General features: G+C 40.5%; 6 protein-coding genes across 9 annotated transcripts; 2 read left to right on the forward strand and 4 right to left on the reverse strand.

Moving 5' to 3' along the window:
- Window positions 1-6,218: 6,218 nt before the first annotated feature.
- mapk6 (mitogen-activated protein kinase 6) lies at window positions 6,219-20,938 on the reverse strand. 3 transcript variants are annotated; one of them, XM_058088601.2, is made up of 8 exons: window positions 20,747-20,938; window positions 16,402-17,218; window positions 16,003-16,320; window positions 10,525-10,669; window positions 10,266-10,430; window positions 9,202-9,397; window positions 8,698-8,818; window positions 6,219-8,546 (listed from the first exon to the last, which is right to left on the reverse strand). In XM_058088601.2, exons 2-8 carry the CDS (start codon window positions 16,636-16,638, stop codon window positions 7,458-7,460), a joined length of 2,271 nt encoding a protein of 756 aa, XP_057944584.2. In that variant the 5' UTR covers window positions 16,639-17,218; window positions 20,747-20,938; the 3' UTR covers window positions 6,219-7,457. The 3 variants fall into 3 exon arrangements, with proteins under 3 accessions (XP_057944584.2, XP_057944585.2, XP_057944583.2); XM_058088602.2 differs by lacking the exon at window positions 20,747-20,938 and adding an exon at window positions 19,156-19,593; XM_058088600.2 differs by lacking the exon at window positions 20,747-20,938 and adding an exon at window positions 17,901-18,067.
- A 17,745-nt stretch (window positions 20,939-38,683) lies between these two features.
- leo1 (LEO1 homolog, Paf1/RNA polymerase II complex component) lies at window positions 38,684-46,360 on the reverse strand. The gene is made up of 14 exons (XM_058088850.2): window positions 46,199-46,360; window positions 44,740-44,882; window positions 44,355-44,647; window positions 43,559-43,779; window positions 42,944-43,048; window positions 42,768-42,862; window positions 42,549-42,697; window positions 42,362-42,446; window positions 41,624-41,718; window positions 41,396-41,530; window positions 40,327-40,462; window positions 39,466-39,661; window positions 39,280-39,377; window positions 38,684-39,016 (listed from the first exon to the last, which is right to left on the reverse strand). Exons 1-14 carry the CDS (start codon window positions 46,254-46,256, stop codon window positions 38,861-38,863), a joined length of 1,965 nt encoding a protein of 654 aa, XP_057944833.2. The 5' UTR covers window positions 46,257-46,360; the 3' UTR covers window positions 38,684-38,860.
- Window positions 46,361-47,122: 762 nt separating this feature from the next.
- Window positions 47,123-60,009, forward strand: tmod2 (tropomodulin 2). Its single transcript, XM_058088851.2, has 10 exons — window positions 47,123-47,262; window positions 52,650-52,872; window positions 53,006-53,162; window positions 55,605-55,727; window positions 55,939-56,013; window positions 56,095-56,225; window positions 56,308-56,415; window positions 56,501-56,644; window positions 56,903-57,047; window positions 58,399-60,009. The coding sequence occupies exons 2-10, from the start codon at window positions 52,747-52,749 to the stop codon at window positions 58,428-58,430; spliced, it is 1,041 nt and encodes a 346-aa protein (XP_057944834.2). The 5' UTR covers window positions 47,123-47,262; window positions 52,650-52,746; the 3' UTR covers window positions 58,431-60,009.
- Window positions 60,010-64,774: 4,765 nt separating this feature from the next.
- On the forward strand, window positions 64,775-70,174 carry lysmd2 (LysM, putative peptidoglycan-binding, domain containing 2). Its single transcript, XM_058089334.2, has 3 exons — window positions 64,775-65,260; window positions 66,571-66,920; window positions 69,716-70,174. Exons 1-3 carry the CDS (start codon window positions 65,009-65,011, stop codon window positions 69,765-69,767), a joined length of 654 nt encoding a protein of 217 aa, XP_057945317.2. The 5' UTR covers window positions 64,775-65,008; the 3' UTR covers window positions 69,768-70,174.
- Window positions 70,175-70,231: 57 nt separating this feature from the next.
- scg3 (secretogranin III) lies at window positions 70,232-86,124 on the reverse strand. The gene is made up of 12 exons (XM_058089333.2): window positions 85,749-86,124; window positions 85,100-85,152; window positions 84,951-84,993; window positions 84,574-84,786; window positions 81,232-81,374; window positions 80,816-80,962; window positions 80,518-80,749; window positions 80,121-80,237; window positions 77,910-77,984; window positions 76,753-76,860; window positions 75,668-75,757; window positions 70,232-70,908 (listed from the first exon to the last, which is right to left on the reverse strand). The coding sequence occupies exons 1-12, from the start codon at window positions 85,849-85,851 to the stop codon at window positions 70,790-70,792; spliced, it is 1,443 nt and encodes a 480-aa protein (XP_057945316.2). The 5' UTR covers window positions 85,852-86,124; the 3' UTR covers window positions 70,232-70,789.
- Window positions 86,125-87,523: 1,399 nt separating this feature from the next.
- Window positions 87,524-108,445, reverse strand: tnfaip8l3 (tumor necrosis factor, alpha-induced protein 8-like 3). 2 transcript variants are annotated; one of them, XM_058089445.2, is made up of 3 exons: window positions 108,322-108,445; window positions 108,065-108,207; window positions 87,524-90,211 (listed from the first exon to the last, which is right to left on the reverse strand). In XM_058089445.2, the coding sequence occupies exons 2-3, from the start codon at window positions 108,108-108,110 to the stop codon at window positions 89,649-89,651; spliced, it is 609 nt and encodes a 202-aa protein (XP_057945428.2). In that variant the 5' UTR covers window positions 108,111-108,207; window positions 108,322-108,445; the 3' UTR covers window positions 87,524-89,648. The 2 variants fall into 2 exon arrangements, with proteins under 2 accessions (XP_057945428.2, XP_078651626.1); XM_078795500.1 differs by having other exon boundaries at window positions 108,065-108,442.
- Window positions 108,446-112,198: the final 3,753 nt, after the last annotated feature.

Raw genomic sequence — 112,198 nt, forward strand, 5'->3', positions numbered from 1 at the left:
CCTTTTATTTGTTTCCACATGATTCATCTGGTACTTGTCCCCCAGATAAATTCAATATTTACAGTACACATTTAAAGTACCAACATTACTTATAATGACAACATTTATGAGATTTAATACAAGAGCTGTACTGCACAGTTTATGAGTTTCATTCTTAGACTGTGATGCATGTTGAGTTTTGGCGCACATCGGATCTTATACCCAATTTCTGACAGTGCAAGCGCTTTTTGCTCCATGACTTACACAAAATACAGGACCCTGATAAATTGTTACTTACTGCATGCTCATTCCACACAACCAAGTAACTTTGGAAAGGCGTCAGACAAGTTTGTCCGCTAGTCCAGCTAGCCATACTTTCACACAACAGACACAGTGTGAAATGTCGTTTACAGATTAAAATGTATTTCTTTTGCTGGTAGGGAATCAGGAACTTCAGCTACTTGAAGGTGCCTGATGGTGGCATCTTTAGGACTTGTAAGCAAATGTGGCTTTGCTAGCAAGTAAACAGAGGAACAGAGGTTGGGGAAGAGCGGAAGAGGCAGAGTCTGTCTGGTTTACAGACACGTCCATATAAGGAACTCCGCCCCTCAGTGACATCATAATGGGGCAGTTTTACAACGCCTTTTGAAGCTGAATTCACAGAGAAGTTTGAAACTATGGGATTTATACACATTTTCATATGTGCACTTTTGACAAAGGCAGAATTTGTGATGAAAAAAACAAAAACTTAAATATATTCCATTGCGGGCTGCATGGAGGAGTGGTTCGCATACAGGCCACACAGCTAGGAGACCCGAGTTCAATTCCTCCCTCTGCCATCTCTGTGTGTAATTTGCATGTTCTCCCCGTGCATGCGTGGGTTTCCTCCCACATTCCAAAAACATGCTAGGTTAATTGGCGACTCCAAATTGTCCATAGGTATGAATGTGAGTGTGAATGGTTGTTTGTCTATATGTGCCCTGTGATTGGCTGGCGACCAGTACCGGGTGTTCCCCGCCTCTTGCCCAAAGACAGCTGGGATAGGCTTCAGCACCCCCGCGACCCTCATGAGGAAGCAGTAGAAAATGAATAAATGAATGAATGTTACATCTGAGTTTAACAATTTCAACAAATCTTACATTTTTGTACAGTATTTATGACATATAAGTCTGGCCACATTTTAGTATCATCAAAAAATATATTTTTCCTGGCATCATATATCATTAAATCCTCCACAATATAATAGAACTGTCGCTTGCAAACAAAGTAGTTTTATCGTCACAAATGATTGAAACACTGAGTAGCAGCATGGATCAGCTGTTTAAACAGACTCTATATTTTCAAACTACATTTAAGGCTGTGGGGCTCTTCTCCAAGACTTCTCCATCTGGTGGCACAGGTTGGACTAGTTCCAGGGTTGCACACCTGAAACCAGGCGGCGACGCTTGGCTGTTTTGTCAGTTTCAGGTGAATTAGCATACTGTAACAGTTGATGGGCGGTCTTTGTCAAAAAACTGCGTGTTACCTGTTCACATTTAATACAGCATCCATCATGTGTGATGATAGAGTGAAAAAAATGATTATTCAAAAGACAATGCAACCGAAGTCAAAGCCACATATGAAAAAGGTTTCAGCAACGGCTACAATTTCACAATTGGAAAATGTAAATTGTAAGCAAACATACATTTCTATAGTGGTGTTCATAATGCAAAGCACAGCCATGAAATAGTTGACTTTTTTGTTCTACATCAGTAGCCGTTATTACAGACCGGATAACTTTTATTATAGATATAGGCATGTTACCGCTGAGTGAGTTTATCCATAATCGTAATAATAAAGATGAAAGTTGCATTATCCGTGTGTGGCTGTGCCTCTGCCTGCTGAGGTGCAAGAGCGAATGACAGATGTCACCCAACATCTATAAAGTGACGTTTATGACGTGGGTGACATTGTATGAAAACTAGCATCGTTTCCATAATTTTCAAGATGTGGCGGCTTTTGTTTTGTTGTGGCGGTCCAACCACGATCCATTACATGTAGCGGAAACCCAGACATCTTTGAATTTCCTTGCTTGGCTAATATACCAGCTTTGCCCCCTTTTGAAAAGAGCTTCTATGATGTGCACTGGCAGCCGTTTGGCTGGTAGTTCAAAGGTGTAGAATCTTTGTTGGAATCCCCTGGGATTATTAGCCAGTTGGTATGAGGGCCAGTTTTTATTAACTCATTTCATACGGCTGCTATGGATAATGTGAATGGATTAATGTATTTTCTCATAATAAACCAGTTAGTCTGTCCCAAAATTCACATGGTAGACTCCCTTGTTACGTGATTTTTTTTTCTTGCAAGCTTCTTTTTAGTTAATTTTCACTTTTTGGCTTTTTGGAAAAATAATTAACCTTGCTCAGTAAGTGAAAATGATCTTACATTCTAACATGCTACACAAATTGACTAAAAATACCACACTTGTTTTAGTAATAGTTTCAGTTTTTGCACAAATGAATTGTCAAGAATAGCATGTTCCAATTTGTCTTACATCGAACCTCCGTGAGGACATAGTACACAAACAATCTCAACAATTTCCCAACGCCCACACAAGTTTTTTTACAAGCTCAACTTTGGCTGTGTGATTCCTTTCTTTATTTACCATCAAGATTTCCATCAGTTCCACCAGTGAGCATTTTGTATTGTGTCATGTTCTTGGGTATCATGATGTCATCTTTGGACAGTTTTGTCTTCATGTTCTTCTTTCTTCCATGGCAGGCAGGAGTACACCCTGCATGGATAACTTTACAGTCATCACTTATTATTAGCTTATTTACGTTCGTCATTTATACTAGTCATTTTCCATCTATACCAGTACATAAAAATGAGAGCCAACTCTAATTCATATTCAACAGGAGTATTTTTGAAGTACAAAGTTGAGTGGAAATATTCTGATAAAGGTCAACTTTGTTATGGAAAACAGGAGGGGTGATTATTGTTGTGTTGGAACGTATGCAGGCAGTCTCAGCATGTTAGGAAAACTGGTCACACTGCTAGAAAATGAGAACAACTGATAAGTGCCTCTCTGTCTTTCACTTTCAAGTTGACTGCATAACCACAGAAATGATGTTTATAACATCAGCATGATAATGGAAGCCTTGAAGCAACGATTATGGCTTCTGATCAAACCAGTACTGAAGTAAATAACAAATGTACTAATTCAATTTGTCAGTATTTTACCTAATGTAAAACTTTTTGAGATGATTTACGACTGAATGCTATTATCTACATATTCTTCCCACTGCTTGTCAATGAGCACTTAGCTAGAACTAGCCACTACTTCATTTATTAGCGGTCATTTATCTAGCCAAGGTCAATTTATTTTAAACCCTCTGACTGTGGATCGTCTGTCATCCATGTCATGATGATCCAAGAGATTATCTAGGGATTGAACACATATTGGAAGTTTTATAAATCTAAAAAGGGCTTCTGTTCGTCCGTGCATAAGATAATACCATGGTCATTTACTTTGTCATGGTTCAACTTTCAATGGTGGCTATCATTCTATTAAGACTATATAGCTAATTGTATGTTTTTACCATTAGCCCACAGGTGAATATTAAAGGAGACCGAAAGAGGTTTGTGCATTTGAAAGTGAGCCCTGAAAGAAGTTTGGGATGGCTCAAAACGCTGTGTTTCAAAAGGTGTGGTAAAACTGCCCCTTTGTGATGTCACAGAGGGGTGGACTTCCTTATATGGTTCATAGTTAGGAAGCACTTTGGGCGTGTGACTAATCGCAGCAAAGTTTTGGTTTTGGTAGGAAACACAAATCAAAGGAAATACAGCTGGAATCAGTGCAGATTCTGCAAAAAAGTTTTCTGTGCGGGTTATTGTGTGTAGCTTCTCTATAGGACACCACAACTACATACAAAGGGTCGAAAAATGAGCATAATATAACCCCTTTAATAATCCAATTTTATTGCATTATTCCATTTTAAAAGTATCTGTAGTTATACTTGTGGACCTCATTTAGCCACAGTGGTCACTTCAAATAGATGTTTGTTAAATGAGTGAATTTGTTGTCCTGCATGCTGCCCATAGGCCATGTAAAATGATGCAGCCATCAAGACAACTCTCTGACCTCAACAGTAGTTAAAGTGTTCAACTGTGAGAACCGATGTCTATTTTTAAAAGCACTTTGTGTTCTAACTTTAGCATTCACGGCCACACAGCTCAGAATATGGACACACAGTCTGACACACAGTAAACTGCGGCCAGTAGCTTTAGCACTGGTCATATTTTCAATTGCCAATCTTGGCATTGCTTGTCGACGTATCCGAAGTTACTTCAGGAGCTTCCTGCTTCTGTCCATGCTTGGCACATTCTTCCACCACCATTCATGACCTTGGATGAATAGTATACGTATGAAGCAGTTGTCAGCTGATGGCTGCAGAGGTGACCTGCTTATCCGGGTCTTCTTAGATTTCATTTCAAACGTGATGAGGCCGTGCCACCGAACAGGCTGAGAGGGATTAGAAGGTGCCAGCAGCCACTCGGCCAGCCCAAGTGGGAGAACATATCATCTGTGTAGGTGTTAGATCTTAAGCATTTCACATGAGTTTTACCTCCAACGAGGTACAGTACATCTCACAAGAGAAGTAGTCCAGTTAGAGTTGAGTAGAAATAAAAAAATACATTCCGAATTTCCATGTCATTCCAGACTGCACGGAGGTAGCATGGAGACAAATGTGAATTTTGGTGCAAAATTAATTGGAAACTTGGAAACAAATTAATTGTTTTACAGTGGCACCTGTTGTGACGCTGGGATGTCACTCACAACGCTTATGGCGAGGCGTTGTGTTACTCCTCCAGAAATATAGCAGTTTCATTCATTATCAAATACTATACCAACAAAATTAGAAGGTGGGGTTTGGCAGTACTCCGTAGTGCTTGGGAGTGTGACCAATCACAGCACCCACCAGAGTGGGTGTGCCCAGAGGATTATGTGCCCAATTATTGAAATCCAAGGAAATAATGCTGGAATAGGTGGCACATTCTGGAAGATCTAGAAAGAATTCTGTAGTTTGTGTGTAGCTGCTCTATAGGAGTCCACATCTCGATACAAAGGGCAGAAAATGAGCATTGCAGTGGACCTGTTTTTTTCCATGAGACCACAAAAACAACACATAGCTGCCCTCATTTCTCCTGACAGGAAGTAACAGCAGTGGGAAAACACCCAGCACAGTTGTACAGTAGCTGATAACACATGACCCAAAATTCTTCAACCTTTAGACTATGGCGTTTCCTATCTGAGGTCACGGATTTGAAGACTACAACATCCCATAAATATGTACTGTAGTTTCCAACTTCGAATACATACTGTATTAGGAGACACTTTAAAGCAACCTGGGCCACTTTTTGGTATTGACACCAAAAAATAAACATTTTATTTTATGTAGGGATGTCTGGACGGATTCAGGATCAAGATCAGCGGCCAATCCAGTGTATTTTGAAGATCAGATATCGGCCTCCACCAGAACGGTCCAATCCGGTTACCGTATCACAGCCATAGCTGAGGGCCACACATCAACACGGTAGGTGCAGTAATGCGCTTCATCACTGGTTGCCACTCGACCCCTATCTCCTGCAAAAAGAACATGGAACTCCACCATGCAGACACATCCACGGTGATGAAGTTAGTTTCACATTGGATATTTGACTCCGTAGGTACAGCGGTAGTTTCCCCTTACTGTGTGCAGACTGCAGTGGAAGTGCTGCTCTAACCGCTGATTGTTTATAGTAAGAATCATCAAATTACTATTGCGTTAAGGAGAGTTTGCCATTAACTCCCACATACTTGCTGTTTTTCTGTTTTGGAACTTGTAGAAAAGAGAAAGACATGGTAATGTTTCACATAAGGATGAATCTTAGTGAATCAATTTTTGGAGATGGAGAATGCAACACTTGCCCTTTGTTGACGGAATTAAGCATCTGTAGCCTATTCACTTTCAAATGTCATCTCACCAAACACATCCCCGGCAACTTGGCTTTTATCAGTGTTTGAAAATGTACAGTGTGTGTGTGTATGTGTCCATGCCCAGTGAAAAGGGTGTCATATGCATCTACACCTGCTAGAGTTACATGGCAATGAATGACTGTTGCAGACCTTGGTGAAAAGTACACATTGGTTACGTAAGGCAGGGGGAAAAGTCTGCCCCCCACCTCCACTGAACAGAACCAATGAAGAGGCATCTAGATTCTTCGCCAGTAATTTTATTTTTACATTTTGTAGAACAGGGGAACCAATGATTACAAAAAAGTCCATGTGTCCTACATGCTACACCTTAACCTAAATTATCATGCTTGCTTGGAAAAAATATAGAAATTTAACCAAAACAAACAGAAAGACAATTAAAAACAGACGCACGTTATACTCACCATTAACTTTACTTTGAATGTACCTTTCTCTTGCCTCCATGCACGCAATGTTTTATACATTACATTTAGTTAAAAAAAAAATTAAGACTTTTAGGCGCCGCTATAAACTATAATTGTTTTTCCACTAGCAATAGAATGCACCTATAAATAAAAAAAAATCCATTATGACAACATTGATGGAAAATAGAAAGCCTCAACTTGGTTTCCAACAGAACAGATGAATGTGCTTCCTACCGTTAAACAAGAAAGGAACACTTGGACACCCAAATAGTGCTGAAATGAAAATGGTCAGCCTAACTCCTCACTCTTCAATAATCACATTGAAATAACACAAATTTTGATAAAATAAATATCGCACATCTGCTAGAAATAAATAATGATTACTGAAAACACCTCACTATGTTAAATGCTGAAGTGAGAGATTTCATCTATGCGACCACTTCATTTCATGGTACGAGGATGGTCATGTGTGTAAAGCACTAGTGCGGCTTAGAGTGTCTCTCGCGGCTGTTACCTTGAGGTAGATAACACATTACATTAACGCCTACGGTAATGGTTGCTGCTGGCATCATGTGTCACATTTACAGTATGAAAGGGCTGTAAAAGGAAGCTTTCGTTTACGTCATATCAAAATTAAACCAAAAAAAAATCCATCCTTATTCCTACATCTCTGAAATGGCCTCAACAAAGCACAAAGCAGACAGCAATGCTATCGTTAGCCATTCCTTCTTTGTCACACCTTAACAGCCAAATCATACATCTCCTAAAGCCATCTTTCACCCCGCCTAGTTTCTGTTTGTCTACAGTACTTAAGTGTGCGAGTGACAGGCCAGTTTAGCAATGAGGGCGTAGACATGAACCCATGAAGGCCTGGGCATCAAGGCTCAGAGTGACCAAAAACTCCTTAAGAAGAAGAAAATCACCCATCTCAACTCATAAAATTTACTTTTAAAATAATATTTAAAAAATGTATGAAATGATTTCAAGTAGAATATATCATATCATATAACAAAAAAAGGACAAACAAAACAAGATCTTGCACTGTGAAGGAGTTGTTTCTAGTTAAGATGCTTGAAGATGCTGCTGTAGGTTTTGTGGGCGATCTGAGGAGAACATTTGACAGCACAGGGGGTGAGGGACGCCTGGATGGATTTTAGAGGCAGCTCGTCGGCGCTGTCAAAGCCAGGCAGGGCCAGAGAGTCCAGCTGCATATTCAGCACGATCTCTGTGCTCCTGCTAAGGAAACTCTCACCCAGCTCGCTTTCCCTGGCCTCCAAGGACACCGTCTCCAGGGTGGCCACAGATGCACCAACTCCCTCCTCCTTGCGGCTGAACAGGCGGTCCAGGTAGCTGGTGTAAGTGCTCTCCTTCTGGAAGTGGTTCTCTTTGTGACTGTCCCAGCATGCTTCATCTATTAAACAGCCGTTCTCTGCGACTCGTTCACCGGAGCCGAAGCTCTCCCATGTGTGCGCAGGCCAGGGACCATCACCGCTGACAACTGCAAAGCCTCCACTGCCTAACTGGGCCAGGTTCACCAGGCACTTCTCCTCTTTCTCCTGACTTATGGACTTGGACATGGAGCCTGTCCTAGGGGCCTCCAGCTGAGAGACTGAAGAGTTGAGCTCGTTGAGAAGACCCACATCATTGAGTGCCATCTCTTGACAAGGCTCAGGCTGCAGGCTCAACTTGATGGTACTGGCGATGAAGGAGTCAAAGTCAAAGCCTTGTTGACTTTGCGGCTGTGTCTGATGTTTCTCTTGCTCGCTGTCCTTTTCCGTTGGACACTGGGTCTTTTCTGCCTCCTGCATCGCAATCTGGGCCTTCACCAGCCCATTCTTCTCACACTTGGTCTTGGCCTTGCGGTCTGCCTTGTCCTTACTCTGCTGCTCCTTCCAGTTGGAGAGGTCAATGATGAGCTTGGGCTCATAGTAGTGGTTGACTTCACTGTCCCTCCAGATCAGGTTGTCCAGGTAGGAAGGGGACACTGCCTTGTAGTTACATGTGTGGCTACACTGAAGGTCGCAGTATTTATTTTCATGATGATCATCCTGCCACGACCGCTCTGATGGGAAAAGAGTGGAGTAGTCAAAGGATGGCTCATCCAGGAGCTTTTCCCGATCTCCGTCGGCATATTTCCGAGGGTCCACCTGCAACACACCACAGGCACATGTCAGCAGAGCAAGTACTTTACCGCCATCATGTCTTGCTAAAATTTCACAATTATAAAGTTACTTTCCTACCATGACATCACCTAGAAAGAGAATGTTTTATAGTAATAGTAAGTATTTGATCACGCACCTGAACCACCTCCTCATCCGTTACATCAGAGAGGGCTCTTGGGTCCACTTGGACTTCATCTGGGTCATGGATGCTGTGCAAGTGCCAGTCAGCCTCTGACAACTGGCTCTCATGATACCGGCTTTAAAAAAAACAAGCAGTGGCTCATAAGAGAGGCACATGAACCAATACAGGTATATTAACTTTTTGGCTGTCTGACCTACACGTCTTTTGTAAACCTTTTTGGCTGTCTGACCTACACGTCTTTTGTAAAGTGTGGACAAACAAATGAAAGTAAGCAGCGGAATTTTGAAAATGTTGAATGGTGTAGCTACAGGGGCCCAGTTTGAGGACAAATGGACTAAAATGGACAAAATTTACATCCAATCGGCGACAAAACAACAATAAACACAGGAACTGAACAACAGAAATGAAATAATGTTTTTGGATTTTTTTTAAAGATCAATATAAAAATTTTGGTGACCAAAAAAAAAAGAGCAGGGCAGAGGAGAAATAGTAACATACCTGTCCCAAGTGTGGCTGTGGCTGTGGTCCATGAGCAGGATATCATCAACTTCATCTTCAATGTGAAAAGGATGGAGAGAGATAGGCTCATCCAAGGGGAAGGAGTAGTCAGCCATATAAGGGTGGGCAAGAGCCTCTTCCGCAGTTAAACGATCCATGGGGTTAAAGGTCAGGATCTTCTCTAAGAAATCCAGGGCTGTGCATGGACAGAAGGAGGGGGAAGGCAAGGGAAGAAACAAGGTTTTATATTTAAAAAGATGAAGCCTTGATGCCAGTTTTATTCCATTGAGGGTTGGGCGGTATGGACCTTAGCATATATCAAGATTTTTGGGAAGCATCACAATGTGACGATATAAAATTTAAATTTGTATTTAAAAAAACAAAACTCTACACCTTAAGCCATACAATGCAATACACTTGCCTCAAATAGTAAATCACATTTAATAATTGGTAACAAACTGGCTAACTTATCTAATGGGATGTCAGCCTCTGTACACATTGCTATTAAATCTTCAACAAACTGTAATGCCTGTGTTTGTCATTGAGGAAGATGTCACCCATGCAGTTCCAACTGCACATGGAAGATATTTTTACTATTTTGACACTCTTGTTTTGTTTCCGCAGACATGGGGCAAACAGTCCTCTTAATTTGAAGGACGGTCACAGTAGTGTGTGGAGAATTTGCATCTAAGACGAGTTGCGTTCAAAATAAACGTGATTCTCTTGTTTTTTTCCCCCCACTCAGAATCTACACATCACAGGATGTTGTAAAATGTTCCTTACATTAAAGAATTAAAACAATGTGGTGAAAATGTACTCATCAAGCCCGGGTTGCGCATGCACATAACTACTTGCTGTCCTAAATTAAGGAAATCCCTACTAGCTTGTATTCACACTTTTGTTGCCGTTTATCGCCATTTCAACATGTTAACGTCGGAAGGTCCGCCGAGTAAATACTTCCCCCACACTCACATTCCTTCTCACGATGGCAGCATTTGCCCAACCCTAATTCCACTACTGTAGCATCTACCTAGCATAACCTTGAGTGAATAGAAAAAAATTACCTTGAGGACTGACATCAGGCAACAACTTGACCAGTGGTGTCTGAGGTTTTGACATGTCGTTACGGATGAAGACAGGTATCACGCTGTGGAGCTCTTGTCGGTCTTCCTCTCGCAGTACAGGGATGGATTCCAGTATAAGCTGCATCTGCTCCAGTTCGTGAGCCCCTAACCAGGAACACAGTACCATGTCAAGACGCTTAAAAGCAAAATTCTTTAAAGTTTATTAGCAAATATGGTAGGACAAACAGTCAACATTTACCTGCAAAGAGTGTTTTCCCAGTAAGCATCTCAGCAAAGATGCAACCAGCAGCCCACATGTCAATGGCTTTAGTGTAGTTATTTGGAGAGAGCAGCAGGCGGGGCGACCTGTACCACTTGGTGACCAGACCTTCAGACAGGTGACCCTGCAGCAGAGTGAGACACACAAAATTAGTACAAAGGTGGTGGGAGAGAGTGTGTGTGTGTCTATGTTCGGGGTGGGAAGTTTGGGAAAATAGGTATGGACCGGTTACCGGTTTCAAAGTATATACCACAGTGCGAAAAAGTCCCAGTTTCAAAACCTCTAAAATACTGTACTACTTTAGTCCATCATACCATCCTATGTTATGAGAGAAAGTGGCAACTACGTGGAAATTGTCCTGTGTTATTCATCTCAGTTGGAACTGGCCTTCAATGTGCTGAAACCACAGGCACAAGCTGTATTCTCAAAGTTGGGCAACTTTAAACATCATGGCACAGCTGGCACTAATGATAGCTGCCATTAGCATCAATTGGCGCCGGTGTGATAAGACGTGTCCTTGTAGTTTTCATGTTTAGTAAAACACTATTAGCAAGTGAAAATTTGTTCTTACGTAAAATATTTCTTCAAAAGGCATGCACATTTAGAAGATTGACTCCATTAACAATTGTTTTCCTTGTTATACACATGTGCAGTAGCGCTAAGTGGCAGAACTCTTGTCATTGTTGTTGGGTGACATTCATGCTGAGGGTCACCAAATGCAGAGATGTGATTCACAACAAAACAGAAGCTAATAAGTGGTAGAAACTGAAGAACAAGCATCAACAGTAGCAGTTGCTAACAATCAAATTAAAAAAAGTTTTCAAAAATAATATTTGAGAATGTATAACTCCTATATAGAGGGAACGTGATAAAGTTCAATGCTTTGATATTTATATACTGGTTGAAAATAGCCCTGTGGGAAATCCATAGTAAAATAATTCATAAAAAGTTTATATCGTTTTAAAAAAATCATAAGAGAAATTATTACCCTCATTTAAACCATGAAAACTTTCATGACCCTACCTCTGATGAGAATCAGAAATGAGAAACGTGAGAAACCAGAATCGCTCAAATTGAAACGATGCCCAACCCGTGATATGTCCCTTCACTATGAGGTTCGTGAGGACAACATGCCAATTGGACAAAGAGTGCAAAGAGGAGAGTCACTGAAAGGAGGGAGGTCACACACGTGCTGGCCCTGTCAGCACTCCGAGAGCTGCATAATCCCTGTCACACACACCAATCTGCACAAGAACAGTGAACACAAAAGTTGACCTGCGTGTGTGCATGTCTGTGTATACACACACACAGTAAAAAAAAAAAAGGGGGGGGGGGGTAGAGTGGAGGTAAAACTACACCCTCACTGGCCTCTCCTCCTCACCTCATGCTCTGGTAGTTTGTGGTGGGGCCAAAATGGTCAGTTCACCACTGAACAAGGCTCCTGTTTCTACCCTAAATTAGCTGCAAATACTTCAATGTCACGCTATCCTCAAGCCAACCCCCTGCTCAACACGCCCCTCTCTTTTTTTTTTAGGACAAAACTACTCAAAAGTGGTTTGGGTTGTTTGGCACTATCACCGCAACACTTTTATAGAAAGGACTTTCTTCAGGTCTTGAGTGGCTAAATGCCTTTGCAATCATAGGCCCACCTGTTCCTTTGGCATACATCTTGAGTGTGAAGTCATTGCTTAAGGGGAACTCTATGCACAGTGGACTCTGGACTAAGGAACCAATTGCACTTGCTGAAAGCAGTACATTAGAGGATAATTCAAAATCCACTCTTTAAAATTTCAATGGAACATTTTCACCACAAAGACAGATATAGAAAGGTTGTAGGTGTGGCCAGATGAGTCAGTCAGACTTCAAGGAAGCTTGCATACTAAAAGTTACCAGTTTACCAGTTAGTGGTTCAAAAACTTTATATTTCTCACATTAATAAATTGAGCATCAGTCTAGTCTTACAGTGGCCATGTGAGAATAATTATGAGATGAATAATTTTAAACTGGTCTCAATGTATGAACTGCTTATCACCAACCCCGAATAGCCTTTGAAGCACCAGGAAAGTCATAAAAAAAAAAAAATCGCCAACATAATTTTTGTGGATCATATGAGGGATCTGGTTTCAGGCAAGCTGCTTGCTGGCTGAATAAATGGGTCAAGTGTGTGTGAGGTTTTGGGTTGTACATTAAGCCGGATTCTTGGAGCAAGAACTCATGTGAACCCTCGAATCTCAAACCTTGGTTGCTTACCGAGTGTGAGTGGAAGCTAGCAAGTGTTAGCTTGTGTGGTTGTGTTGACTTATATATTTTCACCATTTGCATTTTACGCTTTACTGTGAGGAACGTTTTGAAATGCCCGGGATGACGTGGAAGTTCTGAGTGAAAAAAATACCAGAAGCACGTTTATTTTTGAACATAGATCATCTTCGCCGTAAATACACATTCTCCACACACGAAAAACACTTATGTGCTTCAAAGTAAAAGCGGCATTAACCCCATGTCTGCGTAAACAAAACAATAGTGTCATAAAAATATCTTCCATCTGCAATTGGAATTGCATGGGTGACTATATCTTCCTCAATCACAAGCACAGGCATTACAGTTTGTTGAAGATTTAGTAGCAATGTATGCAGAGGCTGACATCCCATTAGATAAGTTAGCTAGTTTGTTACCACTAATACTGTGCTTTACAATTTGAGACAAGTGTATTTCGCTATTTGGCTTAAGGTTTGCTGCTTCTTTTACAAGACTCGGCTGAATTTACATTTTATATATCGTCATACTGTGATTCATCCTAAAATTATTGTGATACAAGCATTTATATCACCCAACTCTACTATATACTCTTGCTGCTGTGCAATGCAAATTTCCCCACTGAGGGATGAATAAAAGGCATATCTTATCTTATCTGCATCACAACATCCTTTTATATAGGCACATGTGAAATGATCAACTTTTGGTTCAGTTTCAGGCAACACTAAAGACGTCAACAACTCTCACTCTGCAACAGGACAAGCACACACTGAGTGTGCGTCAGAGGACTGCACGTGAATTCTTGTCATTCATGATGCCAAGCCGCAAGGGACAACTGGAAGGTTCACACACAGCTTACCTTCTCAGAGCAGGGGGGAAATCAAACACTGACAGCAAACCCAAGCATGATTAATTCAAGTCTCAAGAGTCAGGTACTTATTTTATTAAATCTTACTGCTAGATTTTTGGGGCATTTTTGCTGAACTTTCAAGACCCACAGAATATTGACTACAGAGACATTGAAACTTTATACTATTTCTTTCATCAGAAAAAAAATTGCTAGCCTTTGTTGTTGTTTTTTTTATAAATCGGCAATAGAACATAACAATAATCATCTATTGAACTATTTGCGGATGTGTAATCTATAACGTCACCCCTCGCCGTTGCAATCGCAAAAGAGCCACAGCCAGACAAGCTCTGTGCTAGTCTAAGCTGCCTTTACTGGATTTGTCACCACTTCCCTCTGTTGATTCGCATTTCTGCAATTCCTGTCTTCATCATATCCAGGCTGTTGCTGCAGATGTGAGGAAAATAGACCTGTTGCCCCATGCTGGGATAGAAATAAATTGCCCATGTCTCTGAAATTCACACACAAGATGCATAAGACTTTTATTAGTAGCTCTCATGAAAAACGCAAAACACATCCATAGGTATTTACAGATGTACGAAAAAAGTTCTTGTCAACCGAAAAAAGATTTCTAAAAATGTGCAGTGGCTCATGTCAATGTCCAACCACTCCTGGCTTCCGACACCTCAACCACATGCTCCCCTACAAACTGCCATAGCCAACACAAAATAATTTGGTTTAGAAAATGTTGACTCTGGTTACAAAATCCTTAAAATTACCACTAATGTGCCAGGACCGAGACCAAAAAGCAGGGCCATGTTTAAACATACCGTGATACTTTTTGCTCGCTACATGCGCGCCATTTCCAAGACACGGTGCGTTTACACGACATGCAAATACAAGTTGCTTTTTTTGTTGGTAAAGTGAAACAGGAGTTTCAAAGAGCATACATTCTATTGTAGGATCCACCAGAGAGAGAAGGTATAAAGTAGTTGCAAAAGCAAACTTGCCAACAGTGAATCGGCTGAACTGCCCAACACACCCTGTGCCTGCGGGAGAGCTTAGTATGATTCCGGGGGTGATGGGTTAATTTTAAAACAAGCCTCGTTAGGCCTGAAACACAAGATGTGCTATCAAATGACTTGTGCCATGAAAAACTGGGTAGTGGAGATATCAGCATTCTCCCTCCCCCACCAGCACACTGCTATTGTTATAACAGAGGCAGACAAAACATAACAGCTCTCATTTGAACAAGAGAGCAAGCAGTTAAAAATCCACCTGCATATATGACCATTTCTAATAGCATACATGTAAAACTGCACACATGAAGGGGGGCAATACCAGCGTGTCAATACAAAAGTTCTGTTCTTGCCAGCCAATGCGAGCAATTGCCTTCCTCTTACTACAGTGGAAAGACGTGTATGGTCCCTCCCCACAGTATGACTCATGAGTGAACACACAAGTCAAGTGAAAATGTGACTCTCATAGCAGCAGCAGTTAGCTGTCTGAAATGAGCAGTTCCGACCAACATGTTTTGTGTGAGTCAGCACGGTGAAAAGCGGCAGGATTCTTTCTCGCTGTGCAATGAATGAAGCAGGGCCAACCACACGGGTCCAGTCACATGGGCCGACTTCAGACAGACCAATGACTAATCTGTGACACGTGAGAGTGACTGTCTCACAGCTCTGAGGGAGACAGCAAGGGGCTCCCCAACCTACATTTCAACATCACACCACCATAACAGAAATAGAATTGATCCATCCCTTTATAAGGGTAACAACACACAGAAGGCCAATAAAAGAGCCTCCACCTGGCTACAATTACATAGGGCAATATATCCACCTTCTCATACTTAAGATAAACAACCTACAACAGTGCTTCAGACAAGAAAAAACAAGCTCATAGGCAGGTTTTATTTACCGACATCTGGTTTGGAACACAGCATTTTTGCTTAACCAGCATCTTAAGAAAAAGCACCGTACACATTAGCCTGAGATGTGTTTCATTTTATAGCTCCTGTATATTTAGTTGCATAACTCAGACCACAATTAACAATGTAAAATGAATACCTCAGAGTAAATGTGTACTCCTCTGAGCAGTGTACTGTTGTAGAAGGAAAATATAATATTGCCACTGTTTTTCACAGGTTCACTTCTCCTGAGAAGGGAAGCAGAGGCATTACCTCATGGAACCACATCCCGTCTTGTTTACTTCCTGCTATGAAACTGCGTCACCCTTGGGAACGCCACATTACTGGGTGATAAACACCACATGGTAATTTGAAGCTTTTAGACTTTTAGCCGAGACAGGCTTGCTTGTTACCAACTGATGACAGTTCTTCCTTGCCAGACTCGTACCTTGTGGGAGTAGTGGGGGTCCATGATGCGGGCCAGACCAAAGTCCCCAATCTTCAGCACCAGGTCCTCTGTGTTGACAAACAGGTTGGCGGGCTTGAGGTCACGGTGGAGCACATTGGCAGAGTGGATGTACTTGAGTCCCCGGAGAAGTTGGTACATGAAGAGCCTGGCGTGGCCCTCGGACAGAAGACCTCGCTCCAGCACCTGACACAAGTCAGTCTCCATGTACTCCTGCACTATGTAGACAGAGTTTACCTCCGTCAGGGATACCACATCCTCAGTTAGCCTGCGACCGCTGGGGCCTAAAGTTTCAAAAACCTAGATAAGGACAAAGAAACGTGGGTCAACAAAGATGTCATCTTTGTTAAAAAGTATATCCAAGTATAGTGAGACCATTACCTTTACTATGTTGTCATGGTCCAGGCGTCTTATAATCTTAATTTCTCGCAAGGCGTGTTTGACACTCTGGGGATCAGTCAAGATAATCTTCTTCACAGCCACTCGCTTGTCACAGTCTGTGTCAACTGCTGAAAATACCAGGCCATTTCCTCCATATCCGAGGGGCTTCAAGTCCATGTATCGAGAGCCCAGGTCAAAGCCATGGATGTTCATTAGAGACTCAAACTTCTCTGCCATGATAACGATTAGGGCTCCTACACCAAACTCCACTTGGTCTTCTCAAATTTGTTAATACTAGTAGAAGAGCCTCAGAGCCTGCGGTAACCCTCCTCTACCACTGTACTCTACCTCTTCCCCTGTGTAGTCGTCACTGTCAGATGCAGGACACAATAGCGTAGTTAAACTTTTTCATCTTGAATGAGGACCAATTTAAAATTCCAAATCCACTCTTGGGGATGGATATTAACAGAGCGGCTTGTGGGAATGAGTGGAATGTCAGATGAAGCCAATTCAAAATGCACTGACAAATGTTAGGCTCTAAAAGCTTGTAGTTGCATCCTCACAGTGCGCATACGTTCAGTGTATAACTGGTCCTGAGCAGCTTCATGAGCAATGTGCCGATTTGCACATTTTTTTCTTAACTTCTGTATTTATTACACTTGACATATAATTTTCCTATGGCGTATCCGGATACTGAAAACTAACTGGTTAAGAGCCTGGCCTTTAGAATGGAGTTATTTCTCAGCCTCAGTGATCAGGTGGCTCAAGCTCGCCACAGTCGCAATCAAAACCGTCCTCCATTTTATTAGACTGTAACCTGAAAGACAGTGGAAAAAGAACGCGATAAGTGCCAAACGTTGATAGCACTCCTTAGAAGTACATTTCAAAACACACACATGGGGTTCACAAGAGCATAGATGAAAGAATTTAAGTAATTCACCGGCGTCTTCCTTGTGCTGTTAATAGCAGCTAACCCCCATCCCCCCAGCTTGGCGCTTGCTAGTCGCCTCTGGGGTATGGATCAAACTGTCTTCATAACCACTCAAAGGTGAAATAATCGCTCTGAACACAGAATTTAATAAGTTAATATTTAATGGTTTTACACCGTAATACAGCCCACACCAAACATTCATGGTGTGTATGAGACAGACAGGCGGAAATGCACCAAGAATGTGAATGCTAGCTAGGCGGATAGCAGCTAAGTATGAAGTATACCTCGAATTGGGGGTATATAAAAAACACACAGACCCAAAACACAACACGACATGAAATAAAAATTAATAGATGTTAAAAAATAACAAACGAGAAACATTTAAAGATAAGCAGTCTGTACCACAGACAAAGGGGCCGTTGTTGGCGAGGCGACTGACTACGTGGAACAAGCTCTCTGAAGGAGCACAAAGCCATCGGCGGTTACAACGTTAAAGACGACCGTCAATGTACTTGACATGAATCTATCGGAAGCGAGATGATAAACGTGATCAGCGAGAAGTACTCACAGTTCGTATTCGTCGCATTGGACCGAAATTGAATCAATCAAACCCCGCGTAGGCTTGAGGACGCTCCGCTCCCGGAGCCTAGCAGACCGAATGCAATCGCCATTTAGGTTGGGAAGCGCTACTAAAGGCGCAGTGACGTCAGGAAGATGCCTTCAGGGACTGTAGAACATTTCACAATTACTAAGTTTTCTCCTTTTTTTTTATGTTTGGCTTTTCCCAGACAAACGTTGCACAGCGAATCAAACACTGTCACAGTTACATTGTTTTGGACGTTAGCAGTAATAACAGCAATCTTATTTTCTAAAAGAATAACATTTTTTCTGCACATGGGTGTTGGTATTCAGGTTTTAGTCAATTACAGCTTTATCCCTTCGTTAAGCTTTAACACCGACCGAAAAATACTTATTACTTCTCAATGTTTCTTAATTTTTTACAACACAAATTTCTTTTTATCTAACAATTGGACCATGATTAACACTGTCTCTGTCAATTATTGGTTCTGTATAGCTAACCAAAGAACCATATTATTTAGTTGATGCAGCGATTATTCTTAAAATTAGGATTTCTGAGTGCCTATGGGCACAACACAAAAAATGTATCAAACAAGGGTTTTGAGCTCACTTGGCAGTGTTAGATTCAAAACTGAGTGACTGAATGTTGTTTCAACAATTAAGCATAACAGTGAAGGGAACAAATAGTGCTGGAGCCTATCCAAGGTGTCCTCGGGCGAGAGGCAGGGTACACTCTGGACTGGTTGCCAGCCAATCACAGGGCACATATAGACAGACAAAACTATTCACAGCATGCTCACATTCATACCTATGGACAATTTGGAGTCGCCAATTAACCTAGCATGTTTTTGGAATGTGGGAGGAAACCGGAGTACCCGGAGAAAACCCACACATGCACAGGGAGAACATGCAAACTCCACACAGAGATGGCCGAGGGTGGTGGAATCGAATTTGGGTCTCCTTACTGTGTGGCCTGCGCGCAAACCACTTGTCTGCCATGCAGCCCATTAATTATAACAGTCTCACAATTTTTGTCAACGAAAATAGAGTGTTATTTCCCTCTCTTCTAGGAGTTGCTCTGCTATTACTACTGCTGCTTACATATGTAAACAAATGTGTTTGTTTTGCTTATATTGTTGTCAGATTACAGCAAGTAGTATTACATTAGTGACGTGAAAGAGTTATACTGTACATAGAGACACACATACACCCCTCCCTCCACACACACACATAAACACACTCACATTGGTTTGCAGCTTTGCAAAGTCCATCTGGCAGCAATGTGCACAATGCACAGGTTGATTCTCTTTCAGCGGCCAACACTCACTTCACAATCCAATCCAAAGATTAGGTCCACCGTGACAAAATGTTTTTTAAAAGAAGGCAGCCTTGCATTTTCATTCCCCTCATTCACATTGCAGCTCTACTGCACCTGCATGGTCCTCTGCTAGATGTGAATGGAAGGACGTGTACAGGTGGAATGGGAGCAGCATTACAGCCGCAGCATCACATCAGCATCCGCAGGCACACCATGTGAGCGAGCATGTGGTCCACAATGCAGATGCCTCACACAGGCGGGGATGGGCTTCGGCATGCCCACTGAATGCTGCATGCCTCTGGGGGTGGGGGCGGGGGCTACGGCAGACTCTATTGGTCCGTTTTAGATAATTGTTAAATAAGATTGACGGTATCAGCGGCAATTCTTTTTGTCTAGACATGTCGAGTCAATGTTGACATTTTAGTTTAAGCGGGCATTTTGCCTCATTGTTCATGTTCACATGGGTATATGGTTATGTAATAGTCGCATACAAGCTTGCATGTTACATTACAAGAGGGTAAAATATATAGTCTAGTATACACTGAGCCACAACAATAGGTGTACCTACACACCCTAATGAGAAAAAGTTAAGCATTACACCATTAAAATATATGACTATATGTACTGTTTGCAGTGTAAACTTACCATCATTCCATCCCTTGTAAAATGGAATAGATTTAATACTTTTTACGATATACAGTTCAACTGAAAATTATTTAACCCTCATTGCAAATTCTGAGTATTTGCCAAATTTATAAAGTCACTGTAATTTGCAATAAGCCAACAAAATAAAGCAATATAAATATCTTGTTATTAGAAGTTAGCTACTGTTTTGCTGTCATTCATGAGAGTTTGTAAATTTGGAAAATATTAGAACATTTGATTGTGCAGTCCAATGTTGTTGTTTGTCTTAAAGTCAATATAACCTGTGTTTTAGTGTCCGTTCCCCACATACAGGAAATTGGCGAACACACTAAAGAGACTGATTCCTCTTCCTTAGTTTGAGCTCAATCAAAATGCTTCAGGATCTCCCTCTTGCGGACAGACTCCAAAGCTTCATACACTAACACCTCTCCAATTTTTGCCATCAATAACACAAATATCTTTTACAGCCAATACTTTGTATATTTTAAAATTACGCTCTTAATGTAAACTCTTAAAAGTTTTGGAAAAATATTATTTAATTTATGAGTGTGCCAATCACCTTTCCCTTGCCTTGAATTTCAATCTGGCAGGTGTTTTAGTACACCTGATTTACTGAATGAGGAATAACATATAGTGGCCTGTGCAATGCTGTGACGCCAATGGTTGGGAATACTGTTGCAATCAAAAGGTCTTGTACGTGACCTTTGTGGGACGCTGTTTAGTTACTCATCTTATCTATTGATAGTGGCATGACTCTTTCTCACCCACATTGTATACTTAAAGACTGTCCGATTATGTATCAGCCCTCCTCCTGCCATTAATAATAAATAGAAATATCCACATGGATGTTACATCACATTCTTGCCACTTACAAGGGTCGGATCTCTCCCGCAGCAACATGGTCTTCCAGTTAGCATTCCACTGAGAAGAAGATATCCAACACTGCTTTCAGGCAGGTAGACAGGTACACAGCGTTCAAGTAGAGTCCAGTAAAAGTATCACGGTTGTTGCTAGAGTTTTTGGCGATGTGTTATCCTATTCCATGTGCTTGTGCTTGTGAGGTGGAGCTCAATGGAGACTTAATATAGGCCAGGCCGGAGAGGGGAGGAGACTACTCTGTGTATGGTCTGCATGGCTTGTCAGTGTGAAAGACCTTCCACTGTCGTAACACATTTTACACACATTTTTTTTTCTTAAAATATCTCTCAAATTTTCAATGCAGCAGGCTTTTAAAAGTGATAGTAGGTACAGTATATAGTCTGTCAGGTTATACCCTAATGATAGATAATACATAATTGCCATTTCACTCAATATCATATACAAAGAAATGTTGTGTGTGTGTACAAACTAATCGTTATTATTGTATTACATTATGGGTTAATAATCCTGTGTATTATTTATTTACTGGGTTTTGATTGACCCCTTCAGAGAGGTATTCAGAGATAACATTTTGGTCACTTTATATAGCTACATGAGTTACATAACTGTCAAAGCAGATATTTTGATAGAGCGCTTTATGTTCTTTTTTGGCTCTCTTGTATTGAAATAATATGGTGAATTGGCTGATTAGAATTATTCCATGTTTCCTGTAAGTACTACAAACAGCTTGACTGTCAGTTTTGGTGTGGTATTACTCACGTTTCTGTCATGCAAATGCCACAGAGCATCAGAGCACATTCAAGTAAAGAACAATGGTTTTGGTTTCCCCCCCACCTCTTACCAGACAAAGTTGCCCATGTGTAGAAACCTCTTCCTCTCACATCATCATGTTGTCTCTGCCAGCAACACTCTATGTCTTCAACGGCTTAGCTTGTTATTGAAGTGTGCGTGCAGCATTTGTTATATTTTCCAACCAGACGGCTGCAGGCTCCGTGACAGGTGGTTGTTATCAAAATATCTCAATGGGCATACACAAGTTTTGCCTTTATTTCACATTTGTTTCATTAGAAAATATAATTATGATGGGCATTGAGTGTAGTTTATGTGGTTTATATGGTTTATGGTGACCATGCATATTTCGTTTACCCACACTCGGCCCAGCAATGAGATACTCTAAAATAATACTTCACGTTTACTCAAAGATGCCTTATCATTTAAAGTAATTTAAACTATGCGTACTTTGTGTGGATAGAAGATTGTTACATTACAAAATACTATGTACACCATATAACCAAGACAAAAATTCAGCGAGGCTTCTTTGAGGTTACTCAATATCAGGAATGTGCAGAGATAGACCCCAGTGAAGAAGCATCAGAGCCTGAAAACAATTGTCAAATGACCCGAGAGCAAAGATTGTTCAACATCATGGTTTAGGAGCAGGATACAAAAGCTAGGTCAGAGATTTCAGCTGTCAGGTTCCCCTCTGAGGAACATAGTGAGGAAATGGAAGACCACAGGCACAGTTCTAATTAAGGCCCGCAGTGGTAGGCCAAGAAAAATCTCAGACAAGCAGAGGCGAACGATGGTGAGAACTGTCAAACTCAACCCACAGACCAGCTACAAAGACCTAAAACATGATCTTGCTGCCGATGGAGTCACACTGCATCGTTCAACTATTCAGCTATTCTGGGAGAGTCATGCGGAAGAAGCCTTTTCTGCACACATGCCACAAACGGAATAGCTTTAGGTATGCTAAAGCACATTTGGACAAGCCAGCTTCATTTTGGAATAATGTGCTGTGGACTAAACTAAAATGGAGTTATATACTTGTTAGTGTAAAGAGAGCTGCTCACACGGCAGCCTTTCAGGGATTATGTCACATACAGCAGAGTGCCATAATGCTGGCCATTGATATTGACTGATTGATTTGATCACTGGTTACCCCAATTGTGAGCAATGAGGGGAAGATTATGTAACAAACATTATCACAGTCAGTCAAAATGACGCACACTAATCTGTGATGGTGTGTTACCATACAGTCTCTGCTCTTATATAACATCTCATCTCAGTTGATGAGGAACAAAGGTGCAGAATTGAACAAGAGGACAGGGCAGGACTTCCTTCATTTACACGCATATTATCTTTGCACACACACTTTGTGCATCTCATAGTATACAATAACACAACTAAGGTATTTCATAGGGCCAACTCATAGAACAGAGGTCAAACATTTGTATTGTGTTTTCTTACAGGTTTGATCTTAGCATTACCTTGATCCCCAGATCACGCCTTCTTTCTCTAAGTATTACCTGTCTTAATTTCTAAGTCTATGTGAGCTTTGACACAGATTTGGGAGATTCTTCTACTGTGGTAGCCATTAGCTCACTGGCAGTTTCATCTCACTGCTCTGCTCTTCCAGGATGTTTCTCTCACTCTGCGTCAGCACCCTGCTGCTCAAAGGTGAGACAAGCACTTTCGTTTAAGGAAAACACACACAGAAATGCACACACACAGTTTGTAAGTTTACAGGAGAATGTGCAAAACTGGGGCCTCTTTTCTTTGTGTTTTGGAAAGGTGTAAAACAATTTCTGTTCAGATGGAATTGCAAAAACACATTACAATAGTATTACAGTACCTACCATGTCAGTAGTTGGTGGTAACTTTTGCAAAAAACACCCCAAAAACTGCATTACACAAGTATGAATTCTAAATAGCGTTTTTATTCATGTGAGCATAAAAGTCTGCGGGTCGTTGCAGTCACTGCGGTTGCTGAAGAAGATAACAAACGTACATTTTGATGAGCACACAAATGTGTGTACAGCAATGTCCTTTGTTTTCACAGACAATGTTGTTTTTAACAACTTTTACATTTAGTCATGTTTTTCAATGTTTTCAGGCTCCAAAATTCCATTGTCCAATTGACAGCAGTTTGTCAGTTTGTAAATGTCAAAAAGAGTACGAAGATGCAAAATTGAACAATAATCCAGTAATTTAATTTGGCTGATCATAATGATACAATTCAAACTGTGTGTGTAATTTATAAAGTTTGTGTTTGTTGATCTTGATTGATTGATTTTGAGGGTTTTAATGGTGTCCAATTTAGAAAACTGAATGACTCATGGGGCTCTATTTTCGTAAACCAGGCGCAAGCGCGGCACACATACCCTGAGCCGCACCAACAGCCGGCAGTCTGGCACTGCACACCACATCCACGCCTCCATCCCTCTCACTGGCGCAAGTGGCAAAGAGGGAGAAAGTTACATTAAACACAGCAGCAGGCTAATCCAAGCATCTTGCTTGTGATCCACCTGCATTCATGCTGTTTCATCGCCAAATACTAGGACCTTTGATGGTATATCCTTGGTAGCTCCTTCTCATCCTCCTTGAGAAAAATGAACAGTAAAAAATATTTATCCTACAACCAGATTTTGACATTATATGACCAACATTATATTGGCTCAAACAACATGTTGGCTCATTTGCCTACTAAAAGTGATTGGACGATCGGGATTGGATGAGAGGAGGGAGGGGCACACAGTCACAGAGATGCGCGATGAGTGTTTTTTCTGCCCCCCCCCACCCCAGTGTAGAGCCGGCCACGGTTGGAATCATCAATCACTTTCAGCTGCCGTCAGGTTCAGTTGCCATTATGCGTGATGTCTTTGATCAGATGTGATAGGCCAATTAATTGAAAAATGTATTAGTAGCCCAGTTTACCAAATTGGCTGTGCACAGTGGTCCGCTGGCCCAATTACTACTGCGTGGTGTGCACGACACTCTGCCAACCTGCGCCACCTTGCGCTGCGCCACGAAATTAGAGCCCACGATGTCATGACCTGCCAATTTCTGGTACCTTTCTTGACCAAATATACATGGAGCCTATAAAAACACTATTACCCACTTGCACTAAAATTGTCGGCATGCTGTTCAGTAAGAAATAGTAACCGTCATACGTATACACCATGTCAACTGTCACTGGGATGTAGGGTGCCAAGAAATAATCAACAGCTTCTATGTTTTCAAGCAGGGAATTTGACTTCTTGGAAAGACTGAAATAAATACTCTTCAAGATCTCCAACCTAAATTATAACGGTTGATTGCAAGAAAACACTTTATTAAAAATGGAAAGTTACTTCCAAATATTCTTACGACATTTCTCAATGAAAACATTTTCCCTTAGAGAGGGTGGTACAGTCATAAAGATAAGAGAACAAGGTCAAAGTTGCCAGTGATCCAAACCATACAGCCATTTTTTTTCAACATCAGACAAAGATCATAAAACTCTGATAACTATAACAAGAACATATTGTCTCCATTATTAAAACTGTGCATAATAAATGTCAATAATGATAATATAAAAACAATTCATTTGTCCTACCACTCTTTTACTACCCACAATTCCATAGTACTCATAATATTTGGTATTAAAATAAGATCAAGCACATATTGTGCCATCATTATCTGCATTCTGCTGTCTGAGCATATTTCATATGTCACTTGTATGTTGTTGGTCCTGGATAAGATGATGTTGACACACTGGTTCTGTGTTTTTTTTTAAGTAATACTGTAGTTTTATAATTCAAGGTCATACTGTACTACTGTTACCGTCAAGTGGTCATACACTATACCTGAACCAGTTAATGAAACAATAAAAGTAATACTAGTATAATCATTTTTCTACTACAGTATTTTGATCATCTAATGCGGGAAAGACTACTTTAAGAAGAGAAAAATAAGAGCATTTATAATGATACACTTTAATATCTGTGAAATAAACATGTCTATTTATTCTGTAAGTACAGTATGGTGCACAAATACTATATAAACACACCTTGGCATGTTGAGATAGTGATAACAAATGGTAAATCATGGAGTTTGGGGGTTGTGTGGGCAGCCATCTGCAATTAATGTTTCACTCTTTGAGTCACGGCACATTGTCTTTGTAAATGCAGAACATTTGACAGCTGTTGTATTGAATTGGATGTACTCAATCAAGTGTTTGTTGAGTGTATGAACTCAACTTAAACCAACAATAATAATCACATCATCTGTCTTTCTCTACATTTACATTTACCAATTTAAACACACCAACTTTCAGCTGCTCTCTGCACTTCCGGATCTCTTACCCTCGCATCGAACCACACCGTATGTAGGATTGATCAGCCTCTTCTCTCATAGTGCGTCACAGGCATTGAACAGCAGCGTTTTCCGTTGCTCACGCGTGACTTCCTGCTGAACCTGAAAACTCACAAAGCCTGACTGACCTCCCTCTTCAGGCTGATGTCACCAAAGAGAGGATGCTGTAGTGATGTGTAGGAGCACAGGCAGACAACATAGAATTGGATCCTGTATTTGGCATATGTGACAGAAGGCGGTTAATGGCACTAAGTAAGCATGCTCACTGCACCACTTTGACTTTTTCAATACATCACTATGGGTCGATGCAAAGCACATTTTTCAGCCCCATTCCCAGTGTGGCAGCTTTAATGGGGTCCCTGTCTGGCCAGTGTGGGGCTGACCCAGCCAAGCTGTCACCGTGTGCTGCCAGCTAGTGCATACTAATGATTGGATTCAATGGTTTCATAAGCGTCTCCTTGGGTAGCTTATCTCGTCTGTGGGCTGACATCACTGGCAGTCTGCTGCTAAATACTGAGGGTATAGATATGCCAAGGTTTGTAAGGCAATAAAGATGTTGCTGTAGCTTTCTGGTTAAGACCGATAGACTGACTAGATTAAATTAGAAGCAATAGGGTGCCCTTGAGCAAGGCATAAAATTTTCTATGTGCTGGAAAGCTGCCTACTGGTCCAGTCACTGGAAGTGCCATCTCCACCTTTATGAGAGTATGCAGAAATATAATAATATAATAATACATTTTATTTGTTTCAAAATACTCAAAGACACTTTACAGAATAATGGAGTTGAATAAAAGCAAGTAAACAGAGTAAAAGGTACATTAAAATACAACATTCATTCGTTAATACACAGTTAAAACATGAGAAAAAGCGGGATGGGGCACAGCAGTCAGATATAAAAAGTTAGACATTAAAAACAGATTTAAAGAGGTGGGTTTTTAGTTGTTTTTTAAAACTGGGAAGGTCAGGGCAAGCATGGTTCATTTTAACATGTATTCTTATTTTATTTATTATCAGTTTATTATCAGCTTTATGTGGAAAAAGTATATACGTACAGTATGTGCACATATTTTAATTGGGCAACCTTTGTTAATATAGATACGTTTCTACATTGGTCTGGCTTCCTGTCCAATGACACTAAAACAAAGCCTTAGCAATGGCATTTTCCAGCCACATCAGAAGTTGGTCAGTAGCAGACTATTGATCGCACTGTGTAAAGCATAAATCATTAACCTGTGCAATATAGCATGGTGCAACAGGAAAGGAAGTGGAAAAACACCTTGTTGGTGTGAGCTGCACCACATCCCGTTACTATCAAGGGACACCGAAACTAGGTTTGAAATGCAACAACATGTAATTCTCTACCTCGGAATGTTACGTCCCTTGGACTGACAGAGGTGTGTGTTCATTGCGTAGTCTGGAGACTTGTGTGTATGCCTTGTTCCCGGCGGCAGTCCGTGTGTGTTTTCCCAGCTGTACTTCAAGCTCCATAGTACACCCTAATGTGGGATGACCGCTGTTTATTGACACTGGGTCATTGCAGTTCACCTATATCATCGTCATCCTCTGAGAAAGACATGCATAACTAGAAGACCTCCGCCAAGCACCGTAGTTCCCACACATTGTGATTTACATTGTAAATATTACATTTATTTCATCTACATATTTAGATTAAATAAGACAAATTGCTAAAGTTAGCATTATTAGGCCTACCTTTATTTTACTAACATACTTAGATTGCTAATGTTAGCATGTTAGCTTTGCTAGCATACTAACATTAACATAGCATAGTAGTGCCAAGTTTTTATATATGCGTCTAGTTATTATGAAATTGCTAATATTAGCAAGCAAGCAATGCTAACAACAAGCATGATAGTGCTAAGTCTTTATATATAAGTGTCTACCTATGAAAATGGCTAAAAATGCTAGTATGCCAATGTTAACACGGTAGCAATGCTAACATGCTAATTAGAATGATAGCGCTTACATAGTGTTTATATAGGTCTACCCATGAAAGCCAAAATGGCTAAAGCACGGATCTAATGCAATAGGATGAAACAATTTAATGTAATGATGAGATGGATCAATATACACAGAGTATGATCTTTATATGTTTGTGGACATGAATATTTGTATTTTCTTCTATTTACTGTATATCTTTTAATGAACGACAAGCCTGATTGTCTCAGCTCAGTTAACTTACCTCATCATAAAACCTTCTCCAGCAGTCTGCAGACGTCTGCACACTTCCATTTCTACAATCACATCTCTCCAAGTGATTTATTTGCTGGAGCCCTACTTAATTGATTCCATTATTAAAAAACAGCTCCTGGCAAACACTGTCATATGACAGAAAATAAATGACCTTGTTAGATAATCACAACCAGAACATTAATTAGTGTGTATCAGGACAGATTAAATCAATCAATGATTTGTTTTTTCATCTAATTGCATAACAGGTCTTAGTCATGCATGAGCAACCAAACCTTGTAGGTTGTAACAGCAGAGGAGAGTTTCATGCAGAGACAGCTGAGTTTGCTTTCCTCAGTACAAATAATAGCATGATGTCTATGTGGGACGATCACTTACACAACCTTGTGTGCAAACTACACAAAATAATACTTTAGTTCCTACCTAGTCTCTGACAGCTCTAATAGTACTATGTTGTTTTAAAGGTTATTTGTCATAATAATAATAATAATAATAATAATAATACATTTTATTTATCTAAAAACTCAAAGGCACTTTACAATGAAGCAAGCAATGCAATCATCCATCCATCCATCCATTTTCTGTACCGCTTATACTCACAAGTGTCGCAGGGGTGCTCGAGCCTATCCCAGTGTACACCTTGGACAAGCCAATCACAGGGCACATATAGACAAACAACCATTCACACTCACATTCATACCTATGGGCAATTTGGAGTCCCCAGTTAATCTAGCATGTTTTTGGAATGTGGGAGGAAACTAGAGTCCCTGGAGAAAACCCATGCATTGACATAAATTTAGTATCATTACTTCCAAGCTGTCAGACAGGTTGGCGCTAAAGACATCCAGACAGTTTGTCAGCAGTGAAATGGTACAGAGAGGATGGTTAATGAGAGGTTCTCATGTAGATAGAGCAGCCGTAGTCAAGATGATCATCTTGGTCAACAACAATGTTCGATGATCTGATTCATATGAGGCAAGAATAGAAGAAAAGATTTTGGAATAAAAAAATACTACAGCACTGATTGGAGTTTAGCGAGGGCAGGGAGGTCACTTCAGTTTCAGTTCACTTCAGTTCAGTTTTCACTTTTTTTGAATGTGTTACCATGGTAACTCATGGTCTAGGCCTAATTGGCCGATGGGTATTTGACCTAACACTGCAAATAGCCACAAAACCATATGATTTAATTGATAAATATAAAAGATGCATGTTGTCCCCATGGTTAATATATGGATATACAGTAAATCATCTCTCATAGGACAATAAATCACATGTAAATGTGAAATAACTACTGTTTTCCTCACGAATTACAGCGATTTATAATGAAGACAGTCTAATATTTTTCTGTTAAAGATTCCATCCATCCATTTTCTATATCGCTTATCCTCATTGTGGGTGGGGTACACCCTGGACCCTGGACTGATCGCCAGCCAATCACAGGGCACATATAGACAAACAACCATTCACACTCACATTCATACCTATGGACAATTTGGAGTCACCAATTAACCTAGCATGCGTGCGGCCTCTGTTACTTTTTAAAATTCATTCATTCATTTTCTACCGCTTTTTCCTCACGAGGGTCGCGGGGGTGCTGGAGCCTATCCCAGCTGTCTTGGAGCGAGAGGCGGGGTACACCCTGGACTGGTTGCCAGCCAATCACAGGGTACATATAGACAAACAACCATTCACACTCACATTCATACCTATGGACAATTTGGAGTCACCAATTAACCTAGCATGTTTTTGGAATGTGGGAGGAAACCCACGCATGCACGTGGAGAACATGCAAACTCCACACAGAGATGGCCGAGGGTGGAATTGAACCCTGGTCTCCTAGCTGTGAGGTCTGCGTGCTAACCACTCAACCACCGTGCTGCCGTTTTTTAAATTATTGTTAGATTATTTAAAGTTACATTATTCTTGTTTGCCAATGAGTGCTCTTTAAAGGGTTCATTTACTTAATATGTGCTCACGAGGAAAATACAAGACTATATATAGAGGAATATGGTGTTTATGTTTTTAATTAACTTTGATTTCTTGGTTTTGCCTCAACTTATCCTTCTTATCCTCTTCTTTATGCACAACATGTGTGTTTCTCAGAGGAAAGTGTTCACCACACCATAATTTACTGCATGCGGTGCAGATTATTCATGAGATGTTGCAAGCGAAAATCCCAGCAGTAAGGTATGTAACCTCACATATCAATCCTCTTAAACTGATTAAAGCTTTACCAGCTAGGGGTTGTACTCTATCACACAGGTCAGCTGCTCGCTGTTATGCAACAAATTGGGTCCAGTGTATTTTGAAAAGTCTCGCAGTTGTATTAATGATTTTACTATCACTCACTGAACACGAGGGACTTATTTCAGTTGAATGTGCAAATATGCTGAATGTTAAATAATTTGTTAAAAGGTTTAAATTGATGACTTAGTTTTTCAGATTGCTTTACTATTTGGTCCATATTTGCAGCCATCCATCTTCTGTTCTTTCGCCAAGTCAAAGTTAAGTTACGTGGAAGTGGGTCAGACAGAGCCCCACAGCATTGTTCCCTCACACCAGGCATGACATTTATGTGTGTGTGTGTCTGTGTGCTTTTCCCCTAATGCGCTATCATGTAATGTACTATTTGTGGACGTATCCATGGTGATAATGATGTGCAGTCATGGAAAAGAGGTGGACAAACAAGTGGATGCCTCGGTTTGGCACACATGGGTGTGATCTGCTTCCCCTGCCAGTCTATTTGTCCACTGCAACAGGACTAAAGGAGTAGTGGTATATATGAGCACAAGAGAACCAGAATGGACAGACCGGTGCCAAGGCAGAACAGTATACAGCCAGTGCTTATTTATTTTGTTTATGTATTTCATTGATTCATTCATTTTCTACCGCTTATCCTCCCGAGGGTCACGGGGGTGCTGGAGCCTATCCCAGCTGTCTTCGGGCGAGAGGCGGGGTACACCTTGGACTGGTCGCCAGCCAATCACAGGGCACATATAGACAAACAACCATTCACACTCACATTCATACCTATGGACAATTTGGAGTCGCCAATTAACCTAGCATGTTTTTGGAATGTGGGAAGAAACCGGAGCCCCCGGAAAAAACCCACGCATGCCCAGGGAGAACATGCAAAATCTACACAGAGATGGCCGATGGTGGAATTGAACTCGGGTCTCCTAGCTGTGAGGCCTGAGCACTAACAACTCGGGCGCCGTGCAGCCTTCTTTATGTATTTATTTATGTTAATTGTTTCCGCAAAGTAGGATTCAGTATTAATAAATGTAATATTTTTGTAGGTATGGCATAAAAAACTGTTTGCGGTGACTTAAATAAATGTTGTAACACAAATACCAATACACAAAATTCACGGTTCGATTTGATTCCATACGTCTGTGTTACAGTTCAATATTATTAATAAAAAATCGTATTAGACACTCATGTGGCTAACACAAGTCTCTTAACTGTTACAGGCTGATGCTCCACCAGTGCCTTTCACACAGGGATGACACCTATGGGCGTAAGTGGGTCATGAGCTGGGGACCACAAGTCATCAACGTTTAGAGGAGGCATAAATGTTGCCATGTTCTTTCCAGGGGTGGCCTTTCTAGGGTAGTTTCTCTGCAGCCACCTTGAGCTTCGACGGTTAGCCGGTTAGCCGGTTAGCTGGTTAGCCGGTTAGCCGGTTAGCTTGCCTTGCTAATGACTGGTGGTGCTTATAATTTGTTTGTTTCAGCGATGTTCATGTCAGCACACTATTCTGATTTTTTTTTGTTCTGCAGTTCAGTCAGGTGTACCAAAAGTTGTTGTTTTTTAATCAGAAAAAATATTATATTTTATTCTATTCTTCTCATATATCAAGCAACATGACACAGTCAAGCAGTGAAGCAACAAAGTCAGTGAAATACAGATTTGAGTCACTGCCAAAGCAATGGACAACAATGGATTTGTTGTCTCCACCAAGGCACCTAGAGTCATAATGCTGGCTTTCTGATTTGAAAAACTTGGCGACTCCAAATTGTCCATAGGTATTAATGTGAGTGTGAATGGTTGTTTGTCTATATGTGCCCTGTGATTGGCTGGCGACCAGTCCAGGGTGTACGTATTACGCCATGTTCTCTGATTGGTTTATTGTTGCCAGCGTATGTGCTGTTTCTATTACATCATGTTCTCTGATTGGTTTATCACTGCCAGCGTCTGCAGTTTAGTTAGTATAATGTGTGTAGATGCAACCACAGCTCATTAGGGTCAGGGTAAGCTGGAACCTATCCCAGCTGACTTTAGAGCGATAGGTCGGGTACACCCTGTCACTGGGCACATATAGACAAAACACCACACACAGTGACATTCACATATATGGACAACATAACAGGCACATTTTTGGAATATGGGATGGATGCGGGGGACACGAGGAGAACATATCATATCAAATATCCCAGTTTCCGACCAACCTGCTGACCAGTTTATAATGTACAGCCAGGCTGGTGAAACATGGCTGACATAAACATGAAAGAGAGAATACTGTATGTGTTTGGCTCTGACGTGACAAGGTCGTTAAATAACAGACTAATGGGGTCAAGAGTGCTCTGTACTGTCTCAGTAGGCTCTGAAATACCACAGGTTGGGGAGAGTGGGCAAGCTCTCAACTCCACCTAACCTCAGTACCTTCTCCCTCTGGATCTCAACACTTGACCGCATTGTAACACCATGATCTCATTTAACCTTCTTAATGCTTAACTTCATGTTAAACTTAATATTTGCTTGTATTCTACTGTGAGATATTAGATGACAGCGAAGTGGTACAAATATGGATCCCACAAGATACACACAAAGATGGACACATGCCAACAACATCACATCCTATGAGCCTATGGAGCCTATTCATTTTTTACCGCTTTTTCCTCATGAGGGTCGCGGGGGTGCTGGAGCCTATCCCAGCTGTCTTCAGGCGATAGGCGGGGTACACCCTGGACTGGTTGCCAGCCAATCACAGGGCACATATAGACAAACAACCATTCACACTCACATTCATACCTATGGACAATTTGGAGTCGCCAATTAACCTAGCATGTTTTTGGAATGTGGGAGGAAACCGGAGTACCCGGAGAAAACCCACGCATGCACAGGGAGAACATGCAAACTCCACACAGAATTGGCCAGGGGTGGGATTGAACTCGGGTCTCCTAGCTAACCACTCGACCGCCGTGCTGCCCTATGGACACATTCATTCATTCATTCATTTTCTACGGCTTTTCCTCATGAGGGTCGCGGGGGTGCTGGAGCCTATCCCAGCTGTCTTTGGGCGAGAAGCGGGGTACACCCTGGACTGGTCGCCAGCCAATCACAGGGCACATATGGACACAGTATTCTTTAATTACTACCAGCCCCTACAGAGGGGCCCTCTGCTTGTTTTGGTCTGTTTTATGAAAAACAAAGGTGTAATCTGCTCACAGCAGCTCTCTACTTCTAAGCAACTGTTTAGAGATTAAGGTGTGCAGAACAGGCTGACCCAATTCGCTAAGGGTCGGAAGCCAAGGAAACAGATGAGACTCAATTGTTACAAACATGTGTGTTTATAATGTGCACCTGCTTATGCACAAGACAAAATGTTTTGCAATGCGCCACGCTGCAGTCTGTGGATCAGTATCATGTGTTAGTGTTTGAAGGTCCTGTGGCGAGAATAGAGTATTTTGTTTCTCTTTATTTATTAGCCTCTTATGTAAGCATCAGCAGGGAGAAGGGACGTGCTGAGGCAACGGAACAAAGGCCACCAAGCTGTAGTCAGAGAGCACAGGACAATTGTATTAGTGGAGAAATTACAATTAGGTTTCCTCACCATATTAGAACATTAAGTCTATAAGTAATCTCCAATGATATATTTGATAAAGCTTGTAGAACAAATCTTTTAGATAATGGATAAGTTGTGGTTTTAACAGTTGAATTGGTTACAGTATATCTGTGACGTTTATTGTTACGCCAGTCCAAAAGTTCAACAGAGGGTAAAGAATATGTTATACAGTATCCAGTTTCATTTTGCAACACTTCTGCAGGGGGGCTTGAAAACTCCAGCTGAATGTATTTGACCAAGCGTACTCAGAGAGTAAGGACGCCCACCAAGGAGTTTGCATGTTCTCCCCATGCATGCTTTTTCTCCGGGTACTGGCGACTCCAAATTAGGTATGAATGTGAGTGCGAATGAACAACACAACTGAACATAAAATGTAGTTTTTAACTGAAAGTCTGTGTTATTAAGAGGGGGAAAAATGTGTAAAAAATGTGAAAAATTGATTGCCTTCCATTAAAACATAACATTTGAGATGTTAACATCAATTGAGATCCATCAGTCTGGAAAAGGTTATAAAGCCATTACTAAAGCTTTGGGACACCAGCAAACAACAGTGAGAACCATTGTCCACAACTGGCGAAAATGTGGAAGTGGTGAATCTGAAACCGGGTACTCCAGTTTCCTCCCACATTCCAAAAACATGCTAGGTTAATTGGTGACTCCAAATTGTCCATAGGTATGAATGTGAGTGTGAATGGTTGTTTGTCTATATGTGCCCTGTGATTGGCTAGCTACCAGTACAGGGCGGACCCCACCTCTCACCCCAAGACAGTTGGGATAGGCTCCAGCCCGTGACCCTTGTGAGGATAAGTGTGTTGGATGGACATTTTTGGGGGGTTTCTATCTTCACCAAAATAATAGAAATAGACTTCCTTTTGTATTTTAAAGGGAAAAAACCTCTGGAGAATACATGTCTGTGATACATGCTTGTTATTGGACATCAACATTCATTCATTCATTTTTTACCACTTATCCTCACAAGGTTCGTGAGCGTGCTGGAGCCTATCTTTGAGGCGGGGTACACCCTGTACTGGTCGCCAGCCAATCACAGGGCACATATAGACAAACAGACCTGTACACATTGATCTGACTCAGCATGCAATATGACTCTGGAATATGCCTGTATGCTTCACAACTCTCAATTTATTTGCATTTCATTGGTTTCACTTTCGATTTCAGTCTGTACCAATAAATAAATAGTACTATAGTAAATACGGTACTCAATAGTATTTCGAATTGTGGGGGCAAGACAGAAAATAACGGCGAACCACTGGATTAGAATAACAAAAATAAACTGTTTACACTACACTTTGTGTAGTGGAATGGTCAATGCTTTGGTACATTAACATACATAAATCATAAACTATAATGTGTGGCATCACAGACACACTGAGGTCCAGCAGTGCACAAGGGCAGCAGAACATGAAGAAGAAAAGGGTGGAGTAACATCTCTATTTACTCAAAGGATAACCCGGTTTTACGATTAACCTGGCTTCTAGCCCAAACCGGCTGTTTACCTGCAAGGCTTTTCATATAGAACCCATTCTGCTCTGTCTTCCTTTGCAGGGAGGATGATGTAACATGGTGCATCTAGCTAGCTTGAGACTGGCCCGTGGGAAGATGGAGGTAGTGATGTGGAGAGAATGATGCGGCCTAGGAGGTAATTCAAGGAAAGAAAAAGAAAAATGAGGATAAAATGCTGCAGCCCTCCCCTCTGCCTCACCTTCTGTGCTGATGTCGGAGCAGTAACTCCCACCGCCACCCTCGCCATCACTGTGTGGAATGGGGTTTACATAACCCACTGCAGTCTGAGGTAGTGCAGCACATCAACACTGACAATACCTTCCATTTGCAAGACAAAAGCATGCAACATTTACATTAAGCAGAAATAATAAAGACATACAGTAGTACTGACGGGGTTGCATAAGCAAAAATGAGGACTCATGTTCATAGATACACACAAGCTTAAAGTGCACGCTCGGTAAACGCTCCTTTCATGACTCAGCCTAGGAGCTTTATTTCAAATGAACACCATAAAGCCTGTGAACAGTACTCAGTAGGTCTCTTATACACAACAATGTAGTGTTCGTGTGTGTGTTTAGACTTGTGGTCAGGAGAAAGAATGCAGTGAGTTTATGTAACTCGTACTCCATCACATAGTGTTTTACTGTGTTTGTTATCTACATCCACCCAGTCAAATCAGTTTACAGCGACATATACAGTATACTGTGAATGCAAAACATATAGGTGTATGTGTGTGAGAGAGAGACACTGTGCGCATAGCAGCAGATGAACTTGCATCAGTAACCACTATTGTTGTTCTGTACATACCTGGCACACACTGAGTTGTGACTCAAAGGGAGGATCAGGACACAACCTCGAGTTACCTCTCTCGGGTTCCGGCATCAGGTGCACTGACACTGGCGTGATCAAAATACTTTACCAACTACTTCATCTCTATTTATGGGCATTACATAATCACCACGACGTTATTAACATGTTATCACTAACTAAATGCCTGTTTATTTGATGCCAAACCCACAAATGTACGGATGCACTTTTTATGAGGGATTGAGCAAGTGTGATCGACTGACAGTAGTAGTAAGTCATCAAAAAAGTACTAGTACTAGCACTTGTCACTAACTTTGTTGTGTTAATAATAATAATATTTTTTTTCATCAGTGGAAATATCCACTGCCTAAAATCATAACGGCATAGCATTGTATTTAGTCATTAGGGCCCTCCACATCGTGGTACTGCACTGACAAAAGTTTTATTGTCACCTCAATACAAGGTCTTCAATGTCGGCAGCAGCTAGTTACATAACCATGTTTACTGTATATACACTCACAGAAACTATTTTAAATATTCATGTTTATCATTGGACCGCACGGTGCACGAGTGGTTAGCATGTTGATCACTCTGTGTGGAGGTTATGTTCTCCACTCTGCGTGGGTTTTCTCCGGTTTCCACCCACATTCCAAAAACATGCATGTTAGGTCCATCAGTGACTCTAAATTGTCCATAGGTATGAATGTGAGTGTTTGTCACACTTCAATTTTTCAGCTCATCAAGCATTTAAATATTAGTCACAGACAACACAACTGAACATAAAATGTAGTTTTTAAATTAAAGTTTGTGTTATTAAGAGGGGAAAAAACAAATGAAAAAGTGATTGCCCCCCATTAAAACATAACTATTGAGATGTTAACATTAATTGAGATCCTTCAGTCTGGAAAAGGTAATAAAGCCATTACTAAAGCTTTGGGACACCAGCAAACCACAGTGAGAGCCATTGTCCACAACTGGCAAAAAAGTGGTGAATATGCCCAGGAGTGGTCCGCCAGCCAAATTTACCCCAAGAGCACAGTGATGACTTCCATGATAAAAACCACTGCTGAACAAAAAGAACATTAGAAAATACTCTATAGACTGACTTAAACAAAAGTTGAATTTTTGAAAGATGTGTGCTTGGCGTAAAAGTAACACAACATTTGAAAAGAAAAATAACATACCAACAGTAAAATATGGTGGTGGTAGTGTAATGGTCTGGAGCTTTTTTTGCTGTTTCGGGTCCTGAAAGTTGCGGTGATAAATGCAACCATGAACTCTGTCTACCAAAAAATCTTTTGCACAAGGCCATGTAGGTTTGGATTTACTTTTCTCCCTTAAGAAAAAGTTTTATTCATAAACTGCATTTTGTATTCAGTTGTGTTATCATTGACATCTTTAAGTCAACCTTTGAGTATCTTATTGCCATTCCAACGTTCTGGTTTTATGCATGATGTAATTAATGTAACATTACAAACCTAATACTGAATGAAAGTACAATAGTGCAACTGCAAATATAACAACATAACGACATAACGACATAACATTGCTTATACTGTGAGGTTTAACCGACTTGTGGTGAGATGTTTTCTACTGTCATTGTACTAAAAATGTACAAACCGTAGTGTAGTGAAATTGTAGTGTTTACTGTTTATGTCCCATTTAAATGATGCTCCATCCATAAGGAACATGCTTAAAACCCAAGCTACCCGTCACCTCAGCTTGACTGGAGTGTAACGGTGTGGAACAGCATCTCCATCACTGGAAAAATGAGGCTTGTCATCATTGACAGCAATCCCAGCACTGAGAGTGAGATGACATTCTGCAGTGGCAATCTCACATCTCTTTAGTCCGGGAATAGTCTCCAAGATGGGTACGCTTGCCTGTTTTTGTCAGAATAGAGTGACCTACTAAAGGTCCTGATCTCAACAACACTGGTAGGATTTGCTTAGGCAAGTTGTTCATGCTGGAGTGATATAGCATAACCATGTTGGCCGACAAAAGATGTTATGAAAACCCTCTCGCCATACTCGCTTATGAAGTATTATCATCATCCATACACATTCACCAGTAACAAATTAATCAATTTAACCATGGAATTTGTTCAGTATGTGCTGCTTCCCATTGTACGACCCATTGTACTGTTATAACCATTCGGCCATATACCTCGTCCTTGATTGAATGGTTTATCAAATTTCACAACATTTTTTACCAGCAAAAAAATAATAATAATCCGCTTCAGTTAGCCGCAAAACGAATTTAGCATCACTGAGAGAACTCTGGCAAAGCTTTGAACCATTTATTCCGTCATCAACATAACCCCCTAGCCAATTAACGCATTTTGTGTTGTCTGTTTCATAACCTTGGCCCCTGTGACAGTCATACATTTGATTAATGTTGTTAAAAATGATTGTTGGGCGACATAAGACAAGTGTTTCTTTATTTTGTCACTTCAGCTGTACATGACAAAAAACTAACAATCGCACCATTGTACACAACCACACAGAGCGCTTAAAAAAATATACAAACCAAGATATGACTATTTATAAGTCATGTGGGATGGTCATTGATGTTCAGTGAAAGTAATTTATCCCTCATCTTCCTCCTCATCCTCCTCTTCCTCCTCCTCTTCTTCTTCTTCTTCGTCGTCGTCTTCTTCATCACTGATGACATATTTCTTGGCCTTCTTAGTGGCCATTTCTTCATCATCCTCTGCCTTTCGCTTGCCTGACCCCTCACCCTCCTGTACAAGACACAAAGGCAGCAGAATGAAAAAAAACAGCTGTGCTGACAGCAGCAAACCTTTTGTACAGACATAGAGCACGATTAGACATTGTATAATCGTTGCAAATTCTCCCAGGTGTTATATATGTATGTTAGTCCGCACTTTTCATTGCCTTGTTTTAGTCTCATGCAGGTTTAGACTGAAAAAAAATGGATTTACAGCCCTGACAGTCTTCTGCACATCACTGCCCCCTGTCTGTACAGCGAGCATACGGCACCCACCTCATCACTGTCGAGCTTTTTAGCCTTCATCAGTCTCTGGGCCTTGTCATCATCGGAGCCTTCATCACTGTCTGATGAGTAGATCCTCGCTCGCTCCTCTGGATGAGGTGAGGTTGAGCAGAAAAGTGACTTAATATTTTTGAGGCAGGGATACAGATTATTACCATGCTGTCAATGAGTGCTCACCTCTCAAGCCTCCGCCTCCTCCTTTGTATTTGCTCTTGATGGCTGCCAAGCTGATGGCCTCCTCACCCTCCTCTTCATCGTCGTAGCGGTCCGGCTCCAGGTAGCTGCTGCTCAGGCCTCTTTGGTGCTGCTTCTCCCTCATCCTCCTCTGTTGGGACTCTCTGCGGATAGATGCCCGCAGACGCTCCTCTTCTTTCTGGTGAGGGTCACCAGTTGGAAACACATGAACAACACGGAACAAAATCTGTTCAACAATAGGTGAAATTTCCAAATTGTTTTTGTCTGCAGTAAGATTCAAACCTTTAAAACTACAGACCCAAAGCCACGATTATGTGGTTGGTGTACATAGAAGAGTGGTGCGCTGTAGAAAAAAACATATCTTAGCCACGCTGGCTGCAGTCATCAATTACATTGATGATGCGTTGCAGCTTGTCTCTCTGAATCTTGTTGTACATGCTAGGTTGGGTCATTAACAAGCATTATCACGAAAAGGGCGACAGGGTGAACATTTCTATCGTATTAGGACAAACTTTATCTTTCCTATTGTATGTCGTTTGTATTGTGTAACTCTAAAAAGGTGGTGAAATAATCATGCTTAGCTTTGTTTAGTAACCATGCCAGGTGGAGGCTACTTGGGCTTGGTTTTGTTTCTGATGGATGTTATCAGCAGCTATTGTTTGGGTTGGCAGCACAGACGTAACCAACCTCACAGTCTTGGTGACACAGACTGTGGTCCAACTACGTGATGTAAGCGCGTCAGGATGTAATCGTTATATAACCAGCTGTGATGTGATGTCAACAACCGACCATGGTGTCAGATAATCACAAAACAAAAGTAAACAGAGCAGAACAATGACTTACCTTAATCATCTCATTACGCTGTGACTCGGGATCTCGTCCGGCCATTGGCAGGATTCTGATCTTCTGAGTCTTTGAACAACGGTCCGCCAGAGACAAGGTCATCTTTCTGTGTGTGGCACTGTCAGTGGAGTGGGGCCTGGCGAGAACAAAGGTCAAATGAGGTCAGAATACATTAACGTTTGCTCATTTCTATGGCCCATTTATGAATTGGTGGAAAGCAGTACAGTGCCATCTTAAGGGGGTCAAATGCAACACTTAATAGTGTTGTGGCACTTCAGGCCACATGCTAGTTGACACTGAATCTACAGTGCCTCTGCTGGTTGCAGCCAAGTAGTGCACTATATTTTGCTCCGGTTGCTGCTTAGTACTGTATGAAAGTATAAATTGTGTGTCCAGGTTAATGATAGTGCAGGTTTATCCATCTTCCAGTACTATTAAAACTACAAAAATAAAGTAGAGGTGAGCTATTGGTGTTGTATGTGACATTTCAATTTTACTTTCTCTCTACTCAAAACAGTGTGCTAATTGTCTTTATGCTATTTTGTGGTCATTTGTCACTAGATACGAGCATCATGTTTGAATTGAACAGTACTAAGAGTTGAAGCAAATGTTCTTTGGTGAGCTTCTCAAATGATCAGACGGCGAGCTACTGGTAGTTTATGAACTACTACCTGTTAAAGATTCTGTGATAGCGTCACTATCTTAAAGTTGGACACGGTACAGTAACAAAAGAGCAAGGTTCTTTAGTGGCACTTTAAAAAATTGAGTCAGCATGTACTCTGTGAACATGATAGCCATCGTAGTTTCCCTGTGGAACAAAAACAAGCCCAGAACGAATGTTTGTTCTGAACACAAAATGTCACAATGGTATAAAAAACAACCCCAAAAAGGGTCGCATTGGGAGTCAGTGGACCAGAGACGGACAACTATAGATAGATAGCTGCCGCCAAAAAGAAAGTGAAGCTAGGCACGAAAAAATTTCTGTCCCCTAGTGGGGGCATGACAGAAAATAATTGAGAACCACTTCCCTAACTGTACCCTAACCTTATAGGGCATGTAAGTGCATTACCTGAACGTGAGCTTGGTTTTGAATACAGCTTGTCCTTGAAGCCCAGTACCCTGGCGGATGAACAGGTGATTGTGGTCTCCCTGAAGAGGAGCTTTGTAAACATCAAACACTTCATTCCCCAGATGAAGGGACATGCTGCATAAAAAAAATGAGCACAGAGCGTTAAGAGGGGACGCTGCCAATCAGATAGCAACTAAACCAAGAACAAGGCTGACAGTCAAGCCGCACCTTCCATCGGACCATTTGACGATGCGGGCGTTGCTCTCACGTGCTTCGTTTCCCTCCTCGTCTCGCTTGACTCTCCACCTAATGGTGTTCTCCACCTGGGAAAAGCCAAGACTGACTCAGTCACTTACAGCAAATAAACTTTCTACAATGTAAAATTACAACAAATGTCATATTAAGGAACTATTTATATAAAACAGGCGAGAATAAGGTGTCTCCCTTTAATATTTTAATAATATTAAATTAGTACATTTAAATTTCACAGATTGTATTGTATGTGGTATAAACAAAGCTAAGAATTTTCAACATCATGGTTATGATAGGTGATTTTTTCTTAATGCCATGCAATCAACCCACATTATGTTTGACATACAACAAGGGACTAAGTGAGTTATTATGTGTCATTATTGCTTATCATGTTGACTATAGAAAAATAACTATAGGGGTGTTATTTAATATGTACGGGCTCTAATAATGTTGAAAAACATTTAAAAATGTCACAAACATTTTCTATGCTGTAACTACGAAATTATTAAATTTACGAATATTGAATTCTACTTCATGGAAATTCACTTATAGATAAGAAATGACTGTAAAGCCACTATCATGCATCTTGCAATAGGAAAAATGTTTGAATAGAACCAAGTGTGGGGTGACCATCTGCCTCAACACCTTTCCAACGGACCTTTAGTCCACATACAAACATAGATATACAGTACATAGAATGTGAACTACACAAACCTTCAGTTTGAGCCTGGTGCGCCCTTCTTCATCCAACATTTCCTCATCCTCAAATTCATCCTCATAGTACTGAGGGTCAAAAGGTCTAAAAAGGAGAATACAATTACATTCGAATTAGATATTCATATATTAACTCGTACAAAGTGAGTTCATATAGTTTAATTGGCAGGGTCAACTGAGCTCTGACCTGGGCTCCACAGAGAGGAAGTTGGGCAGCTTAACAAAGTAAAGATCAGATCCAAGGTCAGTGCTGACTTTGGGGATCTCCACCTCGATACGAGTTTCAGGCACAGGCTCCTCCTCTGCCTGCTCCCCCTCCATGCCATCCTCTGTATCCTACACACGCAGATTAGAGAACATCACATCAAAAGGAAGGGAACAGTCATGTATGAGTGTAGGGGGATACCATGGGCTGTCCTGGGGTCGGAGGCTTCTCCGCATCACTGTCAGAAGAGATATCATCCGCCTCCCCAAACAGGTCATCTGCCACTGATTTCTTATCTGTGTGACACCAAAGAAAATACCAATCTAAACTCCATCGGGAAAATGTTAACTGTAGACGGTCATCAAATGATCTCTTACTGTTAGCTGTGCCGCCGTCGCTGTCAGAATCTGAGTCAGAAGCAGCTTTTGGTTTGCTTCTCTTTTGAATGAAATCATCTTCACTATCACTTCCTTTTGCAGATTCTGAAAAAAAATATTTAAAAATGGCATTATTGAACACAAGTTAAGGCGATGTTTGGGATATATTCACCATTTGTAATATATATTGTATGTACATTATAGGGATACTCCCATCAGGTTTTATGCTGCCAATTTCGATCATCCATGAGTGACGGATTGGTGGAACTCTAGCAGGACTTCAAATAGCACATAGGGGGGTTCCAAGCGAAAAAGCAGCCGGCGGACCCGATGTCTTCCGCCGCTAACAAAGGATGGTCATCTTATCCGATTATTTGGATTATTTTTTGGGCTATTTGCTTTAGACTTCTGTCACAAACATATGTGTTTTGGCTACATTAGCTTTTGTGATCAGTGTTGAAATGCATTTATCCCATATGCCACTCACATGCTTTTTCACTGAAATGGGCCAATTGGCTGCTTTGATCAGAGCATCCCTGTTACATTATATTGCATATTTTAGCTGCTTCCATAAAAAAATCGATATACAGTATTTGCTAAGAGCCCATCACTGACCATTAGGAGTAGCAGACTTTCTGTTCCTGGGTCCCTCATCGTCGGAGTTCTCTCTTTCTTCTTCAGAGTATTGTTGCTTCTCTAGTTCGTCTTCTGATTGGTCGCTCTTAGCACCGCCTTCCCACTTCTCATCATCAGAATGATTCTCCCTCCCTGACCCGTCTCCATCGGAGTGCGGCGTGGCGGCACCTGACCGCGGGGTTCCAAGGTCACTGTGAACACTTCACGCAAACAAACAAGGTAAAACATCTACAATATTAGGTACTCTAATAGAATGAAAAGAATGTTCATATAGCATGGTTGGTTGTCTTTTAATACTAATAATCAACTTTATGTGAATGTTAGGCGTGCAATGATACACAAATTGATGGTTCGGTGCGATGCGTTTGTGTTACGGTTTGATACTTTTCAATGCAAAAAAGAAATTGCCTTGCCTTTTTAATTTGAAGTTTATTGAAATTTTCCCCCTCATTTTTCAACATTTTGAGCATAGCATTACTGTTGGCGGTGGAGCTCAGTTGCTCCGTGCTTGACAGTACAACCTAAGCCCAAGTAGTCGATCGCAGACACACTGAGCTTTACCTTCAGAAGTTGATCAAATAAATATAAAACTGCGTATTGTTCGATACAGAGATCACAGTCCAATACGTATGTGTGATACACATACATATTATTAAACCCCTAGTGAATATTGTCTAATTTGTAGAAGTGTAGAACTACTTCAGCGCAATAAAAAAAAAATCTTAGAAATGTTAAACAATACCTATTAGTACTGACAACTAATAGTAATACTGACCTTCGATCTGAGCGGACACTGCCCCTCTCAGAGCGAGGAGTTCCTCCTCCAGACATTCCACTGCCTGCTGGGCTTCCACCATCTGACCGTTGCACTCTGTCATCCTCGTCTTCCTCATCATCATCTGGATGGCCGTGCTCTGAGCCGCTGTGGTGTTCTGCATCAGAGTGTTCGTTCTCAGCCTGGTCAGAGTGCATGCTGGCATCTGACTGATTGCCAGACCGCTCCGACCGGTTGTCGCTGCCGCTGTGTTGACTGTGCTCCTCATCCTCACTGTCATCTCCAAAAAGTTCCTGAGAATAAAAGTAAGTAAGAGCACGCCTTGACAATTCTAGATAGTATTTGGCGGGTTGTTCTCTCTTAGTAATCAAGCACTGTCCCAAACCTTATTCATACTGGGTTTCCCATCCTCATGGCCTTCATCGTCATCATCTTGTTCTCGCTCACTGTCACTACCGCTGCCAGAGGCATTGCTGACAGACCTCGCTCTCTCTTGCTCGGAATCTGAACCCGAGCCGGAGCCAGACTCTGAGAAGCATCAGTCACATTATTAGGTACAGGTGGTGAGACTCACTCAAGAACTAATTACTACATTACTACTACAAGCTAAATATTGACCACACTTGTCTCAATTACTTGACTCTTGCTATGAGCTGTCTGATAGCAATGTCTATGACAGGAAAACAATGGTATTTAAAGGGTGACACTTCCATGTTGTCACAGCCCGGATAATTACAAGTACGTACCATTTTTTAAAACCACTATAGCTCTTGCGTTGCAGTGATCGCGATCCGTGAATCTAAACACTGTGAAACACAACAATGGACAGGCACGACGACACAGAAAATAACGCAAAGCAATTTGTGGTAGGTCTGATTTTTTTCTACTAGCCATTTTTGTGATGCAAATGTGTTTTTTTAACACATTATTTTTGAGAGGCCAAACTCTCTACTTAACTGCCCCCAGCAACTAGCTGAAACTACTTTCCACGGCACCAAAATCCGACCAGAACTCGGCTCAGGACAGAGAATAAATTGCTCTTGTTGGATTTCACTGCTTATGGGGGTGTCATACAATTTAATGTCAAAAACATCCAAACTATCCCTTTAAACAAAACCAGCAAACTCAACTGTTCTATCTGCACATAGCCACACAAAGTCAAGACACATGACATTCACAAAGGGTTAGAAATCACTAAACTCTTTAACACAGCTGCTAACTACCAGGTCGTTGATACTCTGAAAGAGTCAGTAATAACAAATCGGTGTAGTGGTCTTTTTGAGATGGAAAGGTCGCTAGAGCTTGTTTCATATATGTTTTATATTTAGTGTTTTATTTCTGTATTTTATGTCCTTCGACATATTTTGTGTACGCTGTGAGTGATTGAGGAGATAACGTGGTTATTAACGAGAATGAGGTTCACAACAGTTTAATGAGAATAAATGACAGGACCTTGTTTCAATTATTTGGGTGTTACTAACTAAATTTGGAATTCATATGAATAAAAAAAAACTAATAGTAGAAATGCATATCTTGAATAAATGTTTGAGAAGAAGATACACTTAAGTTAAGTTCGGTATGGTTACGTTGCAACCTTCAGCCAAGCTCTTGGAATTTGATGAGTTTTGATCAGGCTATGAGACTAATACTTAATGTATAAGACCAACTAATAGGACGAGATTAATTTCATTTATTTGAATGTCATTATTCTAACGTCTTCAAATAGCTGCTACATCGCCATGTGTTCCTTGAACCAGTCTGCTAGAGCTAACGGATTGCTTGAATGGACACTTCGACCTTGCTTAACGTCAGAAACAAAGTAGATTAAAGGCTCAAAATATTACCTCGTTGGTCATTGTCGCTGTCTCCATCACTACCGAACAATTCGTCCATGTCCGCCATGTCTTTTTTCCTGTTAAAATGACCTAGCGGAAGTAATCAATGCAAGTTGAAGAGATATTTAACTTCCGGGGTCAAGTGGAAGACGATACACTGCTGTTTAGAGATTACAATAACACTAGGTGGCGGTAGAGATCACCGTACAATATTGATAAGTAAGCAAAATAAAGTAGTCTAGTCGATATTCAACTGACCCGCTGATATTTCTCGACCAAGCAATATGTTCTGTGTTTGTCTTATAATACACGTTTAAAACACAAAAACGAAGTATGTAAAAAATATGCAAAAAACAATGTCTGAATGTCTGTGTCCCTAGAGATTTGTGTTCCATGGAAAGCATCATGTTGCTATGCACACAATAGGGACAAAGTAGTACATGAAATTCTATCTTCACGTTGTGTAACACAATGTGCTGTGGAGAGGACGTACAATGTACTGCTGAGTGTTCTATGTGGTTTGTGAAAGGACCAACACAACGGATGGGATTTAATTATATTAGTCATGGGGAAACTGGTACTAGTACGATATCGATAAATTGTGCATGAATCGCCTGAGACAGGTCAACAAGCCAGATTAAACCGAAAACACATACAGTGTTTTAATTTTTTTGCGGTTTCCTCCTTTATTGGTTTAAATAAAATAAATCGAATATTGATTTAATGTTAATTCATTTAAAGTCAAAATTGTGTCGTTGTGGGTTGGCTTTTAAATGATAAAACTATTGCTACAATTAGTTGGAATTTGCCAGTGTGTTGTGCATGATATTTCAGTTAACTTCCGCCCTACTTGCAGAATGTCTGTTTTTAACTACATGGGCGGTCTCTCCTCAACTATTGGTTAAGAATCGTTTAAGCTCAATGTTTATTGGTTGCAATTGCACGTCCGTCAGTCGGTATGCGGCACTCGCTTTCCGTGTTACCGCCCTTGGGCTGAGTTAGAAATCAAACGCTGAAGACTCCGTTCTCTCAAGGAAGTCCGGTTACCATTGACTGAGTTTCATCATCCTCAGGTAAGTTGCCAAAGCGATGTGCCTTGATATAAAAAATATACAGTTAAGGTTGAATACGCTGCCACATCGTTGTACCCACTGCCACCTGTATGTGTGCCCTCGAGCTGGAAACGCTAGCTTCAACCATTAGCACTGTTGAGTCAACTGTAAATGTTAGCCTGCTAGCTATCTGGCTGTTTCTAATGGCGTTCTGCATTAAATGTTCATTCCAAGCACTAAATGGGCATGCCCCGCGATGTTACGTAAACTGTGAATCCCATATATAATACAGTAATCTCTACTGACAATGTTTACTGTCGGTGGGATCATTATAAACATCGTGGCGAGGAGATGGATGAAAGTATTTCAGTCACAGCATGTACGTTAACTTGCATCTAGAATACAATTTGGCATTATGACAATCACAGCAGCTCATATTGCACCTAGCTATTCTGGTATTTGCCTGTATTTAGTTTTATTTGAGCAAATCACTCTTTACCATGTATCTGATTTAATTTCGGTTGTAAACAACGTTTTGTTTTGTAAACACAGTTTTCGTTTGTAACAATGGTTTCGGTATTTTAGACGCACCCGGGCTCCTCCCGTCAACTAGAAGGGCAGCAAATGGCTTTGTGTTCAATAGGTAATCTGGTCTGAGTAGTGAAGGTGGGGTGTGGCCCTTGTATTTCGGTGGGTGGTTGTTGGGGAAAGTGAGCTTTCAGCTGATAGTCTTGGAAGCTGTGAGATGGCTTTTGTACCTGCAAGACAGGAATGTGCATGTTGACATCACAATTGCAGTGTTAGTGGCCGCCACACCTGCAGTGTTGTATTGCAGATAAACCGGCTCTACAGATTGTATGGCCTGCATGCATCTGAAAAATAAACCTGCTCACTGTAGTAGTCTCATATCCAACAACACTGATAAAAATCCATAGACAGACTTAAGTATATGGCAAGTAACATTTTAACATTCCCAAATTGTAACAAGGAAGTTAACTTCTGTGTAATAAGACAGTGGCATATTGCTTAAGGAAGTGCAAAGGAAGACCTTTTCAAGGTGGTTCTATTTATGCATTGTTTTTAATATTCATAAATATCATGCAACAGTAAAAAGATGTTCATCACTGTGCAGTACTACAACAAATGATGTACTCAACGTCAACTGTGGTGAATTGTGTAAAGAGAGGATGTGTGTGACTGGAATGTAAACATTAAAACACACTTAATAGTTAATCCTTTAGACCAGGGGTGGGCAAATATTTTGGCTCGTGGTCTGCATTGAGTTAACAAAATTGTCTAGGGAGCAGAACATGTATTTAAAACACACACACACACAATTTTATGCTTATTATTTGTCAAATTTTATCTGTGATAGTGTTATACTATCAGCTGTATCAGGAGCACTTTAAACATCAGACCACATCAAACTATGTAATTTAATTTAGCAGTTTTGTTGTTTGTTTTTTTTGTACTAAATAAGACATCCGACTTGCAAGTCATGTTGCCAGTTTGTATGTTAAAAGTTGAAATATTTAGAAAGCAACTCTTGGTCCAGATTCAAACGCCTGGTGGGCTACACGTGGCCCCCGGGCCGTAGTTTGCCCACCCCTGCTTTAGACACTTACTCAACTGAATGAAGTTAGATTTGCTGAAGTGTCGTGCAATATGCTGATGCCTCCTGATTTGTTTTGTAGCCATATTTTTGCCAACAATTGTGGTCAGTTCAACTTCTGCCTGTAAGGGTGTTCCAATTTGTAGTTTCCACTGTAATAGCTAGTATAGTTATTTTAAGCGGTGTCTTTACTTAAATTATTTTTAAACTTGCCATTTTGAGTGTAGGCCAAGCTCCTAAAAGCATGTCTTATTATATAATAATGTGGTGTGTGTGTCTCCAGTGTGCAGCTTGAACAGGGGAGTATACCAATCATGCATGCTTTTTTGAGAAACATCCCACTTCCTGCCTTGTCATTGCAAGGACATGTTTGCAGGTATATATTTTTTCAAATAAATGTTTATTACTTTTTATTACTTTTGTAAAAATATTGAATGTGACTTATTCTTCAGCATCTTCCAAAAAGAAAAATTCCCTTTCAGCCATTTTGATCAGACCTTCTCTTACAATCTGCCTTTATTGTTCCATGTTGCTTGAAGCCAGCGGCAGTGCAGGATAGACATGGGAAATAAAATAGAGCAGAGTGGTTGGAATGATGAATAGCATATTACTGTGCCAGATGGATGGAATAAGCTGTCAGTACTTCCTGTTCATCGGATGGATTTTGTTCTTTATTTAGGCTCTTTCCACATTTAAAGTAGCGCATGCCATCCCTGTACTGATGAAAGAACTGTCTGGTGGTTTCACTCATAACATGTTGCTCTGCGATCCTGTCCTAGTAATATACAGTACACGCAGTGTACATACAATTAAATTAATACAATTAAAAAAAAAAACACGTGTCCTGAGCTCTAAAGACAATGTACGCATCAATGTATATCTAATATCAAAGTCAGCAATGTATCATGCATGCAATAAAGGCCACACTTTTGATTTAAAATATTCTGGTGCATCTTTAATGCCGGAGTCCGCCATTGGGCAGCATTTAAAAAAAAAAAAAAGTTATTCTATGACTTCTGCCCAATGTACTACTGGATGGCATCCAAAATTGGGACTCATTGAGGTGAAAATTTGGAAGAGGTTTATAGCGCCTGTATTTTAAAACCGACACATTTATTGAAAATCCATCGTTGTACTAAGTTTTAACCGCATGCCACTCAGACAGCCCTACTGTATCGTATTTGTCAGCGAGGGTGAGCAGATGGCACCAAATCTTTCTATGGTGGTCCAAATAATCAAAAAATAAATGTAAATGTATACATGTCAGTCAGTAACAATTAGGTTGGTGTCACAGACGACAAAATAACAAGGTGAGTTGCTAGCGCAGTTACAGTAGGTTTGCAGTCTTATTGGCTTGGATTCGCCGAGATGAGAAGTGGAATGGAATCAATCAGACTGGATTAATGGAGCCTCTTGCCCTAGTGTCTTCACCCCTTCGCCCATCACAACATTATCTCTTGTTTAAAACGTCTTGACTTATTTCTGTAGGAAGTAGGAAGTAGAAAGTGTTTTTGAGAAAAGAGGATAATAAGTCTTATTTTGGGCTCATCTTGTCATAAGAGCATTATATGCGAGTGCACACGTGTGTGTGACTTATTTCTGTCCCAACCGAGCTACTGCACTTTCTCTAAATCCTGGCCAGAAACAACATCACACTTTTACTCTATACTCCTTGCAGTGGTTATATAATAATAATAATAATGTATGACTACACTAGTATTAATATACCTGATGACACCCATTCTTTTATGTCTTTATTTTTTATGGCATGTGTATTAGTGTTTTAGTTGGTCTTGCAGATTTGTATAAATAAGGATCATTCAAACATACCCAACATTTGGGACTTTTGTGATATTATATTAAAATTAAGGTCTTAGTCACACTGATTGTTATTTCCATGTACCAAGACATCTCAGTTGACCTCCAAACAACCGGCTTGTTTCCTTAGCAGAGATATGTTTTAATTGTGGAAATGTATTAAAGGTACCAACATAATTGAAATGGACTGTGCACTTTCCAAGAAGAAAGAAGGTGAAATAGCCCGCTGGTGTGTGTTTATTTATTTTTGAGGTTACACGCTGTAACACTGCTACAATAGCCAATTTTTTGCTTGCCATTACAACTGTGCAGTTTGTGATGGAAACCAGATGTTCCAGATCCAGATTTGTTACCTTTTCCAAAACACATAGCAAATCATTTGGTTGCTTCAGATTAGACCTCAAGATTTTATATTAATACTGTATCATCTGAGCGATATGATTGCTGTTGAATGCTTTGATTAAAGTCATCAGCGTTGATATTTGACTTGAAAGTTTTATCTGCTGGCACTGCTGGCATTTAAATGCCCCTGATGGGACAATCCAACCATTTCAGCTATAATGTGTTTGCTGTGGTGGTTTAATGGAGCAGGCGAGGGGAAGAGTTAGACCGGGACAGAGGCTGAATTGTGGAGGGGAGGAGCTATACACTGTTCAGGAAACCCTATACAAGTGGGGAAATAATTCAGGCAGCACCGAGGAAACTGCCAGAAATGTTTAAAGAATTTTACTAAACCTCACAGTTGAGGATTTTCCCTGCTGTCACAGTGTTTACAGTGGTTTTGCCTGACCACCATTAGAATGAATTATTTAGGTTGAGGATGGTGTTTTACGCAACGGCCAGATAGAAAGTCTTGCTTTAGTGCAGTGAAATACTTCTGTTTATTATGTGAAAAAAACCATTTAAGACAGTTAAGGGTTAAATGTCTATATAATGAGTGTCGGTGAGGGAATAGCACTAACTACATCTGTGGACTGCTGCAGGGGAATCTGGAAATTATGAGGTCATGTTGTGTTCCAACTGTGGCGTGGGAGAGTGAACTGAAAACTTAGGTCTCACCACCATGTTTCATATATTGTAGTATACATTTGCTCCTCTCTAAACTTAATTCATCATTTTACACACCTTTTTATAATGCTGATGCTACACTTAAAATTAGTCCTGTGATGTCACATGTATAGTACAAGATTCAGTGCATCCGATGAAATAAGACTTGAATTGATTTGCCTTTCAAGTGAATAACAATAAGGCCAAATTGGTCTTAGCAGTCTCCACAGCAGCAGTTAGTTGATTTGTCTGAGAAAGTTGTTCCTTTGTTCCAGTTGTGTGTTGCGTCACTGCACAGCGCATTTACATGCAGCGCAGCTGTGGTCAAGTATTGTTTCCCAAGAGTGAGCACTTTTTTCTGCTGGTATTTTCATATGGATAAAACTTGAGGCACAGTCTACTTGGGCAAAGCGCTTTGGGTATCCTGAAATCCTGTGCATTCCTATGGGGTAAATGTACATGTTCAATGCATTAAGACTTCTCTTCATATGGCAATGTCCTAAAAATTAATGATTCACAAAACCCCAGAACAGGGTAAGCAGTAGAAATGCTATGGCTGGATTGATGGATTCACAAAACCCTCACAACTAAAATACTATTGTAACCATCTAAATAGAAATGTTCATTTTTCTTTTCTGGTTAAGTCACATGTTGCCCAGGCATTGTTACTAGGATTCATAGAATCATAAAACTCGGTATTAATTGCCCTCTAGGCTAATGACATTTCTTTTTGCATAAACCAGTCATGCACACTGGGCAGTTTGAATGGCAAACTAGTGGCTGGAATCAAAGGAATGAAAATGAATAGATTTGCAATTGAATGACGTCTCTGTATTGAATAAATTAAAAAAAAAAACAGTCACTAAAGAGATTAATGACGACAATTGTGTGTCTTTTTATGACATCATGAATCTTTGATGTTTGTTTTCAGGTAGCCTTTCCTCTGGTCTGGAGAAACGAGGCCAAGACGTTGAAAGTGTGGTTGCAGTCTCCTGTTCATTGTGGTCTGGCAAGCAACAGCGAGCATCATGACGTTGTCTTTCAAAAAGGACCTTGACAAATACAAGGATCTGGATGAAGATGAGATTCTTAACAATCTGTCGGCGGATGAGCTCAAACAGCTGGAGTCAGCCCTGGAGGAGATGGACCCAGAGGTCAGTGCTCAGTGGTGATTGGAGGTTAAGCTTGTGAGAAGAGGGGAACTTGAAGTACTTAAATCTCCCCCCAGCACCTCAACTGTATCTGTAATAAAACATATATGTATGGTGTGTCTTTTGTCCCTCTCAGAATGCTCTGCTTCCTGCGGGTTTGCGTCAGAAGGACCAGACAACAAAAAAAGCCACAGGAACATTTGACAGAGAAGGTCTCCTCAAATATCTGGAGAAGGAGGCCATGGAGTACAAGGACAGAGATGATATTGTACCCTTCACTGGAGAGAAGAAAGGTGTGTGCTTATTGGATCCATCTTATAACAAAGTCATGAAAAGAGCTGCATCCTGTTTAACTCTTTAACCGATCTCTGTCCAAGTTGGTTGACAACAGTATTGACATGCAGAATGTGGTAGTAGATTAGAGACATGCATCTGTAATTACTCTCGTGCTGTCTTTGCAAGTATTACTAATGCTTCTCCACTCTTACGCAACATGATGGCTTTGCGGTGCGGGGGAGCACCAACACACACGTAGAGGTTCAAAAGAAGAGGCTTTTAAAGGGATAAAATCATTGGTTTTGTGTCAAGAATAACTGTGTGGGCAAATGCTTATTTTTGTAATCTAAGTTATAAAAAGTTAACTTTACATACTAATCTTACCCTCAAGTCTCAGGTTGACACTTATTCTCGGGATATCTGATGGTGTGGGTTGGTTTCAGATCCACACACAAAAATAATCTATTTTTACACCACTGTGAGAGATGTTGTGTAATAACATTCAATATTCTATCAAACATTTTAACTTGAGGCTCTAAAGAAAAGTCGGGGAATCAAACACCAGAAGTGTTGCTTGAGCAGTGATGCCATCAAGTTGTCCAAAGCAAAAGAATCATCATAGTTAGAATTAACTGAAAATAACGTATAATTAAATTATTCTGCCACCCCATAATAAGGACCCCATCTCTTTAAACAAGTTTTGCTACACAGAACTGTATAACTGAAGAGGGAGTGGCCACAAAGTATGTAACGGCTAGCTAGCACTTCCCGTAGGAATTCTCCTCTCCTCTTTTTTAAGTTTAAATGCTCTCTCAGTTAATAGAGAGGAAGTACGGAGGTGACATCTTGACATCCTCCCTGAACCCACACAAGCCAGTTAGACTTAATGCGTCCCATATGTGGATGTGTGCATGTCCTATGACGACATGGAAAACTTGATTCATTGTAGTAATCATGGGGAATGTTGCACACACTTCCCCTTTTTTCACCCCCTGCTGACTGCATTAAAACAAACCTTAAAAGCCATGGCAATCATAGCAAATTATGTCAGGCTGTTGCAACAAAGGTGACCTATTATGCTGTATTCATGTTAAACGATGCCAACGTTTCAGATAATGAAGTTTGTGCATTTGGAAGTGAGCCCTGAAAGAAGATTGGGATGGCTCAAAACGCTCACTTTCAAAAGGTGTGGTAAAACTGCGCCTTTGTGACATCACAGAGGGGCCGAGTTCCTTTTATATATGAACTCTCTGCTCTGCCTCCCCCGCCCTCTTTCAAGCGCTGCTCTGCTGTTTACTTGCTGGCAATGCCTCGAAAGGGATCGCGAACCATGAAACCATGAAATTCAAAGGAATACAGGTGAATAGGTGCAGATTCTGGAAGAAGAACAGTCCACAACTCAATACAAATGGCCGAAAAATTAGCATATTATGCCCACTTTAAATTCCTATAATCTCAGTTTTTAATTTTGACAGAGAGGTTTGAGTTTGTGGCATCTGGATGGTGTACTCGTGTCTAACTGATGTGGGTTGATTGTTAATCATTTTCTTGTTTGTAAAATAATCTTCTTTGCACTAAAACTATTTAATTCTTGGCTAATATCAGAATTTCCTGAGAAGTGAATCTTGTCTTCTGCATCTTTCTTATTTAGTGCATGCCGCACAATAAACAGCGATTATTTGAATTTTGCGTCTGTAAATCAGATCTGTCTGTGAGAAGGACTAAATGTTTCTCCACCTGAACTGGCACAGGATGGAGCCTGATGACTCTACTTACTGTTGTTGACTTCAGGAAGTGCCAGAACAGATCAGTTGGAGCAATTTCACTGGCATGACTGACTTTCAGGGGAGGAAGCAGTGGGAAGGGGCCTGTTTTGACATGAAGATTGGGAGTGGGTGGCACACACTGGGCCCTGCCTCCCATGATACAGTGTTTGACACCCCAGTAGTACAGTCAAGATTACGAACCACTTATTGTTCATGACTTCCTTCCTTCTTCTTGGTTACCATGGCAATACCATGCCCTGCTGACTTTTTACCCTTATCTGAACTGAGGATTTGTGGAATGTTGTCGCAGGAGAACATTCCAATTGTTTGTAATCCTGTCAAAAAATATTTCATTACTGAAGACAGCAAGCAAACCTTTTTTAATCTATTCTTCATTTATTTTACTAGTGAAACAACAAATAGAATTTTGAATTATTGTGATGAGTTGTGGGCTACTTTCCAAAATAAAACACAAACAGCACTTGGCAACCATGTAGTCTCATGATAGAATCATGAGGCAAGATGAGAAACTTAAAAAACCTAATAACGGCTTTTGTGGTCCTGGAACATTAACTGACAAGTAAAACTTTTATCCGCTGTGATTAATCTGTTTTTTAAAATATTTTATTATGTCCACTTTTACAAGGATGTAATCATCTCCTTTTTGTCACTAACTTTCCTTTCTTTTCCTAGGCAAAATTTTTATTCCGAAACAGAAGCCAGTAGAAACACGGCAGGAGGATGTCACAACTCTCGACCCGGAATTAGAGGAAGCCCTTTCCAGCGCCACAGATACAGAACTCTGTGATCTTGCAGGTAAGACTTCATCACAAAGGGTCAAGGAACAAAGCATTCTGTTCCTCTGTCTCTGCTATCACGGCAAATCGCAATGTGGCTCCATCTTTTGTTGCATTCTAATGTAAATCATTCCACATATGACCTCTAGAACCTGGAAGGCGTGCAGATATACGTCTTTAAGAAACATGTCTGTGCATGTCCAGCCCTTTAAGCCTGCTTTTCTTTGCAGCAATCCTGGGTGTCCACACGCTTGTAACCAGCAATCAGACATACGATGGGACAGGAGCAAAAGAAGGTTACAACAGTAAGTCCAACAGTCAAATTGCACACATTCATCTCTGTATTCTTTGTGGATTAATCCAGTCATTTTGGGTTTTTTTTCTAGATGTGGTTAAAGGGGAGAAGATGAACCCCGTATTTGATGAGCCACCCAATCCCACAAATGTAGATGAAACGCTAAACAGGATTAAAAGCAATGATGCCTCCCTAACAGAGGTCAACCTGAATAACATTAAGGTACATTAAATCCGAAAAAAAGATCACAGGTCATTATACTGGTATTTGCTTTGCTTTCATCTATTTTTATTGCTTGATCCAGAACATTCCCATCCCCACACTCAAAGACTTTGCAAAAGCCATGGAGAAGAACACACGAGTTACCAAGTTCAGCATGGCCGCCACACGGAGTAACGACCCCATTGCAGTGGTGAGCAGCAATTGTCTATTGTCTTCAATTGGCTTCTCCCAACACGAGAAACTCTGTGTTCATCTTCCTCGTGTTGTAATTCCAGGCGTTCAGTGAAATGCTGAGGGAAAACAAAACGCTGCGAAGTTTGAACTTGGAGTCGAACTTCATCACTGGTGCAGGGATGCAGGTGCTGATTGATGCACTGCGAGACAATGACACACTCACAGAGATCAAGATAGATAACCAGGTAAGTGCCCATAAGGAGCACATTGATGCCAACACAAAGTTTTCAAGATGAGGGAAGATGTTCAGTCAGCTAGTCGGCTCGTCTTTTTCACGTCATTGTGGTTGTTAAAATTACACATCACATAAAATAGTCAAAGGTAAGCCATGAATAAAACGGAAACTTGCAAAGCTTACATACTTTTCCAAGTAAGAAAGTGTTTGAAATGTAGTGAAGTGCCCCCTTCACTTCAGATGCTCCTTTATACTATGTGTATTTCAGAGGCAGCAGCTGGGTACCAATGTTGAGATGGAGATAGCTAAAATGTTGGAAGAGAACAACAGCATAGTGAAGTTTGGCTACCACTTCACCAAGCAAGGACCGCGTTCTAGAGCTGCTGCTGCCATCACCAAGAACAATGACCTGGGTTTGTAGCACACATGCATGTACACATCACTTACCAACGTGTTGCAACCTGTACACAAAATCAGCTCATTACATGAAGTCAGAGGGGGTATGTCATGGAAAAAAGTGAGATTTCAATGGAGTCCACAGTCCACTTATCATACTCTATTTGTATTGTTTGCTAATGGATGTTAAACAGTAAAAAAAAAAAAAACAGAATTTTATCCCATAATTTGGGATCTGCTCATTTCTGTGGTGTCTTTGGCCTGCTACCAACATGCAAACATTGTTTATTTGATTAGTTTTTGCAGAAACTATTCTTCAGTTCTCATCTGAGATCAATAGTTCACCCCTGTTTACAGTTTCTGGTCCAAGCCTTTGTAAGGGTCCTTTTTCCCCTTGCCGACAGCATGATCTTAAGCAAATATTTATCCTTTAACCTATTTATCTTTATGGAAAATCTCTTGTAAAAGTTACAGTATCTTCCTTAACATTTACCCCTCACATTTCAGCAACGTTTTTTATTAAAAATATACCCCTCAAGAGAATATACTATAGAAATGACATTTTGGTATAGTTTACAGTAGTGAATACACTTTGTACAGCTGTATGGACTCAACACACAGACACTGTATAAATAAGCTGGTAACATAAATGAGCACCATGATCATTGTATCTTGGCTCCAGTCAAGCAAGCATGATGGTGGTAGCGTCATGGAATTCCAACATGATCCCTTCCCTTTGCATGGAAGTTTCCCAACAGTAGTTATATAGTGCTTATTGGATGTAGCACTGCTAGAATGCTAATAATTTTTACATGTGTATGTCTTACTGTTTCACCGATAATGTTCCTTGCCAACTGTTAAGATTTCATACTTTCTGCTGTTTTTGGATGCCCCATAATTGTATGCTGAAGCGCAATTTTCTTTGGCTACAGCAGTTCTCATTCAAGTTGTTGTTTTGTATTTCCTTGAGACAATTAGACAATAGTGTGATGTGAATGTTATTTTAGCAGGTTTAGAATCTTAGACACCAATGATCTGCTGTCTCTTTTAGCTCCCCCTCCTGTCAGAGCTGCAGTAGCACAGGTCTGGTGCATGGGTGTGGTCAATGCATCAAAGATAACTGAATTCTCTTCATTGTTTTTGGGGACACTACTGTGTGTGTGCGTGACAGTGACACCATCTTACTTTCTGCACTGGTGCACGATGTAGAAATGGGTGTCAACTTTAACCGCGTGGCTCGTGCTGCCTGACTTATGTAGTGATAACTAACAAGTTGTGGTAGTTCAGCATGTGATTATACTTTTTTTTTTCTTTCATTTAGTCTTTGTAGAAGGAATACAAAACATGAATGAAATGTGTTTTCTGCAGTTCGCAGGAGGCGAGTGGAAGGGGACTTGTAGACCTGTCTCCCAGCAAATCCTGTCGCTTCATCTCGCCATGTGGAAGCATTTCCGCCAGTGCCCTGATCTCATCTCACCGTGTGGAACAAGTCTTGTGCCAAACTGTGGGGCAAGGCGCACTCAACAAGAACGTACATCTGAGAAGAGAAATAACTGGAATGACTCGCCCCCCTCTCCCATGTATTTGTTTATAATGTTGTCATTGAAGGTGTACCATGGATTAGTTTTTAGTCTTTCCGTTTCAGCTGCTCCCAAGTTTTGAGCCTTTAATCTGTCCAAAATTTTTACTGTTCTTCTTTTATACTATAATGTCATCACATGAAATAACTTAACACATTGATTCAGCAATCATCTCATGGAACTTTTTTGCAAAGTGGCAACAGCCATTCACACGCTGAATGGTCATAGTTTTACCTGGACCATGTACCTGAAAATCCCCACTACATACTGTCACATGTAGGTTTATTGGCTCCAATGTTGCTGTATTGGCGTTGCCTTGTAAAGCCAAGCTGACTGCAAGTGAGGCTACTTCGTGTTTGGCTTACAGTCAGTGCTGGCCTGATGCTGCAGTTTCACCAAAAGATGCTGACTCACACCCACTAGTGGAATTACTTTCAAAAAGTATCAGTGCGCAATGTTTTATATTTCTAAATTGTTATATTTTAGCCGTTTTGATATTGTCTATTTTGCCATGATTGTTTTCCTAACATCCTGTAACAAGTGGCAATTCCAACTATTGAGTTGAAAACTAATAACTGTCCAATGAAAAGGCTAGTAATGTTGTAGTGAACAGGTATAACAGATGAAGTTTTATAGGTGGACATTCAGATGTTATACCATGCCAAAGACCAACAGATGCATTGCGTCACGTTCATTTCGGACCATATATTTATATCGGATTTGGTTTGTCATTACGACTTAGCACATCTTAGGTAGTGTTTTTTGCACCATTTCTTAGCAAAAATCAACCTAATAAAAATGAAGTCTCTGTCCAGCTAAGATTGCAGTGGCACATGAAATATTTATATGAATGAAAACAAACACTGTCACTTAACACTGAGTAGATTCTCGTATGAGTATGCATTTATTTCATGCCATGCTGTGTGCCTCAAGGCCAACGTCCTAAGGCACACTAATGTGCTCTTCAGATGGCTCTAAAAATACTAATTCAGCAGCTACTTGAACCGTGTAAATACTGTCAGTGTGGAAGAAGATCAACACTTCTTGACCAAAAATCTTAACTAATGCCACATTGTTTGAAAATGAATTATAAGGCAGAGTGCTGTGTGTTTGTGCACGCTTTGTCCATGCTCACATCCTTTTGACTGGCGCACAGCTAAGTGCAGCGTTTTGTTGGGCTTGTTAATGATAATCTGACTCGTGTACAGTGTAATTGTAAAGTGACATCTCAAATATAATGTGCATGCACTCTATTAATGTGTGTGCAACACAAAACTACTGCAGCAGTGTATTTGTACCTGAGATTTAAAACAAATACAGGTGTCAACTCGACATAAGGAAATAAAACCACACAACTGGTGAATACATGATATATTCAACAATAAATGTTTTTACACTCTGTCTGTGTGTCTTTTGACTTTAAACCTGATGACACGTTGAGTTTCCTGCATATTTTTCTGGTGGGCGTTGGTGTTCCCATGAGCCTTTTAATCAAATCCAGTTTATGTGGTTGCTTGCAAATGCCTGGCAGATGATGTCATGTATATGACTACTACTCTATGGGTTTCACAAGGCCTGGGTGCTAGACTAGAGGTGAATGACATCATGAAAACTGCACACACTTATTGTTCATACTTAATAAAATTCTAACCAGATGATCATCATGCTCTGTATATTGTCCTTTGATTTTCAACCAATTCATACCAATCCTGCATCAACTTGTTCAGATCATTTGCTAACTATCAGATACAGTGCTGTGCATGAACAAGTTCAGAAGAACATGTTCATTGAACACGAGTTCAGATTCTGTGAAAATCAGCGCCATTGTTAAAGTTCAGTTATTACCTGACGAGAGATATTTTCAGTCCTGAAAGAAGTTTGGGATGGCTCAAAATGCTAGGTTTGAAAAGGCGAGGTAAAAACGGTCCTTTGTGACATCACAGAGGGGCTGACTTCCTTATATATAAACTCTGTGCCCTCCCCCAAGCACTGGCTGCTGTTTACTTGCTATGAATGCCTCAAAAGGGAACACCACATTTGTTTCCAATTCCTAAAGATGCCACCATCAGGCACAAGTGGTAGGAGTTCCTGATTCCCTACCAGCAAAAGAAATGGATTTTAATCTGTCAACAGCATTTCACACTGGACTGTTTTGTGAACATGGGCCAGTCTGCAGCTGGACTAGCCGACAAACTTGCTGAAGCCTTACGCCTTTCCAACGTCACTTGGTCGCGAGGACTGATCAATTTAACTGTGTTTGTTTTGTGGAAGTCATGGAGCAAAAGCACTTGCATACAAGGAGCGAGGTTGCTGATTCCCACCTCAATTAGTGGCCATATTTGGTCACCTATGCTAAAATGCTAAAGCTACTTACCATTGAGAGACGTCTTGAAGTAACCTCTTTTCTTGAGAAACTTCGGACTGTCCAGTCTGTACTTCCAGATTGGATTCAGGATCCAACACATATGGCTGTATGTTAAAAGCCCTTACATTTTAAAAAGATAAATCGCTGTTTATTGTGAACTCTTATTACGTTAGCTAGCAGCACAAACCGGAACACCTTTTAAGTACCCGCTAGTCTGACCAACCACAATAAAGTGGGCGTGCCTGGAAGCGGGCCGTGGGTGGAATACATTAAATCAGACCGTTTTCGCTGAACCATGAAATTCTGGAGTTTTCTGGAGAATTCGGGAATCATGAACGTTTTGCCGGAATCACGAAATCCAAGGAAATATAGCTGAATAGGTGCAGATTCTGGAAGAACTATAAAGCTTTGTATAACTATAAATATAATAGCATAATAGGTCCGCTTTAAACAGTACCTATAACACCGTGCGGCCACATTTTTTATTTAGAATGTTTTTTTTTTTCTGTAATTTCCCTTGCAGAAATTTTTTTCGTTCTCTTTTTATACTGCAAGCAACATCTCACGAGGCAGGAAAGGAATTCACTTTCATTATTTTCAAGCTTTCCAAACTAGCTAAAGTCAAAGGTGGGCTCAGTCATTACACAAATCTTAATGATAACATTGGTTATTGGTGCACGTCTACCTCTTATACCACGGGGGCTTAGTTCAGGAATGTTCTCCTGCAAAGACCTCAGAGTTCATCAGATTTTATGCCGCAGTCAAGTGTGTCATGTAAACCCTGAACAATATCCTCAGTAATATGACATGAGCTTCACTGACAAAAAAGGGTTATGAGAGGGTGAAGGGGTTTTTAGAAAGTAATAGCATCAACAAAGCATAAGGAGGTAAGCATAACACTTGGCTTTTAACTCTGCAAGAAGGAGAAACTGAGAACATGCCTTTTTGGATGGTAGCTGATAGGTTGCAGCAACTTTTGGATCCCTGTAATTCAGTGCAAAAATTACAAAAAACAACCGGTGATATATACATAAAGGGTTACAGACTTGCATACAGTCGCTTAAGGATATTATATTTATTGATTTTCAATATATTTTCTTTTATCTAATTAATGTATGTCTTTAAGTATTTTGAAAAGCGCTACACAAATAAAATGTATTGTCATTATTATTATTATTATTCTGTGTTATGCATTACTGATTAGGTATTATACTGGTTACTTTTCTAGTGTTTTTTCTAGTGTTTTCTAGTGTATTTTTGAACTGCATAAATAAAGATCAAGTTTTAGGAAGTACGTAAACAAGCTAATAAATAAAAAACCTCTACTGTTATATGTGGTTAAACAGGACAACAAAACAATGCATGACTGCAATACAATCACCCACGTCATAGTAGTGCTGTTGAGCTCTTTTACCCAAATTTCCCTTCGCTATTAAACGTTACTCAATAGTGACATCAAGTGGTGGAGAATAGACAGTTAAACAAACTGTATTACCTCAGCTTTCCAATAGAGGTCAGAAGAGACTTACTTTCCTTAGTCTAAGAAACAAACTTTTGGTACAGTAACACTTAAGTGATGGGTACGTGTAAAGAAAACATTGTATTAGTGTGATTAATGAATCAATCAGTTATCCTCTACGATGACGTAGCAATAATAACAAATATTAAACGCACTGCATAGCCCATGTTGTCAACAAAGATGAAGAAAGTGGAAGGATGTTGCATTAATTGTAAAGTATAAAATATTTAGCTCTCAAGCTCTGAAGGTGCAACTCAGATCAGGAGGAGCGACTGTTGTCATGGAAACCAATTGAACGGTGACTCATCTTGCTCGGACTCCTCCCCTAAATCCTATTGTAGCCTTTATTAGTTTTTAGAGCAGGGGTCTCAAACTCAATTTACTTGGGGGCCACTGGAGCTCGGGTCTGGGTGAGACTGGGCCCAATCAGGTTTTCCAAAGGAAAAAAAACGCATTTATTAAAAACAAAAATATTTAAAAAAACTTCGCTTTGGTTCCAATTTTCTACAAGAAAAGCTCTGATAAAACATTCCACTGTTCTCAAATATCTTACTTTTTATTTTTCTACACAAAATAAGATGAAAAATAAATAAACAAATCAAGAATAAAGAAAATCAATCAATCAGTAATAAATAAATAAATATAGTAATAATAATAATAATAAAACGGCAAATAATAAAAACTTAAGAAACCACATATAGTTGGTGGGTAGACAAATTATTTTTTTCAGATTAAAATGAACAAAGCATTATTAGAGCCCTGTAGACATGACAAAACACGACTATAGTCACATTTATACTCTTTTTATTTACAACATATTGCGCAACTGCAGGGTCTTGAGACACATGCTAACTCGCAAACTAGAGAGCTAGCGACCTAAAGGGTAGCCTTCAAGTTATTTCCTTTAAACTTAAATAGCCAAAAACTTACCACTTCCACATGGATAGGGAGGATAAATATTAAGTTATTTAACCTTTAACATGAACATTAATCAAACGTAATAATTTTTTCTGGGTACATGATACCATACAGCATCCATATCAAACTTGTGCGGGCCGCACTAACATTAAACTTTCATATCAAGGCGGGGGCCTCAAACTAGTGTCCTGCAGGCCACATTTGGCCCGCGGGCAGTGTGTTTGAGACCCCTGTTTTAGAGGGATGCTGATTAAATCGACAATTATTCTATTGACAAGCCTCGTTACTTGAAGCTGTACCTCATTAACACAAATATGTAATCATATTAGCAGTGCCTTTCATAATGACGTCATCCAGCATTATAAATGAGTACAAGTTGTCCCCCATGGTCTCTTTGTACTCTTACATAAGCTTAATAAATATCAGCAAGCCAGTTCATCTCTAACCAAGGGGGGCTCATTTAATAGATTCACCATTTTGAACATCATGAATTTTGTAAGTGAGCAAATTAGATTTCACTCTATGCATCCCAAAGCAGCACCTGCACTCTTTGTGTTGTCCAGGTGAATAACACATCAGCACATTTCATCAGCATCCTCCACTGCAGTCATATAATCAGTGTGTGCAACCCCTTTGGTTGAATTAAGGATCATTCAAGAGGTAAAACCAATTAAGTAAATTCAATGCTTCTCCTGGTTTTAAATAATCATGCAGCATACAGCCAGAGCAAACAGGAAACAGCTGGCAATCCTAATGTTGATATTGTTAGTAAAAATGTGAGGAGAACATGCTTTATAAGAGTCATTCCCGTCATGAGTTCAGAGTTCTTTATAATCTTATTATTCCGGAGTCCAATGATTGTCTTTCCCTCTGCAGTTCTAAAATGATGAATTAACCTGTTGCTCCTTGGAGCTATACAGCACAGGCTGATATCAGGAAATAAATCAAATATTCATTAGTTCACACCATTTTACTTAACATAGAATAATGGAGACTGCAAATTAAATTTTTACAGAGAATCTCATTGAAAATTAGGTTATAACATGTCATGAAAAAAATGATTCACTATAAAGATGATTTGTAGAGAGCAATTAATTTCGTTGGCTTAGCACGTTTGGAATATGTTTTTCTTTATTTTTCTCAAGTTGCTGTGTTTCACAGTATTGGTAACATTGGTAACAAAAATAGAAACATTCTTGTCTTATAAATGAGAATCAAAAAATAAAGTTTCCCTATAAAACATGCTCCAATTAAAATAAATTATTCATAATTATTCACATTTGATACCAAAATAATGGCACGAACCGATATGCATTTATTTTGAAAGCGTAACGGAACCATATCGTTGTTCCTCTTCCTGATTGGATGCGCTAACGCTCCCTGCGTCAGCACGTCAACGTAGCAGGCCAATGACGAAAGCGGGTAGTGAGGTGGTACTCCCCGAAACATGGCTCTTGTCTTGGGCTAACAGGCTGAATGCAACCGGGGATGGGAGTCGTTTCACACTTTAAAACGGTGTTTTGTTTACCCGGAGCTCGTCCATTTGGACGTTAGTATTCATCGAGGTCACGAGGCGCTGTTTTATATTAAAAGAAGATGGCGGAGTTCTCTCCGGTGTTACCGATGCGGGATGGAGGAGGAGGAGGGCGAATGGGGCAGCCTATCTTCCCTCGGTCGAGGTCCGGTTCCGAGTCAGAGAGCGAACTGTCTCAGAGCTTGGCTCGGACTAAAATACGTTCTTATGGAAGCACAGCTAGCGTCACGGCATCTCTAGGCGAGAAATACATAGAGCATCGGGTTACAGACAGCGATACCCTGCAGGGGATTGCCCTTAAATATGGTGTAACGGTAAGTTGACTTTATGAAAAATAACATATCATGCATTCTACATGCATTGGTGCTGCCATGTAAGGTAGCATACAGGAAGTTATTGTTGTATCTTGCCGGCACAGCACTACACAAACTTGGTGTTGTGCCGGATGTGACACGTGTGGCAAGTGGAGTGGGTCCCCACAAAGTGGATGAAGTCTTCCACTTTAGATACACATTACAAATACCTGAATACCTAACTACTCCTAATACCCCCAGGACAAAAGTTAAGCTTTTTAAATCACATATACTATCAGAAGTCATATTTTATCAATAATATTTCAGTTGTTTGACGACTATACTTCATTGATTGTTTTTTTAAATTAGCACTATAACTAGTCCTGTTTTTTTTGTTTATATTTGCTAAGGCTGCAATCACACTTGTGGTTCGGTATTCCGGTCTGGACCTAAAGTGGGACAACAACGCTGCACTGTAAAAACATACAAATAAAGTAAGGACAGTTTGTGGGTTAGCTTCCATGACTTGGACTGTCAAATGTTTAAATCTGATTAATCATAGTTTTCAAAATCATGGTTTTCAAATTAATTCATCATGATTAATTTCCCATTTTTCCTGCATTTTGTTGAAGGAAAGATAACTGACAGAGCAGGATTCCGAAATCAGGAAAAAGCAGAAAGAAACAGACAAAACTAGCAAGTAAACAGAGGAGCAGACTTAGGGAAGTGCAGAGAGCCTGTCTGGCTTACAGACATGCCCATATAAGGAAGTTCGCTCCTCTGTGACATCACAATGGGACAGTTTTACCACGCCTTTTGAAACCAAGCTTTTGAGCCATACCAAACTTCTTTCAAATGAGCAAACCCCATTATATGAGACTTTGGCTTCGTTTAACATGAGAATACAACATTCTAACTACATTTATAGATCAGAAAAGTGGAAAATAGCATAATAATTCCCCTTTAATTCTGGTAATTTAGTGTTTTATGCTGTGCACAGTGTGTGTGGTAGAATGTGTGGCATCGGGCAATGGTGTGTTGGTTTTCATGTATAAAACTCTAGACCCTGAATATAAAATGACGCATCATTTTCAGTTACTTTTCCTGGTGGCGGTGGGAAAATCCTGTTATATTGGGTAATACGCTAATTACAGTTTTTTGTCTATGAATTGGATCATGGGTATGATGACAGGTACAGTATGTAATCCTTCAAAGACGTTTCCATTATAATTTGACGTGGTTCCAGACATTCAAGGTGTCATTAAAATGATGGAAATGTAAAATGCCAGCAAATGAGATGTGAATTGCATTTGCTATGACATTTTTCCCAGATGGAGCAAATCAAGAGAGCCAACAAACTGTTCAGCAACGACTGCATCTTTCTCAAGAGCAGCCTCAACATCCCTGTGGTGACGCAGAAGCGCTCCATTTTTAACGGACTGTCTCTAGAGTCTCCTGACGCGGACGGCGAGGTGGTGTGCCAGGAGACGGAAGCACCTTGTGTTGTGTTGCAGCAGGATGTTGAGGGACCTTCCCCGGCGCCTTCACCGCCGCCTGAAGACTCCAAAGCCCCCCGGCCTCAAGCAGAGGAGCTCTCAGCCAAAGACTTCTTACACAGACTGGACTTGCAAATCAAACAGTCAAAGCAGGCAGCACGCAGGCTGAAAGAAGAGGAAGTAAGGTGAGGTTATACAAACCACAGCTTGTTTCTTTGCATGCTACAGAGCTACTAAGTCATTAGGAATGCCTGCACAGTCAATGACATATGATGGAACAAAAACTGTCAATCACAACTTCATCCATCCCGTCCATTGTGAAAGTGTATGTAAGTGAATGGCTAGTGTGTGTGTACATATATATATATATATATATATATATATATATATATGTATATATGTATATGTGGAGGAGTGGCTCTGCCAATAACACCACCGCGTTTCCAAAAGAATCATTTTAACAGAAAAGGGCCTGGCTCTACAGAAAGTGTGGGCTCTGGATGCTTGCTTAAGGGCACTTAAGTGCAGGCGTGAGGAGGCAGTGGTCATTTGCTTCAGCGGCTCAAGGCAACACCTCTTTGCATTCTTTGATATGAATGTATAAATATGGTTTGCGGTGCTTGTTATGTAAGCATATGAAGATTGTGCAGGTGCAACAATACTCTGGTGTTGCTGGAGTTATGTGCACAATGAAGATCATCTCCCAGACACTCCTTTAGTTGCAGCTGCATGTGTCTTCCTTATTTCAACGTACAAGGGTACCTAATGAAGTGTCTAATGTATTCTTGTAAGTGCATGCTGCAATAAGGAGGCTGAGTGTAGGAATCAGGCTTCGCTAGTCAGTGCCACCCTATGCAAATGTCAAGTGTCCGACGTTTCTTGGGCTGCTTAAGTTGAGGACATGTATGCCCACATGTTAGGAGTCAAATAGTGCCAGCGTGTATTTTGGACAATGGCAGATTGCCTTTAAAGGCCGGTACAATGGATTTGACAAAACAATCAATACTATTTAAGAGGATTCACGTAATTATGGGAATTATGGTAATGGTTTTATTTCATGCATCAGATTCCAATTGAGTGCATCACATAATCAGTTCACAGTTCCACATGTCCAAAAGGAGTAGGAAGAAGCAAAGCTTATTAAATCCTACCCCTCCATTTGGTACTTTTACAATCAGTAACTGTTACATTTGTTCACTAGTATAGTTTAATTTTTTTAAATTTTATTTATTTATTTATATTTTATTTTTGTCACATACCGAAGTACGAGGTGATATGACCATCCAATGACATAATGAGTACCATAGTAAGTGTCAATATAGTGATATATATAGCACATCATGACTGGTTCAAGACTCTTCATCCTTGTATTTAGCAAACATCGATTGCTTGTATTTCTTGAATTGGCTCATCGTTGTGCATTGTTTGAGGTCCTTACTCAATCCATTCCATAGTTTGATTCCACATACTGAAATGCTTAATGCCAAATGATAATTTGGAAATGCACCTCCATTTTCAGGGCCTCAAAGTAATTCATTGTCTAAATGCAAATAGACCTAACTCATTAATATAAAACATGCTGCTCTAATGTGTTTTAGAAGTTGGATTATTTGTTAACGGCCCTTATGATCAGACAAGGTGTACTACAGGGGTGTCATAACCGTTTCCACTGAGGGCCACATACTGAAAAATGACAGGATGGAAGGGTCACTTTGATAATTTGTAAACCAACACAAAAAAATTACAACATTTTTTGTTAATATCTTGACTTTATTCTTGTAAAATTACTACTGTTTCTCAATTTTCGTTTTTTTTTTTAAAAGTTATCTTGTTAAATTATAATTTAAGGATGTCCTGTGGTCCACACATTGGACACCCCTGGTGTATTACATTTTCTTAGCTAACAGTGCTTATCAGGCATTACTTCATTCAAAGCTTAACTAAAAATCTCTTAATGAAGTGAAACCCATTAACCGATTGTATTTAATCATTTTTGTGCCATTCCAGTGACCCCAATATCTCGCAATTATTAAGCCTTGTGTAAACATGCAAGACAAAGTTTGCCATTCATCGGTAAATATTTACATAGCAGCTGAGACGTGCAGCCTGCTTCTGAATTGGGCCAAATCACACTGGCTTGCAAGAACTGCACTGTTTAAGTACCCAAGCAAACATGGGCCGCGTGCCTGTTTGGCTTTCTTCTCTTTGCATAAAGCAAACCACTAAGCCTTTAAGATCAAATAAACTTTGCTAAATTGTACTGTGTTTTTCACAATATACAGTATGACATCAAGTACCTCAAATATTTTTCATATAATTTATCTTTGGGATATGCTAATTCACCATAAAGACTTTTTTTCAGTTATGCACATACGATATGATCGGGTTTATAGCCAAAGTTGCAGTTTTTTTGTTGTTGTTTTGAATTATAATGTGCTCAAAACATGGAAGAATATGTATAACATAGACAATATTATGCAATACTAATTCCAAAAGATACAAATGGTACGTAGTAGTATCTAAAAGGGTACGTCACCTTCCTAGTTAAAGCAACAATAAGGAATAACTGTATTTGGTAAAGTTTGCAACTCTACACAATAGCATTAGTAGTATGTTTCCAAGTAATACTTTTTACATTATTAGCAATCCTAACCGCTGTATGTATGTAATATGTAATTATTATATTTTAGATATAATTTAGATAAGAAAATGGAGGTTGGTGTAACTTCCCAGCTGAGGTCACGACCTGGGCGGATGCTGCTCGGACTCCATTTCCTGGTTATATGAGCCCTGAGACCAAGACAGCTGTTTCATTAGCCTCATTCATAATTCACACACACACACACACACACACACACACACACACACACACACACACACACACACACGTAGAGCAAGATGCCGGTGACCTGTTCAGTGGCTGATATGTTTTCACAGTGGAACATTTCCATTAAATGTTGTTTGTCTTCCTGGTTTGCAGGAGCGGTGAGGGGAACTACACGGCGCCCACCACGTCATACCAGGAAATATAAAGAAACATCTTGCTTGTTTACCTTCTTGCTTGTGGAGCAAATGTGTTATGTTTGCCTTTTATTTATGATCAATATGCAAATGTTGTTTTTGTACAGTTGTAGTGGGAACCCGACAGCATAATGGCGCTTATGATATGCCATCCTTCTATTTATACACCGCTGTATAAACCGTCCACAGCTGCTCACACACTCATCAGTATTTAACCACCGCAACACATCGAGTGGATGGGCTACTTCCTTTTAACTGGTTCCGTTTGCCTCTTATAAGCATTTTTTTTCTTTGAGAACAGAAGGGATGTCTCTTTTTTTTGAAGTGTGAAAGCATTATTTATGTGTGTCTTTAGGAGATGGTTTTTATTGTGCTTCTTAATTGTTTTTATTTGGGCAGAATAAATATCTAAACCTGCTTTCCTTATGTGGATGCTACTTATTAGAATTACCACTCTATTAAGCACACTTGCAAATAAAAGGCAATGTTTTAATTGCTTTCACACCATAGGAAAACAATCACATATTTACATTTAAAAATAGCTCATCTTGCTTCTACCGAAATGGAAATGTTGTACTTACAGACAAGTGGAGACGAATGATTGACAGACTGCCCCCTTGTGGGCCACGGAGTTATTACAATCGAGTGGAATTCACTACAATGTAATACATATATTTTTGGTCAAATGAAAAGCAGGAATATGATAAGATCTTACATATACACCATAAACAGAAAATGAAGCTAAGTTTGGTTACAAATGATGGTACAATTTATTTAATATATACTGTTTATATATGTATTTTAAAATTAAAAGGGAAATGACAAAGCGAGGGATTATTTGCAAATCTTGCCGTGCAAATTGAAATCATTTTAACTGCCTTGTTAAAAGCTTTCTGTCCCCTCAATATGATTGTAGCCTGTATGGGAGTGTAAACAGGTTTTATGAATACACTTTACCATGCCATGAAGTGTGAAAAAGAAATCAAGGTTCTCTTTTAGTATGAGATTCAGTTCTAGAGGATAGACGATGATATCACAGGCTGCTGTAGATTCTCTTGATGGTGTCACCCTCGTCCCTGGCGATGATGCCTTTCTCAATGTAAGAGTCAACCTGCTGGTCCATGAAGTTCTTCAGTTTGGAGAGGTCATAGTCTGCCACAACAAAGAGCTGGTGTCAACTTATTTGGCTACATGAGAAGGGCAAAATATGGGCAATTGTACATCACAGCAACTTGCTATAATAAACCACAACCAACACATTCAAAAGACGCATTCAAAGACCTTCAAGTAGTATCACACACTAGGGGTCAGTAATAGTCGGTCATAGACACGGGAGTACTGTAATTTAGTTGGAATGTCCCCAACTTCCCCAAATAATATTATATTATTTATTTTAATTTATTATATTTTGATTATATTTTATATAATAAAAAATAAATATAATATATAAAAATCAAAACATATATATTTATTATATTATAATAATATATGGGCGGCACGGCGGTCGAGTGGTTAGCGTGCAGACCTCACAGCTAGGAGACCAGGGTTCAATTCCACCCTAGGCCATCTCTGTGTGGAGTTTGCATGTTCTCCCTGTGCATGCGTGGGTTTTTTCCGGGTACTCCGGTTTCCTCCCACATTCCAAAAACATGCTAGGTTAATTGGTGACTCCAAATTGTCCATAGGTATGAATGTGAGTGTGAATGGTTGTTTGTCTATATGTGCCCTGTGATTGGCTGGCGACCAGTCCAGGGTGTACCCTGCCTCTCGCCCAAAGACAGCTGGGATAGGCTCCAGCACCCCTGCGACCCTCGTGAGGAAAAAGTGGTAGAAAATGAATGAATGAATGAATGAATGAATAATATATATATAAAATACTTAGGTTGGTATCAGCTCACAGTGATTACATCTACCAGAATACATGCATTAATAGCTGGCACTGCACATTTAGAATGGTACCGTTACCATTCTTGTATCTCGGGATGTTGCACAGTGACGATAAAGACGATAAAGTAACGGTGGTTTGTGGAAGAGATCAGACATCAAGACACCCAAACAAGACATACTAATCTGTTCTGCAGTTCTATTAAAACAGATTGAGGTTGTGTAGTAGAAGAAAACATGCATGCTGTGTTACCGGGCATCAATTATGAGTAGTTCAATATCTAGATCTGTCCTTTAATGCATCTCCATAAAGTGAGCTATATTTAGAAACGAGCTGTGTGTTATCAGTCATCGGAACAAATGAGTTTCAAACGAAATAGAAGAGATCAAATAACAATCCGGGAAAGTCCTTGCAATATACGGCTCCCTTCACGATACCGTTACTGGGATACACTTTGCTGATGACAAACATGACGTGTGTTAGGGATTAGAGGCCATCTTTTCTTTTTTCAATTTTCATGGCGAGGAGGCAAAGGAGAACCAAAACTAGGATGTGGCCTGAATGTCCATCTGTTCTGCTGCCTAATCTGTAAGGTGTAGGCATAAACACAAACACACACACACACACATACACACAAACTGCTTGCTGAGATTGTCCTAATGGGCGCCTGCTGGAGTAAACATAATAAACGCTTTGTCTGTTTCTATGACACTGGCTTGGGGCAGAAAGGTTTTGTCCTCCACCTGCTGTTCAAGATAAATACTTCATTAGGTACACTTCACAGGTGCACAATCGAAAAGGATCAATACAAATCAGCTTTGGTGTAGAACTGCACTGCATCATACAACATATGATTCAATGCACTCTTAAATGGTATTATTCAGTTATATTTAGACATAAACATACTGTTTTATTTATGTGGATATGTGGATTCTCTCACTATTCCACACTTTTTGCCGTTTTAAGAAAACAGGGTGTACTCTTTAACCGTGACCGTGTGTCCTCTCCTATGATGAAGTGTGTGTTGTTCCTGGCCACATCACAGGGAGGCGGCTGTTGTCCCAGACAACCATCACGCAGCAGAATACTAATGAAGTGTCCCACATACAACCACAGAGATGAAACACATCCCATGTGAAAAAAAACATCCATGGTGGTTCCTGTCATCCTCTAGAGCAGGGGTCTCAAACATGCGGCCCGCGTGCCAAATGTGGCCCGCAGGACACTAGTTTGAGGCCCCCGCCTTAATATGAAAGTTTAATGTTAGTGCGGCCCGCGCAAATTTGATATGGATGCTGTATGGTATCATGTACCCAGAAAAAATTATTACGTTTGATTAATTTAAAGGTTAAATAACTGTTAATAGTTATCCTCCCTATCCGTGTGGAAGTGGTAAGTTTTTGGCTATTTAAGTTTAAAGGAAATAACTTGAAGGCTAACGTTTAGGTCGCTAGCTCTCTAGTTTGCGAGTTAGCATGTGTCTCAAGACCCTGCAGTTGCGCAATATGTTGTAAATAAAAAGAGTATAAATGTGACTATAGTCGTGTTTTGTCATGTCTACAGGGCTCTAATAATGCTTTGTTCATTTTAATCTGAAAAAAATCATTTGTCTACCCACCAACTATATGTGGTTTCTTAAGTTTTTACTATTTGCCGTTTTATTATTATTATTATAGTTATTTATTTATTACTGATTGATTGATTTTCTTTATTCTTGATTTGTTTATTTATTTTTCATCTTACTTTGTGTAGAAAAATAAAAAGTAAGATATTTGAAAACAGTGGAATGTTTTATCAGAGCTTTTCTTGTAAAAAATCGGAACCAAAGCAAAGTTTATTCATTTTTCTGTTTTTAATAAATGCGTTTTTTTGTTGTTGTGGAAAACCTGATGCGGCCCAGCTTTGCCTAGACCCTAGCTCCAGTGGCCCCCAGGTAAATTGAGTTTGAGACTGCTCTAGAGTCAGGCTTTACTTGAATGTTTACATTAAAACGCGTCATCCAAAGCGGCGACTAGTCCAATCAGGTTCAATAAAGCGCTGTGAGCGCTTACTGTAAATGTCATTTTCTCTTTCTGTACTGGATGGCCTGCACAGCCAGAGCTCATTAACATTTCATTTCCTGCTACCAAATTAAACACCACCGGACATTGATTTTTACAACAGCAGGGAGGCTTTTGTGTGTCTATCAGTTTTCAGGCTGTGCAGCCACATGCTGCTTCCCTCGAAGCCATAAAAATACAAGAAGTCATAAATCTTCTACAAAAGAAAAGCCTTGTCACAGCTTTTTATAATGCTTTGTTAAAGTTGTTCCTTTCTTTACACTCTCTTACGTGTGCCTGCACAAAATGGATAAAAGTATCAGATTGATTTCACATTAGCCTGACATGTACAACAACAAATGCCTGTTTATAGGAGCTTAGTGGTTAGCGTTCTGGACTTTGGAGTGGATACCTCGGGTTCAAATCTCCACTAGTAGGCATCATCATCAGTAGATATTCGTCAGGAAGGGCATCCGGAGGCAAAATGTAGCAAAGTTAACTGAAAAACACGCTAACCGAGGTTCTACTTTATTGTCTATCAATGACGTTATGGAATTTTTGTTTTGTGGTAAGGTAATTATTTGTACAAATTACTGTTTACGCTGCACATTGTTGTTCATATTTGATGTAATCTATTTATTCTCCACATTATTATTTATTATTACACGGCAATGACATTTTGTTGGCAATTTCACTGATGTGTTATTGTGCAATGACAATAAAGGAAATCTATGTCTATGTCTATGTCTATGTCTATGTCTATGTCTATGTCTATGTCTATGTCTATGTCTATGTCTATGTCTATGTCTATGTCTATGTCTATGTCTATGTCTAGGATGTTTTTATTGTATTTCAGATTTATTTGTATTTATAATTTGCTAACCATGTAAGTTGGCTGCACGGTGTTCGAGTGGTTAGCGCACAGGCCACACAGCTAGGAGACCAGAGTTCGATTCCACCCTCGGTCATCTCTGTGTGGAGTTTGCATGTTCTCCTTGCGTATGCGTGGGCTTTCCCACCCGGGTACTCCGGTTTCGTCCCACATTCCAAAAACATGCTAGGTTAATTGGCGACTCCAAATTGTCCATAGGTATGAATGTGAGTGTGAATGGTTGTTTGTCTATATGTGCCCTGTGATTGGCTGGCGACCACTCCAGCCCGAAGACAGCTGGGATAGCCTCCAGCACCCCCGCGACCCTCGTGATGATAAGCGGTAGAAAATGAATGAATGAATGAATGAACCATGTAAATCAGGTGACAAATGAAAGACAATGATAAAAACAATGCAATTCAGTTTCCTTTGTCAGGGTATGTAAAGGGCAGATAGTGGGTGGTGCCATATAAAATCTTGCCTGTAGGCTGCATTGCGTAAGTGTAAGAAGAAAATAATAGCCCTCCTTTGCAGCGAGACCAGGTACTGTACCACTAGATATACTAGATTTGTAAGGATTTATTTTTAATTTCGGGACATTATTTTCACCATTTTTTTCATTTGTGAGGTTTCTCAAGCTCTTTCACACCATACTCATCCAAGCGTGCCTTTATGGAGTTTAGTCACAAAAAGGGGACCTTGTCCAAACTTTTCCCACATCCATGTAAGCATAGATTTAGTCCAAAATGATCTTAGTGAGTTAAAGATTCAAAAGAAAATAGTCTAGTAAATCCTCTGATGGATTCATACTGTACACATCTCATTAAAACGGAGGAACCAGTAGGATAGATTTACTGAATAGACCTTTGTCAGATCAACAATAATTAGGGCAAACTCATCAAGAGGGATCCATATTCATTAGTTGTGCAACAAGCGTCTAGTGCAGCATCCCACACTCATTTCAATTGCAGATTAAGCACAACAAAAGGGCTTAAATGTTTTGTTCTTCAGTGTGTAGACCTGCTTGTAACCCTCCATTTTTTTCGACATTTAAATATTTGAGTATGGCTTCTCCAGCTGTTATATGAGTTACTTTATTAAATGTCGCAAACTCACCATCTTTGCCTTCTTCCTTGTTGTGTTTCTTCAGCCATTCAATGTTCTTCCTGATGGCTTCCAGGTAGGTCTCCGACTTGCCAGGCCGATCTGAAGTGTACAGATAAAAAGTAGTCATGAGAACTGTTTTTTTTTTTTTAAAATATATCAAAAATGACCTATTTTTACAAAAAGATCACAACTGACACAAGAAGCTATGAGTCGATTATTGCTTTTATGGATTAAACACGATAGAATTGTGTTCATATACTACATACAGGGTGACCCAAAAAACATTGGCAGATATGATCAAGTGGCAGCAAGTAGAGTAACCACGGATCAATGGAAGCCATAAAAATGTTTTAGAAAAACTGTGATATTTTGACATCTGTGCAGAAGGGAGTTCTGACGTTTTTACAACTTAGGACTGGACCAAGAACACTGGATTTATTAAAACAGATAATTTAAGAAATTCACAGTATAGATTTCAATAATGCATTGATACAGGAGAACGTCATCTGCAGGAAGAAATAAAAAATAGCAATAATAATAATAATAATAATAATAAAAAAAGTTCCCATTTTTTGTTTCACCCTGTATGTTGTTGTTATGTATAGAATTGACAAAAACAATAATTTTCCCGAGGATAATCCTCCTGTGTTTACTATACACTAATACACTACAATGTAGACGGACAAGAAATAGTGGCAGCTGTGATAGGATTTTGACTGTCCCTTATTGGACTGGCCTAGTTCTGGGCCAAACAAGGACTCTGTGCTGGGATTGGCCCAGCTGCACTGTCTTATTTATTTATCTCCTGCTGGCTCTGCTGAGTGGAAACAAAAGATCTGAGAGGGTCTCAGACTTCCCCTTCAGGCTCATTTAGTAGACAACTGCTCACTTAAGTAGGACCAAATAGATGTTTGGTTTCAATCAAGTTAGCTCGTTTTGTTACATTTGAATTGGATTATGCATTTATTCAAACATGACAAAAAAAAAACAAACACAAAAAGACATTTATAACAAGGTCTAGATGTTATTCCAATCTCTACAGACACAGGTCGGTCGTGTGGGTTGTGCTCATCAAGACTGCTTAGTAGACTAACTGGTAGGCGGCTGCTCTTCCTTGGTGGAGTCCTTCAGGTTCTCATACTCCTTCTGCATCTTGGCAGTTTTGGCCTTGGTGTTGTCGTCCTCGTCCATGTTCTTCCCCACTGCCAATAAAAGCAACTGTTATTAGGCGTGTCACTATAAGCGACAACATGGACAACCGTCCTCTGTGCAGGATACTGTATGTAATCAATATGTATTTAATGTAGTCCTCTGGCTACACCGATACAATACAGTAGATATTTTAAATTTCCACCAAATATGGTACTGATCATGCAAATTGTTCTTGGGTGTGGTTTTGCCATCTTAGTACTTTGCAATGACTTCTTTCTTGAATTTAATACTTTTTCCTCATCAAATTGGGATCATTCAGAACTTTCTTAGGCTTAATGCTTCTTAATGAAAAAAATACACAAACTATGAGTCACCAATGTGGAACATTTGCGTTTAAGGTTGAATGTGCCTTACAGGATGCCGTAGGAAAGTGCGAACAAAATATTTTAAACAATATTTGGTGGGGCGGCACGGCGGACGAGTGGTTAGCGCGCAGACCTCACAGCTAGGAGACCAGGGTTCAATCCCACCCTCGGCCATCTCTGTGTGGATGCTCTCCCCGTGTGCATGCCTGGGTTTTCTACGGGTACTCCGGTTTCCTCCCACATTCCAAAAACATGCTAGGTTAATTGGCGACTCCAAATTGTCCATAGGTATGAATGTGAGTGTGAATGGTTGTTTGTCTATATGTGCCCTGGGATTGGCTGGCGACCGGTCCAGAGTGTACCCCGCCTCTCGCCCGAAGACAGCTGGGATAGGCTCCAGCACCCCCGCGACCCTCGTGAGGAAAAGCAGTAGAAAATGAATGAATGAATGAATGAATATTTGGTGGTAGATGTGTGATCCAATATGGCTGAATAAGCAAACAATGCAATTAGCCATAGCTACCAGTGTCGTCAAGTGGAAGACAATGGACTGTACGTCTTTTATTCTTCGCATGTGTTTTGAGCCGGATGCAGAGGACGACTATTTGTACTACAGTATATACTGTATTCACCGCAATACTTCACATTTCATGTACCAAATAGTGAACTACAACAGCTTGTTAGATAAACAATAGAGTCACGGCCACGGTTTGTAAGCTGAAGAGCAGTTTTACCAGCAAAGTCCTGAGGTTCGAGAGACTTTCCCAGCTTGTTCTTAGTCTGCATGGCAATCATGGCGTCCAGATTCTCTGCAGGTGAGTGAGAAAGAACATTAACATTTATTTTGACCTGACTCACCATTGCATCATTACTTCGCTTTTCCTGTGTGAATCAGACTTTCCAAAGGACTACATTCATTAGTGAAGAGCACAGATTATTTTTTCCCTGCTGAGCGGTAAAATGGTACAATTTCACACACACTGTATAAGCCCATGTAATTTAACAGAGATGCTGTTATTTGCATAGTGAGCCCTCATTTACAAACACTTCGTACTACCATAGTGCCTTACTATCTACTATCTCACCTTCTGTTTGCAAGTTCTGTCTGTATTCATGCCGCCTACTCCCACATGTAGTGCGGCAAAAGGCAAATCTTTTTGGAAATCCTTTTCCTCAGCCTCCAACACCCCCACCCTCCATATTCGCACGCTTCCTCTTCTGTGGACTGTGCTTATCGTGTCTGTGTATTCATTATTTCTCATTGACTGAATTGAATGCAGCATGGGGAGGTGAGGTGAGGGATCTTATGTTATACATGTTGCTAGGTGATATCGAAATTCTGTTCGATTGTCCCGACCAACCTAAAACAACCTATACCACCGAACCCAACCCGGTTACCATGGAGACTCACATTGTGCGTAATGGTATATGGCTGTTTTGTTCTGCTGAATGACGCCAGCAGAGCATCATTAAAGGGCAGCTGCTACTCAGGGTCACGCGAAGGACTGTTCCATCTAAATCTTACCGGGCAGGCAGTACGAGGACAAATTCCACATGAATGGAAAGTGGGGGAAAATGCATCTAATTTGTGTTGTAATACAAATGACTACATGAAATATAATGTTTCCATCTTCTGTAGGTTTATGCATTATTTGTAATGTGCATTAGAAAAAAAGCTACAATATGAGTTCATGTAGTAAATGTACTGAAAATCACATTTGCTGAATTGATAAAACCCATCCACCCATCCATCTATGAATGCATCCATCATTCCGTCCATTCATCCATCCATCCATCATTCCATTTATCCATCCATCATTCCATCCATTCATCCATCCACCCATCCATCCATCATTCCATTTATCCATCCATCATTCCATTTATTCATCCATCCATCATTCCATCCATCATTCCATCCATTCACCATCATTTCATCCATCCATTTATCCATCCATCCATCATTCCATTTATCCATCCATCATTCCATCCATCATTCCATCCATCATTCCATCCATCATTCCGTCCATCATTCCATCCATTCATCCATCCATCATTCCATTTATCATCCATCATTCCATCCATTCATCCATCCACCCATCATTCCATTTATCGTTCCATTTATCCATTCATCCATCCATCATTTTATCCATCCATCATTTCATCCATCCATTCATCCATCCATCATTCCATTTATCCATCCATCCATCATTCCATCCATTCACCATCATTTCATCCATCCATCCATTTATCCATCCATCATTCCATTTATCCATTTATCCATCCATCCATCATCCATCCATCATTCCATTTAACCATCCATCATTCCATCCATTCATCGATCTTTTCATCCATCCATCATTCTATCCATCCATCATTTCATCCATCCATCATTCCATTTATCCATCCATCCATCATTCCATCCATTCACCATCATTTCATCCATCCATCCATTTATCCATCCATCATTCCATCCATCCATCCATCATCTATCCATCATTCCATTTAACCATCCATCATTCCATCCATTTATCGATCATTTCATCCATCCACCCATCATTCACCATTCAATTTATCCATCCATCCATCATTTCATCCATCCATCATTCCATTTATCCATCCATCATTCCATCCATTCATCGATCATTTCATCCATCCATCATTCTATCCATCCATCATTCCATCCATCCATCATTTCATCCATCCATCATTCCATTTATCCATCCATCCATCATTCCATCCATCCATCATTTCATCCATCCATCATTCCATTTATCCATCCATCCATCATTCCATCATTCCATCATTCCATCCATCCGCCCATCTATTCCATCCATCCATCCATTTTCTATGCGGCTTATCCTCCCCAGGGTCCCAGGTCTGCTTTGAGGTAAGTTTAGAGTTTTGAGTGCATCAAATGTTGTAAACCAACTTGTGTTTGGTCTTACCCAAATAGGAGACACCCTCTTCCGGTGTGATTGTCCCGTACTTGACCATCATCTTCACAAAATCTATCAACGTCTTCATGATGGTGATGAGTGTCTCTCTTTCCTGAGCATCTTGATCTGAAACAAAGAAGCGGGAGACACTGTGTTGTGTTTGCAGTAATTGGTTGCCATAGTGATGATGTTATCTCGTGGTGCTTGGCTGTAGGGGTCTTGGTGATGGGATTATGAATAATTACTCGTGTATTTGTCTGTGTGTATGTACACTTCCTTGGAGGTCTGGTTTTAAAAGCGGACAAAACAAGCCGTGACTCATCCTTGAGTGCATCATTACCATGACAACACGTCCCGGTCTTTAGCTTTGCCTAGAGGCACATTTGTCGTGTAAGCTGACCCTTACCTGAATTGAGGCTCCTGAGTAGGCGGTAGAAATTGGGGAAGTACTGAAGATCCTGAAGGCCGTCCTCTGTGCTGACTTCATTGTCATCCTCAGCGTCCTCCTTGTCCCACGTGTTGTCTGTTGTCTCATCCTCATCTCCTGCATCCCTGTCCACCTCATCCAGGACCTCATCATCCTCTTCGTCCTCATCCTCATCATCATTGTAGTGCCGACTGGGCTGCTCCCACTTATCCTATTGATGCAAGTACCATTTTTATACTTACTGATATAACATCAATAACACGGCCATTACCATTACCAAGTTGGCTTCCTGGTTGTCCTTCACCACCTTGACGTCCTCTTCATTGTCCTCTTCAATCTCGTTGTTTTTGGCATTTTTGGTGATGAGATCCTGCAGAGCCTCAGCCACTCGGTACTCCAGAGTATCAGCCTGACTTTCTGTTATCTAACAGGAAGACAAACAACAAGTCTGATCCCAAATTGTGCGGGAAAGTTCTAGAACAGCAGCATTGTACAATATAATATTGATCTTCCGAGAGAGAGAGAGAGAGAGGATGATTGAGAGATTTTAGAGCAGCAAGAGGAGTTATTGAGTGTCAAAACAGCAATACACACATGTGAGATTGTGAACAAAATCCAATTCAGACATCTCATTAGATTTTACACGTATGTAGAGTGTTAAACCTGATGCTGCATCTACAATGCCCTACTTACCAGGCCCAGTTTGAGCAGCTTGGAAACGATCCGGTCAAAGACACCTCTGTCATCCTCCTCGTAGATTTTGTTTGCGATCTTCTGTACAATGTCCTCGGCTGTTAGTGGAGTGCCATCCACCTGGCGGAAAGTCTCAGGGTCATCTGAGAGGAGAAATTACATTAGCATAAGCTAATTGTGTTGCATTATGTTGTCATTTGAAAGAAAACACACTGCCTCCCGTGGAACCACTACTTGATGAGGTGGCTTGGGCATCTGGCTAGATGCCTCCCGGACGCCTCCCTGGGGAGGTGTTCAGGGTACATCCAACCAGTAGAAGGCCTCGGGTGAGACCCAGGACATGTTGGAGAGACTATGTCTACGCCTGGACAAAGTGGCCAATGGGAAGTCTGGATTTCCCTGATTGAACCTCGAATAAGCAGTAGAAGATGGATGGATGGCCTGATGGACACACTGCCTCCCATCATCCATACATGATAGCTTTAAATGTACCACACAGTATAATTACCGCATTGAGACAACAACAGAATGAGATTTATGCATGCAAACCAATGATGCAAAATGACTTGACTCAGAGTTTTTCTTCCTGTCACACACACCTTGAGAGATAAATGCAGTCAAAAAAAGTGAATCAAAGATCGGGCAAGTTAGTAAACAACAGATGGGGCTTTATTATGCAACCTTTAAGATAATGGTGATCATTCCTTCATTCCTTCCTCTGAGTTTTTTTTTTAACTGTCCCACACTGTACTCCTTCATCTAAGAGTCTAGTTTGGAGTTGTTGTTTTTTCCCCTCCCCTCTCCTAGTGTTGTCCCCCCCTTCATGCAAATTTCCCCACTGAGGGACGAATAAAGGCATATCATTCATCATTAATTTTCTACTGGTTATCCTCATGCGGGGGGTGCTGGAGCCTATCCCAGCTGTCTTTGGGCGAGAGGCGGGGTACACCCTGGACTGGTCACCAGCCAATCACAGGGAACATATAGACCAGGGGTGGGGAACCTTTTTGGCAAAGAGAGCCATGAAGGCCAGATATTTTAAAATGTGTATCTGTGAGAGCCATATACATTTTTTAAACACTGAATGCAATAAAATGTGTAAATTTTTATGACCAACAGTTTTAGATAATGTGCTCTAATTATGTAGACCAGGCACACTACCCCACGCCAATGGGGTGTGGCCAGCACACTTTCGTGAGCAGCGCAGTGTCTAATAATAAATCAAATACTTGTTGCCATTAATACAACTTCTGCTGCTGCATAGTTTTGCACCGTACTCCGTAGACGTATTTCATTCTTTTGGCCATCTTTGCCAGAAGGCTTGGTTCTGCAGCTTTAGCTATTTGACTAAAGGAGGAAAGTTTACATTTACATGTTTTTTTGACATCTCAATGACCGAGGTAGACTACAGCATTACCCAGTAATAATCAAGTTTTGGTGTTTGACCTGGAAAATATCATCAGGAAAGATGGATATGGTCGGCCGTATTGCAGCAGAATATAGATGGACGAATTAAAATGCATAAGAAAGTTGTTGATTTTGAATATTATTTTTAACAGTCATTTCTGTGATGGTTTACTTTAAAATGTTAGCAAAAATACATTTTTATTGTGGTAAGAAATGCTTGAGAGCCAGATACAGTCATCAAAAGAGCCCTACCTGGCTCCCGAGCCATAGGTTCCCTACCTCTGATATAGACAAACAACCATTCACACTCACATTCATACCTATGGACAATTTGGAGTCGCCAATTAACCTAGCATGTTTTTGGAATGTGGGAGGAGAAAACCCACGCATGCACGGGTAGAACATACAAACTCCACACAGAGATGGCCGAGGGTGGAATTGAACTTGCGTCTTCTAGCTGTGTGGCCTGTGCGCTAACCACTTGTCCGTTGTGCATCCTAATGGTGATCAATGAAAGAGAATCATTGAAATGTATTCACATGCATTTGAAGTGTTTTTGGTTGAAAATGAATGAATGAATTAATTTTATCTGTAACATGTTTTTCCAAAAGCAGCATTGGGATGAACTTCCCTCTACCTCCTCTTTGTTCTCGAGATGCTATTCCTACAGCTTGACTTTCATAACAGTCTCCCACACAGTACGAGCCTGGGCTGACTTACTGAATCATCTTCATTTGAGGAATAACAAGAGCGTTTTACTTGTACTGCGATGAAACACAACCTGACGAGAAGATCACAGATGCTGAGCCGTATATGCAGCACTTTTTGTCCGAGTCACCTCACTTCAGGAGTTTTACGCTGAATCAAGCGATAACAAGAATGTGCTGATATGATAAAAACTATACATACAGTACATACTGAATCTGTTAGAAGACACTGTAAAGGACAATAGTGACTTTTGAGGAATCTTGTTGCATGTTTAATAGAGATATTTTCTTGGTGCTTGAAAGGACTGGCCCTATAGCTTTCAGGAGATAATCTCTATGACAGCCACGTGTTCTCACCCGTGTCTGCCTGAGGAGGCACGTGGCATACAGTGAATATACCGCTCTTCAGTAATTTTCAGCGATGAGACAGTTTATAGTGCTATTATATTATAAAATCAAGGTGTACAATGACTACTCGAAAGTATAAACGTGATTTTCCTTAAAGGGGTACCAGAAAGGTTGCCGTCACTTTACTTCACAAGGGACTTGACGCAAAGACTGCAGTGATATGAAGCTATAGCCGTATAAAAATATACTGCAAACATGTTGAATAACTGACACTTTGTGTCATTTGTGTATATAACATAATCTGATTGTACACCAAACGCATTTTACTACATTGACTTGACCAAAACTGTTGTTACACTTTAGTACACACACACAATGTAACTAAAGGTCAATGGTGGAAGTCCCAAGTTTCATTTCTGTGGCATTGTTGCTTGAGAAGAATACTCAAATAAAGTTCTATGTGAAGTATTTCCATAATGCCTCATATTAACTCTCTAACAAGATCTCAGTGTATAAACTGGTCATATATCTCATCTCGTTTCATATTATCTACATACTGTATTGTATATAACTCTGGGAAAAACTGTTGATTTTGTTAATACTTCGGTTGTTCATATTGTTTATTTTTCTATATTGTGTATTTTATACTGCTTAACTGATTCTGTACTCTTGCTGCTGTGCAATGCAAATTTCCCCACTGAGGGACGAATAAAGGCATATCTTATCTTATCTTATCTTATAAACATGAGGGGTTCACTCACTTTTGTGAGATATTGCAAGGGACTATTTTGTGCAAAAAGGGTTCTAATGTCACCCATTGGCAAACGCATTCCTTGCTAAAGCAACCTCACCTATACTCTACTTGTACATCGATACTTACCATTTTCCATCCCATTCTTGGTAGAGTCGTATTCCTCTGCTAGACGTCTACTCTTGGTGGAATCAGACTCATCTGGAACATACTGATCCTTCTTCTGCTCCTCCTGGACCGGCACCTCGGTAGTCTCCTTGAATTTCTGGTTTTGGGGCAGTGACTTCTGTACAGTTGAGTCATCGCCATCTTTCACCTTGGAGGAGGCGGGCCGTTTTCCCTCTGATTGGAGGGACAAATCCAATCAATAATACAGGAAAATGTTGTATGTTCTCAGTGCATATCCAATAAAGACATATTGTCTTACTGGAAATGCTGAAACCTACACTCAGGATGCAGAAAGTGTCATTAATTGATTGGCAACACTGTATTCAGTTTCCTCTTACCAGTCAACCATACTGTAAACTTCACGCTGTCAGCATCAGCAATCTGAGGAAATGACAAACATTCTATGAATAATTTCCTCTCTGCATATTAGCTCAGATTATTAATGTTTGCCGGGGAAGGCCGGATATTGGATGGGAGAGAGCCTTACCTGCTCTTGGAGTGGTCTTTCTTCCGTCAGCTGTCGATTGTACACAGATTTATCTGCCAGAAGACAACACACAAGAGTCATTAAGAAAGAAAACATATTTGAATGATTTCTTATGGAATCACAGTTTATTTTCCAGTGTTTTGACATCCTTTCAATTCCATATTATCTTCCAGACATGTGTATGCTGCTGCTGCTGCTCTCCAGCTACCCACCACCATCCACAGGCAGACCTTAATCGGATTATCAAACAAAAGATTAAACTGAGTCTAAAATAGACCACAGCCGGCCTCAACAGCCACGCTGCTGAGCTGCAGCAGCTCAACTTTGCTGTGTTCTGTTAATGAGCAGATTTACAGCTAAAGTGACATCAAACTGCTGGAAACAGTGGAACAAACTCTAATCTGCACTGCAATTAGACAGCAATTATAATACAATTTAAGGTTAAAAGCACTGCCTAATTTTTTTTCAACTATTAAGAATAGTCCTATCATCAGTATTAATATTTGTGGTATTTCTCAAGTTATTGTTCCTCTTTCATGTTTGTTTTAATGCAAATCTTCAGACTACAGTTGGATTTTTATTTATAATGTCAAAGAACAATGTCTGTCTATAGAATGTCATATAAATATAGTTTAAAAGGCCAACTCACCCTGGCTGGACGGTGTTGGTGTTGGAAAGGCAGATATTTGACTCATTACAGTAAATACAAGAAGCTGGAAAAAGATGCAAATGCCAACGTGTTTTGACGCCATCCTCAAGTACTAATTCAAATCAAAACGTTCCGGCTGAGTCCAAGACGATGAGATCTACTTGACCAAGTCCTCCAACTAGCGCGAAGGCTGAGAGATGCTAGCCGCTCTGAGTGAAGCCCTCGGCGGGGGAAAAACTGCCTGATCTCGGCTTGGCTACGGAAGAGGAGCTGTCTGCGGGGTACGGTGCTGAAAGCAGGTCTGTCAGAAGTGCTCGGATCTGAAAGGCTGAGCGAAAAGCCCCGTGTGAGCTACAGCATCACTACCACAGGATGTAACACAGCTCAGCACAGCAAGACCTGCCCCCTTTACTGAGGGGGCGGAGGGGGACGCGGAGAACACTGTAAAAAGTGTCCATACTACACAAAGTTGCATCTTTCAGTGTAGTAAATGACAGTATGAGCTTTACTGTGGTTGTCGTTTGCACTGCATAACATTATGAATGTAATCCTACACTGCAAAGTACAAGCAACAGTATTAAATGTCATATGAACATCAAAACACTGCATTGCCATATTTGCAAGGGAACAAATCTAGTATTGGAGACCAGGAGTCTCCAACTTTCATCATTAGAATGGACAAAAAACAGACATTGATAAATGATAAAGTCGTTTCTCAAGCTTTGGGACTCCAGCTAACCACAGTGAGAGCCATTATCCACAAACGGCAAAAACAGTGGTGAACCTTCCAACCAAAATGATCGCAAGATCGCGGCAATGACTTCATCGAGAGGTCACAAAAGACTCCACAATAACAGCCAATGAATTGCAGGCCTTGCTTGCCTCAGTTAAGATCAGCGTTCATGACTCCACTATAAGAAATACACTGGGCAGAGTTCCGAGACCAAAACCACTGCTGAACAAAAAGAACATTTAAGGCTTGCCTCAATTTTGCTAACATCTTGATGATCCCAAGATCTTCGGGAAAATAGAGACAAAAGTTGATCTGTTTGGAAGGTTTGGGTCCCATTACCCATCCATCCTTCCATCCATCCATTTTCTATGCTGGTGTAAAAGTAACACTGCATTTCAGAAAAAGGACATCATACCAACAGTAAAATACGGTGGTGGTAGTGTGATGGTCTGGGGCTGTTTTGCTGTTTCAGGAAGACACGCTGTGATAAATGGAACCATGAATCCAATTGAGATGATGTGGCATGATCTTAAAAAGGTGCTTAATGCTGGAAAACACTCGGGTTTGGCTGAATTACAACAATTATGTAAAGATGAGTGGTTCAAAATTCCTCAACAGCTCTTTAAGAGACTCTTTGCAAGTTCTCACAAATGTTTGCTGTTGTTGCTGCTTAGGGTGAACCCACCAGTTATTGGTTTTTTTCACACAGGACCATGTAGTTTCTCGGAAACGAATACGAAATATTGTATACAAGTGAATAATACTTATTCGTAAATAAATGTTTAAATAAATGTGACTACGTGGTACTTTTTGCAGCGTGGAGCATGACCTGTCCAGTAATGTGCGTCACGCACAAGCTGCGCCATCACCACGCTTGTAGATCTTTCCTGTCTGCCCACTGGCTTGTCAACAGCAAGTGCAATTAAATGTGCAGCAAACGATTAGACTTATGCACACAGGGGAGATTTACGAGTCAACTTTTATGACTTATTTGCTTTCTAAACTCTGCATGCTGCTAATTAGATCTACATAGATGCTGCTGGTAGGCTCAGTAACAAGTGAACACGCAATTACAATAATTATTACTAGAATAATATTAGAATAGAAATACATCTCACGGGTTAATGTACATTGAACACAACAATACGATATGTTATTAGTTGTATAATAATAACAATGGAAAATCTACAGTATAGGCTACATACTAATTGTAAAAGAAAAACCCACAGCCCTGTTGACGATAGGTCAGGTTCCAGAGGGCCTGGGGACACTCAAGGATTATCTAAAAACAAAATCCTGAAATGATGAAGAAGGAGACATCCATGAAGAGCAACAGAAGGGAGATATGATGAAACACTGCCATCTAGTGTTTAGTAACTGCAAGTGCATGTTTTGATTGTCCTTTCTTTATCTACGTCTATGGTTTGTTATTGTGTGTCCGCCATATTTCATTGTAAAACAGCAAATGAGAAAATATATTATGCAGTTTTGTTTCAAAGAATCGTGTTATCAAAATGTGTAGACGAAAAATACAAGAAAACTACAAAAAATGGCACAAACTTGAAGTATGGCGGGGTAGTATTTTTTCCCCATGTGATACTGCTGCCACCTGGTGGCCACAGCATACAGCGATGAAGAAACCAAACGTTTTTAAAATGTTTTTTACTACTTAAATCATACGTAACATTTTGTCAAAAATATCGAAGAGCAGTTAATGTTTATGTATTTTGTTGAATGAACTTACAAAATCAAATAGACAAATAATATATGTGTACTTCGTAGTAGTGGGAGTCGTCGTGATAATTATCAACAAGTAATAATAATTACAGGCTTGCTTATTCTATAAAAAAATATCAAACAAGCATCAGTTCAAAGTTCAGAGACTTCACATATGATCAAACAAGATCCTGAATTCGGTTCTCATATATCAGTGACATATGAAATGTAATTTAATGTAATGTAATGTGGCGTTTGTTTTTCTATTTATTCACTTATGTAAATATTTTATGACTGCTTTTCTTCTGGGATTTCCTTAATGGTTTGTCTCAAAGGATCTATGGAAGAAAATCATTTCTTCCCCCTTCATAACCTTCTTTCAAAGAGCTTTTTAAGACTGCATGGGTGACTCATCTCAAGAGTTGTTGTACAACATGTACTATAAACATACTATTTAAAAGTTATTCTGAGTATACTTGGATTTATGCATTTGGATTTATATTTCCTTGTCCTAGTTCATACGGAAGCTACTTATTTACTGTGTTTTTTTATAGTGATTTTAATTCTTATTTGAAATTCTGTTGCATCACCACTAGAGGTCGTTGTTTTACACAATTGAACAAAGTAGCTATTGAGTGATAGATTATACTTCAGCATATCACAATAGTGGATGTTCACTTCGTGGTGGTCTGTTTTTCTAGAAAATATGAGCATGCAACCACGTCCACAGGGCATCCGATGAAGTAGAAATGGTTCATTGGATGATATTTCAAATGCATGCTAGTAAAGTCATGCCTTGCATGCGTGTTTGTGAAGTGAACAGGAAACTTGTGGCTTTTGTGCAATTTGTGGTTTATTGTCCCCATCCAATTCATCCTTATAATTTCTGTTTTGGAGACAATTTCACCTCAAAGAGGAGGAAGTATCAAGTCTTCAAAGCCCCAATGTAAGGGAGTTGATGTTGGATAAGCAACACATTAGCACACTAATCAATAAAGGAACAATTGAGTTTTCCTTTGTTCAATTGTTGTCTGAAGAAATAACAAAATTATGTTGAAATAATTTTGTTTTTACTAAAAGACAAGTGATACACTCTGGACAAAAACACAACATGTCATTGGTCTTATGTACATATGATTCATGCCAGTCTCATTAAAAACACGTGCACGCACACACACACGGAAAGAAAAAAAATGATTACTGTAATCTTCCATCCATATATACCAAATGCATGTTTTTTTGGCTATTGGTTCATTTGCACATAAATGGGACACACACAGTCCAAGTATGCAGCAGCGGAGATCATGTCTTCATCAAACATGGCCTCGAATGCAGGATGTTACAACTAGCTCCATGGCAACAGATGCAGGATACAGGGAGTGCACAAAGGGTGAGAGGAGGGCAGTGGAGAGCAGAAAGATGGAGGGCAAGAGAGGTCAAAAGTCAAACGGTTAAAGCGTTCCCTCGTCTAACAGTTTGTTGATGCCGTTGCAGATCTTCCTCAGAGAGAGTCTGTACTCGTCTCCTTCCCCGTAAAGCTCAGCCAGGAACTCCCCGTGGGCAAAATGGTTGAAAACGTGGTCGATGCGAGCATGAGAACGTGTGGTCAGGTGCTGCTCAACTATAGAGTGAAGAAGGTCCCGGCACTCCAGCAGCAGCTCTGACAGAATATTCCTGTCAAAGGTGTACTCCACCTCGTAGAAGGACACCGCCGTCATGGCCGCCTGGTTCATCTTCTTCTTGAAGCGCTCCACCGTGTCCAGCTCGTCGGGGCTGAACTGGTGGTTGCGGTAGAGGATGCCGATCTTCAGGGCGATCTTGATGACATCCTTGATGATCTTATGGGCCTCCTTTTTGCTCTTAGTGAACTCACGACTTGTCTTGTAGAGCTCGTCTAGGATCTCACTGCTGGTGTCGTCGGTCAGCATGTTGGCCACCACCATGGTCGCCATTTTGCTCAGGATCTTCTTCTGGGCCTGCAGGGCCAAGGAGCGAGAGTTGAAGCTCTCTTGCCCTTAGAGAAGAAAAGATAAGAAGCAGACGTGAGAATGCTGATGTGGAATAAGCAAAGACTTTCACAGGTTGCGTGTGAAACAGCTCCTGCTAACTGCTAAAACAAACCAATGTGAAGTGTAGAGCCGAGCAGATGTACAGTAGTGCGGTGCAAGCACATTCTATAACAGGGCGGCGGCCTTCCTGGAGCTGGCAGCGGTGCTGTGGGCTGACTGAAGGAGGAATGATTACCATCCACTGTGGAGAACATCAAATAGCTGCGGAGTGATAACATCGCCTCTGCACACTCTCTGTCCACATTGATCACAGCGGGGCATTCGTGCCTTCAACTATTCTTAGCAAATGATGCCTGACGTGTGTCTATCTAGTGTGGATGTGAAGACCAGCATAAGGCCAGAGGCTGCTATTTAGGGTTCGCTAAGGGCATATAAATACACATCAGGGCCAAAGTTGTGAAAAAAACATGATTCACCAGGTTGCCATGGTAATGGTTTAATTTATTTTGAACACGCAGTTCACAAGTTACACAGAAATACATCCCATAGTATCATTCACATGTCCAAAAAGGAGTATTGAATCCCACCCACTCTCTCTTTCACATCAATTACAATACATTTGTTCACTTCCTGTATTCCAAATGGACTCTTGGCCAATTTTATAATAATAAATAAATTCATACATAATTGGGGGTGTTAGTTGGGGGCGGCACGGCGGATGAGTGGTTAGCGCGCAGACCTCACAGCTAGGAGACCAGGGTTATATTCTCCCATCTCTGTGTGGAGTTTGCATGTTCTCCAAATGAATGAATGAATTACATAGTTGGATGATGAGTGAGTACAAACAATGTAGTACTTCAATAAGTCTTAAGAAATGACAATTTAGCAGTAAGTATATTGTATGTACACAGTGGTTGAGGTTTCTTGCTATCACTCATTTTAGAGCATTGTTTGCGCTCTTTCCTCAGTTTGTTCTACAATTTGAATAATAGTGATTTCAGGAATAAAGGGTTTCTATATTCTCTATGTTGCCATGGTAGCAATACATTCATTCATTCATTCATTTTCTACCACTTTTTCCTCACGAGGGTCGCGGGGGTGCTGGAGCCTATCCCAGCTGTCTTGGGGCGAGAGGCGGGGTACACCCTGGACTGGTCGCCAGCCAGCCAATCACAGGGCACATATAGACAAACAACCATTCACACTCACATTCATACCTATGGGCAATTTAGAGTCGCCAATTAACCTAGCATGTTTTTGGAATGGCGGAGGAAACCGGAGTACCCGGAGAAAACCCACGCATGCACGGGGAGAACATGCAAACTCCACACAGAGATGCCAGAGGGTGGAATTGAACCCTGGTCTCCTAGCTGTGAGGTCTGCACTGTAACCACTCCACCGCCGTGCCGCCCGGTAGCAATACATTGTGATTGAAAACCAGGATGAAAACATGGATATTTGCAGCTCTAACATTTTCCATAGTGCATATTTGCATTCATCCAGAGAAACATCTGAGAGGTCATGTCGCTGATATTGGACCTGGGGGAGGATGGCACCACATCTCTGTTCTAGTGCATCCCAAAGGTGTTTGATGACCTTGAGGTCAGGGCTCTCAAGTTCCTCCATGCCACATTCAAGCATACCCTTATAGACATGGCTTATGCATTCAGACACAGAAAAAGACAGATGACCAAACACAGTGTGTGTGTCTGTGTGTGTGTGTGTGTCGCACATCGGGACACATCCACAAGAGGCTTAAAGCCGCACTTCAATGAGAGTGCTGGCCGGTGGCATTTCATGAATTAGTTTAAAGCAAAATGACATTTCATGCACGTATAATTAGTCCACCATGACATTTAGCAAGTAAAGCAAATGTCTGTCCACAATCATTTCAAAATACAAATGATGGGATGTGCCCTCTTTGTGCTCTTTTGTGTGGCATCATGGGAGGATGGAGTGAAACCGCTACAGAGGCTCCAGAGCGGGGACAAACATACGCAATGAAGAATACTGATGATGTGTTCACTTTTCCAAACTGTGTATACTTTTATTGGCTTGACTGAATCCTGCAATAATTTATAGGTATCACTAAAGTCACGTCTTTGAGAAGTTTTAACAGTATATGATTAAAAACACAGAAGAAACAGTGAACAGTAAATGTGAGTACATGTTGACCTTATGACTTACTGACATTTTAAAAATCAATACTCCTGCATAACATTTTCAATATACAATTGAGTTACGAGATGAAGTCCAGCAAAGTAGGACTAAATTCTGCCAGAGGATGATGACATACAGCAAATACAGTAAATTCCCACATGTGAATGGTTGTTTGTCTATATGTGCCCTGTGATTAGCTGGAGACTAAGGGTGTAAAGCCTTTTTTTAAAATGTGAAAATCGCTAGATTTGTAATTAGTCACTTTTGAGAAAATATGTCGCCACTAGGGTTTTGGAATGTCACCAGATTTAGCGACAAAGTCACCAAATGCTTTCTCATGTAAGGTTTCAGTTGGTTCTTTCATTTGTGACCTTCATGTGTAAAGTACCATGAATGACTGCTGTTGGCGTTATGTAAATGAATGGAATTAAAGTTGCAACACTGCAAATGTGTCATACTTAAGTATTAATTTAAGTTAGAGTCATAATGTAAATGTATGGTGTTCATTGTGCTTTATATCAACCATTTAATGCTTCTCTCAAGCACCTCTTTGTTCTTAGGAGTCTGATATCCCAAACCCAAATCCGATAGATTTGTGAAAGCTTGGCACTCTGTTGAAAGTAACAGCTTTGCAATCCACAATGAATGTGTGCATAGAGACATTCAAAATGAATCACCAATAAGTCAACTCTGTTGTCACAGCTGAAAAGTGGGGGTGCTGAAAGTAGAAAGTAAAGTACACCCAATATGAAGTTACTGGATCTAAGAGGCAAACAAATCCTCCACCCTGGGATAAGTGGTTTGGAATGTAAACAACCTGAAGGATGCTGTTGAAGATGGACAAAGGACACTTCTTAAGTGTGTGAGTCAGACTGTTGGAAAAGGACTTGTACAGTATGAGTCAGACTCTGGTTAGTGAGCTGAGAGAGTCCACATGGAGACATGGGGGACCTCCTTTTGAACATTGTCACAAAGTCCAACATTCCTAAGCATTAAATGGGACACAATTAAGCAAAGGAATGTTATTCATTTTATACCGCTTTTCCTCACAAGGGTCACGGGGGGGTGCTAGAGCCTATCCCAGCTGTCTTCAAGCGAGAGTTGGGGTACACTCTGGACTGGTGGCCAGCCAATCACAGGGCACATATAGACAAACAACCATTCACACTCACATTCATACCTATGGACAATTTGGAATCGCCAATTAACCTAGCATGTTTTTGGAATGTGGGAGGAAACCGGAGTACCCGGAGAAAACAAGGAAAACATGCAAACTCCACACAGAGGAGGTCTGCGCGCTAACCACTCGACCGCCGTGCCGCCCGCAAAGGAATGTTATTGCACATATACAGTAACTATCACCCAAAGTCAGCTGGGATAGGTTCCAGCTTAACAGTGACCCAAGTGGTGAATTCATAACCGATTAATTCTAAGTATACGGTACTCCTTCGTTTAGTCAAAATGGGTCCCAACCTATGCTGGTGTGGTTCCACATTTAGAAATTGCTATGAACTTTTAACTTTCCATCTTAACTTTTCAACACTTCATTTGTGACGTCAAGATTAGGATGGTGCTCACGGCTCGCTGCCATTGGCTAGACACTCTCTTCTTTGTTCTGCCCGGTGTTTCTAGAGCGCTGAGTCAACACTTTCTGCTGCGTTACATCAAAAACATAGTGTTCATACAGTGTGGAATACGGAGAACTGCCAAACTTGCCTTGAGAAAACATATGCCGCCCTATAAAAGCACAACTGGATTTATTTATAGGAAATAGATGTACAGGAAACAAATGCACCTCTAAAACTGAAGTTTCCATGTAAAACATCTGTTCATACATCAGCGTTAGTTTAGCAAGACATACTGTTATGTATTTCCCACACAATCCGGTTACATCTACCCAGTGGAAGTCAGCTGGAGAGGCGAAACTGGAACCTCCACCCAGCGGTTTCTGAAGACTCTGGGCATCAGAGGCCCCAAATTAAAAAAGGCCCTGAAAGACCTCGCAGAAGAAGCGGAAGAGGGGAGCTTTTGACTGTGGCTCAGGCAAAGTGACAAGCTTGGGGGAGGGAAGGGTCGTGGTACCGGCTGCAGGGAGTGGCCCTGCTCCACCATTTGGAGAAGTCCTGGTAGGAAAAGAGTGAAACATCTACAGTATGAAGGGTGCCTCCCTGCTGATGACACCTAGCTAAGTGGCACCGGTGGAAATGCATCAGGCAGAAATGCCACGGTGGGCCCACCTATTCTAACAAATTCTGTATTTCCCACAGGACTGTGATCTATTTGTGGCAGTGGTTGGTGGGGTGGGGTTTCTAGGTAACTTTTTTATCTCACTTCTTTTTTGTGTGTGTGTGGACGGTGGTTCGCACGCAGGCCACACACCTAGGACACCCAGGTTCGATTCCCCCTTCGGCATGTTTGTGTGAATGGTTTTTGTCTATATGTGCCCTGTGATTGGCTGGCGACCAGTCCAGGGTGTACCCCGCCTCTTGCCCAAAGACAGCTGGGATAGGCTCCAGCATACCCGCAACCCTTGTGAGGATAAGCAGTAGAAAATGAATGAAATTGTAATGATATTCTATTATTAGAAAATAGTAGTGTAATGATAACTTGTAAAGTACAAAGGACTGCTGATTTGTTCCTTCCCTGCTTGGAGCCACGAGTCATTTACTCATAATCATAATGTTTTTGTTCACCTACTACACAGCTCTAAATCCCGTCTGGATCAGATATCATTGTCAAACATACACACACACACGTTGCTAGTGACAACATGCGGATGTTCAGCGTTACCTGAAACCCAGTGATACGCCGCAGGTGCATGTGATGTTTTTCTGAAGGGCACAAACACACACCCAAACACTCAAAGAGCAGACAAGGGGAGGTGTGTTGTTGGCAGGTGACAAACAACAGACATGATGGCACCTTCAAATGGATCACCCTTTATCCATGACAGTAAATAATCATACTTTACTAGATAGCCTCTTTTAAAATACCACATGCCCCTGACACAACATAGAGCTCCGTTCATTATACATTCATTATTGGGTTTTAATGGGAAGATTATACAGTATTGCTGTTGGAGCAGAAAGATCATTCTCTGCCGTTTGTGTGTGGTGTCAAAATAAAGGCTCGTCATTTCCTTTCACAGTACTGCTTCATTCTTACCAGAGCGTAGGCTGCTGATTGCATAAACTCATTCATTCATTCATTTTCTACCGCTTTTTCCTCATGAGGGTCGTGGGGGGGGGGGGTGCTGGAGCCTATCCCAGCTGTCTTCGGGCGAGAGGCGGGGTACACCCTGGACTGGTCGCCAGCCAATCACAGGGCACATATAGACAAACAACCATTCACACTCACATTCATACCTATGGACAATTTGGAGTCACCAATTAACCTAGCATGTTTTTGGAATGTGGGAGGAAACCGGAGTACCCGGAGAAAACCCACGCATGCACGGGGAGAACATGCAAACTCCACACAGAGATGGCCGAGGGTGGAATTGAACCCTGGTCTAGTAAATAATCATACTTTACTACATAGATAGCCTCTTTATTAGCCTCATTATACATTAATTATTGGGTTTTAATGAGAATGTTGGAGCAGAAAGATCATTCTCTGCCGTTTGTGTGCGGTGTCACAATAAAGGCTCGTCATTTCCTTTCACAGTACTGCTTCATTCTTACCAGACTGTAGGCTGCTGATTGCATAAACTTCAATAACTTCAAAAATATGGAACTGCGTATTGTATCTAATGAGAATCCAGGTATCCCTAATATTTTGGCTATGGAGTGTATGCCCATGCATGTGATTGCAGAGAGATCCATTCTTGTGAATCTACCAGGTTATGTCTGCTCATGCTATAAAGAGAAATGCTAAAATGTGCTCTGAGTAACTGGGGACATACACAACTAATCATGGTCAATATCAACAAAATGTCACCCGAGGGAGGCCAAAACATACTCAGTGACAGCTTGACTTTCACTTCTTTTTCATTGGCCTGATTTTTGTGCTACGAAATGGTGTTTCTGCACACTTTATGCACAGCACGCATACAACAGAGGCATTTTCTTTTAATTGTCTACATCGTTAACAAGCCTGAGCGGACAGTGAGGGTGAAATACCACAGCTTGACTGGTAGAGTTGGAGTTTTTGCCATTCCGAGCCTCTCCTCCTCTCAGTCTGTCCTGTAAAGGTTCCACACAGACCTATTTTTAACTGCCACTGTCACAAAATGACTCAAACGCACCACCCCTGCATGCCATGTTGCTGTATATGCAAAGAGGAAGAAGAAAGTATCTAAAGGAGGATTAAAGAGAGCGGGAAGTAAGATGTATTGTTCGTAGTCATCAAATCTTGTACAATCTTTTCCAAAGGGCACTCTGGCTCTGAAGGAGGTCATTCAGTACTCCATTAACAACTACTCAGGATGTAGAGGGGCAATCAGAGCTGCAGGGTTAATGAATAACTCTTTTAATTCCTCCAGTGGCCTTCATCAGTGTGAGTACTGAGATGAAAGTCTGTTTCCTTTTAGTGGATGGAGAATAATTACTGTTGTAGAAACTGGAACACGCAACTTTTTTATGCATTCTCTTCTACACACACACACACACACACACACAAGATCTCCGAGGCATTCTGCTTACTTTAAAGAAAACACAACCATGACAAATGAATACTTGTGTGCTCACCGCAGGTGTTTTCTGCCTGAATCTGGCTTTTTGGACAGAAATGGATGTAGCATGGCTAAAGAGCAAACTCATATCCCATTCCTCAAGATTGATTAGATTATTATATTTATTTTTTCCATTACATATTTGACTATGATCAAATGTAGTGTTAAATGTTTTGAATATAAAATCAGTTATTTTTGTACTGCATTCATCCTGTTGACAGTCTTTTATTCATGCATTGTACTTTAGTGGAGTGTGTGGAGTGTGCATGTTCAATTGTCCATAGGTATGAATGTGAGTGTGAATGGTTGTTTGTCTATATGTGCCCTGTGATTGGCTGGGGACCAGTCCAGGGTGTACCCAGTCTCTCGCCCGAAGACAGCTGGGATAGGCTCCAGCATGCCCACGACCTTAAGCGGTAGAAAATGAATGAATGAATAAATTTTCCAAGAGTCAAACTATAGTAAATTCCTGCTACCTTCCAGGATCACTCGTGAGTGGTAAAAAACTACGAACTGATATGCTCATAAAAAAAGATGCTTTTTGACAAAAGCTTTGTCCTGCTAATTTGACGCTGAAGTTCTCTGATTTTGGATCATCATATACAATGGAGGTCAGTGTTGTCATTATTAGATTAGATTATTAGATAGAACCCTTTCCTCCCTCTTTAGTATACCTCATACACTAATTAAATGCCTTTAAAGTATAACATTTACAGGTACTCAACACTAATGAATGATAATGTAAGATGATCCATGAACAGATAGAAGTGGAGTCATGGGGTATAATATGTTATATGTGTTTCATTTTTGTGTCTCACAGCAACTATGGTGCGTTCAACCAAGTGCGCAGAACAAAGTGCAAAATCTCAATACTTGACAAAAACATTATTGGTAAAGCCGAAACACATAAACTTGAATTTTTTTTAACAATGGTACATGTATGTATGTTGTACTTTTTACCTGTATTACCACATAATGTATTTAGAAATTAATATTCATTCAATCATTCATTTTCTACCGCTTTTCCTCACGAGGGTCGCGAGGGGTGCTGGAGCCTATCCCAGCTGCCTTCAGGCGTGAGGCGGGGTACACCCTGGACTGGTCGCCAGCCGATCACAGGACACATATAGACAAACAACCATTCACACTCACATTCATACCTATGGACAATTTGGAGTCGCCAATTAACCTATTTAGAAATTATTTAGAAACTATTATGAGTGCTGAATCGCTAATATGCGTGGATCCTGCGTATATTGTAAACCTTTTGAAATACTACATGATTGTAATTAGGAAGGAACTATATCAATAGTAAAACTTAAGAACACCCAAAAACAAGCAGCTACTGTGGTCTCACTGACAGAGGAAGCAGATGAGCGTTACATAGGAGAGCTGTCCTGTAGAAGATGCTTAACATTGAGATGATAAAACCAGGAGCAGGTTCCGATGCTGTGACTAACTGTCCAGAGAAAATCACTTAAAAGCCTATTTGAATCAGAAAGAACACAAGAACAAATTGCCTTTGGCTACGGCATGGCCGGTATGTGATGCTCTGTTCCTGTTCCATGGGTCTTACTTTGAATGGTTGTGTCCCTGTTGAGCTAAGGCTAAAACAGGAAGTTGCATGAGACGTGATTGATTAAAATGCCATTGGCCTGATTGCCGGTCATGAGGAAAGTGGAAGAAAGTGACCTCTATGGTGGCTCCCATTGCAGTCACTATGGAGGACAACAGGACTAGTCCAGCCCACTGAGAATGATAGGACTAAAAGACCTTGAGAGATCAATGCCCTTTGACTTTTTCTCTGCTTTAACATGAATGCTATAATCAGCAGTGGACTGCCATTGTAGCACACTCATGGTTAGTCGGGCATGGGAACTGGCTGCAGGCATTATCTGTTTTCTTCTCCCCACTGAGGGAGGTTCCCTCTACCACATTGTGCCAAACCCTCATCATTATTACACAGCAAAATCAAAGACTGAGGGAGAATTCTATAAACTATAGACCATATGTGTCATTCTTGCCTGCTCTGCAAATTCATCTGGCTGGGGAACCGTTTAGAAAATAGCATTGAGTTGGCCTGCATCACGGACTTCAACAAAGTGTTTGCAACAATCTGCCTAATGAAGTATTTCTTGCAGTATCATCTACTTCTCTGGCATTACAAGATTAGAAAAGGCCACCGTATTATATATAGTATGAATTACACAGCCAGAGTCATCCCAAAGGCAACAATAATTTAACTGTTCATTATACTGGTAGGTTCCAATCCACTGTACTATGCTCAAACAACTAAAATATTCACTTTATTAATTATTGAATGCTACTTCTAGCTTAATATTCTCTTACTACGGTTGGGTCTGCCATTTTTGGCCAAAAATACTCATTCATTTTCTACCACTTATCCTCATGAGGGTCGCGGGTATGCTGGAGCCTATCCCAGGAACAAATCGGCAGTCCTTTGTACTTTCCAAGTCATCATTACACTACTATTTTCTAAGAATAGAATATAATTACAATTTCCTTCATTTTCTACTGCTTATCCTCACAAGGGTTGAAGGCATGCTGGAGCCTATCCCAGCAGTCTTTGAGTGAGAGGCAGGGTACACCCTGGACTGGTCGCCAGCCAATCACAGGGCACTTATAGACAAACAACCATTCACACTCACATTCATACCTATGGACAATTTGGAGTCGCCAATTAACCTAGCATGTTTTTGGAATGTGGGAGGAAACCGGAGTACCCGGAGAAAACCCACACATGCACAGGGAGAACATGCAAACTCCACACAGAGATGGCAGAGCGGGGAATCGAACTCTAGCTGTGTGGCCTGCGCGTGGCCCCACTTTTAACATGCCAAGCTGTCAAAATGCTGAAAATGGTCGACTGCAATGTACGGGTGTTTGTGTGTTATTGCGGTGTATATGGGGAAGTTTTCTCATCTGACGAATGAGTATAATCTGGATATTCATTCATTTCTTATGGCGGTCGCTTTCGACCAGGAACCATGTCTAACAAGGTTGACTGAAACAAACAAAATTCAATGAAAGTTGTGATTATCACTTTCATAAGTTGGAGTGTGGAGGATATCATAAGGCCTTGATGATTATTTAGTGTTTTAAGTTGTAAATTGGTCAGATTTGACATAAACACGACATGAAAGTTAAAATTACTTTTGGGTCCTTCTGTGAACTCACTGGTTTTAACCAATGTTTTGTTGGGACATGCTCAGGATGTGTATAAAATCCAAAATATGAAAGGCAGACAAATGCTGCCTGTTATTTACTAAACCACCATGAAGGGGAAATTTCGAAGCAACTGCAGCTCTTTACGTCTTAATTGCACACAAAAGGGTAAACATTTGCCACAACATGCACACGTACTGTTTGCCTGTGCTATTATTTATTTTCTGTTATCACACCCAAAAATTTTATCCCATTTGGGCTGACTTGAAATTTCTCATACAGCTCTGCCGCTTTTATTACACAAACAATTGAATAGGAAATCTCCTTAGTATTCACTTTGTGGCATTTATTGCAAAACAGTGATGCAAGCTGTATATTACAGTCTTTGCAGGCTTTTGGAACTGAATTACTTTTCTTAATTTTTTTGGTGGAATGCTCTGTTTGGGGATGGCCATGTCTTATGAAAATAATATGTATGTTTTCATTTCACAAAATCCACTCAAGAAGACAGGAGGGAAAAAAGATGGTGTAGAAACATGCATTTATTTATGCAGGTGGGGAAAAAAATTGAGTCTCTCTTAGGAAAATCTGCAGATGCGTCACATCATTTGAAGACCAGTGACATAAATATGCAAATCTAGAGGATGAGGAGGCGAGGGTGGTAAAAGAAAATGACTGTAGCTGCAGTTGAAGTCCTTTTGTGTGTCAGATATACCAGAAACATCTTCTGGTTGAGCATCCTCTCCTTTTTCTTTGACTCCATTCCTTACCGAGTGTACACTGAGTTGACCATAAAGGAAGTAAATGTTTTCCGGCCCTAGTTGGCCCTCTCATTAGATCTCAGCCAAGTCTCAGCGTGGCGTAGCATTGCTTTAAAAAAGAGACCCACACGGCAATGCAAAAAGGCTCCCGCTCAACACACACAATACTCTCAGGCACAATCATCCAGGCCATGGCAGCATCTCCCATAACTTTGGCCTGTTTACGAGTTCACCCACTTGGACTGAGTTCTTAAGAAGTGAGGAGACCAGGCTGGCTTAATGAACAACCCAAACAACCAAATAAAGTTTTCTTTTGGTGATGAGATTCTGATACAGATAACTCAATGAATACAAATTAGCAATTCATTAGCAACCTTTGTTTCTACGGCTTATCTTTTTTTTAAATTCTTCTTTTCATTTCCTTTTCCACAACACAGTCTGTTTTTTGTAGTCATATTTGATGATTTTGCATTTAATTTTTTACCTATCAACACTGTTTCCTTCACTAAATCTGGCGACATTACAACCCACTCTGACAACATTCATTCATTCCTTTTCTACCACTTTTTCCTCACGAGGGTCGCGGGGTGCTGGAGCCTATCCCAGCTGTCTTCGGGTGAGAGGCGGGGTACACCCTGGACTGGTCGCCAGCCAATAGGGCACATATAGACAAACAACCATTCACACTCATATTCATACCCATGCACACACAGGGAGAACATGTTGAGATGCGGGGAATCAAACCCAGGTCTCCTAGCTGCATGCTAACTTCAGACATGTTGAATTGTGTAAATATAAACATGTGGTGGGTGTGAGTCCAGGCCACACAGCTAGGAGACCAGAGTTCGATTCCACCCTTGGCCATCTCTGTGTGGAGTTTGCATGTTCTCCCTGTGCATGTGTGGGTTTTCTCCGGGGATTCCGGTTTCCTCCCACATTCCATATATAGACAAACAACCATTCACACTCATGACCAACCATTCACACCATTCATACCTATGGACAATTTGGAGTCGCCAATTAACCTAACAAGTTTTTTTCTCAAAAGCAACTAGTGACATAGTGTCTAGCGACATTTCCTGGTGTGGTTGATGAGTTTTTGGGCTCAAAAGTGAAAGTTGTTGTACAATTCCTGCTGTTGATGGTACTGTATTTGCACTCCTTAAGGTAAAGGTAAAGGTCAAGGTCAAGGTAAGTGTATTTGCTCACTTTTTTCTCTCTCCCACAGGTTAAGTTTTTTTTTCCTATAGCAACATTCTATGCAAATTAGACGATGATGCCATCTCGAAACATTGCCACTTCTAGGACAGCCAATTGCTACTTTTCTTACTGTAAAAAGGCAACAGTTCAAGGGGACCTATTATGCTTTTTCCACTTTCCTGACCTATAAATGTAGTTAGAATGTAGTATTCGTGTGTTAAACAATGCCAACGTTTCAGATAATGACGTTTGCGCACTTGGAAGTGAGCCCTGAAAGAAGTTTGGGATGGCTGAAAACGCTCGGTTTCAGATGGCATGGTAAAACTGGAGGTTTGTGATGTCACTCATAGATGGGCTTCCTTATATGGGCGTGCGATGTAGGCCAGATACGCTCTCTGCCCTCCCCCAAGCTCCACTTTTTGTGTTTACGTTGTTAACAATGGCTCACAGGAAGTGTTTTGATGGGTGTAAGGGGTAAGAAATATTTGTTACAATTCCAAACAATGCATCAGGCACTAGTGGTTGGAGTTCCTGATTCCCTACCAGCAAAAGAAAAACATTTTAATCTGTCAACGGCATTTCACACTGGACTGTTTCATGACTATGGGCCAGTATGCAGCTGGACTAGCCAACAAACTGTTGCTGAAGCATGGCCTCTTCATATAATGTTACTTCAAAAGAGTGGAAGAAATTTCTGAGCTTCTGGAGGAGACCAATGAAAACAGTTGGGAGCACAGGTCAAATGTGAAAAAAGGGGGAGGAGGAGGTTTGGTGTCAACTTTCTACACTCCCTCAATTAAAATGTTTCTGCCTGCTTTGATTGGCGTGATAAAAATGGATACGTAGTATACAGTCTTTGGCCTAGACGCTCTGATAGCGCCAAGGCCTGGGCGCTGATCTCCTTGCGGCTGTGGGCCCACCACTGCTAACTAATGACAAGGAAATAACTGTGGTTCACTTCTTCTCACAAACACACATTTGAAGAGTTGTTGCAGCCACTGAGGGAATAAATTCCTGCTGGAAACTTAACCCTCTCCACTGACAGCACAAATCCTAAACCCCCCACATGTGTTAAATCCAATATAAGCCTACTACAAAAAGTGTCACATTGGAGTCTCCTTTTCCTTCTTCCCATTTAATGTCTTAAACCCACAAATATATATTTCTGTCTGATTTGCCTTCTACTTCCCAGAGGCTAGTAACTTTAAAAGAAGAGCAATAGAGGAAATGGTTTCAAATTCAGAAAGAAATGATTTGCATCCTCTTGCTTGTTTTTAATGGCCCCCGGCATATACTCAAAACAAAGGTAAGATTAGAGCTACACCAAAAAGAAAATAGTAAAACGTGCCAGGTAACAAAATTATAAGATGTACCCTCTAAAAACAACCAAATAAAAAAATGGAGATATCTGATTTAAAGGGGACCTATTATGCTATTTTTTGTCCCTATTTATTGAGTTGTGGACTCCTATAGAGCAGCTACACACAATAACAGGCACACAAAGCTTTCTAGATCTTTCAGAATCTGCACCCATTCCAGCTGTAAAACGGTCTGTTTTAATTCATTCTATTCAAGGCCCGTCTTAGGCCACGCCCACTGCGATTGCTCACACTCCTGAGGACTTCCGGACTACTGCCAAACCCCATTGTCTAATTTTGTCAGTACAGGAGTTGATAATAAATGAATAAACCATTTGGAGAACTACTTTAAAAGTGGACCTATATTACACGCAAGGAGTGTAATATAGGTCAGTGTAAATGTGGTCATTAAACTCTCTGAACTCTACTGTCATGTACGGTCTGTTATGTATGCTTTACAGTTATTTATTGTCATTAATTTATTATCCTGAGATGCTACAGTTTATACGAAAAGTGTCGGAAGCTATTGCTGTTTATAACATTAAAGCTCAGTGTGGCGTCACTGGAAAGCAAAGGTCACTCTGGTTATTTCTATTTAATTTTAATGTAACTATATTGTCTTTTGTTAATAGAGTATAAAATAACCATTTCAAGACATTTCAAGATTTTTAATAGAGAAGAATCGGTCTTTGTTCTGTTAATATAAGGTAACATTGTTCATATTGTCAAGTTTCCTTTGCTTGGAACACGTATTTAATAACCGCATTAAACATTTTTATTGGTACTTTGGAACCCACGGGTCCAGGGAACAGAACATTTTATGAACTGAAAGCTTAAATGATATTCATTAATGTTAATCCTGTTGTTGGGAATAGTAACATTGTATGAGGTCTTTTACAGTGTCTCCATATTTTCCTACTCAGTCTTTAAAGTAATGAGCACAGTGGGTTCTGTTATGCCAGAGTTAGTTAGGTGTGAAGAAAAATCTGTGTGACTGCCTTTTTTTCACGTTAGCTTTTCACCAACATCACACTACAGTGTGAGCTGCTAGTCTAAAACCAGCGCTGGGCATTTCTTGAATCCAAAGAGCTCTCTTTTCCAGTCCCTTGTTTGCGTTGTGTCTCCCATCAAACCACAACCTCGTCATGAGTGCGTCTCTATGAGGCCTCGTCAAAATGCCTCTGTGGTCCAAGTCCATGCTTTGGTACTAGTTCAAGCAGGGGAAGAACCGATCGCTTTTTGAACATGTCACAGATGTTATGAAACATGTCAGAAGATGCATATAACACCTGGGAGTCTTAAGGTTGACTCTTTGCGGAAACTAAAGGGGAAAAATCTCCCAAGTTGCCTTTTTTTCCCCATTTTCAGGTTCCCTCCCTCCTTTTTTTTTGCAGTTTGTGTTATAATTTTCCAGAAGCAGCTCTTGGTTGTGGGTGTATGTCATGTGCAGGGGTGCAAGTGAGTAGTCTCCATCTGTGTATCAGATTAAAGAAGTTGAGAATGCATGCAAAACCAAGAGACTATTTCTCAGTGGCCTGTGCAGCAAGTAATTGTCGAATGTCATTTTTTTGTCAGTTAAAACATGTTATTTTATTTATTTTGTCATTACTGGGCTGGATGACCTGGCCGAGGAGTTGCGTTGTGTTATCAAACAGCTTTTCTAGTTGCTTTGTTTATAATAGAACCATCCCCCATCACCCCTATGGATCTCATCGTTGGCCGCCAAGCAGCTTGTCAACAAGCCTGTGTTCCACTGCAAAGTTGACAAAAAATGTGTGGAAGTACCTCAGCAGATGGCAGATTGATGTCTGGGTGACTGAATCGCCAAGATTATATTGCCAAAATAAGCTATGGGCTGAATCAATCTCCACCAACATAATGCCAAAGTAGCTAAAAGAATGATGGAATATTAGAATATAACAATTATTGTGAGTCATTGGACCTTATGCCACTTTAGTTCAGTCTGAATAGATGAACTGGATGTCTATGGTTTGTTTTTTTCTTCAGATTTTTGTGGGTTTGACATTTGACATTCATTCAAAAGTAAGACCCTAACTAGGGTTGTTAGGAACATGAGAAGAGGAGAAGAACAATATACACAGATGTTAGGTGAAGGGAGCACTGATATTCAAAACAGTAAAACTTCCTTTGTTTAACTTATATTTAGCCTGTGTGACAATTAAAAATAAAATCCATTCATTTTCTTTACTGCTTATCCTCACGAGGGTTGCGGGGTGCTGGAGCCTATCCCAGCTGTCTGACCCTGGACTGGTCGCCAGCCAATCACAGGGCACATATAAACCTATAGACAATTTGGAGTCACCAATTAACCTAGCATGTTTTTGGAATGTGGGAGGAAACCGGAGTACCCGGAGAAAACCCATACATGCACAGGGAGAACATGGAAACTCCACACAGAAATGCCAAAGGGGGGAATCCAACCCAGGTCTCAAACCTGTGTGGCCTGCATTCCACCGTGCAGCCTAAAAATACAACTAATATTATTTATAAAACACGCATGAGGTTCTACATCTGTAATCCAACACATTGTAATTACATAACCTGTCATTAAAGTTAAGAATAGGTGTTTGATTGTTTCTACATTTTACTATTAACAGTGGTTACCTATTTTTAAACGTTTATGACCATTAGGAATGTTGTCTGTACAGTTCATAAGGGCTTTAGGATGGCAAATCAGTACAACTGGTTTGAAGCCATTGGAAAAGTCGTTTTTCACAAATAACTCCCAAACGGTAAGTCATATTAACTTGAAACCAATTCCCACCTGCACAATTTGCCACAAGCTATGCAAAGGTACCAAGCACCACTCTAAAAATGCATTCAAAACTTATTTTTTGTACATTTCCAGATATTAAAAATAAACGTGAAAGTTAAATGTCTATCTAGTATCTAATATATCTTATATACGGAGTGCCAGTAAAAAACAAGCCGTGGGCTGACTATGGTCCCCAGGCCACACTTTGGAACCCCCTGGTCTACTCCCATTATGTCTTATGTGATTTGTTTCATCTGAAAATGGATTGTATTGGCCCGTAAGGGTTGAATTGAGCTGTAAATCTATTTCCGACATTGTATCAATTGCATGCAAATGACTGAAGATGTAGATTTTCAGCATGTAGTGTAAGCCGCCTGGATCCCGGTCAAACATCAATGGTGTATGTCACAGGTCACGGTGAAATAAGTGGAAATAAAATATGCTTACTAACAACCATAAACATAAGGCTGAAAGGTCACCTGGAAGAAAAACAAGTCATTGTTTACACTTTTAACACTTTGTTCCACTGTACAAATATATTGCATCTATCACACATCTCTCATCTAAACAAAACGTCATATTTGAGCTGCACAGCAGTTTCAGTGTAGGCCAGCTTGACTTCATTACACTTCATAATACAAAAATGTTGACCTTCATCAGGCACTCATACCGCTTTTTCCTCTCTTGATAAAAAGTGTGGTGCAGCCACAGAGCAGGATGCATTTAAGTATGAGTCAGACTCTATTGGCTTAAAAAAATATCATTTTCCCTTCACTTTCATAACATAGACCAGACAGGAACATCTCAGAGACCTTAATTAATCTGCGTAAGGAAGTGAAAACGTTTGTCTCAGACCTCGGCTGAGACAAATGAAAGTCCGTTTTCAATGATGATGGCACATTTATATGGCCGCCTGGCTCACATATCAATGTACCCCTTGCTTTTGCCAGCGGATCAAACAGACAGACAGACAATGTGCCAGATGGACACACAGATGGTGGAGTTCAACAGAGCATCATTTACATACAAAGACTAAAGACTAAGAATCTAAAATCAGTGTCCACATTATGGATAATAGTTTAGGAAACAAAAATCAGGGAAACTTTTCCAGGAATTCCAGGTTATAATACACCATATAAGATTCCAGGATACATATACTGATATATAAACTTCATAACACACCGGTAAAACCGACAATGCATTTATGTGAGATGTGTTCGAGAGACACGTTCAGGGAAGTGTTCATGATGACTAAACACGTGTTGGAGCTTGCCGGTAACTGGTGGCGACTGAACCGCCTTTCACCACCAGACCACCCTGCTAGACTCGCTTGTCAGTCATCAGCATCCTATGTATGTACTAGCTCAGAGCAGCTTTCACATACCCGCGTACTGCAGCTCAGCTGGAGGGTTATTTTGAGGCAACGGTGCAAAAATAAGGACTTGGAATTGTGCGGAAAATAGGATGCAATCTCAACATAACATAACATCCTTGTTACAATCACTACTAAATTAACATTCCATCCTTGGCAATATACTTTTGTTATAATATCACAATATTATTTAACTATATAATGAGGATTATAGGTTCCTTCAATAGTTTTAACACATATGGTTTGTTGTCCTAAAAAGGGTTCTTTGTTGGATTCAATTGAGAGTATGTAATTAATTCAATGAAAAGCAAAGTACCTACAGAGCGAGTGTAATATTGCCTTGTAAAAATAAATTAAATAAAACAAAAAGTACCTGGAGAGAGGTCCCCATCACTTTGCTCTCCGGAGTCAGAGTCCATGTTCTCCTGCAGGACACAAGGAGGCTACAGAAGCTCTCTGATCCCTCTTCTCTTTTGCTCTCTTGTTCTCCTTTCCTCTCCAGGGAGACTTCTGATTCTGCTCTCCACAAAAAAAAAAAAAAAAGATGAAGCCACAATATATTTTTTTCCCTGCTGAGCTTCCCTTCTCCACCCAGGTCTTGGATCAGTGCAGCTGTGGGAGGAATGTTACCAGGATCATTTGCTGAGCTGTCTTTTTCTTTTTTTTTATTGTTGCTTCTGCTTCCTTCTCCTGACTCCTTCAGTTTCCCTCTTTCTGCTCCCTCTTCTGTACTTTTCTGATGCACCCTCCCCTCTCTCCCACTCGGTCCGCCCCCCTCGCTTCCTCGTCCCACCTCTTCCTCCTCCTCCTCTCATCCGTTGCTGTCACACTCGGCCTCTTCACGCTGTCTCCACTCCAACTCTTTCTCTACCTCTTTCTGTATGCTGTAAGTGCAGCCTCTTCCTCTCTCTCTCTCCTCTACCCTCCCCGCTCTCTGGGTAAGAGCGCTGCTTGTGTTTTAATAGAGCAGTGGGAGCAAGGGCAATTTAAAATTCATCCCAGCAGTAAAAATCCCATGACCCCTTGTTACCGGCTTCTTCTAAAATGACTGTGGATCTGTCACTTGACATGAGGTCACATGGCTGTTTAACTATCTGCTGTAAATGTTCCATGCGTGTCATCTCTGGCTCCAATCGGGGCGGTTTGATGAACTGTTATGGAAACGTGGTGTTGGTCTGGGAACCAGAAATGATCTAGTATCATGCTGTTGTTTTACATTGCCTTCCGGTGGCGTTCTACTGAGATGCCCAAACGGAGATTGGAGATTTCAGCCATTGAGCTCCTGAGTGATGGAGCTGCCGGTTGTTCATTCATTCATTTTCTACCACTTTTTCCTCACGAGGGTCGCGGGGGGTGCTGGAGCCTATCCCAGCTGTCTTCGGGTGAGAGGCGGGGTACACCCTGGACTGGTCGCCAGCCAATCACAGGGCACATATAGACAAACAACCATTCACACTCACATTCATAGCATGTTTTTGGAATGTGGGAGGAAACCGGAGTACCCGGAGAAAACCCACGCATGCACGGGAGAACATGCAAATTCCACACAGAGATGGCCAAGGGTGGAATTGAACCCTGGTCTCCTAGCTGTGAGGTCTGCATGCTAACCACGAGACTGCCGTGCCGCCACAGAGCTGCCGGTTGTGTGATCATTTAAACCTGAATAAATAAATAAACGATCATATGTGGTGCTTGTCTCACTGAACAGTTACTGACACCTAGAGGCCAATGTAGAATACTACATTCACAATTACAATGCATCTTCTGCCAAATTTCTTTATTAGATGATTTAGCTAGTTCATTTAATGTTAGAAAATGATTCCTTTAGGCCAAGAATAATTTCAATTTGCTTAAATATGATTCCTCCCACTAATAATTGGCCATATTTAACACTAGTCATTTGTTAATTAATTTTTAACACCACAATAGAGTGAGGGCACGATGGGATGAAGGGATGACTGAACTCAGTTTTAGCTGAGTTCAACTCACCGAACAAGACAAAGGTTCAAAGCATAAGAAGCATTTAAAGATTCGGGGTATTAGCTTCACAGACTTTGTGATAGATGCACTTTCTCCCTAAGGGACCTCAAACCAAACAAGTTGGCTTTGTTGTTAGAATTTCACATGACCTAGTTTCTAAAGTTAAAATATCATTTTACACATTTAACAATCCCACAGAGAACAGTTTGTTGTGGAAGCGGAATCTTTCCACCCACTTCATAACTACCTTTGGCTGCATTCCACTTTAGTCTGGAAGTAGTCAACAGGAAGTTGTGGAGGGTGTGAAAAGGGTGAAGCTGGGTCATTGTGCTCCATGAATATCCATTAAAGCGCTAATGAACTGACTGATCTCTTGACAAATGGGTCTAGAAATGATCGAAAGCGTGATCGTCTGGTGTATTATAACACGCATTCCAAAGTTTGGGGGCAGGTGCACGTGCAGTTGGTGGCCTGACAACAGTTTCAGGCCAAAGCAGCCCCCAGGTGTGGCGCTGACAGATGCTCAGCAGGAACATTGGGTACCAGATGGCATTAGGCTGCCTGACCACAAGCCCGGGGCGTTATTATAGCTTCAATATGAACCTATACAGTATGTGCATGTGGATGAGAAAAGGAAGTCTTCTCTCCTCTGCGTTGTTGCTAAGGGATTTCCTTGCGTGTTTGTGTCCATCAGCTACAGTGTATTAAGATGACAATGTATGCATGCAGTTCTTTGTATATTATTAACCTGACCAGAATGAGGAATGTGTACTTCCTGTGCATGAGAATGCAAAAACACCTCATTAAATAGATTTAGCACCATGGTCATTGTAGTGTTTGCTCTTATAACTTCTCAGTGGTAGAGTACACTCCAATTCCGTGTGTCTCTGCAGGGTAGGGCAAACCAAAGACAGGACACTAATAGGAAATAATGGCCAGTGGTGACTGCACTATTTTTATCCTATCCCATGAAAAAAAAAATGGTATGCGTAGTACTTGTGCTTTGGTTTAAAAGCATTGATAGTCATTATGGAAGTGGTTTAACATGATGGATTTAAGAGTGGGTATTCTGTTCATTAGTTTGCATGTTCTCGCTGTACTTTCACAGGTTTAGTCCCCCAAAAACATGTTAGATTAACTGGAATTAATAGGTGTGAATGTGAATTTATCCCAAAGTCAGCTGGGATAGATTCCTGCTCACCCATGAGTCTAATGGGGACAAGTGATATAGAAAATGCATGGATGAATATTAGGTACGTTATTTATAGTTGGGTAGTCAAAGTTCTTCCTTGTGTCTGGTATTTAGGAGGTCTCAAGATGATTTGATGAAACACTTTAGGAAGGGGTATGCAAACTGTTTTCAGTGAGGGCCACATACTGAAAAATGAAAGGATGCAAGGGCAAGTTTGATATTTTCTAGACCAATACATGTAGATATGGTAAGACGTTAGACTGTATCTCAGCTTTGTGATACAGGTATAAAAAATTATATTATTAATATGAACTCCAGTCTGCCCTTTATTTTCCACTTTTTTAAATTTCCAAATATTTTAACTCTCTTAAATAATTTATTCCTGGTATATCTCTTTTTTGCCAGCCTAATTTTCTAAAAATGTAAATTAGTATTTTTATTTAATATTTCAATTCTATGCTAATAAAATGGCATTATTTCCCCTGGTATTACAAGTTTCTCGTACAATTGAAACTTTTTTCTTTATATTTATTCCCGTGTAATAGTGTTTTGTGCAACCTAATTTTCTAAAAACGACAATTTTATTCACTGTTGTTTTTAATATTACAATTTAAAAAATATTTCTTAATATTTCAACAAAAATGAAAACAAAATCATTATTATATTCTCATAATTACAACTTTTCTAATTTTCTCTTAATATTCAAATTTTTGCTGCTGTTTTTAATATATTTTTAGAATGTATTAAGAATTCTTAGAAATCCGCAAATAGCCCCCAAGCCGCACTTTGGACACCCCTGGTGCATGTGCAGCATTTCCATACAGTGGAGTGACTCAACTGATTTCCTCAGAGGAAAAAGTGTTTCATTTTCACTGTCAGAATGCTGACTTTGCAAATAAATCATGTATGTAACCTTTACTATCCATTGTGAAAAGCTTCAAACTTGACTAGCAATAATTAATGTGAACACAAAAACAGAATGGATGGTACAATTGCAGCAGTTTTATCATAACCGTGTTCATAGAAAATAAGTGTTGTCGTGTTATCACACATCTACACTGTATGACCAAAACTGATGGGAAACCTCACTATTACACCTACAGGGGGTGAAAATAGAAGAGACTAACTTTAAATCTGTGAGATGCTGAGTTCAGGGATCTGTACAAATGATTCCACACCAAACATATACAAAACTTATATATCTTTATGAACCTTGCTGGTAGTTGGTGCTAATTTCTTGGTAAAATGTTCACTAAGGAATGCAGTCTAACCTCTGATTAATTGGTTATTTAATAGGATACTTCCTTTAAACTGTAAATTCCTTGCCTCTCCTTC

The sequence above is a fragment of the Doryrhamphus excisus genome, linkage group LG13, assembly GCF_037039965.1.
Source record: "Doryrhamphus excisus strain RoL-2023G ecotype Guam linkage group LG13, RoL_Dexc_Guam_v1.1, whole genome shotgun sequence".
In the NCBI taxonomy this organism is placed as follows: Eukaryota; Metazoa; Chordata; class Actinopteri; order Syngnathiformes; family Syngnathidae; genus Doryrhamphus; species Doryrhamphus excisus.

Coding starts and splice junctions, on each gene's coding strand:
- mapk6 (XM_058088601.2), bottom strand. CDS start 16,638: ATGGCAGAGAAGTTTGAGTCTCTAATGAACATCCATGGCTTTGACCTG. Junction 10,670..16,002: donor ACCCCCACTACTCCCACAAG/GTACGAGTCTGG, acceptor ACTCTGCTGCAG/GGTCACCTGTCTGAAGGTCT. Junction 9,398..10,265: donor GCCTGATGTCAGTCCTCAAG/GTAATTTTTTTC, acceptor GTCCATGCACAG/CCCTGGATTTCTTAGAGAAG.
- leo1 (XM_058088850.2), bottom strand. CDS start 46,256: ATGGCGGACATGGACGAATTGTTCGGTAGTGATGGAGACAGCGACAAT. Junction 42,863..42,943: donor CGACGGCGGCACAGCTAACA/GTAAGAGATCAT, acceptor GGTGTCACACAG/ATAAGAAATCAGTGGCAGAT. Junction 39,017..39,279: donor AAAAGCTCGACAGTGATGAG/GTGGGTGCCGTA, acceptor TGTCTTGTACAG/GAGGGTGAGGGGTCAGGCAA.
- tmod2 (XM_058088851.2), top strand. CDS start 52,747: ATGACGTTGTCTTTCAAAAAGGACCTTGACAAATACAAGGATCTGGAT. Junction 56,014..56,094: donor AGCAAAAGAAGGTTACAACA/GTAAGTCCAACA, acceptor TTTTTTTTCTAG/ATGTGGTTAAAGGGGAGAAG. Junction 56,645..56,902: donor AGATCAAGATAGATAACCAG/GTAAGTGCCCAT, acceptor TGTGTATTTCAG/AGGCAGCAGCTGGGTACCAA.
- lysmd2 (XM_058089334.2), top strand. CDS start 65,009: ATGGCGGAGTTCTCTCCGGTGTTACCGATGCGGGATGGAGGAGGAGGA. Junction 65,261..66,570: donor CCCTTAAATATGGTGTAACG/GTAAGTTGACTT, acceptor CATTTTTCCCAG/ATGGAGCAAATCAAGAGAGC. Junction 66,921..69,715: donor CTGAAAGAAGAGGAAGTAAG/GTGAGGTTATAC, acceptor CCTGGTTTGCAG/GAGCGGTGAGGGGAACTACA.
- scg3 (XM_058089333.2), bottom strand. CDS start 85,851: ATGGCGTCAAAACACGTTGGCATTTGCATCTTTTTCCAGCTTCTTGTA. Junction 85,153..85,748: donor ACCAACACCGTCCAGCCAGG/GTGAGTTGGCCT, acceptor GTCTTCTGGCAG/ATAAATCTGTGTACAATCGA. Junction 84,787..84,950: donor GTTTACAGTATGGTTGACTG/GTAAGAGGAAAC, acceptor CCCTCCAATCAG/AGGGAAAACGGCCCGCCTCC.
- tnfaip8l3 (XM_058089445.2), bottom strand. CDS start 108,110: ATGGACTCTGACTCCGGAGAGCAAAGTGATGGGGACCTCTCTCCAG. Junction 90,212..108,064: donor TGATGGGGACCTCTCTCCAG/GTACTTTTTGTT, acceptor TTCTTCTCTAAG/GGCAAGAGAGCTTCAACTCT.